The sequence below is a fragment of the Trichomycterus rosablanca genome, chromosome 1 (genome assembly GCF_030014385.1).
Source record: "Trichomycterus rosablanca isolate fTriRos1 chromosome 1, fTriRos1.hap1, whole genome shotgun sequence".
Lineage (NCBI taxonomy): Eukaryota > Metazoa > Chordata > Actinopteri > Siluriformes > Trichomycteridae > Trichomycterus > Trichomycterus rosablanca.
The window spans coordinates 74694474-74838652 of record NC_085988.1 but is presented as its reverse complement, the minus strand read 5'-3'; the positions used below and the strand labels follow the sequence as shown (position 1 = coordinate 74838652).

Below are 144179 nucleotides of genomic sequence, written 5' to 3'. Positions count from 1 at the left end.
ATAATAGAAAAAAACATGTTGATACAACATTTAAAACATTTACGGACATGTAATGTGTCATTTTAGTACAGACCATCCTATAAAACTTTTTCAAACTGTATAACCACTGAAGTTGGCATTAATTGTGGATTCTATAGACCAGCCTTCTTTTCATCACTAACAAATACCAAACAACAGTCACACTGCAAATCTCATAACTCAAAACAAGTCAAGGTTACAAGTGTTGTGACTTTCACTAAATGACCCAAAGAAAACCTTCAAGATGTAAGACAAAACTTTGCCATTCTTTGACATCAGACTATATTATCAAATAACGAAACATCAAACTCCAAACATGTTAAACTTTTAAAATCACCCTTCCCTCCCTCCTCTATACCTAGATTACAGCTCCTTTATTTTAGCACCAGTTTATTTTCCATCACAGAATTCACTGCAGCAGTTTCCCAGACGCGATTTTTTTTAGTGTTTTTTTTAAAAAGTACACAAAAAAGTACACCACAAAACTACTCAATTACAGTAACGCGAGTAAATGTAATTCGTTACTTTCCACCTCTGCAAGTTCCTTACTTAAGTAAAAGAACTAGTGATCTGGTAGAACAATTACTCAAGTAAAAAAATTTTTACTCAAGTAGAAGTATAAAAGTACATCACTGTAAATGTACTTCAAGTAAAAAAGTAAAAGTAATTTTAGAAAAAAAAAACATTTAAAATTTTAAATTTTAAAGTTTTGTGAACAGGATTTTTTTTTTAAAGTTGGAGGTACACAAGCACCATCACACAAAAGCAGCTTAGGTTTTACACTTTTTACACTTAAGTCCACTCAGTCAAACAACATCTACGAAGAGACCCAGAATGTCTTATTTAGTTTCAGAAGTAGCTGGTCCTCAAAGTTCTGTGAATCCAAGCATGCTCTTAAAATTAATAAATAAATACAATTAAAAATAAATTTGTTGTTCACTTTCGTAAATCGGTTCTTGCTTTTGATGAAGATGAGAGCAGAAAACGTTACTTCACAGAGCCAAGCAGAGACAAAAGTACGTCACTTGCTAAGTTCAGGATACTCTGCTTTGACTGACAGAAAACTTTTAGCTCCACAGGCAGAACGAGTCTGACTTGGCTACAGCTCTGTGGTAATAGCCAGTTTAATTAAGCCTGAGCTTTTTAAGGTAAGCGAGTCACACAAAATGTTCCAGTAGCTGGTGTTTATTTTAAACCGCAACATTCATTAATAACAGCAAACACGGAGAGATGACTGAGAAAAAAAACGTATGCTTTGCTTCATATGAATCGACTCCTGATTGTGAACAGTACATCTCCCACTATACACCTTTCTTAAAGACACACACACATGTCCTATAACAGCAGTCTCCAATTTATCTTCACTGTTAGCCCTATTTTTAAGGTTTTTTTCAGACTGATTTGGATAACATTAAACGTGCGTGTGTGCATGGTCAGCGAGACTAATCAAATATGTCTCCTGTGGGTGAATTGCTTTAGTTTTCAGAAGTAAAAAAATCTCGTAATGCCACGCCCCCCCGGACAGGTACTTGTACTTCGTTACTTGGTGATAGAACATAAATAAGACCCATGTAGCACTAAACATCAGACAGGGTGATTTACAGAGGACAGAAGAGGATAGCATGGTATGTCTTGAGACATAGAATATCTCTTTGACATAAAGCACAAATGCATGTATGCGTGTCACTGAAGAATAAAAAGGTAAATGATAGGTATAAGGTTCAAGGTAAAATAGGGTAATAATATGTATGTATGTTTACATACAGAGCAAATGTACGATTAAGACCCAAACTGTAGAGCCTAAGGTTCCAAAAGTAGAATGTAAAATTTACTCTAACACTCCCTTCTATCCTACCAGGAAAAACATGAAACTTCTAACAGAATAACAGAATAATAGAATTCTAGCAAAGCCAGGTGAAAAACTTTCAATTTAGGGCGTCAAACATCTGAAGAAAATTCCTGGCTTGCCCACATATATTGTGCTACAGAGATTCAGCTCCTGGTAGATATCTGACTGTGTAATTCTTTGAATGTAATAAAGCTTACTTCAGGGTCTGTGGCATAAGAGTACATAAATGGGGTGAACAGGAGGATAAATGTAGGGCGTAAACACAAAACACGAATTTAAGTGAAAAGTCTTAAGTTTAAGTGCAATGTTAAGTGTCTAACTGGCAAAAAGAAATAATTAATGAATATAGAATAAAGAGTGAATGTATATCTATAACAACATTGGGCTCTTTCTTATACTTCTGGGATAAACATAAAAAAATGTTTTACCAGCCTAGAGATCAGTCATATCAGTCAGGACTTATGACTGTAATGAGCTAATGAAACCAGTGTCCAACTAAGTTGCTAAACCAAGAGAACCATGATGTTTCAGCCATTAGTGGGTTAATAATGTCCTTTTTTATATCTAATATAATATCAGAAATATAATGATAATGATCAGGAATATAGAAACAGCATGATGAATTAAGAACTTTTCACACACCACCCTTTTCAGCCATCAGGATCCTAAAGCAAGCTCATTAATGACTAACAAAACATCTGGGGATCTGTCTCTGGTCAGTGAGGAAGTGCGATCCATATATGAGGTAGACAACTTAAAACCAGACCAGGCCAGAATTTAGATCTTGTTTAATAATGTGTTTGTTCCTCCTCCCAGGAACAGGGACCACCCTATGTTACCAACAGGTGTTGTAATTGTTAGCAGGTGAGCTCCATGGATCAGCTAGGACATGTCCATTGAACTCGTCAGGTATGCTCCTTTTACTACGTCGGGGTCTATAGCCAACAAAGGTATTTATACTGTACACAAAGTGTCCTGGTAGAACAATGGCCTGATAACATATAGTGGATATGGTGAATATAGTGGATATTATTGTGGATTATCGACTGACAAGAGGAAACTTGAAGGTCGGATTATCCCATGATAGCCTAATATACATCTTGCAGATGGAGTTACCTTTAGAGCAAACACAGGTACAGTGGTACCTTGTAACACAACGTCCCCTAAACTCAAAATCTTTGAAACTCAACGGCCTTCGTTGAGAAATTTGCAAAATATAAGCAATGGTCATTAGAACAGAACAGCAGTGAGAATTATGGTTTGCTTCCCACACAGTTTTATTATCCAATGGTTTAACGGCCCAATTAAAATGCAGAGAATGACAAATGTATTAAACCTAATTTATCTCATAATTTTACATATGGTTTCAATCTATATCTCATGTTTCAGTGCTGAGCATGTTTTATTATTTGCATTTTTTTATGCTGCCTCAACTTTTTGTGATTTGGAGCTGTAGTAAAACAAAAACAAAAGAGCTTTCTTGATTTAATAAATCATAACTTTAACTTTTAAATGTAGGATTTGCCAGATATTGTATATTTATAGACCACACCCTTATCTCATTTTCTTTTTGGTTAGTAAGATGAAGATTTATATTTTTTTACATTATATCTTATAATAAAGATATATACTGTAGATAATATATAAGATAATTTTCACGAATCCAGCCTCATTGTGCTCCCGGAGTTTGTTTACGTGCCACGCCCCTCTCACCAGGAGCACATGGAGGTGGTTTGTTTTTTGGGTAAAGCCAACGCCCCCTCTATCCTGATTCGTCAAAAAAACTAATGATCCACAGCTGCTCCTTGTTTCAGAGGTACACTCAGAGCATTAAAAGGAGCAGCTGTGGATCCTTTAGTGGAGACTATTTTGATTTGGTTTGCCCTGGTCATGGCAGTTTGTGCTGAGCTCATGTTCTTTTGATTAGTTTGAGATTCTTGCTCCTGTCTGTTTGCTTCTGTTCGTTTGCTAATGTTTGTGTTTAGAAGTCTTGTTTAAAGTTTGTCTTGTTCATTTTTTTGTTTTTAGTCAATGTTCTGTGTTCGCTTAGCTTAGGGTTTAGGTTCCTGTTTCATGTGTTTAGCTTTAGCTTTGTTCTTGTGTGTTTAGTTAGCTTTAGCATCTAGCTTAGCATAGGTCACGTGTGTTTGTGTCTTGTCTCGTTAAAACCTTGTGTAGTCATCTTGTTGTTATTATTAAACAATTTGTTAGTTAACATCTCTGTGCGTTCGATCCTTTTGTCACGTCTAGCCCTAATTTGTTACAATAAATAAAAATATAAAAATGTGATTTATTCTTTTTTGCTGTATTCTGATTTTTTCCCCCTTATTTATTTAGATTTTTTTGTCTGTTATTCTTTGTGGTACTTACGGTAAAAAATTATGCACTTAGTCTACCTTAATGACACCCATCTCCTGTTTCCACATAGACTTTGCTAAATAAACATGTTTTTATAACATCCACTGAGAGTATCTGATCTTTATTTGCTTATGAATAAAAACAGGAACTGGTAGTGGAATTATTTTCTCCATATGTGATGAGTACAAATCTAATACATCACTTAAATCTCATAGCTCATGTGAAATCCACGAAACAAAAACTGATTTACTCTAAAAGGATTAAAGGCTTATTTAGGTTTCTATGTTATTTAAAGTCTAAGTCAATCAGGTCATTGCACGTGAATAAAGAAATGAACAGTAGAAACAGTAAAACAGGTAAGTTTACTAGACTGGCTTGCTGGGCCTACATGCCAGAAAAAAATGCAGTAAGGGGAAACCATTTATGTTTTTGCCATAACATTATAACCACCTCCTTGTTTCTACACTCACTATTCATTTTATCAGCTCTTACCATATAGAAGCACTTTGTTGTTCTACAATTACTGACTGTAGTCCATCTGTTTCTCTGCATGCTTTGTTAGCCTCCCTTCATGCAGTTCTTCAATGGTCAGGACTCTCCCAGGACCACCACAGAGTAGGTATTATTTAGGTGGTGGATCATTCTCAGCACTGCAGTTACACTGACATGGTGGTGGTGTGTTAGTGTGTGTTGTGCTGGTATGAGTGGATAAGACACAGCAATGTTGATGTAGTTTTTAAACACTTCACTGTCACTGCTGGACTGAGAATAGTACACCAACCAAAAATATCCAACCAACAGCGCCCAGTGGGCAGCGTCCTGTGACCACTGATGAAGGTCTAGAAGATGACCAACTCAAACAGCAGCAATAGATGAGTAAACGTCTCTGTTTTTACATCTACAAGGTGGACCAACTAGGTATGAGTGTCTAATAGTGGACAGTGAGTGGACACAGTATTTAAAAACTCCAGCAGCGCTGCTGTGTCTGATCCACTCATACCAGCACAACACACACTAACACACCACCACCATGTTATTGTTACTGCAGTTCTGAGAATGATCCACCACCTAAATAATACCTGCTCTGTGGTGGTCCTGTGGGGGTTCTGACCATTGAAGAACAGGGTGTAAGCAGGTTAAAAAGGTATGTAGTGAAACAGATTACTACAGTCAGTAATTGTACAACTACAAAGGGCTTCTATATGGTAAGTGGAGCTGATAAAATGGACAGTGAGTGTAGAAACAAGGAGGTGGTTTTAATGTTATGGCTGATCAGTGTATATCCACTAAAGATTGATGAGGACAATGTTTTAACCACTCGTCTTTGCATCTTGACCAAACAATGCAAGTGGAAATTATTCACACAACAGTTAGAATTCCTGTTCTCTGTTCATGTGGAGTTCAGCCATCTATCTGCCCTGTTAGCATCGTCCAAATCTAATATCCAGTCATGTCGCACTGTCATCTGTCTGCTGTCTATATCTCACAGAAACATGCTGAGGTGTGATATCACAAGTTTATTTTTAAGTCACTGGCGTAATGCTCACATCTGTTTACACTCCAGTAGTAATGGTGTAATGCAGTGGCGATTTCTCTAAGACTGCAAGGGAAGCTCAGCTTCCCCTAAAATGTCAAAAATTAAATGGTCAAATATGTACAGTTGTGTTAACATTTCATTGACTACAAATGCGTTAGAACACGTTCATCTAGAAGACGAGTTCGTTCAGAATCAGCTACTTATCACAAATCGACTGACTCAATCTTCTCGTACATTCCCGTAGCGTTAATGCATTTGCCCACAGAAGCTAAGCATCTATTCACTTCAACGGGACTGCATGGAAATGTTTTTTTCATTGCTTCGAAACTCGCCGGTCATTGGATAAATGCCACGATTTTGTCCCGCCCCCGGACGCTGAGCGTCTCTGGGGGTGAATGGAGCTGTGGGCGGGTCTGGACTCTGAGCTTCTGCAAGATGATTGGAGGATCAGTCGAAAGGCTGAATCCCATTTTGATTGACAGCTATTTTGAGATCTACACCTTCACTTAATCACTGGGAGCTTCAGTCCCATCGCGGATTTTGCGAGTGAAGTCGAAAGACAAACTGCAACCCATTTCAGGCCATTTTCTTGAAAAGGAACGGAGGGCAGAATTTATGTATAAATAAATTGACAAATTTTATGATGTAAGCCGACAATGAGCTTCCTCTCTTTGAAAGACCAGCAGCCGCCACTGGTGTAATGCATTTCTGTGAAACGTATGACTATGAGGCAAAAAGGCTAATGCAGTGTTTAAACCTGTTAATCGCTCTATGTAAATCAATAAGCTTAGTAACAGAGGAAGTGTTTAGGAACAGAACTATATTTTTAAGAATAAAAATAATACAATATTTAGATTAATTTAATTTAGATTTACAGTTTATGTACCAGCATCTTTAGTTAAGGTTCTTTTTTAAAATAATATTTTGAGTAGGGTGCCCCAGTGCTGTATGACCATCCACTTCTTGTATCTATTTCTTGTATCATTCTATTTGTTTAGAGTGTTGTTTATGCACAGAGGCCTGAGAATCAACTACAATCAATTAAGAATGTTGTGACACTGAATTTGATTAGAAGACTAGTGGCAGTTCTAGCAGGCCTGTGCAGAAATAGCTGCAATGTCTGTTCGGTTCGGTCAGTCTATATCACTTAGTAAAACAGGTTGACCACCTCATAACATCAACAGAGTGGCCTAAGGAGAACATAGAGGACGAGAAATACTGGATATATCTTTTGCAGGTGGGTTAGTTGGATTATTTGCATATACACAAGTGTATAATATCTCTGATTTGTAGAACTATTACAAAGTAAGGATTCTGTTTGTATAAAATAGTGTAAAATGAATGATAATTTACTTGCATTTTTTAATTATACAGAATTCATTAAACTCATTTTTATCTATTGGAATAAATTTAACTGTTAGTACTAATATTGTTAATACATTTGCCTAAAATCTGTCCTGTTACATTACTTGTATCTCAAACACCACATCCATACCACAAAAAAATATTAAAATCATAATGCTGATTATACCCTACACATTTATTACAGTGGTACCTTGAAACCCAACGTCAATTGGTTCTGGAAGTGGCGTTGAGTTTTAAAGGCGTTAAATTTCGAGCTATTTTTCCCATAAGGGTGTATGGAAAACCTGTTAATGCGTTCCATGGACTTGCATGTAGTTTAGGCTTGTGTAAAATAATGGGGTTGTTTTTGACACTTATACACTGAAAATAACACAAATCTAATATGAAAACACTAAAATAAAAAGCTGATTCTTACAATTTCTCAGAACCCCAAGCTGTAACACAAGTTTAAAAGTGAGGGGGGGGGGGAACGACCTACAGAAGTGCTTCCATAGTAGACATTACCTTACTCTAGTTTAAGTAAATAACAGTCCAAGAACACAAATCTACTAAACTGTTTGTTTGTTTGTTTTACTACACACAAATGCAGATTCGTCTCATATTCGCACTTGGATTACGTATTACCGCACCGCTCAAGTCGAGCGCTGAACAAAGTGACTGTTCATTGTTAATTTGAAATTAAATAAATACATTTTCAAAAAACAAACTAAACACGTTGAGTTTAAGGGAAACTTTGAGTTTAAGGGTACATGTTTTTCAATGAAGGGAGTTGAGTTTCAAAGATTTTGAGTTTAGGGGACGTTGAGTTACAAGGTACCACTGTACTATGTTTGTAAAAAAAACTTCCAAATATAAAGTAAACTCACCTGCAGATTGTTCACTAAACAAACCTCGGTGAATTTAGTGAAACTATTCAAGTAAGACAATTAATTATATTATAATAAGCAAATTATTATATACACTTAAAGTCAAAGGTTTAGAAAAACATTCAATTACTCCATCAGCTGATGATGTATAAAGTTAGCCTTCAGCTCTTTGGCATAGCATTTAATTTCCTTGTTAGTGATTATGATTGACTGCAGCTGGGGACTTCCTTCTGCGGTGGTCTTTTGCCAGACAATCCAAACTGTTACCTTATGTTGAAAGGACATTTGTCTGGATGTCAAATTTAATCGAAGTACTGCAGAAAACAGGTCTGCCATGAATTAAAAAGCTACAGAAACACAGGAGACACTGTCCACAGTCAACTAGATTTACATCACAATGAACTTGATGGCTGCCTTACAAAAAAGCCTCTGCTCTTGTGTTACTATCTTCAAGTGAATTAGTTACGTTTAAGGTGCTAATTTTTATAAAATATGATTTACTGCAGACCTGTTTTAGTGGTTTCTGGATTACATTTAACAATCTGGACAAATTTCCTTGGATCATAATGTAACAGTTTTGTTTTAGACCACTGTGTCACTGTTCATACATGCAATAACCTTTAACAAATAACTCATCAGCTGATTTGAATAATTAAATCCTAATAAAGTAACAACAATGTAATAATGGGGCAACACAGTGGTGCAGTGGGTAGCCCTCTCATTTCATAGCAACAAGAGCCTGGGTTCAATTCCCCGCTGGACAGCCAGGATCCTTTCTGTGTGCATGTTCTCCTTGTGTCAAGTCAAGTTTATTTATATAGCGCTTTTTACAATAGACATTGCCTCAAAGCAATCCAGGGCCAACAGATACAAAAACAAAAACCCCTGTTGAGCAAGCCGAGGGCGACAGTGACAAGGAAAAACTCCCTTAAAATTACAGGAAGAAACCTTGAGAGGAACCAGACTCAGCAGGGACCCATCCTCTTTGGGTGGCCTGGATAATAATTTGAATAAATAGGATTTACACAAATCATACACACACAAATGAACTAAAAGTTATAACTAGCAAAAATAATTGGAGATATTATTCAGTCTGTAGTGAGTTCTTGACATTCTTGGTGCAAACATGCCAGGGTTTCGTCACATCTGGCAGGAGCAGCATTGTTGGCACGGCAGTCTCGACTTTATTCCTTAACCTCTGGTGGGTAAACAGATTTTCCTCAGAACCACCTCGGGGTAAAACAACAGAAAACGTAGTTACAATGTGAAATGTGAATTAAGTAAAATATCAGTTTTACAGAGAGTAGCTTTAGACTCCAACACCCCTAATTATTACAGCATAACTAAAAGGGAGAGTGAGCAGGTAACAAGGTCATGAAGGCTTTCGCAGGACATCAGTGCCCACCTCCCTACCGTGCGTGATCAGACAAGAGAGGCAGAACGACAGCAACCAAACATCCCTGATCCCTGTTTCTATGACCAAGAACCCCCAATCTCTGCGCCTTTGTCTATATTCGGGGTGAATAGCTCATGTCTGTGTGGGTTTCCTCCTGGTGCCTCAGTTTCCTCCCACAAGTCCAAATACAAGCAGTCAGATTGTCCTAGGTGTAAGTTTGAGTCTGCCATGTGATGGACTGGCAACTTGCCCAGTGTGTTTAAGACCACTGTGTCCTTTTTAAGGTGTTTAGTCAAACTAGGTTGGTTTTTATGTGCACAGAGAAGTCAACAGGTGTACTGAATCCTAATTCCTAACAAAGATTTACAAATTAATATTATATTAATAAGCCATTTAATCAATAGTCTAAGTGGTTTGTATTTATATTGTTTTTGAAGAAAAAGAAAAAAAAACAAAATAGAATAAGCATAAAATAGCATAAAAAGTACCTTTCCTGTTACATACCCCATGTGCACAAAGCAATGTCTATGAAAACAAGTTTAGTCCAAAGAAACTGCAGCATCCTGCACTAAGTCCTGACCTCAGGTCCACAAAACACATTTGGGAGGAATTAGAATGTTGATTGTGAGCCAGGCCCTCTTGCTCAAAATGCCCTTTTCACTAAATGAATACAAATTTTCAAAGACATACAGTAGACCCTTGACTTACGAATTTAATTGGTTCCAAAGGGTTGTTCTTAAGTCAAAATGTTCATTAGTTAAACCTGTTTTTCCCATAAGAAATCATGTAAATACAATTAATCCGTGCCAGGCCTCCCAAACCACCCCCTTACATAACCTTTCTAATGTCTTAAATGGTCTTTTTTGTTAAAAATACACGTATATTTTCCCTTAAATCTTAAATTTAATGTACCATACACCATAATACATTTCCTTCTTTTTATATAAAATGTATCTACCAGAAACAACAATAACTCTCATATTTCTCTATTATTTCCTTCTTTATTTCAATAGTGTTGTACTTTGTAATTGCACAAAAGAAAGAATACTTTACTGAGCCAAATTCCTTCTTCTCTCTCACTCACTGTCCCCTCTGTCTGATACACAGTGACACCTACTAGCAGGAGTAATTATACAACACAACAAATAGTGATTTTTTCATTTTCTCACCACTGCGCTTCCTCTGCACCTTCTTTGGGGACATTTTAATATAGAATTTTACAAAATATAAAGAAAACACCGGCCGCTGTCTGAATGTTTGCTCACTGTATATATATATATAGAGAGAGAGACCGTTGGGGTGAACTTGTTCATGACGTCAGTGTTTCGCGAATTTCTGTTCGTAATCCAAAATTTGTTTGTACGTTAAGTTGATAAAGATCGTTCGTAACCCAAAATGTTCGTATGGTAAACCGTTCGTAACTCAAGGGTCTACTGTACTTTAAAAACTTGTCATGGCCAAGCAAGGTGGGGGCAACTCTACATTAATACACATTGCTTTAAAAAGTGATGTCCTACAAGCTTATGGTCAGGTCACTGTTGCCTCACAGCAAGAAGGTCCTGGGTTCGATCTCCAGGTGGGGCGGTCCAGGTCCTTTCTGTGTGGAGTTTGCATGTTCTCCCTGTGTGTTAGAACATCAAGTTCTTTTTAAAGAAAAATCTTGCTGCTCAGATCTTCTATTCCAGTGTCATTTGCTGGATATGAGAAGGGGGAACCTCAGAACCTTGAGTGCGCATGGGAAGGTACTCATCACACACAGACAGTCAGAGTTAAACTTCAGTTTATCCTATGAAACGGGCTAGTATTTATAGTTGGTGTAGTACGTGAGAAATGTGAGCCTATTTCTAAACTTAAAGGGCTAGGGCTTAAAGAAAACTATTTATGAGGATAGCCTAAAGCCAAATGGTTAGGGTACTGGGGTTGGTGGGGACATAAAATCTGTTTACACAGGTGCTGTGGTTAATTATTACTGGGATGTGTAACTCTGTTGAACACAGCGATCAAAGTAAGAACAAGTGACCAAAAGTTTATGAACACCTTGATATTCTATCTATCACCGTGTCTGCGTGGGTTTCCTCCGGGAGCTCCGGTTTCCTCTCAGAGTCCAAAGACATGCAAGTGAGGTGAATGAGAGATACTAAATTGTCCAGGACTGTGTTTGAAACTTGTGAACTGATGAATCTTGTGTATCGAGTAACTACCGTTTCTGTCATATATGTAAGAGATCCTTTATTTCTCATATATACATATACAGTTGTACAGAATACAATGAAATTCTTTCTTCGCATATCCCAGATTGTTTGGAAGCTGGGGTCTGAGCGCAGGGTCAGCCATCGTACGGCGCCACTGGAGCAGAGAGGGTTAAGGGCCTTGCTCAAGGACCCAACAGTGGCTGCATAGCAGAGCCTGGATTTGAACCACCAATCTTACAGTTGATAGCCCAAAGCTCTACCTACTAGGCTACCACTGTCCCCTAACTGTAACCAAAGTGTGTACACATGATGTTAAAATTCTAATAAATAAATAATATTATGGTCAGGTGTCCACATACCTTTGGTAATATAATAATATAAGTAATTTATGCCAATCTTCTGCACTCTATTTAAAGGTCAGTATGAAATAGAATGTCACACTCAACACTAGTTAATACAGGATTGTACAAAGCTGTGTTCACCTTTCTCTTGTTTTTAAGAATGGCTCATGAGAAGATGTTTGCAGCGATTCCCATGTCTAAGGTGTGTCAATTATTTTCTCTTTACTATCTTTTGTGTTTTTAATGATAGCCTAGAATAAGAATCCAACTGTCCAACCCCTTAAAATATAGCTTTAGATTAAAGGAAATGACTAAGTGTTGAATGTGCTTGATACTCTTTCTACACTTGCACAGCAGAGCTACATGTGTTCTAAACATTGTGCTCTTCCCTCCACAGAGCATGAGAGACATGTGCAGAGAGGAAGACTATGCTTTTTTAAAAGGTCAGAAAAGTGGGCCAGCAGCCAAGACTCCAGAGAGCACAGTTTATGAGGAGTGGCAGGAGTGTAAAGAGGAAAGGGTAAATAATTATCTAAAAATTATCTCAAAATATTTAACTATTTCTTGCCCGTGATGTACGGGAATACAGTGGTACCATGTAACTCGACGTCCCCTAAACTCAAAATCTTTGAAACTCGATGCCTTTGTAGAGAAATTGTACCCTTAAACTCAATGTATGTTACTTCAAATAAATGAACATAAAAAATCCCTAAAAAGTTCAATATTTGATAATGCTTTGCTATCATTGCGATAAGTAGCAGCACCACGACCCAGATCAACCACACAGCAGCATAAAATCATAACCGCTGGTTACCTGAGCTTCTCTTCTTCAAATTAAGACCAAATCTATATCCGTGTGTTGTCCATTAGGGATATAATCCACTTGTTTTTCTTTTTGGCGGCCATCTTGTATGTTTCCAGAATATTTCCAGATTATATAAATCCATTTTCAACTGTGTTTGTCCACCTAACGGTGTTCAGTTTTTTTGGTTAAAAGCTGAAGCTGGTAATTCGTTAGCTAAGCTGTCATTTATACCTCTACAACCAATAAATAGAGAGTTTTTCATTGCCAGCTCACCTAAATGATGCACATTAAATAAATAAAAAAAATTGCATTTATTGTTTTGGATTAGACTGATTGAGGAGAACGAAGCTAACCCACGCCCCCTCCGACACGTGGGCAGCATGCCATATGCATTTTATCACCTGCACGAGTGCTGCTCAGCACTATGTACGGAGAGACATACCCTGACAGCACTCTTTTCTCATCTCTGTGCAGGCGCCATCAATCAGCCAGCAGAGGTCGTAATTGCACCAGTCATGGGAGAGAGACCCCATCCGGCTTAGTCCCACCCATATCTGAACAACAGGCCAATCGTTGTTCATGTGGCCGCTCAGCCTTAGCCGGGAGGCAGAGCTGAGATTCGATACGATGTATTCGAGATCCCAGCTCTGGTTCCAGCATGTGTTTTTACCCCTGCGCCACCTGAGCCGCCCACGACTGAATCACTTTAACAAATGAATCGATTCATGGAGTTGTTTACACACGACACCATAATGAATAGAGTGAGCAAAACAAATGAATTTTTACCATAGATAAGAGCACAGCTTCCTGATTCGTTTCCAGTGAATAATTCGTTTGAGAAGAGTTGTTTCTGACTTAGTGATTCAGTGATGCTTTTTTTACAGACTGATGTGAAGAAACGGGGGAGGGGTAAACTTTGTGTGAATGGACAGAGTCTGACACAGCTTTAGAGCATACTTACATACACCGATCAGGCATAACATTATGACCACCTTGTTTCTACACTCACTGTCCATTTTATCAGCTCCACTTACCATATAGAAGCACTTTGTAAGGCAAGGCAAGGCAAGGCCAATTGTAGTTCTACAATTACTGACTGTAGTCCATCTGTTTCTCTACATGTGGATGCTGCACAGTAACATGGGTTTTAGGAGCTGTGTACAGTGGTACCTTGTAACTAATTGTCCCCTAAACTCAAAATCTTTAAAACTCAGTGCCCTTCATTGAAAAATGTGTACCCTTAAACTCAACATTTTCCTTAAACTCAATGTGTTAAAAAAGGTTGTTTTTTTTAAATTTATTTAATTTCAAATTAACAATAAACAGTTGCTTTGCTCAGCGCTCGGCTTGAGTGTGAAAGTGTGAATATGAGACGAAACTGCATTTGTGTGGAATAACCATCAGATTCACTCTGAAAGCTCCACATGTATTAGAGTTTTTCCTCACTGTTTCACTTTTAAACTTGTGTTACAGCTCGGAGTTCTGAGAAATTGTAATTTCAGTGTTTTTTATATTATATTTGTGTCATTTTCAGTGTATAAGTGTCATAAACAACCCAATTATTTTACATTAGCCTAAAATACATGCAAGTTCACAGAACCATGGAATGCATTAACAGGTTTCTTACACATCCTTATGGGAAAAAAATACCTTGAAACTCCACGCCTTTTAACTTTAATGCCAGTCCCAGAACCAATTGATGTTGAGTTTCAAGGTACCACTATATGGTTATCTCACTGTCTATGAGGAGTTTTGCATGATGTCAGTAGGAGTTTTCTCCCACCTTCCAAAAATATGCATGTGGTTGGACTGGCTACTCTAAATTGACCCTAACTGTGAGTGAGTGAGTGAGTGAGCGAGCGAGTGAGTGAGTGTGTTGCCCTGCAATGGATTGCCCTATAAAGCAGTTAGTGAAAATGATAATGACATTTCTTGTCATTAGATGAAAAAAATGTTCCATGCTAATCTTAAACATGTTACAATTACAGTGAACAAATCTAATCTTGAACTGGTTTACTGTGTTCTTGGTCCTGCAGCTCCGTCGAAGGCTGGAGAGAGAGCAGCAGGAACAGGAGAGGCAATGTGAGCTGGAGAAGCAAAGGAGGGTATGACAGGCAGCTGCTTGTTCATCATAATGATGTTCATCAGCAAAGATAACGCTGTGTATATTCAAGTGTAATAGCTACGCTGCTGTTTTTTTTCTCGACATAAGCTTTTCTTTGTAAGCATAATTGCTTTTGGATGGCATTAATAGCGCTTTGCATGTAGCTGCAGGTGCATGTTTTACATCCAAACCTTGATCAGTGAAATCTGTCAGAAAGTGCTGTAGCTGTAATAATACACACCTCTTTGCACAAACAGCAGATGGTCTATGTTTAAGATACACTGGCACAGACCAGGGACTGCAATGCATAGAGCGCCCCAGACTCTAGCTAGTATGGGTGTGTGTTTGTGTGTGTTTGTGTAATGAGAGAAGCTTTCCAGCTGTATTCTGTTTGCTGCCAGAACAGTGATGATCTAACGAGAGTGTGTGAGGTCACAAAAGGACAGCCTTGTTGTTGTTGTTTCCGTTGCGGTTGACAGGTCTGGGAAACTTTTACTAAGACATTCTTCATTAATAAAAGCTTTGTATAGTTAATATTAATGAAGCCAAACATTTTAATAAAACTTTGATTGGTGTTTAAGTTATTCATTCATTATATCTCACTGAGCGAGCACTTGGTGGAAGGCAGGAATACCCTGTATTTGCATCAGTCCATTGCACAGCAAGACACACTCACATATTCATTGCTTACTCATATCTAGGGGCAGTTTTAGTGCAATGTACTCGGTCCATGTTCCAAGACAGTGACTGGAGATAAGTATCAAATTATGCTCTGCAGCACCCACTCTATTAAAAAAGCAGGAACACACCCTGGACAGCCAGTCTCAGACCAATGTACACATATACACAGATCAACCATAACATTAAAACCACCTCCTTGTTTCTACACTCACTGTCCATTTTATCAGCTCCACTTACCACATAGGAGCACTTTGTAGTTTTACAATTACTGACTGTAGTCCATCTGTTTCTCTGCATGCTTTGTTAGCCCCCCTTTCATGCTGTTCTTTAATGGTCAGGACTCTCCCAGGACCACCACAGAGCAGGTATTATTTAGGTGGTGGATGATTCTCAGCACTGCAGTGACACTGACATGGTGGTGGTGTGTTAGTGTGTGTTGTGCTGGTATGAGTGGATCAGACACAGCAGCGCTGCTGGAGTTTTTAAATACCGTGTCCACTCACTGTCCACTCTATTAGACACTCCTACCTAGTTGGTTCGCCTTGTAAATGTAAAGTCAGAGACGATCCCTCATCTATTGCTGCTGTTTGAGTTGGTCATCTTCTAGACCTTCATCAGTGCTCACAAGACGCTGCCCATGGGGCGCTGTTGGCTGGATATTTTTGGTTGGTGGTCTATTCTCAGTCCAGCAGTGACAGTGAGGTGTTTATAAACTCCATCAGCACTGCAGTGTCTTATCCACTCATACCAGCACAACACACACTAACACACCACCACCATGTTAGTGTCACTGCAATGCTGAGAATGACCCACCACCCAAATACCTGCTCTGTAGTGGTCCTGTGGGGGTCCTGACCATTGAAAAACATAGTAAAAGAACTACAAAATGCTTCTATATGGTAAGTGGAGCTGATAATATGGACAGTGAGTGTAGAAACAAGGAGGTGATTTTAATGTTATGGCTGATCAGTGTATATTCCTAGTATTAAATTAACTAGACTGTATGGAGTTACAGCCTCCCACTAGGCTGCATTAATGATTTAATGAATAAATGAATAAAGCATTTAGCTTACCAGTTGTCCCATTTTACCTGAACATGACATGAGATGTGTTTGAAGAACCAAAGTCTCTAAAGAGTTTTACTTGGCAACTAATTTTTTTTTACAGAAATATAACAGATATTCATAACAAATTTTAAAATAATACCTAATGTAGTCTTTAGAAATGATCTTTGTCTTGTTTTCTTATCTTCCCTCTGTTAATATTAGATAAGATGAATTTGGCCTAACCTATTAGAATCTGATGACTTGATTACAATTCATATGGAACCCTAAAACAGGATGTTCTTCTCCTGATCATGTCCAAGTCCTGTGGCCTTTAACAAACTAGTGGTGGACATTTTCTCATGTATACTCTGTTACATCCTCTTTTAATCCATCACTATCAATTAAATTCAAATAAATGAAGAGCAGAGTACATGCAGTGCTGGCAGCAGCTGGAATATTTTAAATGCCGTAACAAATGGGCCGCTATGATTCGATGTATTCCATATGCGGAGGTGCACACACAATATACAGACAAAGCTGTGGGAATTCAGGGGATATACTGTTATCTCACAAGACGCAAGACTCCACATGAGACAGCAGAGGTCAAGTCTGAACCAATTCTATCACTACATATCAACTTAATCACCCTAACAAGGACAAATATACAGTCTCCAAGCAACAGAGGAGGAGATTTTTCAGATTGAGTTAGTTTTTAGTATGTGGGGTTGGGCCAAAGGTCTCGGAGCATCCATCACTTCTTAGAGAAGGCGATTTAAAATGCCAAACCGCTGATAAAGCATTGCTCACACCAGTTATATATTTACAGCTACAGAACATACTGTATTTTATTGCTATTTTAAGGCTAAAATATGCTTTTGCAAGCAACTCTAAACTCTCTCTGGTGGTTTAAGGTTAGTACACATTCATGTAATAGACAAGTAGCCTAGGGTATCAATCCATCATCACTCCTGTGAGGTCTGAGAAAGAAAAAAACATGTTGGGCCTTAATAGCCAACATGTGAAGCCCAAATTCTTTAAACATTAAAGTACATACCACAGGTCTGGGAATGCATGTGTTCTCCATTTTAGACTTTAGTCCAGGTTTGACTTTTTTTACAAGTGGCATTGTGGCAAAGCTCCATCAACACTTGATATTAATAATAATCCATGCCAGGTTCTGTCTGTTCAGTTTGTCATGGTCTTTCTCCACACACTCTGGTTTTCTTTTACATGAAAGGTGATGTGTTGGTTGGGCTTAGGTGGGTGTGTTTATGAGCTTGCTGGATACTTATTTCAAAACCATGGACATAGAGATGTATCTCCATTCCTTCCATGTGCAGCTATTACAGCCTCCACTTCTAATCTTGAGATACTGTATATTGGCTTGCAAAGAACATTTCAATGTATCTCAAGTGCTCTGTGCAAGCTACTAGGGTTTCTCCACAGAACTCATCAAATCATGCTTGTTTGGACCTTGCTTTGTGCAGATGAGCATGACTAAAAAAATACTAAGTAGCCAAAAGTATGTGGACACCTAATCATGAGCTTCTTGGATACTTATGGATACCTATTTCAAAACTGTGGAGATAGTGATTTCCCTTCATTCCTGATCTAAAGTGTAGCTATAACAGCCTTTACTCTTAATATTGACATATATTGGCTTGTAAATGACATTTCAATGTATCTCAAGTGCTCTGTGCAGGCCACTACAGTTTCTGCACACAGAACTTATCAATCCATGTTTGTTTGGAGCTTGCTTTGTGCAGATGAGAACAACTAAAAATACTTAGAAGCCAAAAGTATGTGGACACCTGACCATATGCTTGTTGGAAACCTATTTCAAAACCATGGACATAGAGATTTCCCTCCATTCCCTTCCTAAATTGCAGCTATAACAGCCACAACTTCTAATCTTGAGATATATTGGCTTGCAAATAACATTTCAGTATGTCTCAAGTGCTCTGTGCTGGACACTAGGGTTTCTCCACACATGTTCTTTTAGAGCTTGCTTTGTGCAGATGAGCACAATACTGTAGAAATAGATCAGAGCTGTTCCCAAGCTCAAAGTCACATTTATTTATTTAAGCCTTTTAATAGTGTTGTTTTCTCAAAGCAATGCTGCGGTGCTTAATTGAAGTTTGTGTTGGTTGTTTATAAGTGTATATTTTATTTTCTCTAAAGGAGAAGGAAGAGAAGTGGATGAGTCATGTGGCAGAACTAGCATCTGTGCGTGAGTCTCTGAACCACAGATTACAGAGGCTACGTGAATTTAGGGTGAATAACTTCTATTGATCCCATACATCCCCTACACACATGGATGAACTGATTTACCACACATTAACAGGAGTGATAAATTGACTCACAACAGATGTTACACCCAATGCTGAAAATACCACACACACACACACACACACACAAATAATGGTATTTATTGAATTAATTTTTTTCTTACAGAATTTTCAAAAGGGAGTGTTGATGCAAGATTTGAACCTGGATCCAGAAACATCAAATGAGAAACTCACACATCTCCTAATGAGACTGTAACAACTGTAAAGGTTAAAAAACATACAATGAGTTAGCATAATAATAAAAATAATAATAATATTCTATTAACATTTATTTGGTTGGCGCCCAGGTGGCGCAGTGGGATATTCCGCTAACACACCAGCGCCGAGATTCTGAACTCCTCGGTTCGAAACTTGGTCGACTGAGCGCCATCTAGCGGGCATAATTGTCAGGGCCTGCAGCAGACACAGTTCTGCTAGGGCGGGATGACCGGACTATGTGGGTGGGGTCTTCAAATGCTGTGCAAGGACCCTGACTGGCAAATAGAGGGGTGCCTGTGCAGAGTGCATTGGTTGAAAAAGGGTTCCCCCATGGACTGCGCGCAGGTCAGAGGAGACGTGAGCAGCAATATACCAATCTTGACTGCAATCAGGGATCCCCCAGCAGTGGAAAACAACTGGACTCTGCTAAAAATTGGGAAAAAATGCATAAATAAAAAAACCCAAAAAAACAATTAATTAATAATTGTTTCTCTGGCTTTTTTTTTCATTAGTCATACTGAGAACTAATAATCCATATTTTTATAATAATAAAAAAAAAGCAAATCATGACTGACTTTAATTAAAACCCTGCACCAGTGGTTAATTGTAAATAGAAAATAGAAAGGGATCTTGGATGGTTGGATAACTATGAAAATGATACAAATTCTCTATTCCACAAAACCTTATTTCTATTTAACATTCAGGAAAGATTTTGGATCAATCACCATCATGCTTTGCAGAAGAGCTAGAGGATGCCCAAGCTGTACATATTTAAATAGATGAATGTAAAAGCTTTAATTAAACGAGTTGATTGCAGGTACATACAGCATTGTGCAAACCCATTTTTACTGTGTGTTTTTATTATTTCTAAAATGTTTTAGGCATGTAGTTCAGGTCAGTGTTTACTTACATTTTGCAGTGGAGCTAAAATGAAATAAATATGTAAAACATTATAATGGTATAGTCTTGAATGTGTTATGTTTTTATGTGTGGTATAGTCCACGAGATTTTGAGTATGACTGTAAGAATTTGTGCTCATTCAAATTAAAAAAGCAAGGCTAAGATTTACATAGTCAGGTACGGGTCAAAGAAGGACACAACCAAACAAACATACACCAAAAGAGTAATCCAAAATACAAGGTTAAAATAGAAAAAAAAATCAAAAAACAGAAAGTACAATAATCAGTAAAACGGCTTGGTAATACTTCACAATGAACTGAACAAAGCAAACTGCTTAAATAGACTAGGAACAGGTGCAAACAATCAGTAATCAGGTAAGGTCGATCTGGGATAGGTTGCCGGCTGCATGCTATAGGTCATGTGATCACCCAAGGTACCCTGGAAAATGGAGTTCCGAAGGGCTAGGCTGAATACTGAGCCAGAGGGATGCGTGACATACATATACATGTATGACATTTAGCAGATGTTTTATCCAAAACTACTTACAATTGTGACAAGATACAATCCAAGCAATTAATGGTTAAAAGCCTTGCTTAAAGTCCCAACAGTGGGACTTGAACCAGCAACCTTCTAACTGCTTAGTACAGTACCTTATGTGAGATACCACTACCCTATTAATGTCAAATAAGAAGCCTGGCTCACAATCTGTGTGCAAATTTAACCAAATGGGTTTATTTAGGTTAGGTTCAGGGTTCTGTGCTGGCCAACATCACACTTTAGTCCAGGTTTCTTCACACAAACTCAATCTGTGGAACTTGGCCACAGTCATGCTAAAACAGGAAAAGGTCTTAGCCAAAATGATGCCACGAAGCTGGAAACATGTAATACAGTTTATATAACAATAGGTGTGGTGGAAACCCTACCAACTCAATAATTAGTAATTGTAAATATTGACCATAAAGTGTCTACAGAAAACAAACTAATACAAGTTTTCTTTTAGATTAATATGTCTGTGTTTTAATAATTCTGGTACATAAAAAGAACAGCTGGAGAAATCATTGAAATCCCAAGACTGCAATGACATGCATGTCCAGTACGACTGTAAGTAAACTTTTGACTTTAATTGTATTTAGATATGTGGACTTTCAATTTATATTCTGGGCTAAACTGGATGAGGAAAACAGAAAGAAGAAAAGGAGAGCTTCAGCATGGCAGGTTTAGTAATACAGAAGGTTCTGGACTCATGTTGCAGCTCGTCTGGTCCTGGAGGGCAGGAAAATGCCAGACTCAAGTGTCTCTCTTTTTTTTCCTGTAAGAGATGAAACAGAGCACCTTCATGCACTTTAGCTTCAGCTGTCCTGTTTTGACTGACTAAATCACTTCAAATGCATTGCTTCATCTTCGTTCACTGAAACACTACACAAACTAAATAAATCAATAACTGTAAACAGAATAAAAGGTGCAGTGAAAAGATGCCAAACCCCACTGTCGAAGATCAGAAGTATAGTGTTGAAGATCTGCATAGAATTGTAATAGTCAACACTTGTTTGCCATCTATAATTAGTATAGTTTTATTTTTGCTATTTTAGCTATAATTTACGGTGGCCGAGAAGTGCAAAACAAATTTACATTTCAGAAAACAAAATTACAAAAAAACAAAAACAAATTTACAATGAAAGCAAAAACAAATTTACAAGTGCTTGGGTACCCAGTGTTTGTAAATTTGTTTTGGCATATGTAAAAGTGTTTCAGCACTTGTAAATTTGTTTTCGGCATATGTAATTTTGTTTTCTAAAATGTAAATTTGTTTTGCACTTCTCGGCCGCACATTTCTGACGGAAAGGGTAGGTACAATAAACCGGAAGTGCGTGTTGCTTACCTGCTGTCAATCAAACTGTTTCTCAGCGGTAAAGTGAACGGAGTTTGTGATGGTAACGATAAACAAGGTTTTGTCTAGTTTGTGAAAATCATTTTATCCAGTTGACCCGCTATTGTTTTTCTTGTGGAAAGTTATTAGATAGTTTGTGCAGATGTTTAGACGTGGTGTGTGCATCTCTATCTACCGTCCGCTCTTCTAAACATCTAAGGAATTCCCACAAGAACAACAAAAGCGAAATAATGAAAATAATTAACACAAAATGGACAAAACATTGTTTATTAGAGACGGAACATTTGATACCGAGGATTTGAAGCTTGTTTCACTTTTGTAACACTGGACTCAGTGTATCGGAGCTTATATTAAAGCAGCATGTGCGGGACTGATGAAGCTTTGGTGCTGTGTTTTATCTCACTCACTATATAAGAGACAATCAAACCAGGGTTACCCACCGTCCTGTAACATACAGAATCCTTCTTTATTTGGAGACTAAACGCCGCGTTCAGTATTGAACTGATACAGGACGCTTTGTTCCGTATTTTTATCAATGGGAGACAGTGGGAATGATATTAAGTAGTGTTCACTTTTATTCTTAGTAACGGTGTGTGTGCGCTGGTTATAGCAGCAGAACCTGTGTAATACACCGCTGTATGAGTAGCACAGTGGGCAGAGTGCGTTGTTTTGCCTAAAATATGGTTCTGACTTATTATTATAAAAAATGAAAATAATAAATTTTAAACACCATAAATAAAACCTTTGTTCTCGTGACTGTGTAAGGTGCCCCCCCCCCAGGTATTTTCAACACAATCAGGAAAAAAGCTTCAAAAGCTTAAATGAGGCTTCATCTGCACTCTGCCCATTGCGATGCTCATACAGCGGTGTATTACACAGGTTATGTTGCGCACACACCGCGTTACTAAGAATAAAAGTGAACACTACTTAATATAATTAATTAAACAGCAGTTTCCTTCTGTTTTATACACATCACACTGTCTCCCATTAATAAAAAGAAAACAGCTGTCTATAACAGTCACTGGTATTGTTGAGCTGTTTTTGTTTAATTTTATTAGTGTTTTAGAGCTAAGCAACACATTTTATCAATTCAAACAGCTAACCAAAACCGTGCTGCCTAATCAAATGAATTGCTCCCCTTTTACAACATGAGATGGTACATTCCTCCTCAGTTCCCGCCGGAACGTTCTTCTAACCGAAATTTCAGTCTTTTAGTGCAACAATCCATTGAGATTTTGAACGGCCTTCCAGCACTCTTCCCATCAGGAGTTGCACCACCAAAGAAACTGGGACAGCCAAGTGAGGCTCTTTCATATTCTCATGGTAAGTATTGTCAACTGTTATTTATTTGTTGTTTAGATAGTTCACCAAACTGCTTGCAAAGAAACCTTAAGTTGTCATTTAAATCCTGAATATCGTTTGTTCTGTTCATGTCTGTGGCTCATAGTGCCTTTGGTTTTTGTTTTTTCAGCCCTCTGAAAACGCTGCTGCTTTTCTTAGCAGATGCCGTCTATCAACCCCCTGCTTCTAATTGACCAGGATAACTGCATGACCAGTGTTGGGAAGAACCCAGTGACAACATTCCCCAAAGGCCTGCAGCACGAAGGTGTTCTGTACGTCATGGCGTACTATTACGCACTGCAAGTCAGGTCCAGATTGAAGAACTCTTTTTATTCTTTTTTTATGTTTAAAGATGGTAAATGAAGACCAAGCAATGTTGTTAATGTTGTAGACGTAGGGACATTGTTATTGGAAAACCTTGACATATGAGATTTACGTGTTTTAACAGAATTCTCAGAAGCGGCCTGAACCTGCTTGTTGTGTATTTGGATAAAGCTGCCTTTCGCACACTTGTAGTATTCATATCAAGCTGCCATGATGGCACACTTATTAAAGTTAATAAAATTTATCGCAAAATTCAGATTTTCTGTTGTATTTTCGATAAACGGACCTGGCGTATGATGTTTTAATTTGAGTATAAAGTACATTCTTCTCAGATTGCTAGCAATGCAGTCTTACCAATAGACTTATATGAGAGAAATAGACTAGTATTGAGTCTCTATATCTTTTGTGCATGGAAACTGAATTTTTAATGCTTTAATTTTCATATTTTCTGACTGGTTTTAAGGCATTTATTGTGGTGCCAAAACCTATGTATTATTGCTTATTTTTAAGAAGTCTTACTAAGTAACATTTGTATACCCCATTGGCAGATAGTTTTTGCTTAATATAAGCATTTACATCTCATTTCAATATTTCTTTTGCTGTTTTAATAGATAGTTTTTTAGTGTGTTAATTATAACAATGTGAGGGTTTTTAAATTGTTCATTTCTTATTTTGAGAACTATTTTCTGGAGTTGATCTTAATTTAAGCTTTACAGTGTTAATTTAAGAACATTTTAAAGCCATTTTAGCTAAAAATATGTCCAAGCATTCTAATTTCAAGAATTTTTTTTTACCAAATAAGGTTTTATGAAAATGCTTAAAACAAGATTGATATGCTAGTTTAGCTGATTATGCTAGTTTTTTAATTATTAATATGAAATTAGAGCAAATGAGTTTTACTCAAATCTAGCCATAATACCTTAAATCAAGTAATTTCTTACTAATTTTAAGATTATGAGATAATTTATAGCACAAGATCTTTTTTCTTATTTTAAGAAATCTTGCCAAGATAAATTTTCTCACTATACTGGCAGATAATTTTGCTTGATTTAAGTACCTTTTGTCTTGATTTGTTTTTATTTTTCTTGTTTTCTGAAGGTGATTTTTTGCAGTGCACACATACAAAATGGAGTCTGAGGATGTAGATGCACAAAATGGAAGAATTTAAAGGTGTAACTGACATTTAAAACCACGTGAAGCGCAAGTATTTACCATCTCTAGACACAGATACTTTGCCCCAGAGGGAATTCTGTGAAGAAGATCTAAAGGTTGCTTAAAACTACACATGTACAATACCATAAAAATCAGATGCCTAAACTATTAAATAAATCTTTATGTTATGTTATGTTTTAAATTTGACATAAAACCCTAGGCATTGTCATATCCAAGGACTAAGGATTTCAACTTATTTTCTTAAGAAATAATTTGTAGATCAGCTGATTTCACATATCCCTCACAGATCAATTCCCCATCATTTTGTGAGGTTGATTAGTATGTTAATGAATGTCCAGAAAAGAAACCAAAATAAAGTCAAAAGAGCATTTAAAACAAGTAAACAGTCTAAACGTATAATAAGACACACCTAGGGAAAACTAAAAGATTCCCAATTGCACTAAATGAATGGGTGCTCGGATGCCACAGTGGTCTATTGTACTAGCGCACCACAAATAATACCCAGGTTTTTCAGTGGAAATCGAATGGCTGGGCTTCCACACAGACATGGTTAGCTATGTGTGACCAGGGGTGGAACATTCTACAAGGCTGCCAAAATGCTTAAACTGGAAGGAATGGGGGCATTTAAAATGAAGAAAAATGAGTACCGAACATACCGATCAGCCATAACATTAAAACCACCTCCTTGTTTCTACACTCACTGTTTATTTTATCAGCTCCACTTACCATATAGAAGCACTTTGTAGTTCTACAATTACTGACTGTAGTCCATCTGTTTCCCTCCATGCTTTGTTAGCTGCCTTTCATGCTGTTCTTCAATGGTCAGGACTCTCCCAGGACCACCACAGAGCAGGTATTATTTAGGTGGTGGATCATTCTCAGCACTGCAGTGACACTGACATGGTGGTGGTGTGTTAGTGTGTGTTGTGCTGATATGAATGGATAAACACCTCACTGTCACTGCTGGACTGAGAATAGTCCACAATAGTCTAAAAACTATCCAGCCAACAGAGCCCTGTAGGCAGTGTCCTGTGACCACTGATCAAGGTCTAGAAGATGACCAACTCAAACAGCAGCAATAGATGAGCGATCGTCTCTGACTTTACATCAACAAGGTGATCCAATTAGGTAGGAGTGTCTGATATGTCTGATCCACTCATACCAGCACAAGACACACTAACACACCACCACCATGTCAGTGTCACTGCAGTGCTGAGAATGATCCACCACCCAAATAATACCTGCTCTGTGGGGGTCCTGACCATTGTAGAACAGGGTGAAAGCAGGTTAAAAAGTATGTAGAGAAACAGATGGACTACAGTCAGTAATTGTAGAACTACAAAGAGCTTCTATATGGTAAGTGGAGCTGATAAAATAGACAGTGAGTGTAGAAACCAGGAGGTGGTTTTAATGTCATGGCTGATCAGTGTATATATACAAGCTATAAGATAAATGCATCCATACATTGCTTACAGTAGGAAAAAGGAAACAGTAAGATAACCAAATTAACTAAAACCCATTAATGTATTTATTATTGCACATAATATCACCCATGTTGATTTTTAAAGTTAAAAGTACAGTTAAAATTGTGTCGATTTAACAGTCTAACTCTCCAAACATTCCTTGCATACGTTTTATTTATTTATTATCCTGTAACCTGCTGAACCCTAAGAAGAAATGCCAAAGGCGTGATCCTGTCACTGATCTCCTGCTGACAATTTAACTATTCATCAAAGAAACATTCTTTAGAAGTACAGAAGGCATTTTTGTCAAACAGTACCTTGGAATGGGCAGGGTCCATTACCTACATAAATATCAATCAATACATCTGAAAAATGCTTCCAGATCACGGCACTGATACATCCATACACAGCATCAGGCATGAGGTATAAGCAATCATTCAATCGCACGTCATCAGTAGCTTTTCAGCATTTTTCTTTTATCAGCCCCTTGCAGTTAAAACGATTAATTAAAGGGTAAACATGGCACTGTCTGGAATCACATTCATATAATGACAAAATGATTTGAAAAAATAAAATCTGTCATCAAGATGGATCTGAACATCATCACAGACTTGTAGGGATGGATAGTGTACTTTAAGATCACCACATTAAAATGAAGTAACAACACTGTTACCTAACACAATTAGCACAAACCTAAAACGACAATTAACATTCATAACAAATAACAGTAAACAATGCTCAAAAATAAATGCCATCTATGCTAACACTTACTTATTAGGTCGACTTAACATTTACATTTGTATTTTGAAAAGCTGCTTCAAAATCTGGCTGGAAATAATTCACTTCATTGGATTAACAATTGATTTTGGTAATCTGCTTGATATAGCAACCATAGATGCAGTTACTTTTTAATATGGGCATGTTAAAATACCCATGGATATCACATTCCATATGCTCTACCAGAAAAAAAAGAACACTTGACCCACAAGCTGCATCCAGCAAACGTTAAAAACTTAGGTGGGTGGCGAGGTGGTGCTGCGGGATATTCCACTAGCACACCAGCACCGAGATTCTGAACACCCCGGTTTGAATCTCGGCTCTGCTACCGGTCGGCTCGGCATCACCTAGCGGGCACAATTGGCAGTGCCTGCAGCAGACAAAAATTGCCCACCGTGTCTGCTGGGTGGGAAAATGACCGGACCAAGTGAGAGAGTGAGTGATTTTCAATGCGGGCGACATGGTGGGTAGCACTGTCACCTCACAGCAAGAAGGTCCTGGGTTCAATACCCAGGCAGGGCGGTCCGGGTCCTTTCTGTGTGGAGCGGGATATGGGTGGGGTCTTCAAATGTTGTGCAATGACCCGGGTTAGCAAACCGAGGTGCCTGTGCAAAAAGTGGATGAGCCTCATGTGCGAAGAGGACAGAAGGGGTCCACGGGCAATTCTGAACTCCTCGGTTTGAAACTCGGCATTGCCAACGATCGGCCAGGTGCCATCTGGCGGGCATAATTGGCAGTACCTGCAGCAGACACTAATTGGTCACTGAATCTGCTAGGGTGGGACGACCAGACTATGTGTGGGTGGGATCTTCATACGCTGTGTAAAAACCCTGATTGGCGGAAGAGACACCTGTGCAGAATGCAGGGGCGAGAAGAGGAGGGCTGTGCACGTGTCAGAAGAGGCGTGTACAGCGATGTGCTCTCCTTGGATGAAACCAGGTATCCCCAGCAGCGGAAGACAAACTGACGGCGCTAAATTGGGAGGAAAATGGGGGAAGTGCATAAAAAAAAAGAAGGGATCCACGTATAAGAGGGGGCATGAGCAGGCAAATATACCCTCCTCGAATGGAATCGGGATCTCCAGCAGTGGAAGACAAATTGACTGGTCTTTTTCTTGCCTTACTGTGTCATTAGTGACACACCCCCATTTCAGTGTACCTCGGTCAGTTAAATAAATGTTCAATAGAAACGACAAATCTCAGACTATCATTTTATTGCATGTTACAATGTGTCCCACGTTCTGGAAATGGGGGTTTGTATGGGTTTTCCGCTTCAGTGTCTCTGCTGCTCTGCACAAAGCAAGATCTGTAAAGATATGGCTTGGCAAATTAGTTGTGGAACCCTGACCATCAACCCCATTGATTACATTTGGAATACACTGAAACATCTATTATGACCCAGGACTTCTCGTTCAACACCTTACAAATGCTCTGTTAACTAAATGGGCACAAATTCACACACACATCATATATTTGCATTGAAAATCACTCACTCACTTTCTTAACTGCTTATCTAATCAGGGTCTCTCTCAGATTTTCAATGGGCGCAAGGCACACAGTAACACCCTGGACGGGGCACCAGTCCAAAGCAGGGAAGTCACACACACACACACACCCACCCATTCACCTATAAGTCAATTCAGTGTCTCCAATTAATCTGACTGCATGTTTTTGGACTGTGGGAGGAAACCGGAGCACCCGGAGGAAACCCACGCAGACACGGGGAGAACATGCAAACTCCACACAGAAAGGACTCGGACCACCCCGCCTGGGGATCGAACTCAGGACCTTCTTGCTGTGAGGCAACAGTGCTCCCCACCATGTCGCCCGCATTGAAAATCACTCACTCACTCACTCACTCACTCACTCACTGTCTTAACCGCTTATCCAATTAGGGTCGCAGTACCAGTACTTCCGCTGTACTTCAAAATTGCACTAGAACTGATCATAGTAAATGTGTCTATTAATTTTCCCAAGAACTGAACTATGCTTTACACTTTCCTCATTCTCAACAAACAGTACCTGTGTGAAAGAGGCTTAGGCTGACCATGGAACATGACTTTTTTTACATGAGCTTCAGAAGCTGATCTGTAAAAACATTTCATAAAGGAAACTTCAACACAAACTTTACATTACAATAATAATGTTTTTGTGGCAATGGCCTGATGCTACAATCCTGGTGGAGCCAGGCGGTGGCGATTCCTGTAAAGAACAAGAACGTGTTGCTCTGGCAGCACAGAAATCCTATAAATCCTTTGAGGAAAAGAGTGTGACAGTCAGACATTGGTCTTCCTAATCCAGCTGTCTGTTATGAGGCAATCACATCCGACTGCTGATGGACAAACTCGTGAAGGCTTAGTGGTAGATCAAAAAAAAGAAAACTGTTACATACTTATACATAGGGAGGAAGTGTGAGAAGATTAAAACTAGTGAGAAAAGGACAAACTTGAGAAGCAGTTAGTAAATATTGTCTTAACTTTAATATAGAATTTAAATGACAGCTTTCCAGTTATATTAAAATATATGCTCTACAATGGTTGACAGTATCTTGGCCCATGTTAATGCTTTCCTTATAATGAATAATGAATAAAATCAACTTGTCTTGTTTAAGTGACACATGCAGAAATAAAATTACTAGACCCCCAAAAGCAAAGAATATACCCTGGTGAAAGAAACCCGAGAACATACCCCAAAACATGCCTTATGGTATACAGTATATTACCTACATTTGAGTGCAAAGGTTTGCATACCTGTTTTTTTTTCTTTAGAATAATGAAAAATGAGCTTGTAAAAAGACTTTGTTAAGAGTGGACCTATCACTTACCAATTAAACTTAATAAATAAATAAATAAATAAATAATACAAATAAATAATAAATAAATACAATTTTATTTACTATGGTCATTCTAGATTCAAGACCTGCCTTATATCTGGCAGAAACGGTAACATTGGCCGACGCACTGATCACCCATAACATTAAAACCAGCTCCTTGTTTCTACACTCACTGTCCATTTTATCAGCTCCACTTATCATATAGAAGCACTTTGTAGTTCTACAATTACTGACTGTAGTCCATCTGTTTCTCTACATATCTTTTTAACCTGCTTTCACCCTGTTCGACGATCGCTCATCTATTGCTGCTGTTTGAGTTGGTCATCTTCTAGACCTTCATCAGTGTTCACAGGATGCCTTTGGGGCGCCGCTGGCTGGATATATTTTTGATTGGTGGACTATTCTCAGTCCAGCAGTGACAGTGAGGTGTTTAAAAACTCCAGCAGCGCTGCTGTGTCTGATCCACTCATACCAGCACAACACACACTAACACACCACCACCATGTCAGTGTCACTGCAGTGCTGAGAATGACCCACCACCCAAATAATACTTACTCTGTAGTGGTCCTGTGGGGGGTCCTGATCATTGAAGAACAGGGTGAAAGGGGGCTAACAAAGCATGCCGAGAAACAGATGGACTACAGTCAGTGCTTCTATATGGTAAGTGGAGCTGATAAAATGGACAGTGAGTGCAAAAACAAGGAGGTGGTTTTAATGTTATGGCTGATCTGTGTATTATTATTGGCAGCCTGTCCAGGGTATATTTGCTTTATGCTCCAACGTGACCCTCACCAGTATAAAAAAAAGATGTATAGAAAAAAACATACATAGGTTTTGGTATTTTGGTATTATTCAGGGCTTCAGGGATTTACACAAATATGAGAGAACTACTGTACTTGGAATCGTGACAAAATTTCAAGACATGCCAATGATGCCTTAAGCCTTGTTATAAATGATATATCGGGGTCTTTTCCTCTAAGCGTATGCAAACATCTGTACTCAACTGTTTGGACAAATGGAACAATGAAGAATAACTGAAGATTTCATTTGTCAAATAATATAATAGGAAAGTGACATTTGACATCTTTTATGTATTCATTTTTTTTAACAAAGTGTAGTAATTCCCTTAACTCTTATAGAATGACGTTTCATATTCTCTATTAAAGCAAGAATTGTCAAATAATTAAATGAACAAATGAAGCCTACAATAATGTGGTTACCTGAGAAAATAAAAAGAAAACAATTATTTGCTGTGATTATTTGCTACATTTCATATTTGCAAAGCAGTTTATATTTGGGCAGATTTACAAATCGCTCACTGAGCATGGACCAGATGTGCACTTTAGTTTTTGAGTCCGGCCAAAAAAAGAAAAAAAAATCTTCCTCTTAGCCCAAGAACAGATGGGGGAAAACATTTCGAAATGTGTGTGAGGCCCTTTAGATAGAAATGCTGCTCTGACTCAGTTTCAGCACTAGTCAACTGGTGCATGGGATGACTTCAAGCAGTCCTATAAAGCCTCGACTCTGAGACCATGATAGCATCTCCTCCCCGGATGGTGTGGATACATCTCAGCTTAAAAAGAAATAAAACCCCTCCATCTGTGGACATGTGCTGCTGACATACAGTACAAGGAAAGATATATAATGACCTTTCTTGCTAGCTTCAGTGAGAATCACTGTACGGACCCCCCCTTTAATAATTCGGTGGAAAAGCTCAGCCCTATCATCTTGTCCACTGCTAATTCTCCACGCTGAAGTGGGCACTCTGAAGACATTGTGGCCGGCTGTTCCCTCTCGCCGACCCCTTCTCGGCCTGTTCACACGGCCGTTTGTGCACCCAGATCTCGATGGGGTGACAGGGAATCCTGGCGGGTGAATTGGCTAAAGCTGGCTGCGCGGGCACGGGTGCGGGGCCGAGAGGCAGCTGGGGCGTCATCGGTCTGGGTGACGTTGGGCAAGGGAGCCTGGGGCTGAGAAATTGTCTGTGCAACCTTCCTGGGCTCGGGTGAACGTAGCTTAAGATTGCCTGATTCTTTATTAAAAAGGCTGTGGATGAGCTGAAGCTTCTCTTTTTCCTCCTTCATGAAGACATCCACGAGCAGTGTCTTCTCCCTCTGAATCTGCTCACTGATGTTCTTGGGCACGTCTGGAATCACCCAGGCCACGAGCACACCCAGGAACATCACTAGGTTCTGGTGTGAAAGTAAGTACATATTAGAACAATATTCTAACAGTTTTTAACAGAGAGATAACATGAACAGAATTATATATAGCACCAATATACACCAACCAGGCATAACATTATGACCACTGACAGGTGAAGTGAATAACACTGATTATCTCTTTATCACAGCACCTGTTAGTGGGTGGGATATATTAGGCAGCAAGTGAACACTTTATCCTCAAAGTTGATGTGTTAGAAGCAGGAAAAATGGGCAAGTGTAAGGATTTGAGAGAGTTTGACAAGGGCCAAATTGTTAATTCATTTATTAATAAACATCCATTCCTGCATTTCACTCACATTCACTGTATCAAGAACCGCCACTCAACAATAGCTGATATAACCACATGGGTGAGGGATTACTTTGTAAAACTTTTGTCAAGCACTACAATACAGTTACATGCACAAATGTCACTTAAAACTTTACTGTGCAAAAAAGAACCTTATGTTAACCATGTCCAGAAGTGGTGTCAACTTCTCTGGGCTCGAAGGCATCTAGGATGGACCATCACACAGTGGACCATCACAAATGTGTATTGTGGTCAGATGAATCAGTATTCCAGATCTTTTTTGGAAAAAATGGATGCCGGATGCTGGACCAAATATGAAAAGGACCATCCAGACTGTTATCAGCAACAAGTCCAAAAGCCAGGGTCTGTCATGGTATGGGGCTGTGTCAGTGCCCGTGGCAAAGGTCATTTAAACTTCTGTGATGCCAGCATTAATGCAGAAAAGTACATTGAGATCTTAGAGCAACATGTGCTGCCTTCAAGACGTCATCTTTTCCAGGGACGTCCATGCATGTTTCAACAAGACAATGCAAAACCACATGCTGCACACATTACAAAGGCATGGCTGCGGAAGAAGAGGGTACGGGTACTGGACTGGCCTGTCTGCAGTCATGACCTGTCCCCAATAGAGAATGCGTAGAGCATTTTATAATGAAAAATGCAACAACGACGACCCCGTACTGCTGCACATCTTAAGACGTGTTTGCAGGAAGAATGAGACAAAATAAAACCTGAAACACTAAATCACTTGGTATCATCGGTGCCAAAATGTATTTTAAGTGTGGTGAAAAGGAATTACAACATTACAAAGTGTTAAATGCTTTACTGTCCCAACTTTTTTTGGAATGTGTTGCAGGACTGAAATGCAGGAATGGATGTTTATTAATAAATGAAATGAAGTTGAGCAGATAAAACATGAAATTAATTCTGTCTGCAATCAAACACAAGTCAAAGTAAATGTAAGAAACTCTGTTTTTTATTATTATTTGCATTTTCCATGCTGTCCCAACTTTTTCTGATTTGGGGTTGTATAAAAAAGACCTTTACTAACGTGGCAAACAGTACAATTATCAGTGCTGGTAAAACACCTGGACAAAACCTTTTCTTCCCCCATTAAAAGAGCTAAAACACATGTGTTATGTTCATCAGCAGCAGCTGTATTTCACCACTGTGTTACAGCGTTTACAGGCAGCGAGACTTGGTAATACTTACCACATGAACAGGGATTATAAACAGAGGGAAATACAATTTACATGTTGAAAGCTTGATCTCATGCTGTTGCAATGGCTAACCTACAGCTTTCTGAGACGAGTGTTAGTGTAAGCCATGCAGAAAGTAATGCTGTTCAACATTTGATTGGGTAAAGACCAAATAAAAGGATTGTTTTTAGTTTGCTTAAACAATTGGTTGGACTGGGGCCAGGTTACACAAAATCAGGACAAGTTAGGACATATTTAATGTTACGATTAGGGATGTCCCAATCACGTTCTTTTGTTCCCGATCCCGATCTTTAATTTTGATCCTGATCCGATACCGAGTCTCAAACCGATACTTGTATTTTCTAGATATTGTCTAGATAAGAACTAGATAATAATGTTCACACAGTGCACACTTCAAGTACATTACAGTTATTCACATTAATCCAATGTATATGTTGACATGAACAATAGCTCAGTACAACTGAATAGCTCTGCAGTGCTGTAGGAAAAAAATTGCCTGCCATGTTGTAACTGTAATAAACTTTTCTGTGGTTGTATTGTGACAGTGGTTTGATAGACGTTTCTACGCAAAGTGAGTGTGTTTTGACCCTTTGGGGCTTCCATAGTGCATGGAATAGCGTGCTTGGCTAACACGATGACTCTAGCTGTCCGCTATTCGGTACCATAACAGAAGAAGTTAATAAAGTGTTAAATGCTCCCGACAATTTGTGAATATACCGTGTATTTATTTCTTTATTAATCAAGTGCATCACTACGACGATCGGTTACATAACTAAGCCAATCAGAGTGCTTGATACTGAGATGTCGTTCAGTCTTGTAACATGGTAATGCTGTATGTTATGGTCCGGAAGTTTTCATACTCGGATTAAAAGTTATTGTTTTGTAAACCGGTGTGATCCTCGACTCACACACCATATAAATAGTAAAATTCTACAGTAATGAACGCAGCTCTGCTACTACCGGCTCGTGAAACGCTCGCATTACAGACATTACACTTCACTGTTGGACTTGTTTCACAATTTAAATTATTTCCACACAGAGGACATGCTGACGTAAAACAAAGGATCGGGATTAGGATCGGCCTTAGTAAAGCCGATACCGATCAGTTAAAAAATGCCTTGATCGGCCCCGATTCCGATCTTTGAGATCGGATCGGGACATCCCTAGTTACGATTACTTCATTATCAAAATGCCAAATGTACAACAAAAAAAATTACGTATTACCTTAAGATCCATTCTATTTTAAAATTTGATTCTCATATTCTTGTCTATTCTTGCGTTTGGAATAGCAAGGTAAAAATTTAAGGAAATTACTAAAATACAGACCTGTTTACAGGTCTTACAAAACAAAAGAAAAAGCTTTCATGAGTTCACAACTTTATGTGTGCTTTATGTATCAGAGATTAAAATCAGGCACCATCGACTAGCCAGCAGAGAAATCCCTTTGGCCTACCCACCCTCAGACATAGCCAATCATGTCTGTGTAGGCGCTAACAGAGCTAAGATCTCAGCAGTGGTGGGTTATGCCAAGTTCACACTACACGACTTTCTAAGTCTTCAGGTCGCTGTACAGTTCACACTACACAACTGGATCTCTTGTAATCAGGAGTCGTTCAAGTCGGTGTGGCTTTCACACTACACGACTGATCGGCGATAAGGGGTCAAACACTACACGATCTATCACCAGGAGAAATTGCAGGCGAGATTGTCAAGTGACGAGGGGTGTAGGGATACCACGTCCAAACAATCACTGGCTGGTCCAGATATTTAACATGCTTTAAATATTTAACATATTTTTCTTGAGTCTGTGAGCAACCGGCAAGCTGCTCAGATTGAGTGGTTGAACACTTCACACATAGTGATCGAGATCCGAGTTTCGAGCCCTGAGTGAACGCCGAGTTGTTTCCACATCGTCGTCGAGCGAAAATCAGGGCAAAAAGCGTGTAGTGTGAAATAGGCATTATAGTGTTGGATCGCTGCGTCACCTGAGAACCCGTCATTTTCATCCAGGGTTTTCATGTGTCACACTACACGACTTTCCAAGTCGTCAGGACGCTGTACAGTTCACACTACACAACTGGATCTCTTGTAATCGGGAGTCTTTCCAGTCGGTGAGCGAAAATCAGGGCAAAAATCGCGTAGTGTGAACTAGGCATAAGACTCAATGATGATGGTACTTTGAACATTGGCTAAATTTGTATCAATTCTTGTAATCACAACATTACATGTGTATGCACTGTCAGTTTCTTGGTAACTATGGTACAAAATGTGTTTAAAACATATCTTGATCCTTTCAGATCTCACTTTAGGACTTCTGTAATATTATGCAATCTGTAATATTTTGCAGTATTCTTTACAATTTTTAAAATGTTTACCTGAAACAGTATGACGAATCCCAGTCGAGCTGCAAGGATTGACCAGTAATGTTTGGAGAACTGGTAGGGCTCAGAAGACCAGGGTGGTTCTCTGTAATCTTTATACCTGTATACAGAATGGCAGTTAAATATAGAAAATTGCATATGCTATTTTAAGCAAACTGACAGTAAGTTAATAGCATGTACGCCCTACATTGTTTGAGGTGTTACTCGGAGTAAAACAGTTGGATGTCTGAATGCATCATTCAGCATTCAAAGCAGACTGCTTAGAAAACCAATAATATAATTGGATAACCTTTCATACAACACCTACTCTGTCTCTAGAGCCAAGCCACAGTATATTTTCTCCTCTGAATATTCTGATCCAGCCTGATTAAAAAGTTGAGAAAAAACACAGCATGTGTTTTGGGTTCTCGTTACCAATCAAGAAATACTTCGGGAATAAGAAATGTTGACTTTTCAGGATCCAAAGTCATCATATATGGTCACAGTGAGAATGTTATTATAAGATCCCGAAGGTACAGATATAGTAGCAGAGTAAATAAATACCTTAAAAAGAATTTGAACATTTAGTTTATACAGAATCAGATTGAATTAGCTGTAACATACTGAGCAGATTCTCTAACGTTTTATGGCTATGTAAGGAGTCAGGCTTTAGCAAGGTTCCTGCTCCTATTTCAGGGCTATACACCGATCAGCCATAACATGCTCACTCACTGTTCATCTATTTCTCTACCTACTTTTTTGGCCTGCTTTCATCCTGTTCTTCAATGGTCAGGACCCCCACAGGACCACCACAAAGCAGGTATTATTTAGGTGGTGGATCATTCTCAGCACTGCAGTGACAATGACATGGTAGTGGTGTGTTAGTGTGTCTTGTGCTGGTATGAGTGGATCAGACACAGCAGCGCTGCTGGAGTTTTTAAATACCGTGTCCACTCACTGTCCACTCTATTAGACACTCCTACCTAGTTGATCCACCTTGTAGATGTAAAGTCAGAGATGATCGCTCATCTATTGCTGCTGTTTGAGTTCATCTTCTAGACCTTCATCATTGGTCACAGGACGCTGCCCATGGGGTGCTGTTGGCTGGATATTTTTGGTTGGTGGACTATTCTCAGCCCAGCAGTGACAGTGAGGTGTTTAAAAACTCCATCAGCACTGCTGTGTCTCATCCACTCATACCAGCACAACACACACTAACACACCATCACCATGTCAGTGTCACTGCAGTGCTGAGAATGATCAACTACTCAAATAATACCTCTGTAGGTGTCCTGTGGGGGTCCTGATCATTGAAGAACAGCGTAAAAGTAGGCTAACAAAGCATGCAGAGAAACAGATGGACTACAGTCAGTTATTGTAGAACTACAAAGTGCTTATATAAGGTAAGTGGAGCTGATAAAATTGACAGTGAGTGTAGAAACAATTCAGAAGTGCAATTGAGTCTGATATGTTATATATTATTTTCTTTAGACAGCTTAACCATATAGTAGACTTTTTTCATTTACAGTGGTACCTTGAAACTCAACGTCAATTGGTTCTGGGAGTGGCGTTGAGTTTAAAAGGCGTTGAGTTTCTTTTTTTTTTCCATAAGGATGAATGGGAAACCTGTTAATGCGTTCCATGGTTCCGTGGACTTGCATATCGTTTAGGCTTATGTAAAACAATGGGGTTGTTTTTGACACTTATACACTGAAAATAACACAAATATAAAAACACTTAAGTAAAAAGCTGATTCTTACAATTTCTCAGAACCCCGAGCTGTAACACAAGTTTAAAAGTGAAACAGGAGGAAAATCCAGATAAACACAGATACATGTGGATGCTTTCAGAGTGAATCTGACGGTTATTTTAAACAAATGCAGTTTCGTCTCATATTCGCACTTTGATGACGTATTACCGCACCACTCAAGCTGAGCGCTGAACAAACCGACTGTTCATTATTAATTTGAAATTAAATAAATACATTTTTAAAAAACAAACTGAACACTGAGTTTAAAGGAAACGTTGAGTTTAAGGGTACAAATTTCTCAATGAAGGGCATCGAGTTGCAAAGATTTTGAGTTTAGGGGATGTTGAGTTACAAGGTACCACTGTATATTTATATATAATGCATGCATTTAGTTTTTAAGCTGTCAAGTTATTCACTTGCAGTTAGTGAAACAATACAGCCTCGAAGTGGACCATTTTTATTTCATTCATAATTTAGACACACAGGTCAAAAACCATCCACTCAGCTATCAAATGCAGTCATGTGGCGAAAAGTAGAACAACCAGAAAGTACAAGGACAGTTGCATTTGACATGGCTTTATCTGAAGTAAAATAATATATGCACCAAACAAAAAGAATAATGGTATGTTCTTTTTTTTAACGGAAAAGAACTTGCAAATTTAATATTTCTGCAAGGTAATATTTAACCAAAGTCCCAATAACGTATTGATCAATTATTATCATTATTATTCTTATCATTGTTGCTGTTAGAATTACTATTACCATTATTACCATTAGTACATAGCCCATTTTTATTCAAGTGGGTACTAATAGGATTAGATGTGAGGGTTGTAAGATATCCACTGCTACATTTCTGTATGTACACTTTCAAGTAGGTACATTAAGACAATTTAATGCTTTAGTGGACTAAATATTAATTCTGATTGGATGAGTGTTTTTCTAATTTAGTTTGTGTTTATTATGCAAGTGACTAAGACATTAAAGCCAAGACATTAGATGTACATTTTCTTTCTCATTTCTACAGTCCCAGACTGGTATGAAAGCCATATGAAAATGTTTAATTTCATGGTATCACCTTGTAATTTTACTCCCGTGTGAACAGAGCTTGCGGTAATCTTTTCCTGTCAGACCAGTTCCAGAGACACAGAAGGTGTAGCAGTTTCACAAAATATACAATTATAACATTGCTCAAAGTGTTACTGGAAACAAAATATAACTGGCATGGTTGTTATTGTGTTTAGTTACAGTTTCAGGTAGTAGTGACCTATATAATACAGATGCTGTAGGAAGTAGAAGTACTGGTTAATAACACAGTTCTGGTCATTAATGCCTGAGATGCTCAACGCTAAAATTAGAATGTGAAGTCATCTCTTATTGTACCAAATTTTGGCATTGGCATGAAGCAAGAGGTGAAGTGGCTAAAAGTGTGCTTTACTACTCTTTAGTTTTTATTCTAACCATAGCCACTAAATGTCAGTCAGGAACCTGCAATTTGTTTATTTTCTTAAACCGTTATTAAGCTGCAAAGAAAGATTTCCAATGTTTTAACTGATCAACTTCATTGTAATATAAAAATAAAAGCAATTTTAGAATGTTATGCCTGCAACTCACTCAGAGGCATGTTAACCACTGTGTTACGTTTTTACCACATTTTCTGTTCATTACACTTTTTTAATGTATTTGGAACTGAGGATACTAAGTGTTGCAGATTTGCAAGTAAAATTTTTCCCCACTATTGATTAACATGAGCTGCTCAACAGTCTGTGGTTGCCGTTGTCTGATTCTCTTTATGATGCGCCATATATTTTCAACAGAAGACAGATCTGGACTGCAGCCAGGCCAGTCAAGCACACACACTCCATGTCTACAAATCTGTCTACTGTTGTAGCACATGCAGAATGAGGCCTGAAACTGTCTTGCTGAAAGAATCCCAATATATGCCTGAAAGTCATGCACATTCAACAGTGGTTTCCAGCCTTACCCTACACTTACTAAGATTTCTCTATATTCATTAAAACTTTGTACAATATTATGAACAATAGAAAGTAAAATGCCTAAATTTTTAAATCTTGCTTTAAGAAAGGGCGGCACCCTGGCTTGGTGGGTAGCACTGTCGCCTCACAGCAAGAAGGTCCTGGGTTCGATCCCCAGGAGGGGCAGTCCGAGTCCTTTCGGTACAGAGTTTGCATGTTCTCCCTGTGTCTGTGTGGGTTTCCTCCGTGAGCTCCGGTTTCCTCCCACAGTCCAAAAACATGCAGTCAGGTTAATTGGAGACACTGAATTGCCCTATAGGTGAATGGGTGTGTGTATGTGTGTGTGTATGTGTGTCTGTATGTGTGTCTGCATGGGTGTTTGCATGGGTGTCTGCCCCGCGATGGACTTGGACCCTGTCCAGGGTGTTACTGTGTGCCTTGCGCCCATTAAAAAGCTGGAATAGGCCCGCCCCCTTTATAGAATTAACGAATCACAGATTTACAAACCTGAATTGAGTTTGTACATATTATGAAATTAAAGGTGTGGTGCAGGGGTGCAACTGAGGCTTACCGGCAGACTGTGATTGTTGAGTCAGCAGGTGCTGTGCCTGGTTTAAAATCACTGACATTAAAATAGGACAGAGTGTGGTCAATGAAGCCGTCCATGGTGCCAGTTTCACTGTACATGTACTGATAAACCAGCCGGGGGATGAAGTCTGACGTGAAGGAGATGACAAAAGCCTGAAAAATAAAGACAAATTATCATTTAAAGTTCTTGCGTCAGATTAAGATTTGATAAATGTTACAAATAAATGATACACTATATGGACAAAATGTGTGTGTGTGTGTGTGTGTGTGACACACACTAACACAATAAAGACTCGGGAACAAGAGAAACCTGCAAACCCAATTAGAATAAACCAAGTTACACAAAGACTCAGAATTAAATACCTGAATTATTGCGAAACTGAAACTAAAGTCCAGAGTAAAATACAGTGTTATTTGGCCCTAAACAGACACTACAGTGCAGCAGATTACCTGAGCACGTATCCGACCCTAAATTAAAAGACACCTTTATGAGGTACAGACTGAGCGCACACAGCCTTATCTTTCTCCCAGACAGGCCACTGTATCTGTGCACAAGCTGTGGTGTGAGCACAAGTTCACTCTGGGTGTGTTTGAAAAGCCAAACCTGTAAATAAATGCACTTGTGCACGTTTTTATTGCTTACAAATCACTGCTCATTCATTTACATGTGATTATCACTGCAGCGGGCATGTTATTGCGCAGTCTATGATCGGCAGTGTCTCATTTACAGCTTTCAGGCACAGTGCACTTACACAGTGCTCAGACTTCGGTCCCTACTTTAGCATTTAGCCATTCCCATTGATTTCAATGCATTCGTTAGCATTGGAGCTAACGGATATAAATATCTTTTGTTCTGGTGCAACGCGAATGATTTCACGCTCACTGCCAAATGTAACTTGCCTATAATTTCATTCTGTGTAGCGTTTTCACCTTAAAAATCACTAATACTTTAGTTACAGACCAAAATAAGTTCGTTTTCGGGTCGGCGGCCATGTTTTTTCTTCTGAACAGTTCGAGATGGCCGCATACGTCATCACTACGTGTGTATTATGGAAAAGTGTCAAGATTTTTATCCAAAAATTTGGCATATGGGCATACACAAATGGGCATATGCAAATGATTCTTTGGATTTGGGCGCTAATTAATGACCCGGTCGATCAAGAGTTGGAACGGCGTTGATAGCTCGAAATTTCAAAATTCAAAATGAATGGGAGTCAATGGGGCAAAACGGGCACCTTAAAACGGGCACTGTGGGCACAGTGTTGGTTCGATCCAAAAGCTGTATACAAGCAGTCCATTCCCGTATGGGCCGGACGATTTGGCGCTGGAACGGGGTCGATATCTCAAAAATTGCGGACGAAGAAAGCCGGACAAAAAACGGGTGGAATAATAATAATAATATATTGAAAACGAAAAAACGAATAACAATAGTGTGCTTGCCTTTTGGCAATCACACTAATTATTACAAACATCACACAACGACATTACAATGAGGTACAGGAAAGAATAAAAATTTAAGACAGTAATGTAATACAAGTACAATATAAAAAAATATATAAATATATATATAAAATAAAATAAAATATAATAATATAAAAAATAAGAATATAAACATCTAACAGAACAAAAACAAAAACTAAAAACTAAAAGGGGGGAGCTTAAAGGTGCAGTTACAGACATTGTGCAATTTAAAGCTGTGCAAATAAAACAGTACCATGTGCAAATTGTGAATCAGGTAGTACCAAGTAATCAAGTAGTAGATTTATTGTCTTTCGTGGGTATTATAGGTTCTGCGTCCTTCTCTTGCACCAGTGAGAGTCATTGTAGGTTGCCAAAGCTGTGGGCAGAAATTACTCCCTATAGTGCTCTTTGTTGCAGTGGAGTTGGCGGAAGCTTCCACTAAAAGCACTTTGCTGTTTAATCAGCAGGTCATGTAATGGGTGTGTGGTATTGTCCATTATACTGAGCAGCTTATGCAAGATTCTCTGCTCAACAACTAGCTCTAGGGGCTCCAGAGCAAAACCCAGCACAGAACCAGCCTTCCTGATAAGCTTGTTAAGCTTCTTGGAATCTTTGGCTCTAATGCTGCTTCCCCAGCAGATGGCTGCATAGAAAATTGCACTTTCCACTACAGACTGGTAAAAAATGTGTAGCATCTTGCTGCATACATTGAAGGACCTGAGCCTCCTTAAAAAATAAAGTCTGCTTATTTTTTATTGTTACTATTTGCAATGTTTTTATTATTATTTTATTCTATTTAATTTTTTGCATCTGTAACTGTTTTGTATATATTTGTTCTTTCTTACTGTTATTTTTTTTTCTTTTCTTTCTCTGTAGCTGAGCTTTGGCAATACGAATGTCCTTATTTGTCATGCCAATAAAGCTTCCTTTGAGTTGAGTGTTGAGTGTGTGTGTGTGTGTGTGGTTTTTCCACCCCACTCTCACATTTGCCAGGCTCATCTGGGCAACTGCTAAAGCGGCTAATGAAATTTCTCAGAACTTTTGAAGGATATACAGTCTTAAACATGCTTTTCACTCTGTCTGAGGCCCAGCTTGTTTCTCCCGCATGTTTCTAATAAACTATATAACAATAAGCGTACCAGAGATTTGTGAATCAACTAATGGGCATAAAAACAAGTTAAATTGTGACCAATTTATCCTCTATTAAAGTTCATGGGGTTCATGTATATTTGGACATAAACTACAGTACATAAAACTGTAGGAATGTTCCTGATTAGATCATGATTTTATCAAGGTCCATTGTAAAAGCTACTATGAGGCTACTAAAACAGCAGTTTACATTTACCTTTACAGCATTTAGCAGATTTAAAACCTTAATATTTTTATTTTAAAAAATAAATCATGGACAGGTCAAAGCATTCCATCATACGTTCGCATCTGATACCTCTGGTCCACATTAAGCAGAGTGTATGTAATCCCAGATTTATCTTACACTAGAGACAGAATAATCCCCACTACAGCCTTTTAGCCTGGGATCACTGGGATATATGCTGTACTTGTCCAGATTGTAATAGCAGAGAGGAAAACGCTTTCTTTAGATCCATTACTGGTACATCTGTCAGCAAACGTGTTTTTGTTTCAGTTGCTAGCTTTGTGATCACAGACCAAATTTTAAAGAATCTCATGTACAGTGTGTAGAAAGTGTGAAGAAGACCTGAAAGATTCCACTTACATTGATAAGAACTGAAAATTTGCCCAAGCCATTGAGGATGTTGTACCAGATTCCTGAAAAAGAAATGGGTTCACATGTTATAAATCACAGTACATGTCTACCTCTTCTCTAGATGGTCTACAGTAGAAGATTTTGACATTTTATGCAACACCCACCCTTAAAAAGCAAAATAGGTTTGAACGTGCATGTCCACTGTTTTAGCACCACATTAACATTTAGCAGACACTTTTATCCAAAGCAACTTACAAATGTCACTAAATACAATCAGAGCAATTAAGGGTTAAGGGCCTTGCTCAGGGGCCCAACAGTGGTAACAATGCCGTGGTGGGCTTGAACCAGCAACCTTATAATCACTGGTCCAGTACTTTAATCACTAGAATATCACTAGCATTTTATTATTCATCCACTGTTTCTGGGCAGCTTCAGCTTTAGACTATACATCAATCAGGCATAACATTATGACCACCTTCCTAATATTGCGTTGATCCCCCTTTTGCTGCCAAAACAGCCCTGATCCATCAAGGCATGGAGTCTTAACTTCTTCAGCAATTTGCGCTACAGAAGCTCGTATGTTAGATCAGACCACACGGGCCAGCCTTCGCTCCCCACATGCATCAGTGAGCCTTGGCTGCCCATGACCGCGCTGCCGGTTTACCACTGTTCCTTCCTTGGACCACTTTTGATAGATACTGACCACTGCAAACCAGGAATACCCCACAAGAGCTGCAGTTTTGGAAATGCTCTGACCCAGTCGTCTAGCCATCACAATTTGGCCCTTGTCAAACTCACTCAAATTCTTATGCTCGTCCATTTTTCCTGCTTCTAACACATCAACTTTGAGGATAAAGTGTTCACTTGCTGCCTAGTATATCCCACCCACTAACAGGTGCCGTGATGAAGAGATAATCAGTGTTGTTCACTTCACATAACATTATGTTGGTCATAATGTTATGCCTCGTCGGTGTAGATTGAAAAGCAAACAGCTGAAAGGCACAGACTTTATTTTAATTATCATCACCAACAATAGTTTTCATGTGTAATTGTGTACAGTCATTGTAATTTGAATGGTTTACTGTTGTATTCAATTTTTCTTTTTTGATAATAGACAGTGCTTTAGGTCCTATTGTCTTTTGATTGGTAAAGAGGTCCTGGGTGATTGGCTTTTTGTCCTACCTTATACCAGTATATGACAATATAAACCTATATTAAAATTACAGAAAATTTTAAGCACCATCCAATATTTTGTTTTGTTTATCTGAGGTAAACTTAGGAAAGCTTGTCCATACTTAGTAAAGGTGATGAAGATCTTCAGAGTAAGTAAAAGCTATACTAAAAAAATATGAAACCTGATTGAAAAGGTTAACACAGCATGTGTTATGTAAGACTAAAAGGAGCTTGACCTTTGGTTGCTTAGCTTACTCCAGTCTAAACTAGGACCAGATTGTCAAAAGGTCTTTGGCCATGGGGGCTGGATCTAGTAATTTGAGTTTAGTGATTAACTGATCAACGCAACAGCAGATAATCCTGTTTTTAATACTCCAAACATAACCCAAAAAACTGTCTGACAAGAAAGGAGTTTGAAGCAAAATATCCTCTAATATGCTTTATAAGTGTATTTATTGTTAGGCTCTAAAGGGTTCCTAGCATGAACAGAATCATGGATCATTTAATACAATTGTCTGGAGCTACAAAAACTAAACATGCCAACTCCCAGGGCCTGTACTTCCTATGGGGACAATGTAGCTCTAAAGTTAATAGAGAACAATGATAGCCGTTTTATATTTAATCTTTAAATAAAAAATACAAACAGAGGAACATTAATATAAAAGGAACATATTCATATGATCCAAATAGGCTTTGATAATCATTTTCTACTTTTCATGTGTTTTTGCTCTGTAATTGCCACACTGTATCATTTCCTCATCTGTTTTATTCTCATTGGTTGGATGACTTCTGAAGATATATATCGTGCAAAACAGCTGCTGAAAAAGTCAATGGTTTGCATTAGCTTTATTGAGAGCACGTTTTTAGCAGTCAAAGTAAGGTTCATGCAGAACTGATTTAGCAGATGACGGAAAAGCAAAACAATGAAAACAACAGTAAGCAGAAACAGAAAGACGGATGAAAAAAGACTATCAATTCAACCAGTAGACCACTAGTGAGCCAATATTCAGCATTTACCAGAGTAAGATTTACTCAATACACATAATAAATCTAAGTATCAGTCCATAATATCAGTATTCTGCCTCCTTGGTGACTGATAATTGGTACAGATATTAGTTCTGAAAAATGCAGTATTGGTCAGCCTCTAATGATGACCAAGCAAATTTCAGTCCCACTCAGATGTCTCAGCCCTTTTTGTGATTGTTGCTAACAATAACACTTTATTTTAACATCTGCAGCATGATTTATCTATTTATCTATTTATACATTTTTATCAACTGCTTTGTTCTGGTTATAGTTGCAGTGGGTCCAGTTCCACTGGGCACAAGGCAGGAATACCATTGCACGATCAGAGTGCCCTACTATTTATTTATGTTTTAGGGTAATGCATTAAAACTGTAAAACATAGCCGCTCAGGTGGCGCAGCGGTAAAAAGAAACGCGCTGCAACCAGGGCTGGATTCTGAGAGCGTGGTATCGAATCCAGCCTTGCTTTACCGGTTCGAAGCTGAGTGGCTATATGAGCAACGATTGGCCGGTTGCTCATGTGGGGCGTGGGACAAAGAACCGGATGTGGGTCTCTCTCTGTCAGAATGCGATTGCGTTCTCTGCCGGCTGATTGGAGGCGCTTACACAGAGATGGGAGAGGGTGCCCTTAGGGTGTGTCTCTCCGCATGCAACGCTAGGTGGCGCCAAACTCGTCAATGTGTGGGTGGCAAAGATGCATCTGGCTGCTGCTCGTGTTTCGGAGGGGATACGGGTTAGCTTCAATCACCTCCGTCAGGGCAGGGTTCGGCATAGACAGAGAGGAAGCACGATGCTAATTGAACAATTGGATGCGCTAAAAGGGGAGAAAAAGGGGTAAAAAAACCCCATTAAAAACCCATTATTTTGAGGTTGTAGGTTTGAGAACTGAATACGCCATACGCTGAGATCTGATGGGCCCTGCTGTTGTGGTGTGAAAGACACATTTCTGTATTCACTATCAATCATGCAGTGTCAGACAATCTTTTGAATTTGTTCTTGGACAGGAGCAGTGAGTGACTCCATCAAGCACAGTGATATTTTCCAATTATGTCTAACCAAAAAGACAAAGGGTCTGTTCGAAAACCTAGTGAGCTCTCTGCATAGACAGCATATTATATCATCCTACGTGTGCTCCCGAGAAGAAAGCTGATCGAATTCTTAGATGCCTTAAAATGGCACCTTAAATTTGAATGGTATTTTGACTGAATAACGAGGGAGCATCCAATGCATTCCTTAGCCATGAAGGCAATCCCAGCATTCAGTGCGGCACAACTTTTCTCACATAATTATTACAATTATTGCGGATGAATGCGGAATTCTGGCTTGTCAGTGACAATTTAACCGTTTTCGGTACACGGAGGGAGATGTTAGTTGACATGCTAGCTCGTTGTGCCACTTCATCCCATTGGTTTGAATGGCCTGAGGCTAACTGTGTAAAACAGGTAAGTGAATAAGTAACAGTAATTGCTTTGTTTTGGTATTGATAATACTCACTAGCAAATGCAATTTTAACATCATTTTTGGTGCAAAGAGACCCATAAATTTGTTACTTACCATAAATCTTATAAAGCCATTGAATCAAATGAGGTGCTCACAGGTTCAACCGTCACACAGAAACCTCTTAAGAGTTATTTGATTAATTAAATTAGCATGCATGTGTGTGTAATTCAGTGCTTGAAGTGGGAATAAACTGCTGGTACTTCCCTTATTAACATGTGAGTGTGTTATGTAATATTAGCAAAATCATTAAGTATTACATTCTTACATCACGTTCCATACGTTTAACGGAAACAGGTACAACGTATCTTGTGAGACGTGTCTGTACACAAAAAAGGCACAGTATGCCAAAAAGTAAAATGTAGAATTGCCACTTCAAGCACTGGTATGACCTGATCTGCAGTATGTTAGGATACATCATAGTACCTATATCTTGTGCTCTCACAGCATCTGGTCGGCGTAGCTCAGTGACAAACTTCTTAGCATCCAGCCGAATCTCAATAACGTTGTTCAGGAGGGCGAAGAGTGGAGCCAGGGGGAAAGAAGCCACAAAGAGCGATACAAAGCCAAACTGGATGACTGCAGACAGGAAAGAAGAAACACACGAATAAACAGATGGCATTGAGATTACTTTCATCAAGCAGCTTTTCATCATCTTTAAGCACTTAGTGCCACGTCAAGAGGTAATAAACACTGTCTGCAGAGCTAACCTTTTATTCTCCACAGTGTTAGTGTGTATGAAAATAAGAAAGTTTAAAAAATGAAATAAAAACTACATTTGATTTACATGAGAATTAGAATAGGTTTTATATATTAAAAACTTTGCATACATCATGGGTTATGTAAAAGAAAAAGAAATCATATGTTTCTAATTAACGAAAAAGAAGATTTAAAAGTGAAATATGAATGTTTACATAAAGCATAACGAGGTCAAAGTTTTGCCATGACCCTTAGACTTCAGATGTGAAAGAGGCAGTGTTTAAAATTTGGAAAAGAAATAACAAATTTGTCAAAAGGACAAACACTGACCAATCAACACAACAGAGTAAAAGCATATGGTCAGGATTTGACAATTACAATTAATAATGCGTAATAACATGCATGACTGGGGTGCTTGGGTGGCACAGTCATCTTATGCCTAGTTCACACTACACGGTTTTTGCCCTGATTTTCCCTCGCCGACAGGTCGCCACTGGATGTGGCAGCTCAGAAGCAACTCAGCGTTTGCTTGGGGCTCGGAAATCGGCTCTCGATTGCTATGTGTGAACTGTTCAATGACTCGATCGCTCGCGGCTCGCCGATCATTCGCAGACTCAAGAAAAACATCTAGCATGTTAAATATCTGGACCTGTCGGCGACTCAAAATCCTGTAGTGTGAAAGGTGTTCATTCATTTATTTTTCCTACTTGCTTTTACGCTGCACATCAGCGCACAAATAAGTTTAATCACTCGCTTCTTGTTGACGCGCATTTTTGGACATGGTATCACTAAACCCCTCGTCACTTCTCACGTGTTTTTGTGACAAAACGTAGTTTGGGAGACCAGATAGACTTGTCTGTGATTCCTCCTGGTAATAGATCGTGTAGTGTGTGACCCCCTATCACTGAGCAGTCATGTACTGTGAAAACCACAACGATTTAAAAGACTCCTGATTAAGTTGTGTAGTGTGAACTGTACAGCAATCTGAACAAATTGAAAGTCGTGTAGTTTGAACTTGACATAAGGCGCTATCCCACCATCGCTGGGATCTCGAGCTCTTAAGTTCGACTCCCAGCTGTGCTATTGACTGGCCTGGCTGTGTGTCCGTAGGGTGAAGGGACAATGGTCGAAAATGGGTTCCTTGCTGCTGCTGCTACAGTTATGACCTCTGTCAGCCAGTGAAGACACGTGCATAGTGGGCGACAGTGCACGGCTCTCCACATGCAATACTGCGCTCTGTAGGACTCCCTGCTTCTTGCAGGGAAAAAGAAGTGGCTGCACAAGTGCACTGCCAACCTCACTCGAGAGAGAGGACACCAGAGATAGGCCCAAATTCTTTTTTTTTTAGCTATTTTATTTGTGCATTTTTCTCCCATTCTTCTCCCAATTTAGCATAGTCAATTTGTCTTCTGCTGCTGAGGGATCCCTGATTGCAGTCAAGGTGGGTATATTGCTGCTCAGTCTCCTCCGACCCGCGTGCAGCCCTTAGCGAAACCCTTTTCCACCTATGCACTCTGCACAGGCGTCTCTCTATCTGCTAATCAGGGTCCTTACACAGCGTTATAAGACCCCATGCACACTGGGTGTGTTCGAAAACCTAGGGAGCTCTCTACATAAACAGCATTTTACATCATCCTACGCGCACTCCCGAGAATTAGGCTGTTCGAAATCCTAGATGCCTTAATATCCTCACTACTAAGGCATCTTAAAATTTCAACGCTATTTTGAGTGAGCATCCGATGCTGCCTTAGCGGTGGAGGCAATCCCAGCATTCAATGCGGTACGGCTTGTCAGGGACAGTTTAACCATTTTCGGTCCACAGTGGGAGATGTTATTTGACATGCTAGCGTGTTGTGCCACCTCATCCCATTAGTTTAAATGGCATGATGCTAACCATGTTAGCTTAGTAAGCGAAACCCGATGTTATCGCTGTCTAAGTAGTGTGTTCGAATGACCTGCCTTATAAGTCAATGACTTATTAGAATCCTCTATACTTAGGCAGCTGCCTATGTAGGCGGTAAAACAGCAAGGCAGCTCCCTAGGTTTTCGAACACAACCATTGTCCGGTCATCCCGCCCTAGCAGAACACAGTGGTAACGCCAAGTTTAGAACCAGAGAGTTCAGAATCTCGGCGCTGGTGTGGTAGCGGAAAATCCCGCTGCGCCCCCTGGGTGCCGATAGGCCCAAATTCTTAATCCCAAAAGGCTCAATATAGGCAATTAATTACAGTGTTCTACATTTAGTCCAAAATAGTATGCAAATCTTTGAATTCAGTATGAAATAGCTATTACAATATAAAATTACAATAAAACTAACACAGATGAAAGAAATCACTCTTGACCACATAACTGCAGAAAAAAATTGATGTCAAAAACTAAGTATTGAAGACATGCTTACAAATTCTTCTTGTGATTGAATAGAGCTAAATCATGATCAGACACGAGCGCATTACCAGAGCCAGTGAAAAGTGCAGAATGTGTTATGATCAGAATGTTTACAGATCAGGGGTTATCAACTCTACTGACAAGAATTGCCGCAGGTGCCTTGCTGAAAGATTCAGTCCAGATCAAGCCGACATTCAAAACAATGTAAAAAGCCTGAGATTAATTTTATTTCCTTTGGCATTAATAAAGTATTTAGCAACCTAGCAAGCTTCAAATCGAGAAATGAACATTACAATTTCCAGACCCCATCAAGTTAAGAAAGGGGTTGTTTTAAAAACTAATATTAAGTAATCTGATGATGATAAAATGTTACCAGTATTTTTTGTGAAGGATATTACAGCCTGCAGTCCTTGTGTGTGGTGAATGTTGGAGCAACATTGCTTTCAAGCTTTTACACTCTCACACATGGAACATAACCTTTGTGGGAAATGGTGTTTCCAGCTTTCCCTTGATTGACGTTCACTATTATCTCTGCACAGCAAAACAAAGGCTGACAGATCACACTGCAGGGCATGCTTCAGAAACCTGCAAAACTGAGATGCTACACTTTCAGGCCTCCGAGCATTATATGTCTAAAATGTAGCCTGAACACAATCATTTATTACGCACAGTGCCCTGTGCCCCCTGTCTCAGAGAGAAACAGCTTTTTAACAAATCAGAAATCCAAAAAAAATGATTATGATGCCTGCTAGTTTACTTTCATTTTATTTCCACAAACCGCTATACCCTGCTTAGGGTTGTGGCTGGTCCGGTTCCGCCCAAAAAACACTGGGCTTTGGCCATCCCCTCCTTACACATAGTCAATTTTGTCCATGTGGATGCCCAGCCAATGATAGCACAGATAATAATCAAACCTGTATCTCAGCAGTAATAGATTAGCATAACAGATTGCTATGCCACCCAAGCATGCGCACGCCAGTTTAGACTAAGGATTTCTTGTTCTCATTACTCAGTAATGGTTATCATACACTGATCAGCCATAACATTAACAGAAACTTGTTTCTACACTCACTGTCAATTTTATCAGCTCCACTTACCATATAGAAGCACTTTGTAGTTCTACAATCACTGACTGTAGTCCATCTGTTTCTCTGCATGCTTTTTTTAGCCCCCTTTCATGCTGTTCTTCAATGGTCAGGACCTCCACAGGACCACCACAGAGCAGGTATTATTTGGGTGGTGGGTCATTCTCAGCACTGCAGTGACACTGACATGGTGGTAGTGTGTTAGTGTGTGTTGTGCTGGTATGAGTGGATAAGACACAACAGCACTGCTGGAGTTTTTAAACACCTCACTGTCACTGCTGGACTGAGAATAGTCCACCAATCAAAAATATATCCAGCCAACAGCACCCCATGGGCAGCATTTTGTGACCACTGATGAAGGTCTAAAAGATGACCAACTCAAACAGCAGCAATGGATGAGTGATCGTCTCTGACTTTACATCTACAAGGTGGACCAACTAGGTAGGAGTGTCTAAAAGAGTGGACAGTGAGTTGATCATGATATTTAAAAAGTCCAGCAGCGCTGCTGTGTCTGATCCACTCATACCAGCACAACACACACTAACACACCACCACCATTTTAGTGTCACTGCAGCGCTGAGAATGATCCACCACCCAAAAAATACCTACTCTGTAGTGGTCCTGGGAGAGTCCTGACCACTGAAGAACAGCATGAAAGGGGGCTAACAAAGCATGCAGAGAAACAGATGGACTACAGTCAGTATTTGTGCTCCTATATGGTAAGTGGAGCTGATAAAATGGACAGTGAGTGTAGAAACAAGGTGGTTTTAATGTTATGGCTGATCGGTGTATAAGTTACATTAATGCTTACAATAATACAAATGTAACTCCCTACAGTATTCAAATTTTATGGATGGCTAGAAAATATGTTTAGTTTATAATCAAATGGCTGAAATCCCAGCCTCCCCCTCATACTCCCAGATTTAAAGATGGCATCATCGATCTTTCAGACAGAAAACTTTCCAAGGTTCTCTGAGCTGACAATTTTCGGTCTTTTTGCTCCTCAAGCTCTGAATAATAGTTCAGATTGAAAGTGGCAAGCATATTACAACAATCAGTTGATCTGTGCTTATTACTTCATTCCCTTTTTTAAATCTTGTAGCACTGCGGCTTTGCAGATTTGACATGTTGAGGTTAAGCACTTCCATGTCCATGTCCAAGTCTAATATGAATGAGTTGGATTGCAAAAAAAATCTAAATAAATTAGATTATAATGAACTCTTTAGTTATTTACCATGGATGATCATGTAAACTGTTAGGACTGTTAAATGCTTGCATGCTAATCATTAATAATAAGTCAGTCACAAGTTTCTACACAACACACTGACTAATGGAAACCAACCTCGTTCTGTTTGTTAACATAACTGAAAGACAGATGTGGGACTTGCACGCAGCATCATACAAAATAAACTCCACTGTCACAGACTGACTCCTCATTTAAAGACATTCATCCCTAAATAACTTGAAATATTAAATCACTAGCACCTTTACATTTTGTACAGCTTGTACGTACATGAGGGCTTGTGTAAGCAAAAGCAAGTATTAGTCATAAGAAGTTTAATCCACCTGTAATTGCATTGTGCAACTTTGCTTTTAATTAAGATTCCATCTAAGTTTAAGTTTGTACTTGCCTTCATGTCCTTATGTATTCTTATGCATGCAGGGTAGCGCTACCTCAACGACTGAGGTATTTAAGTCTTGGATAAAACTTGGATAGTCTGTCACAGTTGTAGGACACTTTACATCTTCAATAGAATAATTATCGTAGAGCACTTTGCTGTTTTAGTATAATGCTGTAACAAAACAGCTCTTTATCCTACTTTATGTTATACCTAGCATGCTGTAGCTCCCAATGGTGGAAACTCTAGATTCAAACCCGTATCTCAGGAGTGCTATCGACCAGCGGGCATCTACACAGACATGATTTGCTATAACTATTGTTTTTTACTAAAATATGTTTTATTGTGGGTGGCATGGTGGCTCGGTGGGTAGCACTGTCGCCTCACAGCAAGAAGGTCCTGGGTTCGATCTTCAGGAGGGGCGGTCCGGGTCCTTTCTGTGTGGCGTTTGCATGTTCTCCCCGTGTCCGCGTGGGTTTCCTCCGGGAGCTCCCACAGTCCAAAAACATGCAGTCAGGTTAATTGGAGACACTGAATTGCCTTATAGGTGAATGGGTGTGTGTATGTGTGTGTGACCCCCACGACCCTAATTGGATAAGCGGTTAAGATAGTGAGTGAGTGAGTGTTTTATTGTCGGCTAACTCTAAAAATGTTTAGTCAGAAAGTTTTCTGTCTAAAAGACTTTTAACTCCATCTTAAAATTTACAAAATTCCAATTTCCAGCTGTATTGGTATTGATTGGCATGGTATGGAACTGGTACAGTACTGCAGATCACAAGTATGTGGTGTTAGGTAAAGAGAGCAGGCTGACAAACAAACTGCATAATGTGACTGCAAATACAGTAAACAACACTAAATTCATGATATGCTGAGATTTGTTCTATAATGATAAATGTATTTTTAAGAAGGCAGCTCAGTAAATGTAAAGTGTAAACACTGCAAATGTGATGACTGCAAAGCCAGACTATAAAAACCAGAACCAGAACCATTTACTGGTTAAGTGTACTATCCCTTCGCTGCTGCAACACTGTGAATTTCCCCACTGTGGGACTAATAAAGGATTATCTTATCTTATCTTAGGGGCCTATAGAGTGATAAGCATAAGCACATAGGCCCTGGCCATGTGGACAAGATACGATGGACACTTACTCATCTCCATGTATTCGGGTGTAAGGCCATCAAAAGGATCCATTTCGTAATCCAGGTGCCACTGACGAAGAGTTCGGCCTGTCTGCTCCACATGTACCTCAGGAGTCCTCTTCTTTTCTTTCAGGGAGCGAAACAGCTTCTTCAACTTCCTGCAGAAAACAGGAGAGAATGGAAAAAGAAGAGGGTTTGTGACCTGCTTGTTTAGCTATGTCCATGCATGTTCTTAACATTATTTATTTTTCTCTCATGTGTATGTTCTACCTATAGTAAAGTGTTCATAAGTTTGGGAAAGTCGCTTTATAAATTAAACTTCCTATTATTATAATTAACCTTACTTGCACACACAATGAATACAAAAAATGAAAGCACCTTACTACAACTTACTGCCATAGAAATCATAGAAGGTACAAGCTGAAGTAATTAGCACCAGATACCTAGATAACCAGATTTCCATTCAAAATCTACTGATATTCATAGAGGCTGTGGTAAGTTAATCTAAATAAGACCTTTCTAGGCTTTCAAAAAACTGTCCCAACACATGATGTACATTTAAAATGGTTCCAGTTGAACGTCCAGAAGTGTCTAGTCCAGATTCTGAATAATCTTTTAATGCTGCTGAATGAAGGAAAGTAATTTATGAATGCTTTATTGTCCCTGACTCTAAGGCAACTCATAGCATTTGTTTGTTGTTAATACATGTTCCTAAATTATATGTTAAATTTCTTTAATGTTTTCGGTGTGAGAATAAGCTTGTTAACCATAAAGCCGGGTGCTCTGGTGGCAATATGGTCTATTATGCTAGCCCACACTAACTGAGATCCAGGTTTAAATCCCGGCAGTGTTATCGGCCGGTGTTCCTGCATTGCACCCAGTGTTTTATGTACCTGCCACAACACTAACCAGGGTTTGTTTGTTTATTAGGATTTTAACGTCATGTTTTACACTTTTGGTTACATTCATGACAGAAACGGTAGTTACTCGTTACACAAGATTAATCAGTTCACAAGGTTATATCGAACACAGTCATGTACAATTTAGTATCTCCAATTCACCTCACTTGCATGTCTTTGGACTGTGGGAAGAAACCGGAGCACCCGGAGGAAACCCACGTGGACATGGAGAGAACATGCAAACTCCGCACAGAAAGAACTCGGACCACCCCACCTGGGGATCGAACCCAGGTCCTTCTTGCTGTGAGGCGACAGTGCTACCCACTTAGCCACCGTGCCGCCCCCACTAACTAGAGTAAAGCAGTTGATGATAAAAAATGGCAAAACAACTTCCAAAGTAGCAAATAAATCAAACAGAAATACAATTTAGAAATAAATCTTAAATAAATTAACAATGATGGGAAAAACTAACTGAAAACTATTAGTCACACATGCATGAGTTACAGCAGTCAGCATAACATAAATAACGCCAACAGAAGCATCAGCATGTTACAGCCAACTGACCTTTACTTGCAGACGCTTTCAACCCATCTTTTCGAAGCCACCTTATTTACACCAGACAGCAGTTAGCCTGTTCTTCTGCCCAATTCATCATTCTGACCATAAAGTGGTCGTTAAAAACTAGCAGGAGGAAAACAGTTGTCATTGGCCACTGTGGCACTGCTGCTACACAAAAAGCAGGGACTTCAAAAGCACAGAATGTTAAAGCTGAGCAGATTCCAGTCTATAAAATGCTGCCAGTTACCTGTACTGTCACGCTGAAGTTGTAAATGAAAGGCATGAACATGTGGCCCTACAGGTTAAATACTTCTGCACGTTGATGGAGTGTTCAGAGACAGGACTAAAGCTCATCTTTCAGTCATAAACCTCATTCTGTTGTAAACCTAACCTTAGTGAATGAGAACTATGTTAGACCAATAATGTTCTGGAAGGCATGTCTTTTATCTCACTATGAGTTCTTATAAAAAGTCTTCTCACAGGTATGTTTAACACATACAATTTTACCCCACAGTGCAAAAAGGTATGGAAAAGAAAGTGAACCCACCCCAAATTAACCTTCAATGCAAGATTTACAAGGGGCCAGTTTTCCAGGTGGTGTTGGAATTAAACAACATGTCAGCATGCTAATTTCAATTCCAGCTGTAACTTGTTACTTCTGGTTCTGTTTGCAGTTTCCTGTGTCACAAATTAAGTCCTAAATGCTGAAAAACAAAGGATAAGCCCCAGACAGAGCAACATTTAACAAAACCTTGGGTGTGTGTTGTCTTAACCACACAGCTTCAAGCTTTTTGGTACAAAATTACAGATGCAAGGAAAATTAGCGTAATACACTTCACAGGGATACATCTATCAATAGAAATGAGCCATTATTATTATTATTATTACAGTGGTACCTTGTAACTCAACGTCCCCTATCTCAAAATCTTTAAAACTTAATGCCCTTCTTTGAGAAATTTGTACCCTTAAACTCAACATTTCCCTTAAACTCCACGTGTGCAACTGCTGCTTTGTTCAGCGCTTGGCTTGAGCGGTGCGGTAAAACGTCATCAAAGTGCGAACATGAGACGAATCTGCATTTGTGTGGAATAACCATCAAATTCACTTTGAAAGCTCCACATGTATCTGTGTTTAACTGGATTTTCCTCCTGTTTCACTTTTAAACTTGTATTACAGCTCAGGGTTCTGAGAAATTGTAAGAATCAGCTTTTCCGAGAGAGGCTAAAACACTTATCGTTAAAAAAGGCTTGTAAATGTAACTTAATGTATTAAAAGAACGACATAAAAACACTAAACTTCTCTTAATTATTACTGCTCATAAGTTCTCTCCACTAATTAAGAATAATAAGTAAACAATAAAGAAGTAAAGGTAAAATGCAGGTTTTATTGTATTTTTTATTGATTTCTAACTGTTTTTTATTGAATTTCAGTGTTTTATATTATACTTGTGTTATTTTCAGTGTATACGTGTCAGAAAAAAACCCATTATTTTACATTAGCCTAAAATATATGCAAGTCCACGGAACCATGGAACGCATTAACAGGTTTCCCATACATTCTTATGGGAAAAATACCTTGAAACTCAATGCCTCTTAAACTTAACGCCACTCCCAAAACCAAGGTACCACTTGGTTTCAACCGAGTTTCAAGGTACCACTGTATTATAATAATTATTACTATTATTGCTTGGAGTATCCCTGTTTCCTCCACAGGGTGATATAGGAGGTGACTTGGCTAGGGTGCTCGGGTGGCACAGTGGTGTATTATGCTAGCTCACCACTGCTGAAATCCTGGTTTAAATCTTAGCCGAGCTATCGGCCAGCCAGGCATCTACACAGACATGTTTGACTATGTCTGGAATTGGGGTGGCCAAAGACCTGGGATAGACTGCTGCCTGTCCTTTTTTCCCAGGCCCCCCGTAAGTCAAGAATCAACCAGTTGATTAAAATGTGATTAAATGAAATTTTACAGACACAAGTGAAAGTATGATGACCTGTATGCCTTGTGCCCAGTGATATCAGAATAAAACTGATTAAAATGCTTCTGAAGATGAATGAATAAACAGCATCAATAAACCTGATGGCAACAGATGGGTGACCCACAAAATGTACCCATATCAGGGCGCTCAGGTGGTGCAGCGGTAAAACACGCTAGCACACCAGAGCTGATATTTCGTACTTGTCAGTTCAAAACTCAGCTCTGCCATCCGGCAGGCTGTGTGCCTACACAAACAATGAATGGCTGTTGTTCAAAGGGGGGTGCCAGACAGGGAGCTCTGCTGGCTGATTGATTGCGTCTGCACAGAGGCGAGGGATAATGCGTTGATCAGAGTGTGGCTCTCCGTACTCAAAGCTGATCCGCATATGAACTCGCCTCGTGCAGGTGAAAAGATGCAGTCATCTACTGCACGTGTCGGAGGGGGCGCGTCTTGGCTCTCCTCAACCAGGGTGGAGATCAACATCAGTAGAGAGGAAGCATAATGCAATCAGGTAATTGGATACAACCAGATTTGGAGGAAAATTGGGAAAAATGCAAAAAATACAATAATTCTTCCAAATGAAAATGGTCAGTGTCTTTCATGGCTGTACTACAAAACATTTTGAAATGTTTAATAAGTTAAATGAGCAATTCTAGACAATAACAAGACAAACCAAAACCTAGATAAACCATCGTTTATGTTAGGAAAGTTAAAATGAGGGTAGAAGGAAAGAGTTCTCATGCTGCTGACTGCCTCTAACACCAAATATAGAAAATGAAATGGGCCATGTGGTCCATATCTCAGCCTATTAATGCCTTCAATAAAATCCACTAAATGCAGCTGGTGCATTATTTATACCCCCAAAATACAGTACTTTTCCAGAGCATTACTTTTTAATGCCTCTCTATGAAAAGTGCCTTCACCCGGCCGTGTTTAAGCTTCCATTTACCAGCTGTTGAGCTGTGTTTCAGACAGCTCCCCACCAACGCACACACACACACACACACAGTAATAAAATTAATAGCAAGAGCATATACACAATCACAAACTGTTTGATATGATTGGGTAGGACAGGCAGTGGAGTCTGTAGGGAGATCAAAACTATGATGTAGGTCAAGTCTGTGTGGAGGGAACGGTGGGATATTGAGTCCTTCTGTCCCCTCTGGCCTTCATCTTCAAGCTTTTGCACCAGGCCGTTCAGCGCTGGGCCTCCTCCCATAACAAAGGTGGGTATTTATAGAGCAGAACTAAAGAAGAAAGGAAGAGGGTGACTTTAAACTGACTCTATCAAGCTTTTCCAAGGACATAATTCCCCCTTCCATTTCAATCCTTCGGCATTCTTTTCTCAACTAATGAGAGGATTTTAATGACAAACTTTCATTTACTGAACAGGTATCATACGAGGGTTTACCAACTATTTTAATGCTTTCAGATACTGAGAAAACAACAAAAAGCCTGTTTATCTAAACCTGTGGGGCGTGGCATTACGAGATTTTTACTTCTAAAACTAAAGCAATTCATGTTTCACCCACAGGAGACATATTTGATTAGTCTTGCTGACCATGCTCACACGCACGTGTAATGTTATCTAGTTCAGTCTGGAAAAAAAACCTTAAAAATAGGGCTGCCGCTCAGGTGGCGCAGCAGTAAAGCGTACGCTGTTCACCAGAGCTGAGATCTCGAATACATTGTATCGAATTTCAGCTCTGCCTTGCCAGCTGAGGCTGAGTGGCTACATGAACAACGATTGATCTGTTGTTCAGATAAGGGGCGGGACTAAAAGCCGGATGGGGACTCTCTCTCAGACTAGCGCGATTACGACCTCTGCTGGCTGGTTGGTGGCGCCTGCACGGAGATGGGGAAGGAGTGCGGTAGGGGGTGTGGCCCTCCGTGCATAGTGCTGTACCGCACTGTGCTCGTCAAGTGTGGGTGATAAGATGTTTACATTTACATTTTCAGCATTTAGCAGACGCTTTTATCCAAAGCGACTTACACAATGAGCGGAACACGATGAGCAATTGAGGGTTAAGGGCCTTGCTCAGGGACCCAACAGTGGCAACTTGGTGGTGGCGGGGCTTGAACCGGCAACCTTCTGTTTACTAGTCCAGTACCTTAACCACTGAGCTATCACTGGCCTCATGTTTGATTGCTGTGCACGTTTCGGAGGGGGCGTGGAGCAGCCTCGTCCTCCCCAATCAGGAGCAGGGACCAGCATTAGTGAGAGGATGATTGATGGGTAGAAATTGGATGTGCTAAAGTGGGAGAAAAAGGGGTAGTGAAGATACATCATGTGTGTGTCTTTAAGAGAGGTGTATAGTGGGAGATGCTCTGTTCACAGTATCGCTATTAGTGAGTCAGGAGCCGATTAATTTAAAACAGAGGCTTCTTGCTTCAACAGCAGCCTCTAATGCTACAGCGTTATAAAGCTCACTGTGGACAGTGACACTTGTTACTGCAATTTCTCAATCATAGACTTGCTTTTGGTGGTTCTGGTCAAGACATTACTGTTCTATTATAGTTTAAGGGCTTTAAGTGACATTTGAACATTTCTTTTTAAGGTCTGTACACGGCTTCCTAGATTTCCTTTCTGCAAAGGGGCGTGGCATTACAAGATTTTTTAACTTCTACAACTAAAGCAATTCATGTTTCACCCACAGGAGACATATTTAATTAGTCTTGCTGACCACGCTCACACGCACATGTAATGTTATCCAGTTCAGTCTGAAAAAACCCTTTAAAAATAGAGCTAACAGTGAAAATAAATCATGTGTCTTTGAGAGGTGTACAGATGCTCTGTTCACAGTATCGCTATAAGTGAGTCAGGAGTCGATTCATATGAAGCGAAGCGTAAGTTTTTACAGCAAAATACATTTAGCTCGGCCGCTCAGGTGGCGCAGCGGTAAAAACACACGCTGGAACAAGAGCTGGTATCTCTAATACATCGTATCAAGTGGAGAGGAAGCATGATGCAATCGGGCAATCGGGCAATTGGACACGCTAAAAGGGAGAAAAAGGGGAGAAAATGCATAAAAAAATACATTTAGGTCATTTCATGGTTTTGTGGCATTCATGCTCAATCAGGGGAACACATTGATAATGCTCACAGAAGCAGAGTTAGGCTGGTCGAGTGTTCCTAGCTAACTCTAGCTAGCTTTTTTTCTTGACCTTTTTTCTATACTACCCCTGATTAGCTTTACAGTGTTTCTGGAAATGAATTTAAACATAAGCTGCGTCCGGAATCGCATACTTCCATACTCAATAGTACGCGAGATGAGTACGCAAGAGCGGTTAGTATGTCCGAATACATAGTATACACAAAAAGGTACGCGAGAAGTACCTGGATGACCTACTTTTTGGGCAGCCATGTTTGAGTATGCAAGCGATGCACACTTGTGGTCCGCTAATGTATCCCATAATGCAACTGGAGATGCGTAGGCGTTCGAAGCGGAATAAGAAACAAGAAAGATGGCGGAAAACTGAGAGTCCTCTGTTTACAAGTGTAAGTAAGATAAATAAAATACAAATTTTTAAGACGAATAAATAACAAAAAGACGATAAATATCCAACATTTTGACGTCCCCACGTCATCACTTGACGTTGGTAAGATGGCGGATGTAGTACGTGTAGTCCATGACTGTGTTTCACATAACCTTGTGAACTGATGATTCTTGTGTAATGAGTAACTACTGTTCCTGTCATGAATGTAACCAAAGTGTAAAACTTGGTGTTAAAAACCTAATAAACAAACAAACAAACTTCAACAGCAGCATCTAATGGTACAGCAGTATAGAGCTGACTTGACTGTGGACAGTGACACTTGTTCCTGCAATTTCTGACTCATAGCAGACTTGTGTTTGGTGGTTCTGGTCAAGATATCACTGTTCGATAATAGTTTTACCTAGGACCTGCAGTTTAGTGACATTTCTAAAATTTTCTTTTTAAGGTCTGTACAGGGCTTCCCAGATTTCCTTTTTGCATTGCTTGTGGCTTTGTCTAATTAAGCATACTGATGTGGCAAAAAAGTCACATGTAGTCATTCATAATTACTAACAAGGAATTAGGAGGCCATGCCACAAAAATACAAACACACACTTTCCTACAGATACATAAAGCAACAAAAAGGGCTGCAGCAGTGCCAGTGCCAATAAATAATTGATGGGTTTACTGCTGTGCACAAAGTCAGCCTATTACCGTAAAAAGCATTTTTGCTACTGCACACAGGGATAAATGTAAGCTAAGCAACAGCGAAACAAAACCCAAGAGGCACCAGCATTTTTGAACACCCAGAGGGAAACAAGAAGAGCATACACAACTCTAAACAGCAGTCAGACACTGGTCTACTCTGGGTAGCATGGTACTGTGTACGTTCCCCAACATAATGGTATTTGTTAATGCAGTAGTGTAATAAAACATGGTGTAACTCATAAAAACGGTTAATTAATTTATTGTTAGTAACCACTTCATTTAGTCATGCTGCGAACACTGCCTGTTTGTGAAACATACAGCACATCCTGAACAGGGCGCCAGTCCATTGCATGGTACCACACTCAGTCACACCCAGTAGCAATTAAGGGTGTTTTCCACACTTGCACTTTTGTACTGAACCCAAGTCTGTTTGAAGTTTATAATGTTTGGGTAAGTGTAAAAGCAGTAAATGTTTTGGGTTCCTGTTCAGTACATTTGACTACAGGGTACAGAATGGCTCATAAAAACAACATGTGGGATTTAAAAAGGTAATTGTACAACCCCAAATCAGAAAGAGTTAGGACAGTATGGAAAATGCAAATAAAATAGAAATGCAGTGCTTCTTACATTTACTTTGACTTTTATTTTATTGCAGACAGGATGAACACAAGATATTATATGTTTTGGCTGCTCAACTTCATTTCATTATTTACTTGGCAAAGGTCATTTACACTTCTGTGATGGCAGCATTAATGCAGAAAAGTACATTGACATCTTACAGCAACATGTGCTGCCTTCAAGACGTCATCTTTTCCAGGGACGTCCATGCATTTTTTTAACAAGACAATGCAAAACCACATGCTGCACACGTTACAAAGGCATGGCTGCGGACAAAGAGGGTACGGCTACTGGATTGACCTGCCTGCAGTCCTGACCTGTCCCCAATAGAGAATTTTGAAAGGAAAAATGCGACAATGACGACCCCGTACTGTTGCACATCTTAAGACGTGTTTGCAGGAAGAATGGGACAAAATAAAAGCTGAAACACTAAATCACTTGGTATCCTCGGTGCCAAAATGTCTTTTAATTGTGGTGAAAAGGAATAGCAACATTACAAGGTGGTAAATGCTTTACTGTCCCAACGTTTTTTGGAATGCGTTGCAGGCCTGAAATGCAGGAATGGATGTTTATTAATAAATGAAATGAAGTTGAGCAGATAAAACATGAAATATCTCAGGTTCATCCTGTCTGCAATCAAATAATAGTCAAAGTAAATGTAAGAAATGTAAGCAAGTGTGTTTTTTTATAATTAGCTTTTTCCATGCCGTCCCAACTTTTTCTGATTTGGCGTTGTATTATTTTGCCCAGTATAACAGCAGCACAACTGTACGTGAGTGTAAAAAACTATTTTAAAGAAGCAGACTAAAACCAGAGCCAAGAATGGAAAGGCTATTTCTCTTCTGAAAGATGATGAGCAAGAAATAGGTTATACAGGATTTTTTTAGTAAATGGAAATGGGTGACTCCAGGTCTATTTGCTGCTCGAGGGAAACACTGTTCCAGTTTAAAATGTTTCCTGTCCAATAATATTTAATTCCTCACAGTTAAAATTAGTCATACTTTTAGGATCTATGCAAAATAATGGATAAAAAGTAAGTAACTGTCTGTGGCCACCACCAGCAAAACCATTCTCTTCTTTGGGGCTATCCTGATGTTCATTTACACCAAAGCAGGTGAAATAGATTCACAATTGCTTATGCTTCCTAACTGGACAGATTAATATCCCTTAAGTTTAAATGTTCCCATAAGTTTATTTAGCAGTGTATAAGGTGATAAAGTGCATAACTGGTCAGTTATGCACTATACTCAAAATATACTATACTATATATACTATAAGTATATACAATACTTTTTCCCACAAGCTATTTAGGTCCTCAACCAAAATAGCAATCAGGACTAAATTTACACCAAATTTAAATCTGATGCATTCTCTCTGATGCACCCTCTGAGGCATTTTTCAGTGTCAACTTTTTTAATGCCATCAGCAAAAGAATTTTTTTGTTGAGCGCGTAGCCACTGATGCACTGCTGCATCACATGATCATCATCATCATCACATGAAAATCTTCTTCCCTTTAAAGCTTCAAGCGGTCCAAAAAAGTTTGAAATCAGATGGCGCTAAATACGAACTATAAGCTCTCTCAGTTTCTCAGACACGATCAATTACTACTCCTCCCACCCTCACAGTTTCCAACCGAAATATAAAAGTGCAGAAACTTTTAAAGAGCCCTCGTAATAATAGGAGATGCTTGTGTAAACATGTAAAGCATTGGAATGCATGCAGATGAATCAGTCCATAAAATAGAGAAAAACAAAGAAATAAAAACTCAGATTGTAAAGTATAAGTTATCAAATCTAGAAAAAGAAAGAAGGGTAAAGTCTGTAGCATAGAGACTGTAAGACATTTTCTGTAATGAAAAAGAAAGAATATCCAAAACCCAAAAAGCTGCAATAAAATGTCCAATGAGTTCTGACAAAGCAATTAGTGGAACAGTTGGTTCTGGCTAAGTGTTTACGAGTTTAGTTTTATTTCAGATTGAAGAAAGACAACCAAGCATATTAGAGGTGTTAAAGAGGTGATGTAGGACAGATCACTTACGGGACACCGATCTCAAACACGTTGTTTTGAATGAGCTGCTTCCCCAACATGATGATGCTCAGCTGAATACATAACTCGATTAAACAACCTCCAGGAGCACACTGAGAGCGTGACAGAGAGACAGAAAGAACAGAAAACACCCAACATTTCACAAAGGCTCCTCAAGTACAATATGTGATTAAAGCATTATTAAGATGCAAGAAAAGAGATTCATCTCCATTTACCTCTTCCATCCGATACTGATTGAACACATGAACGTAGTCTCCAGGCCGGCCAGCAAACCTAATGACAAAAAAGGAAAGATTAAATGAGGACAACTGCTTATATTTACATTTATGAAATTTAAAAGACACAATTTTCCAAATTGACTAACAACTGTGACTAAATAAAATGCAAGCAATTGAGATTTAAGGGCCTTGCTCAGGGGTCTAACAGTGACAACTTGGTGCTGGTGGGGCTTGAATTGCTATTTTCTGATTACTAGTCCAGTTTCTTAACCAATAAGCTACCACTTCACTCATAAACTGCTCAATCTTCTTTCTTTTCAAAGTTTGAATAAAAGATGGATAGTTAACTAGGTCAATTTTTTTGCAAACAAGGCTTCAGTACAGGACTAACTGTAAAAATATATTACACTTCAAATGGGTTATGTCCATGTATGTTGTGTATAAAATGTTAATTTTGTTTACAAAAACATTTTCATTTTTAGTCAAAACTGCATTGATAATATTGGATTAAATAACAGCGATGCATTCTTAGTCTTTGTCACCCAATAACTGATAAATTTTTACCAGGTGTGAACTTTTAATGAAATGTACATCAGCATAATAATACATCATTCAGTCATTATGAAACAAATGAAAAAAATAACAAGGTTAGATTATAAACCAGTATTTTTTTTAAGCTGTATTAATGCATGTTTAACTATCTCTGCAGGAATGCTGGAAGAGAATCTGCCAGTTTTAATTTTCATTTAATTTGTTTTAATGTACAAATGCTATTGCAGCAAAAACATGTCAACTATTACATGTTGTAAGAGGTTGTATGAGGAAACATTAGTCTAGCAGTTATGTAGCACTAGCAGAACATGCCAATGAGTTTTAGATGGCTGTTTGTTTGTTTATTAGGATTTTTAAAGTCATGTTTTACACTTTGGCTACATTCATGACAGAAACGGTAGTTACTAGTTACACAAGATTCACCGGTTCACAAGTTTTAATGTCAAACACAGTCAAGGACAATTCTGTATCTCCACACAGCCTGAGTAGTTGTGCATATGCTTTTGCATCTTATTATGGTCTCCTGGGTGTCATAAGATAAAGGATGGATGGAATCATTACTAAAATAATGCATACATGTGTTTTTAACTCTGTCTGTATGAATCTTTTAAACAATGCCGACTCTTTTCTTACTATAAAACTAAGCATCGCAATAAGAACAAAAATTTGGAACTTTGAAGATCCACCAATATCCTTGTCTTTTTGTTTCAATAAAGAAGACTAAAGACTCCCATAATTATCACCATTATTAGCCCTATACACGTGTTGTACCAGCTTCGCTATGGTAACGTCACAAAGGCCAGAATAAGCATAATACTTATGCTTTTTAGGGTAGTGGAAAAAATGGCTCCACTGAGAAACATTGGGCTTAAGGCAGGAATACCCCAGACAGGGTGCCAATCCATCACAGGACTTCAGCCATCCACCCCCCAGCCATAGCCAATCATGTCTGTGTAAATGCCCAGCTGGCCGACAGCACCCCTGAGATTCAAACCCAGATCTCAGCAGTGGTAGGCTGGCGTAATAGACTGCTGTGCCACCAGCACATTATCACATAAACAAAACATGGTGTCCAAACTTTTGCATAAAAACTACATGTACATAATAATACATGTGGTTTTTAATACAAATAATAATACATGTTTTTAATGTGTATACTTCCAGGTATTTAAACCAATAATTAAATAGTAAAAATGTCAGTTTTACCACAATCATTTTGTTTAAATGCTGTTTTTTGACTCACTTAATTTAAAAGGAACACAAAAATGTGGTAAAATCCCAGCAGTGGCTTATTCAAAAGTTTAATAAATTTATTGTTCATTTGGTAGATCACTATGGCACTGGAATTGCAATTAAGATGCACAAACTAAATGCTGTGTAAATTTGACATTCTTAAGTCAGTTTAAATTTGTCAACATAGTAAATTGATAACCTATTGATGACACAGTCTTTGTGCAATAGCCTTTATCAATAAAACTAGCTAAAGGTTGGACATGTCCACCTACCTTCCTTTGAAGAAGGCTACATAGAATATGGGTGCATAGGCATTCATGAACTTTAGCAGAAAGGCTTTTAGAATCAGGCGCTCCTCAAAGCCGGACTCTGTCTTAGGGATTTCTGTAAACATATGGGATTACATGTGGTAAAGTTTGCTCGCTAAATCATGTAACATTAAAAATGATTTCCCAGGCCAAAGTAGTGTTGACAGAAAACAATAAAGTCATCATGTCATCACAAAAACAACACAAGTAATAGTGTAGTATAATTATGAGATTTACCAGATGGACGTTTTAAAAAAAAGGCAGACAGGCACAGACTGAGAAGTGCCAATCACTGTGTCCTTCAAACGTGACTCAGGTCTAGTACAGCGATCTAGCACTAAGTGTCCTAAAACATGATTGGACATTACATTCTTACTGAATGTGGCCAATATGTGTGATTAAGTGCAGATTGATGGTTAAATATGGGCAATTATATGCATTTAAAAAGAAACCCACAACACAATAAAATGTAGAAATAAATTGGTCTGAACACTTTCTGAATCCACAGTACATCTAGCAATGTTACAGTACATCTTACAGTACATGTTACAGTACATCTAGCAACAGTACATCTAGCATCTAGCAAAATTAATTTGGGAGTTCTATAAGGTATATGTATATATTCACCGACCAGGCATAACATTATGACCATTATGTGAAGTAAATAACACTGATTATCTCTTTATCACAGCACCTGTTATTAGGTGGGATATATTAGGCAGCAAGTGAACATTTTATCCTCAAAGTTGATGTGTTAGAAGCGGGAAAAATGGGCAAGTGTAAGGATTTGAACGAGTTTGACAAGGGCCAAGGGCTGCTAGACGCCTGCAGCCCTTGTGGGGTGTTCACAGTCTGCAGTGGTCAGTATCTATCAAAAGTGGTCCAAGGAAGGAACAGTGGTAAACCGGCGACGGGGTCATGGGCGGCCAGGGCTCAGTGATGCACGTGGGGAGCGAAGGTTGGCCCTTGTGGTTTGATCCAACGGACGAGCTACTGTAGCTCAAATTGCTGAAGAACTTAATGCTGGTTCTGATAGAAAGGTGTCAGAATACACAGTGCATCGCAGTTGCAGGGCTTTTTTGGCAGCAAAAGGAGGACCAACACAATATTAGGAAGGTGGTCATAATGTTATGCCTAATCAGTGTAAATATATATATCTGCAAAAAATATTTTTGGTTGAGAGTGTAGCCACTGATGCTGCCTTCACATCATTATCACATGAAAATCTTCCTCCCCTTAAAGGTCGAAATCAGACGGTGCTAAATACGGACTATAAGCTCTCTCTCAGACTCTCAGACACAACCACCTATTTGTATTATGCAGTGTTCTATGAAACTTACCCAGCTCGGTAAGCCAGACAGCGACAGAGCCATAGATCTCATCCAGAATCAGGATGACCACGAGGTTGATAATGACGGCTGTGGCCGTGACCGTCACTCGCACGCTGGATTTGATCTGTGGGTCGGGGCTCGCAGCCAGCATGGCTGAAATAGTAATGCGGTACATGATCACCGCAAACACTGCAGCAAAGGTCACACAGAACTGCAGAGAGTGGAAGACCAGGGGAAAAAGGTGCCAAGTAAAAACAGGTAAAATGGAGAAAAACTAATAAAAACATACATGAAATAAATATTTTGATTGTATTTATTCTGTTTGGTGTCATGAACGGTTTTGATTAAAGGACAAACTTACCATTAAAAGAATGGAGGAAACATTAACGAAATATCCAGGTAACCTGTCCTTCCAAGTAAGCTGCTCATCTTCCGACTGTGAGAGACAGGGAGGAAAGAGAACGACATGTAGGAAGAGAAAGAGAAGCAAAGATTTATTATGTGTTTGTGTATACCAGTGTTGTGAGTGTTCTGGTCTTGCAAATTGGTCTTGCACTAAGATCAAAGTTAGTTGAGCTGTAGTCTCTATTGGTAATGTTCTGCAATTTTATAGGATCCGTGAGTCCTGCTGGAGCAAATACCAGTATATTCCAAATGGCTTCCAAACCACCAGTCAGCACTAAAACACTTTCCACCCAAACAAAATGCTTTAACTATACTTGTTCAAGTTTTACAGCTAAACCAAAGCAATCAGGCCAAAAAAAAGCATCCTGCAGCATTGGTGCATCAAAGTATGTAGACATGTAGACAAAAGAAACAAGTCTCAGGCACCAGCAAATTTATCAGATTACTGGTTGGAACTTGAGTTCAAGCTGAATCAGCAGAACATTAATGAGAATAAAATAGACTTGTGGTTACATCTAGGCTAAACTTTTTGACAATGAGTAAAAATAGGTGGCACATTAGCAGCTTTAAGAAGTACACACCACTGAATCAGCATTGACTAGAAATGACAGAAATAAGAGAAACAATGTAAATACATAAATGATAAATAGCTCACATAAAACTAGTCTGGCTAAGGATTTCTCCACACATTTCTTTCTGCTCTAATTGGGCTTATTAAGAAAGTACCAGCACCACCCACCACACAGAGGCACCAGCCCCGATTAAAACAGTATGTGTTTCGGCTCTGGAACTGCTGGACAGTAACACATTAGAAAAGCTCTGGGAACATCCCTGCTTTTGGGCTTTGTAAAACAACAAATGTAGGTCATGCAATACAGTCGTTTATCACACACCACAATGTGCTTTAGCTGGCACTACTTCATCATGCATGTAAGAGCCACACTTACATGCACTGTGAAGTGTGAATGATCTCAACAGTACTGAGGTATATGATGGTATATGATTTGTTTATGCATTTTCTCCCCTTTTTCTCCCTTTTTATCGCATCCAATTGCCCACGCCCGCTCCGACACGTGGCCAGTAGCCGTATGCATCTTATCACCTACACTTTGACAGTGCAGTGCAGCTCAGCATTGTGTACGGAGAGACACACCCTGAGAGCACTCTTTTCTCATCTCTGTACAGGCGCCATCAATCAGCCAGCAGAGGTCGTAATTGCACCAGTCATGAGAGAGGGACCCCATCCGGCTCAGTCCTGTCCATATCTGAACAACAGGCCAATCGTTGTTCATGTGGCCGCTCAGCCTAGCCGGCAGACAGAGCTCTGATTCCAGCGTGTGTTTTTACCTCTGTGCCACCTGAGCGGCCCTCTAATATAATTTTTACATATGAACATAATGAACATGTTTTGTAGTATGTGGTTTGGGACACATTATATTAAGGGGTGCACATCAACACAGTTTAACTGACTACACTGTAGCCTTAATAGAAATCTCTAAACATGTAAACATTGGTAAACTGAACATCGGAAGAAAAGATTTGAAAGGTAGCTTAAATTTCAAGGCAATATTTTGCTAGGTTATGGATTCTACTCCTTCAGACATTAACAGTGAACACATTATAGAAATCTGTAGTCAGGTTTTAAAGAGAAAGTATGTGGGTGTAGTATTGCCTGCACTTCGCCACAATGCATAACCAAATGTTCAAATGGCATTGTTGTTACCAGATCACTACTAGCTGTAAAATTTGACAGAAGTGCAAAATCCTGTCATCATCTGGTTAAGTCTATGTCTCTGACACAGACCCACATGCATCAGTGACAAATGGCTTGGGCGTCATCAGTGGCTGCAATTCAACTGTCCACATGGCACACACTGTTCCACTAGGGGCAAGTTAGGCCATTTGGGTAATTACTGACACACTTGTGGAGATTTCCTCTGAGGCCATATGGCACCTTGTAAAGATTCAGGAGCAGATTGACGTCACAGTAAGTCCCTGTCCTTTCTCTCTTTCTCTCTCTCTGATCAGATAAAAGGGCAAGCCGGGATTTCTATAAGGTACACCACGCAGCAAAAAGAAGAACCTCAACAGAGAAGCTTTAAAGCATTGAGTCCTGAGACATTTTAGCACTAATTTCAGTTCTATGATGCTGTGGCACAAATACAACATGTAGCAGGAAGTTCCCTTCTGATTACTGTTTTAATTCAAACATACACTATATGGGCAAATATAAATGGGCAAAATTACAAAGTTCAAATGCTTCAGCTACACCCATTGCTAACAGATATATAAACTATATTTATACTGTATAAAGTTACAGAATTATTATCAGAATAATAAATATACTTCCAGCTTTGTGGAAAACATTTGAAGAAGGCTGTTTCCTGTTATTGGGCGGCACGGTGGCTAAGTGGGTAGCACTGTCGCCTCACAGCAAGAAGGTCCTGGGTTTGATCCCCAGGTGGGGCGGTCCGGGTCCTTTCTGTGTGGAGTTTGCATGTTCTCCCCGTGTCCATGTGGGTTTCCTCCGGGTGCGCCGGTTCCCTCCCACAGTCCAAAGACATGCAAGTGAGGTGAATTGGAGACACTAAATTTCCCTATAGGTGAATGGGTGTGTGTATGTGTATGTGTACGTGTGTCTGCCCTGCGATGGACTGGGGTCCCGTCCAGGATGTTGCTGTGTGCCTTGCGCCCATTGAAAGCTGGGGTAGGCTCCACCACCCCGCGATAAAAAAATGAATGAATTAATTAATTAATGTTTCCTGTTTTAGCATGATTGTGCCCCTGTGCACAAACAAGGTCTGTAATGGCATGATCTGACAAGTTTTTGTGGGGAAGAACTCCAGTGTCCCTCACAGAGGCTAGACCTCAACTCCACTGAACACCTTAGGATGAACTGGAACATGGAGTAAACAAGTGGACCTTGCATTACCAGTGCCTAAATTCATAAATGCTTATTTAACTAAAAAAAAGCACACATTTTGACAGACACACCTGTCTTGTGGAAACTGTTATTAACTGACTCAAGTGGTGTGGGCCAAGAAATGTTCTAGAATCCCCATAAGATAAATCACTAATTGACTGGTGTCTGTATAGCAGGTGTGGGCCATCCCAATAAGATTCTAAAAATGCCTATATATTTATACAAGCTCAGAGTCACTTATGGATTTATTGAATTTAACTAACCACTTGCTGTGGATCTGGAACCACTGGGAAACCCAGAAAATATACAACCTAGACATACAGCCAATCGAGTGCATGGTACCACATTCAAACACTTAGTTACTTTTACACAAGTGCTTAGTGTATTAGGTTACCTTCAGGATATTTCAGACGTAAAACAAAAAACAGTGCATTGACATGAGGATCATGAGGATTAGAAACATTCTTACAGTAGTGGGAATGGTGGGAAGAATCAAACCAAGCCATTAGGACCCTGTTGTTCTATAACATTTATGCATATAAATAAATATTTCATTAATAAAATGATGCTAAATCAAATGACCAACATGAGAATACAATAGAATTAAGAGGGTTTCAATGTAGCATTAAAACAGCGGGAATGAATTCTGTGCCAATCATGGTCAAACAAACCAGTGGGGGGTGCAATCCAGTAGACAGATGGGCTTGTGTGCATAGTTTAACCACAGAGACGATGGCACTAGGATGTACCCTAGGACAATCAAGCTCACACTGTACAGGAACTAAGAGGCTGTTACCAGAAATCACAGGACAGCTTTAGATGTCTTGTAAAGTACAGGTTTTGACAAATCAGAGCTGTTTCGACAGCATATTAGGTGATTGGTCCTAATGTTTTGACTGACATATAATTATATCATCATATCACTATAGAAGCTGGTGATGAAACACATACAAGCAAAAGGTTGCAAGGAACATACAGCCCCTGATAAATGGTTTGCACAGGACTGCAGTGACATCTGCAGATTAATAACTCATTTATTTTGTAATGCCAGGAAAGAAATGTTCTAGATTCCCTGCTATGATATCTAAAATATTTTATTTAACTTTCAACATGTCACCATTAATCAAGCTGTGGAAATACAAATTGCCTGTTCATTTTATAAATAAGCCTTGTGAGCTTTTACACCACCTGTGGTTTCACTGAAATGAGTCAAATCCCGGCGGATCCGGAGGATGATAAAAGCAGCAAGACTTTGTGATCAATAGGAAGTCTAAAATTCCCTAAAGAAAATTATACACACACACAAGCATAAATATTTTTAATAGCTGTTTGAGTGGCGCAGCTGTAAATTACGTAACCCACTACCTCTGGCATCCAGGTTTTGATTCTCCAGAAGTGCTATCGGCCCATTCGGCATCTTACATAAGGACATGGCTATGTCCAAGGAAGGGGTTGGGGAATTGGTATCCTGTCTGGGGTGTGTCACTGCATTATGCCATTACAATGCCAATAATTTAGGAGAAGCTAGACCCAACCTGGATAAAGCTGTGGTAAAACAGATGATGATTTTTATTTCATTTTCATCCCACTTTATCCTGGTCAAGGTCATGGCGGGTTCAGTTCCACTGGGAAACATTTGGTACAAGGAAGGAATACAGGGCCTGGATAGGGCACCAATCCATCGCAGGGCTTTGACAACCCCCCTCCCACTTCCTCCCTGGTGCAGAAAATTTGAGGCCTTGTATGCATTAGTCTATTCCTTCGGGACTGCTTTCAGTTTATTCCCAGTTATCACAAATACCTGTGTTTCATTACAGAAGTTACGAATTGGCATAACCAAATATAGCTTGTAGAACACACTGATAAGCTTGTCATTAAGTGTTTGGGGTTTGATGTAAGCATAATGATGAGATGAGGGTCTCTCACTCAGACACACTGACTTGTTTATTTAAACGTAAAGTTAATGTGCATCAGTGTAGCGCTCTCTGCTGGCCAGTATGTGTACATACTACTGACAGCACCGGCTCTTTTAAGAAAATGCACCAGTTTGTCTCAACCTCACATCAATTACCACAAACGATTTTTTAAAGTTTCTTACCTCCCCAAAAAAAAATCAGAAAGCTTATTAACACAAAGAACATTCATAATGGAGGTCTGAATTTAGAAAATGTGATTATATGATTCAAATCCAAATCTACAACTGTTAAGCGCTTAGGGTGAGAAATGTCCCTTCAAATAGCTGTCCAGTCCAGCCAGTAATCACTGGCACAAAGCAGAACTGCACTCTAAAGAGGGAATACATTTACAAGATTTACATCTTGCTAAGTTACATGTGACTAATCCATGGCATAAAACATTATAACAGGATAATTAGGATACAGTAGACCCTTGACTTTGAATTTAATTAGTTCCAAGGGGCTGTTCTTAAGTCAAAATGTTCGTTAGTTAAACCTATTTTTCCCATAAGAAATCATGTAAATAGAATTAATCTGTGCCAGACCTTTCAAACCACCCCTTACCTAACCTCTCTAATGTCTTAAATTGTCTTTTTTGTTATAAATACAAGTATATTTTCCCTTAAATCTTAAATTATAGAATAGACATTACTGTAATAAACAATAATAAACAACAATACACAGTAGTACTGTACTGTACATAAAAACACACACCACATTTCAGTACAGTACTATGCTGTATGATACACCATCATAAATTTCCTTCTTTTTTATAAAATGTATCTACCAGAAACAACAATAACTCTCATATTTCTCTATTATTTCCTTCTTTATTTTAATAGTGTTGTATTTTGTAGGTGTAATTGCACGAAAGAATGAATAGTTTACTGAGCCGAATTCCTTCTTCTCTCTCACTCACTGTCTCCTCTGTCTGATACACAGTGACACCTACTGGCAGGAGTAATTATACAACACAACAAATAGTAATATATTTTTTCATTTTCTCACCACTACGCTTTCTCTGCACATTGTTTATGGCCATTTTAATATCGAATTTTACTAAATATAAAGAAAACACCGAAAAGACACCATGTGCTGTCCGAATGTTCGCTCACTGTGTATGTATGTATATACTGTATATACAGTGGGGAAAATAAGTATTTGATCCCCTGCTGATTTTGTAAGTTTACCCCCTTACAAAGACTTGAACAGTCTATAATTTTTATGGAAGGTTTATTTTAACAGAGAGAGACAGAATATCAACAAAAAATCCAGAAAAAAAACATTAAATAAAAGTTAAATTAATTTTAATAAAATAAATTAATTTGTATTTAATTAAGGGAAATAAGTATTTGATCCCCTACCAACCAGCAAGAATTCTGACCCCCACAGACCGGTTATGTTCACATGAGGCACACAAATTAGTCCTGTCCCTGTATAAAAGAGTCCTGTCACAGAATCAGTTTCTTACGTTCAAATCTCTCGACCACCATGGGCAAGACCAAAGAGCTATCAAAGGACGTCAGGGACAAGATTGTAGACCTGCACAAGGCTGGAATGGGCTACAAGACCATCAGCAAGGAGCTTGGTGAGAAAGAGACCACTGTTGGCGCGATCATTCGAAAATGGAAGAAATACAAGATCACAGTCAATCACTCTCACTCTGGAGCTCCATGCAAGTTCTCACCTGGTGGGGTAAGAATGATTCTGAGAAAGGTGAGGTCAGCCCAGAATTACACGGGAGGAGCTTGTCAATGATCTCAAGGGAGCTGGGAGCACAGTCACCAAGAAAACCATTAGTAACACACTTCGCCGTAATGGATTGAGATCCTGCAGTGCCCGCAAAGTCCCTTTGCTCAAGAAGGCTCATGTACAGGCCCGTCTGAAGTTTGCCAATGAACACCTGAATGATTCAGAGAAAGCTTGGGAGAATGTGATATGGTCAGATGAGACCAAAATTGAGCTCTTTGGCATCAACTCCACTCGCCGTGTTTGGAGGCAAAGAAATGCCCGGTGGGGATGGTGTTCTTGGGATCATATCCAGCATTTCTCTGCTCCCAGCTCCCTTGAGATCATTGACAAGCTCCTCCCGTGTAATTCTGGACTGACCTCACCTTTCTCAGAATCATTCTTACCCCACCAGGTGAGATCTTGCATGGAGCTCCAGAGCGAGGGTGATTGACTGTGATCTTGTATTTCTTCCATTTTCGAATTATCGCGTCAACAGTGGTCTCTTTCTCACCAAGCTTCTTGCTGATGGTCTTGTAGCCCATTCCAGCCTTGTGCAGGTCTACAATCTTGTCCCTGACGTCCTTTGATAGCTCTTTGGTCTTGCCCATGGTGGTTGAGAGATTTGAACGGAAGAAACTGATTCTGTGACAGGACTCTTTTATACAGGGACAGGACTAATTTGTGTGCCTCATGGGCACGTAACCGGTCTGTGGGGGTCAGAATTCTTGCTGGTTGGTAGGGGATCAAATACTTATTTCCCTTAATTAAATACAAATTAATTTTTTGTTGATATTCTGTCTCTCTCTGTTAAAATAAACCTTCCATAAAAATTATAGACTGTTCAAGTCTTTGTAAGGGGGTAAACTTACAAAATCAGCAGGGGATCAAATACTTATTATATTACATACTGTATACTTATATATATACTATATATATGTACAGTGTATCACAAAAGTGAGTACACCCCTCACATTTCTGCAAATATTTCATTATATCTTTTCATGGGACAACACTATAGACATGAAACTTGGATATAACTTAGAGTAGTCAGTGTACAGCTTGTATAGCAGTGTAGATTTACTGTCTTCTGAAAATAACTCAACACACAGCCATTAATGTCTAAATAGCTGGCAACATAAGTGAGTACACCCCACAGTGAACATGTCCAAATTGTGCCCAAATGTGTCGTTGTCCCTCCCTGATGTCATGTGTCAAGGTCCCAGGTGTAAATGGGGGGCAGGGCTGTTAAATTTGGTGTTTTGGGTACAATTCTCTCATACTGGCCACTGGATATTCAACATGGCACCTCATGGCAAAGAACTCTCTGAGGATGTGAGAAATAGAATTGTTGCTCTCCACAAAGATGGCCTGGGCTATAAGAAGATTGCTAACACCCTGAAACTGAGCTACAGCATGATGGCCAAGGTCATACAGCGGTTTTCCAGGACAGGTTCCACTCGGAACAGGCTTCGCCAGGGTCGACCAAAGAAGTTGAGTCCACGTGTTCGGCGTCATATCCAGAGGTTGGCTTTAAAAAATAGACACATGAGTGCTGCCAGCATTGCTGCAGAGGTTGAAGACGTGGGAGGTCAGCCTGTCAGTGCTCAGACCATACGCCGCACACTACATCAACTCGGTCTGCATGGTCGTCATCCCAGAAGGAAGCTGACGCACAAGAAAGCCCGCAAACAGTTTGCTGAAGACAAGCAGTCCAAGAACATGGATTACTGGAATGCCCTGTGGTCTGACGAGACCAAGATAAACTTGTTTGGCTCAGATGGTGTCCAGCATGTGTGGCGGCGCCCTGGTGAGAAGTACCAAGACAACTGTATCTTGCCTACAGTCAAGCATGGTGGTGGTAGCATCATGGTCCTGGGCTGCATGAGTGTTGCTGGCACTGGGGAGCTGCAGTTCATTGAGGGAAACATGAATTCCAACATGTACTGTGACATTCTGAAACAGAGCATGATCCCCTCCCTTCGAAAACTGGGCCTCATGGCAGTTTTCCAACAGGATAACGACCCCAAACACAACCTCCAAGATGACAACTGCCTTGCTGAGGAAGCCGGAGGTAAAGGTGATGGACTAAACCCAATTGAGCACCTGTGGCGCATCCTCAAGTGGAAGGTGGAGGAGTTCAAGGTGTCTAACATCCACCAGCTCCGTGATGTCATCATGGAGGAGTGGAAGAGGATTCCAGTAGCAACCTGTGCAGCTCTGGTGAATTCCATGCCCAGGAGGGTTAAGGCAGTGCTGGATAATAATGGTGGTCACACAAAATATTGACACTTTGGGCACAATTTGGACATGTTGACTGTGGGGTGTACTCACTTATGTTGCCAGCCATTTAGACATTAATGGCTGTGTGTTGAGTTATTTTCAGAAGACAGTAAATCTACACTGCTATACAAGCTGTACACTGACTACTCTAAGTTATATCCAAGTTTCATGTCTATAGTGTTGTCCCATGAAAAGATATAATGAAATATTTGCAGAAATGTGAGGGGTGTACTCACTTTTGTGATACACTGTATATATATATATATATATATATATATATATATATATATATATATATATATATAGAGAGAGAGAGAGAGAGAGAGAGAGAGAGAGAGAGAGAGAGAGACAGTTGGAGTCAACTTGTTTGTGACGTGTTTCGCGAATTTCGGTTCGTAATCCGAAATTTGTTCGTACGTTAAGTTGAAAAAAAACGCTCGTAACCCAAAATGTTCGAATGGTAAACGGTTTGTAAGTCAAGGGTCCACTGTATCATTGATATTGGTAATCTGTTCTTGTTTAGCTTTTAGGCCTGTATCAACTACACTACTTACAACCAGCAGGCTAAAGATTTATAAAGATTACTGCTTTTTTTTTTTTTATGAATACATGGCTTTTCAAAATTTTTGATAGATAATATTTTCAAGGACTTTTTCTGGTCTAAAAAACATGAAATCTCATTTTTAAACCTGACTTTTTGTATAGAACCATTCTTTTGGGATACCTGTGTTAGTCTATCTATCTCCTCAGCTGCTCCCGTTAGGGGTTGCCGGCGGATCGTGATCCGCATTATTGATTTGGCAGTTTTTACGCTGGATGCCCTTCCTGACACAACCCTCCCTATTTATCCGGGCTTGGGACCGGAACTACAATGCACTGGTTTATGCATCCTAGCGGCTAGGTGCCTATAGGACAATTCAGTGTCTTCAATTAGCCTGGCTTCATGTTTTTAGACTGTCGGTGGAAGACACGGGGAGAACATGCAAACTCCGCACAGAAGGGACCCGGACCGTCCCACCTGGGGATCGAACCCAGGACCTTCTTGCTGTGAGGTGACAGTGCTACCCACTTAGCCACTGTGCCGTCCGAATACCTGTGTAAGTAATCACCCAGAATACTGCCTGCTTTCAGCCTGTGATAATGATTTTAGAATCATCTAACAGCAGATTATTCTTACAGTGGAAAAGGTTTTTATGAATGGACAATTAAAATGTAGAATTCTGACATCTAGGTCAGGGCTAACCATGGACCATGCTTTATGGAACAGCAAATTTATACATCCATAGGCTTCATACTGGAAATGCTTCATACAGTTTAGATGTGAGACTACTTAACAGGCAAACTAATAAACATGAAAAATAGTGTTCAGCTCAAGGTTAGACCAGACTAAAATCCACCAAGACTTGTTTATTCTCTAAAGAAATTAGGTGCAGTTCCAATTGTAAGAATCCAGAATCATTTCAGAATCTAAACATTTCAGATCATTATCAGTCATCACATTTTGTTACAAAAATAATATTAGGGGATAAAAATATATATCAATATATGAAAATTATTATTTTACTGTACACGGGATGAAACTACTGAGGTGAGGAACAGGTGGAGGAAGTATATCAGTGTCCCAACCTAAAATCATCACTTGTTTTTGTATTAGTTTGGTATTAGTACAATAATGTAACACTAGGATTTAGTTTGGTGTTCAAATTATTATTTAAAACAATGTAGGTGATCGGTAGGTTTGGTTGATTGATCAATCATCTGATTTCAACATTTGTCCTAATGATCAGATGGGAAATAAAGTAGCAGCCATTTCGGAACGATAACATGTTGTGGTAATACATAATGCTAGTATGCAGCCCCGTATGAGGAAGGTTTTGATTCACCGTTTGTTGTAACACATTTACCTCATCGCCAGTATTAAAATGATCTGCTGTTTGAGTCACAGTATCACTTTTGTTGTTATGTTCTGGATGTGATAGCCTTTGTTGTTCTATGGAATCAATGTTTTTACCATCCAAAATTCTGTCAGTTGTTCAGGGCTTGTCCCTTCTTAGATCACTGTCAGCATGGCACAATCCATGATGTTTTAGATATACTTCAACCCAGTCATCTGGGCAAATGATTTGACCCTTATCAGGGTTCCCTTAGGTCTTGACACCTACCCATATCTGTTCAATGCATTTACTACCATTACTACAAGTAACTAAGATCAGTCGAACATTTCATATATACCTTACCGCAATGTGTCACATTTCTTTAGGAGCGATCATCATGTTTTGACCTATCAGTGTAAATTATAATCAGTTAGCAGCCAACATTTACATTTGCACTGAAATGTATACATTGGCCTTGCTTTATAGCCCAACAGTGCTCAGCAGTGGTATCAAGCTGTCAAATCAAGTCACTTCAAGTCCAATTTTATTGTTATACATCATAATACATGTGCAGTAAAACAAAAAAAGCCACAAATCACACCAACTCTACTTCCAGCTAACTAGTACTAGAATACTATCCAAGCCCCAAGTAAGCTTCTGCTGAATTAAAAAACGAAGCAACTGAAACTGATTTCGGCAAATGAAAAAAGAAGAGCTGGTCAAAATCTGGTAATAAAAAGAAAAACAGCTCCAAAACTGTAAAAATTAGGAACTTTAAGCATCAACAGCATCTGCTATGGAAGGAGATGGAATAACGGCTAAAAAAAAATTTGACTTTGCCACTTAGGCAAAGAACATCAAAGTGACCTACAGTTAAGGTCAAATGTTTACATGCACTATTGAGGGACATGTAATGTGAGACATTGTTTAACTTTGTCTTTTAATGATGACAGATGGTTGATTTACAGATAGTAGTCTGTGACACAGCAATACTGCTGTTTGTGAGAGCCTGTTTCAGGCAGTTAAAAAGCAGTCAGCGACTGCATGCTGTTGGAGGGGACGCATGATACAGTGTATCACAAAAGTGAGTACACCCCTCACATTTCTGCTAATATTTTATTATATCTTTTCATGTGACAACACTATAGAAATAAAACTTGAATATAACTTAGAGTAGTCAGTGTACAACTTGTATAGCAGTGTAGATTTACTGTCTTCTGAAAATAACTCAACACACAGCCATTAATGTCTAAATGGCTGGCAACATAAGTGAGTACACCCCACAGTGAACATGTCCAAATTGTGCCCAAAGTGTCAATATTTTGTGTGACCACCATTATTATCCAGCACTGCCTTAACCATCCTGGGCATGGAATTCACCAGAGCTGCACAGGTTGCTACTGGAATCCTCTTCCACTCCTCCATGATGACATCACGGAGCTGGTGGATGTTAGACACCTTGAACTCCTCCACCTTCCTCTTGAGGATGCGCCACAGGTGCTCAATTGGGTTTAGTCCATCACCTTCACCTTCAGCTTCCTCAGCAAGGCAGTTGTCATCTTGGAGGTTGTGTTTGGGGTCGTTATCCTGTTGGAAAACTGCCATGAAGCCCAGTTTTCGAAGGGAGGGGATCATGCTCTGTTTCAGAATGTCACAGTACATGTTGGAATTCATGTTTCCCTCAATGAACTGCAGCTCCCCAGTGCCAGCAACACTCATGCAGCCCAAGACCATGATGCTACCACCACCATGCTTGACTGTAGGCAAGATACAGTTGTCTTGGTACTTCTCACCAGGGCGCCGCCACACATGCTGGACACCATCTGAGCCAAACAAGTTTATCTTGGTCTCGTCAGACCACAGGGCATTCCAGTAATCCATGTTCTTGGACTGCTTGTCTTCAGCAAACTGTTTGCTGGCTTTCTTGTGCGTCAGCTTCCTTCTGGGATGACGACCATGCAGACCGAGTTGATGCAGTGTGCGGCGTATGGTCTGAGCACTGACAGGCTGACCTCCCACGTCTTCAACCTCTGCAGCAATGCTGGCAGCACTCATGTGTCTATTTTTTAAAGCCAACCTCTGGATATGACGCCGAACACGTGGACTCAACTTCTTTGGTCGACCCTGGCGAAGCCTGTTCCGAGTGGAACCTGTCCTGGAAAACCGCTGTATGACCTTGGCCACCATGCTGTAGCTCAGTTTCAGGGTGTTAGCAATCTTCTTATAGCCCAGGCCATCTTTGTGGAGAGCAACAATTCTATTTCTCACATCCTCAGAGAGTTCTTTGCCATGAGTTGCCATGTTGAATATCCAGTGGCCAGTATGAGAGAATTGTACCCAAAACACCAAATTTAACAGCCCTGCTCCCCATTTACACCTGGGACCTTGACACATGACACCAGGGAGGGACAACGACACATTTGGGCACAATTTGGACATGTTCACTGTGGGGTGTACTCACTTATGTTGCCAGCCATTTAGACATTAATGGCTGTGTGTTGAGTTATTTTCAGAAGACAGTAAATCTACACTGCTATACAAGCTGTACACTGACTACTCTAAGTTATATCCAAGTTTCATGTCTATAGTGTTGTCCCATGAAAAGATATAATGAAATATTTGCAGAAATGTGAGGGGTGTACTCACTTTTGTGATACACTGTAGTCTGCGGATGTCCTCAGTCAGGGGGGTACAAGGCGGCAAAGTTACAATTAGGAAATTAGATTGAGGAAAAACTGTTTACTGATAAAGACATTTTGCTTTTAGGGCAGAGTTAAGGGCTGCCATAATATGCCAACACTATAGGTGCATCTGGCAAATTTCAGGAAAAAAATAATTTATTTTTCATTTTTTTCTCAAGTTATCATAGCACCAAACACTCCTCATAGCATTACATAAAGGTTCTCTGCATTTATTTATCTGCAGCAACTTGCTTATTTAGGTCAGGGTTGCTAGGGCTGTGTGTCCAGATCATATAGTTTGTTTGTTTATTAGGATTTTAACATCAAGTTTTACACTTTGGTTCCATTCATGACAGGAACAGGTAGGTACTCATTACACAAGAATCATCAGTTCACAAGGTTATATCAAACACAGTCATGGACAATTTAGTATCTCCAATTTACCTCACTTGCATGTCTTTGGACTGTGTGAGTAAACCAGAGCTCCCGGAGGAAACCCACGCAGACACGTGGAGAACATGCAAACTCCACACAGAAAGGACCTGGACTCCGCCTGGGGATCGAACCCAGGATCTTCTTGCTGTGAGGCGACAGTGCTACCATTCCACCCGATCATATAGTGAAAAGCCTGGGTGCATTACAGAGCATCATACACTCACTTGTTCATTTCCACATGATGGCAATTTAGAATGGCCTGTTGCTGCATTTTTAGGATTACAGTAAGTTACTTAATATTGCACAGTTCCAAGGCTGCAGGTTCACTGAATGCCTCTGGTAACTTAGTCAAGTTGTAATCTCTAGTTTACCATGCCTCACAAACATGAGACAAGTCTTTCACTACTAAAGATTTTTATGTATGAGTGAGTGTATATGTGATTTGTTTATTTTCAGTCACTGTTGATGCTTAAAGTTCATATTTAGAGCCTGGTGACCATCTAGCTAACAAAAAAAAGGTCTTCACAGGGAAAATAATCCAGCAGCAAAGTAGACAAAAAAATACAGCAAACAAAATTACAGAGAAGTTCTGGCATACGCAAAAGATCTGGAGCAGTGATGACCAAACCTGTTTCTAAAGAGCTACCTTTTTAAGTTTTAACCCTAGTCCAACAAATCTGCTCAGGCCAATCTATGAACCTAATGAGGCATATCAGATTTATGATTAGGGTTGAAACGATTCTGTACATGGTAGATCTCAAGCAACGGGATTGATGATTACTGCTCAGTGGGGAACTACAACAGGCAGGGAACAGCGACAGACAGCAGAATTTACCGGGTTCCCTGTGGCCATGGCAGACAGCAACCACTGTCTCCATTTGTCCTTGCCTGGATCGCCGTTCTCCTCCACACTTTTTTCAGGCTGGAACAGACAGAGCCCACTTATCACATACCAACAGGTAACAGCACTCGTATCGCTAGGTTTCAGGGCTTCCAGCCAGGCGACATTACGGCGTCACAGCTCAAGGAAAGACAACGTTACAGCCATCATTCTAGTTCTAACTCTGTCTCTTTCTCTCTCTTTTTCTTTCCCTATTTATCAATCCATCTCCTTCTGCCCAGGCAAAACCCAAGCAGAGAGCAGCCCACCAACCTGCCATGTTCTGGTGCCAAATGCCTGTAGCCAGATCAGTGCATCATGGGGATTTGCTGGCAACCTTTGCTGGCACTGACTTTTTACCCATAATCCTCTGCTGTTTCCTTCCAAGACAACATAACATACACACTGCAAGTGCTGCACTTCTTGCTGACAGTTCTGTGCAGAACACGCTTTTCAAAGTCAGTCATTATTCAGAACAACATCTAGCAGTGTATTTTGTTTTTAACATGAAACTGTAATTGATTTAATATGAGCAAACTCACCTCACTTTTCTTCTTTCTTGTTCTCCTCTTCATCTGTCTCTTCTGAAGGAGCAGGGTCTCATATTTAGGTCTGGGATGCTCCTATAGATAAAAAACCAAACAAATTTACCATCAGAGTGTGACCTCCTGAAATATGCACAAATCCTGAGAGAAACTTCAAAGCATTTAAAAAGGTCAAATCCAGTCAACACAGCAAACTTGAGGGCACACGAAGCAAGTGCAAGCTCAGAGATGATCAAACAAACAAGTTTATTATAACCAAAAGAAATCAAACCTTTGCCCGTTCCTGACAGGGATGATTGCATTTTCAAAGGAAGAAATGTTATATAAAATCTATTACTACAGTGTAATACACACAATACAGCACAATATATTTTCAAAGAACAATGAGCTTTAAAATTCATACCAGGGACGAAAAAATCAATAGGAATTATTTTTACTTTCACCCTGAAAATCACTGATGCCCATTTATTATTCAATACAGATTTTAATATAATTGAACCCAAGAAAATAAGCATACACTTAGGTTCTCAGGGCAGTGCTGGTGGTTAAATCTGATGGCAAATTTGGAACTGTTTTAAATGCTTTTACACCCACATGCCCATTACCTCCTATGAACTGTGGAAAAGCACAATAGCAACTTAAACTGCGCACTTTGGAAATGGTAAATAAGGTTTTATTACATTATTGTTATGTAATTATGCTGTCAATCTGAATGCACTAGCAAAACAAATACACCATGTCATTACAATGCACTTGTTCATAACACTCTTTAAGTTACAGTGGATATACAAAGTGGTGATGTAAACAATTTAGAACAAGATGAATAATTTATTTTTATCTTTAACGTGACCTATAATTTGTGCAGTTCAACTTTAGAGGACCAAAATAAAAATAAAAGGTACAATAATGTGGTTGCATAAGTTTGCACACCCTCTTACAATTAAACAGATAGAATGCCTTTATTTGTTATACATAACAGATATATTGTACAGTACAATGCAATTCTGGGGGGAAGCTGAGGTCAGAGCACAGGGTCAGCCATCGTACGGCGGACCTGGAGCAGAGAGGGTTAAGGGCCTTGCTCAAGGGCCCAACAGTGGCTGCATGGCAGAGCTGGGATTCGACCTTTCAGTTGATAGCCCAAAGCTCTACCCACTAGGCTACCACTGTCCCTGAGAATTGAGGATTGAGAATGTGGCTGTGTTCAAAATCAACCAATCACATTCAACATTATGTTAAATGGTAGTCAGTACCTGCCATTACTTAATGTGTCTGATTAACAGTTCAGCTGATTAACAAACAGTTTAGCTCTTCTAGTACGATTTTTCTGACATTAACTTATTGCAAAATGCATACAAGGTATTAAAGAGATCTCATTGTTGAAAGGAATCAGGTGAAGGTACAAAGGTTTTTCAAGGCATTACAACTTATAAACTTTTATGTCACTTAGACTTACGGTAAAAAGGTCTGAAATTATTCGCCTAGGTCTCATTGTAACAGGGATGTGTAGACTTTTCCAGTGTATGTCTTCATTATTTTTAATAAATATTATTTGGTTACTAATTACAATATACAGTGTTTCCATATTTTAATTATTTATTTATTAGGATTTTAATGTCATGTTTCACACACTTTGGTTGCATTCATGACAACAGGGAGTTACTCGTTACACAAGATTCATCAGTTAAAGTTTAATGTCAAACACAGTCATGGACAATTTTGTATCTCCAGTTCAGCTTTGGACTGTGGGAGGAAACCGGAGCTCCCGGAGGAAACCCACACAGACACGAGGAGAACATGCAAACTCCACACAGAAAGGACCCGGGCCGCCCCACCTGGGGATTGAACCCAGGACCTTCTTGCTGTGAGGCAACAGTGCTACCCACTTATTATTTTTTTTGAATTTTCACTTATTAGTCAACAATTAATGTTTATTTGCTGAATGTTTTATGTGTTCCATATTGTAAATGCCACATTTTACAGTATTATTCACTCGCTCAGTGCGGTCACTTTAGAATGTCTTGTCCATCAGATCACTGCACCATCCAAGTGCCTTTAACTATTAGTATTGTTAATTTTGATATAGTACATTTTTACCCCTATCAATTTATTTTTTACCAAACTTAAGTACAAAAGTGAAGTAAAAATCTCAAGTGGATATACGCACTGGAATTATAAGACAAACAAAAGTAACTGGTTAAATCTTAATTTTAGTTTTATTATTTTACCCAAAAACAAATGCTTTATTTTTTGCCCAGTAGGTCCACTTTAGGGGGACAATTTAGTGACCCCACAAGAATCTCTTCATTCGCATGTGGTCTATTTTTGTACATATTTCTCAGATTTTAATAATCATTAATCATTATGAATCATTAAGAATCATTAGGAGTCATGACAAATGTTAATGTAGCTGATATTATGAAAAACATGAAAGGAAGAGCCCCAAATTAAATTAATAGCCAAAGCTAATAAAATCATGGCTTGCTCAAACACTTGTATTTTATAAATTAGTTACTGAGATTTATCTGATTAGAACTCCATATTATCAGTGTGTAAAAATCTCCTGTATTCATCTGTACCTCAGGCGACTGCATGTGGGTTAATCACCCCAAGGATGAGGACCACTGTTTTAGATATTCCATATAGCATAAAGCTGTATAACATGTCATGTTAACAAGTGTTTACTAAGTTCAGGTCACACACCTCTTCTTCCTCCATTCCTGTCATATTCCAGCTGTAATTTAAACTGTTTTGTCTGCGCTTCCAGTGCTCCAGAAACATGACCGCTGCATAAAAGAAGAGCAGAGAAGAGAAAGATGAGACGAGATGAGATGGTTTTATTAACATATTACGTATTGGATAAAATAAGGGAGTCACTCATTATTAACGTCAATGAGTGATGCTACAAACGTTGTCTATTATAAATGTCCAGACTCTTTTATCCACAATATGACTACTATTCCAAATCATTCCATTCAATATAGCAATGTTTACTCTCAATCTAAAACGCATACGTAAGTACATTATAGCAGCTGCTGCAGGTGTTTGATTGTAACACACTACCACATGCATACTCTGTCTCCTTCCGCACCCCCAACCCCCCCTCCACTGGTTGCCTAAATATAAGAAATAATGCATATGCCCTGTTACCACATGCAGCAAAGTGCTTTTTACAAAGGCTGCATGAGAAAAGGCCGATGACGGAATCTCAAGCCCACACAGCCACTGATAGATCCAGGTAACATTACACCCTGACTGTTAATCTCCCACACATACTGTACACACAAGTCTTTATCTCCATCTCCATAGAGACACACGCACAGATCTGCTTACCAACACAGACCCATCATCTGGGTCTCTGATACATCACAGCAAGGGAATGCTTAGCTAATACCTAGGGTTAAAAAATGCATAAATGGATCCAAATTATATTCCCATGAGGCATTCGGATGCTTATCGAAGGCTTGTCCATAAATAATAATTACCAAGTTAATGTATTTGGATGCTGTTTGGGGGGAAATGGCAACAAAGAGAAGAACATAAAAGTCTGCACGATAATTTTCCTGCCCTTTTGTTATGTGAAAAAGCAAATATTAAATTTGCCCCCTCCCCCCCCCCCCCCCCCCCCCCCCCCCCCCCCCCACACACACACATTTCATATATGTAGGAACAATAGATGCATCATGTTTGGCCTAGTCATTCACACACTAGCTGTACTGTATTCATTCAAGAGCTGTATTTAATTCCACTTATTACACGACAGCCTCACAGTTTTTCTTGGTACAAGAAAATTTAAGTTTGAATTTAGGAAAAGTCATTTGTTATTCATAATCCCAAGTTCTCCATGTATAACCATGATGGTCCAACTACAATCTCTTATTTACAAGTTAACAACAATAGCTAAAAGCAGTTTTAGACAGAAAAGTGGTTATTAGTAATTCTATGAAGAGATAAAAATTAAAAAAGTCCTACCCCAGAGGGACATGAAGATGGCAAAGAAAACAGTGGCCGGATTGTCAAAAAGGTGGCTGGCCCGTGCAGTCCCACAGGCTGTGCTAAGGTGCCAATAATCACATACACGGTCACAGAGTGGGCACATGGTGAAGTTTTGTTTCTCATCGCACATCTCAAGGCTGGAAGAACAGAGAAAAACACAGGAACACATGAAAATTCGGTTTAAAAATAGTTCAACGACACATAGATAAATGGAAAATTGAAAATACAATGGATCAGTGATACTGCATAGGGGCCATTGTTTTATTTTTAATCTGGTAAAATCCATAATGTGTTTAAAAAAAAGTCAAATATATCAATACCAGCTGTCACTTGTATTTGCCATTAAAATGTTCGGGTCAGTGCAACATTCCTTACGGCCAAAATACGTTGTAGTAAGCCTTTGCATATATAGATTTTATATTTAGAATATATATATTTATACATATACATATATACAGTGATACCTTGTAACTCAACGTCCTCTAAACTCAAATTTTTACCGTTAAGTGCTTTCAGCGGTGAAGTACAACATCATTGAAGTGCGAATACGTGACGAATATGCCTTGTGTGGAATAACTTTCAAATTCACTGAGAAATCTCCACATGTATCAGAGTTTATCTGGATTTTCCACACTGTTTCACTTTTAAACTTGTGTTACAGCTCAAGGTTCTGAGAAATAGTGAGAATCAGGTTTTCCGGGAAAGTCTAAAACGCTTATTGTTAAAAAAAAAAAAAAGCTTAATGTGACAATGTATTAAAAGAATGACATAGAAACACTAAACATCTCTTAATTATTACTGCTTATGAGTTCTCTACACTAATTAAGAAGCATAAGAAAACAATAAAGAAGCAAAGATAACATGCAGGTTTAATTGTATTTTTATATTGATTTTTAACTATTTTTTAACCCATACATCCTTATGGGGAAAAATACCTTAAAACTCAACACTTTTAAACTCCCAGAACCAATTGGCATTGGGTTTCAAGGTACCACTGTGTATATGTAGTGTATACAGAATATACAGTATATACTGTATATACACATTGTGAGTCAAAAGGGGACATTTTTACCTTTGCCCTTAAGTTCCTCAAATAGTGATTAATTTTCAAAATTCTTTAGTTTATTCACATATCCTCACTGTGTTTATGCATGAAGTTTATAGATTCACATTGTATTCTCATTGTACTGACAGTTTTAAATCACATGTACTGTTTACAGCAAGTCCATTCTTATAGATGTACTGTAATAGTCAAGATCCAGGATTGTACAAATCTACAATAAATTATGTTTCATTTTTACACGGATAATTAAACCTGATTGACTATAATATGACCAAACATACCTAAAGCTTATTTCTCGAATATTTACAGATATCTGTTACTGTTTACATTAGGACACTCTCATTCACATTCATGTTTAACTGTCTGACCAGTTGCAGCAAGCTCGGACAATTAATTGCTTTCAGCTGTTAGAACTCCTCAAGAGAGCACACAATGGAACTTTAATTCAGATATACAGTAATATAGATCAAAAGATAAAGTAGGCTAAACCCCTCTATAACAATGGTTGCATAAGGTAGTGCTTTATTTATTTATTTATTTCCTAATTTATTCATTGAAGTCTGAGTGTAGTTATTTAGTACTGAAATAAAAAACTTAGATAAGCTTTAAGGAATATAGTGTTGTGAACACTCACCAAGCACAGATATACCTGTCTGGTCCATACATTGTTTTTTTTTATAAGCTACACCTACCACACAGATACATTTGGGATATAAACAATTACTGACTATAGCCTATCTTTTGCTCTGTACACTAACCCATTTATCAATGAGACAAAATGATGGTGGACCATTCCCAACAATGCAAGGACAAAAACACCGCCACCTCCACAGCTTCTTTCCCCAGGCCATCACCATACTAAACTAGGACTATTCCCTATATCCCTCTGCTTTAACAGAATGCACATGGATCTTATCATACATGCTGCACATCACACGTACCTCCCACATTTTCTCTTATGCAGTCAATGCACATATTTTTTACTTGAGGTTTGTGAGTGTACTGTACTGTGCATCTTTATTTCATACTTTGTCTGATGCTGTACTGTCTATGTCGCTGTTGTATTGTTTATTCTATGTTTATATATAGTGTTCCTTTTTGTATTATTTAATTAGATGTCAACAGCAAACAGCATCGTGTGAGCAAAAAATATGTGCTACAAAGTATACAGGGCAACAGATGGGCTACTGTAGGTGTAGGTGTTGTTTTTAAAATGATCAATAAATGGACTTAACAAAGACGTGTACCTAAAAAATTGCACAGTGGGTGTTCATTGAAAAAACCTTTTATTTTTAAAAATAAACTGAATAAAACTATTTGATGCTAAACTGTCTTACTAAGAATTATAAATACAGTATATGGCAAATACTGAGTGGACATCTGTTTATGAGTTTGTTGGGCATCCCATTTAAAAGCATTGGACATTAATATGGAGATTGATCAGTGAGTCAGCCTGGGGAAGCTGATTTCTAAATGCCAGTACAGGAAGGAGCCTCGCTAGGTGACATTTTATTTAAGTACATATAAACACATCATACTACTAGAGCTGTGCTACTTAGATTAGTGGAGCATGGCTCCTGCCAGGCCTCCTCAGTCTTACGCCCACACACCTCATGCCTAAAACCCAGTGGGCATATGCTGTCCCATACCTAGGCACATTGGAGTTGATGGTGAAGCAGCCGTACAGGAACACGATGATGCCTACCACAGATGCTAAGGCCAGCAGCTGAGTGTACACACCAAGCCAGGCAAAGTAGAGGCCAATCTTCTCCCCAAAGTATTTCCTGAGAAAAAAAAATTTTGTAAAAAAATTAAACCTTTGTAGACAAATGGGGAACTAATCAAATACAACAGCAAAAAAAAATCGAGATCAAATAAGGGCTGCTGGAGCTGTCTGGCATGAATAAAAACATCAATAGTCAAATAGAGCTTTCTAGAAGAGTAAATAAGAGGTATAAGGTTGGGAGCAGACAGGGAGTTTTTATTAACCAATTACTAGGGGTGTGTGGCTCCGGTTCTGGAGGTTGGGGTCTGGGTAGTCTGGTGCTCTCATGTTTGTCAGACTTGCTGGCACTGCGTGTTGGCTTCTGGCTGCGCCTGATTTCTGACCCCTAGGGTCGGAGCTGCCCACCCCGATAATAGACAAAGGCGCAGAGCTTGGGAGTTGTAGGTCATAGAAACTTGTGGTGATCAGGGATGTTGGGTTGCTGTCGTTCTTCCTCTTTTGTCCAATCACTCAGGTTTGATGACGCTGGGTGCAGATGTCCTGTAAAAGCCTTCATGACTTTGTTATCTGCAGTTTTGTATACAATATGGGGGTCCAATGGCTCTGTAATTGTGCAAATGCCATTTTGCTAGCAGGGTTTGAGTCTACTTGTCCTTTTTAGAGACAAGAGTCACTATAAATGAATGCAAAGTCATTTTGACTACATAATCAAAATATAGCAATGGAATATGAGAGGGAAAGTGTTATAGGTGTGATGTTATTCACGATAACACACACTGAGTGTTTTGTTGCTTTTATACAAGTTTTTACAAAATAAACACAATAAATCAGGAAGCCATGAATTCCATATTGAATATGGTTCAATACTGACAATACCTTCCACCGAAAAGTTGTTGCTAGGCAACGGTAACAATTCCCTAGCCTGCCTTAAAACGGTAGGCTACAAAAGGCATATAGTTTATATAACACTAGCAAGTAACAATAGTTTAAAATACAGTAAGTGGAGATAAATGAAAAAAAAAAATTAAAATAAAAATAAATTCAGAAATAAGAGGTGGAATTTAGTTATCTATTAGGGTTACTGTGTTATATGTATCTTAGCAGCCAGTCAGCGGAGAGATAGTTTTGGTGTATAAATGTTGTTATCACAAATAAATCACAGTTAGAATCACATTGTCAAGTCAAGTCAAGTCAACTTTATTTATATAGCGCTTTTTACAACAGACATTGTCTCAAAGCAACTTTACAAAATCCAGGACCAACAGATACAAAAACCCCTGATGAGCAAGCCGAGGGCGACTGTGGCAAGGAAAAACTCCCTGAAAATTACAGGAAGAAACCTTGAGAGGAACCAGACTCAGCAGGGCCCATCCTTCTTGTTCTAGTTCTGACATTGTAAGGTCAGAACTAACTGTTAGATGAATGATAACCTCAAAATGTGTTATCGAAGCACCAATTATTTAAATCTATTGTTAAAGGAATTAAATTTTACTTTGGATTTACAGTTTTATAGACTTATGCCTAGTTCACACTACACGTTTTTTGCCCTGATTTTCGCTCGGCGACTGGTCGGTGCTAGATTTGCCGGCTCGGGAGCAACTCGGTGTTCGCTCGGCGATCGAAACTCCGCTCTCAATCTCTATGTGTGAACTACTCAACAACTCGATCCGAGCGGCTTGCCGAGCACTCTGCGAACTCTCGGCGACCGAAGAGAGATTTCTAGCTTGTCAAATATCTGGATCTGAGTTGCCCGACTGGCAATGAGTGCTATGTCGAACAGCCAATGAGAAAGCAAGATACAGGGTGAGCGGAAACACAGGGGAGGCGTTGTAAACAGGTGGAACAGGGGCGTAATATAGTTTATATCAGAATACATCAGCACACACACAAGTTCTACAGTATTTCTGACCTTATCGTTCTCTACAAAACCTAACAGCAACGTTGCATTGCAAAAAGTATTTATTAACCTCCAACTCACTATAGAACAATCCCTGCTGCTCATGTAGCCAAATCCACTCAGATTCATTTATTTATTCACAAATTTTTATCGCTCGCTACTTGTTGACGTGCATTTTTGGACGTGGTATCATTAAACCTTTCGTCACTTCTCAGTCATGCCGATCAGTCGTGTAATATGAAAGCCACACCGACTTGAAAAACTCCCAATTATAAGAGATCCAGTTGTGTAGTGTGAACTGTACAGCGACCTGACGACTTGGAAAGTCGTGTAGTGTGAACTTGGCATTAGAAGAAGAATCAATGCTAATGTGCGCTAAAGCCATTCAGGTGGCTTGTGGTGGCCCAAACAATTGATCACCTGTCTGTACATTTTGTGAGTGGCAGTGTGTTAAGTATAAAAATGTGTGTACCTGATAAGATTAATTGGCTGGTATTTGAAGAATGCTCCGTATCTTGCCCACTCATCATGCAATATCTGAAACAATTAAAAGAGTTCAGAATCTGCAGCTCCTGTAAAGATTTACGTCAATGATTCAATAAAATGTCCGCTTACCTGTCTCTCGTTCTTTTCTGCTGCTTTTTCTGTGTCCTTGAAATCTCCCTGCAAGCATTTCAGAAATTAACAACACCCAGCGTACTGAGAATACTGTGACATTGATCAGTATTTGGGTCAGAAAGGGAGAAAGTGTAAAGCAAAGGCACAAAGCCAACTTACATCATGCAAAGGGAAGGCAGAGTCATATACCCCTTTCGCTATTAGCGTCGTGATCCCTGTAGGCGAAGAGAAAAATCACCATACATTACCACGTGCCACCTCAGGGACATTCAACTGACCGGCATGTCAGACCTGCTTCCTTTGTGTAAAGGCAACACATGGGCTTTTTAAAATGGAAGGAGCCTGACACATAGAACACAAGCTTTAATCAAAGTAATTAATCAGTCCTCAAAGGAACAACACGTACACACAGGCGATTAGCCCTCAATTAATAAGGTGGCTCCCTAGCAACAAGCAGAAGGGACCACCAGTCCCCCCTATGGACGTTGCTTCACATCTAAACCCAATCTTTGGATTGCATTGCCCTAGTTTAGCCAGGACAAAAGAGTGAGTGCATGTGTGGACTAGATAATGCAAGTTTAAACCGTCCCCCATTCTGTTATCTAGCCTTAATCCCTCCATGGCTGGCGGCAATGTCCGTCTGCTGAGCATATCGGTCGAGGAGAGCATATGGAGGCCTCTCCGGCACCTGCTCCTACAGCTCTGAGCCCAGTGGAGCTTGTCTCATTTTAGGCCTGGCTTTCCCCAGGATCCCGCTAACATTTTTCCATGCATGGATATGTTTTACTGTTTTACTAACCCATAGTTTGGCAGGTCCGTGTGCAGGCAGTGCGTCTGAGGATTTCATACACCTGGGGGCAAGAGAGAGCGAGCAATAGTAAGAGGGTAAGAAAGAGAAAGGGAGAGACAAACAACACAAACTGTTCCTGGTAACCCCACAGGAGGATCGTCTCCTAGTAATACGTCCACAGAGAGCAGAGCCACCTCAGACTGCTGGTAAATAACCGCATTATTCCACCAGCTCCACATAACAAATCAGGTCAGTCAACTCTGACCATAAAAATGAAGATAAAAACACAGAAGACAATCACTACAATTCACAAAATAAAAAGACCAAGACTCACGATTCGGCTCCGTGTGGCATTGTCAAAGAACGTGTCCTTGCACACGATGTTGTACCTGAAAAAAAACAAATCACAATGAGACTGAGCGATGGCTGGTGTAGCCAAGGACATGACTAAGCGCTTATGTTTTTGAGTTGCTTGGGTGCCTTTGGCACTAAAAGAAATCTTGTTATATCATGCACCCTCCAACAATCTTATAGTTCCCTAGAGATTCCTCACAGATGGAGCTTGTCCCGAGAGAAGCTGTGTGAGAGGAACTTGGTTCGACTCTGCTGCTGCATGTCAGGGATGTTGGGCTGGAATGGCTGGTTCAGCTTCCTCCATATTGTGCTCATGGTAGCAGACAGGCCCTTCTCCTCTTTCAGTTCATAGCTCTGTGAGAGAGTTAAACAACATGGCATGAGATAAAATAAGGCTACAGATTTCACATTAAGGACTGACAACACAACTGCTGGATGTTTAGCGGTGAATAAAGAGTTTGATCAGAATTGAGTCAAAACACTGCTATATATGCAATGTGGTTCTCAACCTGGTGTCTTGAGCCCCCGAAAGATCTGTGAAGTATATGTAGAGTATATTTATACATGTATTTTTGTCATGATGACGATGAAAATGGCCAACAAATAACAGCTACACGCCATTCACTTGTGTCTCATTCTTTCTTGCTGCTTTTTCCTTGACAATGTCCTTGACATTCCCCTGCAAACTTCTTTTGCCAGCAACATTTCAACATTCAAAAACAAGCTAAAACATGGACTCATCTGATCACACCAAACTTTTCCACTATCTTTTGGTTAGGCCCAAAGAATTCAGCACTGGTTCTGCATAAAATTGGTGTATGGCTTTCTTTTAGTATAATAATAATAGTTTAAGGTTGCATTTCTTGATGCAGTGACGTACTGTGTTAAGTAGTAACGGCTTTCTGAAGTACTCCCGAGTACTTCTGTGTTCATATTTATTATAGTAGAATGATGGTTTTTCATGCAACGCCGTCCGAGGGCTTGAGGGTCACACACATTCAACAATGGTTTTCAGGCCCTGCCTTAAGCGGACTTATTTATGGTAGACTGTCACTCTAAATTACACTAGCCCACTACTGCTGGGATCCAGGGTTTAAATCCCCAGCATCTACATACAGACATGATTGGCTATGTCGAAGAGGATATGGCTACGCAAATGATTGGCATTCTGTCTGAGGTGCATTACTGCATTGGCCACAATAAATCTGGGGGAGCCGGACCCACCACAACCCTGACAATGATAAAGTGATGGTAAAACATGAAAATGTGAAAATGAATAAATGTATAGTGGATGATATGACACTTTCAATTGCTTTGAATGTTCTTTTCAAACTGACAGTTTTCTGAAAAATTGTGCAACTTTTATTCTATATTCTATAAAGTTTTTACAAACAGTTTTATTTTGCCCTCCGTTCTTACTTTTTTTGAATGCGTTGCAGGCATCATTTACATTTTCAGCATTTAGCAGACGCTTTTTATCCAAAGCGACTTACACAATGAGCGGAACACGATGAGCAATTGAGGGTTAAGGGCCTTGCTCAGGGACCCAACAGTGGCAACTTGGTGGTGGCGGGGCTTGAACCGGCAACCTTCTGTTTACTAGTCCAGGACCTTAACCACTGAGCTATCACTGGCCCTGGCATCAAATTCTAAATACAAAAATACAATCACATTCGTCAGCCAAAACAAATATTTTATTTAAACAGTATTTGTACAGTTCTTTTTTATTGTATTTATTCAAAATATTCCAACTTTTCTGGGGTGTGTAGATCAGACCACTGGGATGACCATGGCAAAAGCTCAATTCAATACCATTCAATTGTTTTTGATGTATTTGTACTGTCACAGCCACAGTCTTGCTGAAAGATCAAAACACACTATTATTTTTATTTGTTTATTTTTACATATTTTTATTCCCATAATAAACTGTGCATAGTAGTTTTCGTCGGCACTGATGCCATAATTTCTAACAATGTTCTCAGAGCCTTTGAATGACAAACAGTCTTTCAAACATGACAGTTTCTTTATCATGCATATCAGTTGTAAGAAGGTTACTTTCTGTAAAACATTCTTATTGTGCCAAACCAGACTTTGAGTATTTGTTTTCAAACAGCTATATTTTGTCTCGTCTGAACATGGAACTTTTAAAGTCCCAGTAATGTTTATTGAATTCCAGATGCTTTAGTTTGTATCTAAGTAACAGAAAAGACGTTTTTCCTGCACATACTTCAAACATTTTTTTGGCATAAAGGTGGCATCTTAAGAGTATATTCAGAAACTTGATGACCCTAAAATGTTGCCATCTGCTGAAATTCTTTAGGTGTGATTTCTGAATAAATGTTTTCCCCTCTAACCATCCTCCTTATTGTGTGTGGGGGCAAAACATACCTGGGTTCTCTTTTAGTCAGGTTTCCATCAGCTCTAGCTATTATAAACTTCTTAATTATTGCCGAACAATATGTACATATTCAGATATGTAGACATTTTCTTGCCAGCATTACAACAAAGCATAGGGAACACTGGGCACACAGGAGAAACTCATCCTAAACAGGATGGTAGTTTATCACCAGGCATTATACACTTACACAGCAAGGGAGTAGCCAATTCACCAAAATTATGTAACTTATGTTAACTTAAACCTATTCTCTCTCTGCTTACTGTGGGTTTTTGATGTTCTAGATTTAATTATGCACACACAACCATAATACCTTTTATAGTGAGGGGAAAGTCATATTTCTGATTACATTTAATACATAATAATATTTTCTGTGACCAAAATAAAAGCGTGTCAATTTGGTTATTTGGGCTTTGAGTATGAGGTTAGTTTTGGTTTGGTTGAGGATTTTGTCAGCATCAAAATTCAAAGGCATCAATATTCTTCATGTCCCATTTTTTATTGTCCAGCTTTTCTATCCATAAAGAATTACAGAAAGAACACACAGTCTGGACAAATCCCTAATAAATATTTCTAGTTTATTTATTTTTATATATATTAACTCTTTCTAAAGTTTTGTCCACCCCTTGTATTTACCTAATGTACATAATATTTAATAATCAATAATCAAAAGGGCATTTTGTGTTTTGTATACACTGAATAAACCCCTGGTGGCAGAACGTTTGAAATACCATGACAGGATCCCGAGAGTCAGGGTAGTTTGAACATCTACACTCAGTAAAATGAAAGCTTTGTGGAGGTGGAGAGAACCGAAATAAAATGAATTTGAGAGACTCACCTTTTTAGTGGGAACCTTGATTTTGAGAAACTCTGCCTCTCTGCTCAGCACCTGCCAGGGCGCATGCACCCGCACAAAGCCCAATCCATAGACCTTGTGCTGTGAGAGAGAAACAGAGACAAAAATTCAGTTTTAAAAATTACACACAAAAGAAAGACAAAAACATTACTATACTACTATAGTAATTTACTATATGACTATAAGTATGTGGATGTCTGTCCATAAGGTTGACCTTACGCTCTCTACTATTTTAAAAGACTTTTCATATAATTTTGAAGTGTGTCAGCTGATATTGGATGTTAGCTTGCAATCAATGTTCCAATACAATCCAAAGTTGGTTTAGTGGGCTTGATGTCAGAGCTCTGTGTGCATTACTGGGGTGTATTCACACCAAACTCTTTACCTCACTTTGTAGCTCACTTCATGCTGGAACAGGGACAGGTAAGAATACCACAAAGTTGAAGGCATATAATTATCTTTATGTACCTAAACTCCTAACCTTAATAACTAGAGGAGTATCCAGATACTTTAAGCCATATAGTGTATCATTACTGTAATAAAAAAAAATAATATAATTGGCTAGAAGGAGGACTATCCACGATTTTCCTGAACTTTGACCTTTCCCGTGATTCGTAGCTGAAGCCGGTTTTTGACTTCCGGTTACAGTGTTTACGTTCTGAACGACAGAAGTAGTGGTCATTCGTAACTGGTTTTTTTTAACAAACATGGCCAAAAACGCTAGCTGGTTGAATAGTAAGTGTAGAGCGACTGTCTATTTATGCATTTTGTTAGATGAGTGCACTGTGAACCCTTATTCCCTCCTCTCGGTGTGTTGTTGGAACGCACCCTGCTCACTCGCATGTTCTGCGTCTCTGCAAGCTGATACTCCGAACAATAAAGAAGTTTTGTTTTAGTTAAAACTGAGTCCTTTCTTAATTCCTAGCACTCGACAGTAAGGACATTTTAAGAAGCTGTGGTGACCGTGTTCTGACAGTGCTCCACCCTTCCACGCTTACAGAGTGGGTAGATGACATGAGGTTAGCTATATTGATATAAGTGAACCATTTCGTCTTTTCCGAAGCTGTAGACGGTGAGGAGCTACAGAACTATAAAAGCACAGAGGCTTACATGCGTAGGAATTGCTGAAGGTAAACATCAGGCGTGGGTAACGCTGAGGGAGAGTGGAGTAGTCAAGACGGTGGGTTACTCGTGCATTGCAGGGTAAGGGAAGCTGTGGAAGGTAGGGATGAGCCGAGGAACATTCTAACTGCTGTGAAACACTGGAAATAATAAACAATGTATCACGACTGATTTTACTTCTACAACAGTGTATACTTATATTGGTTCATGAGTGGATGTAAAGCAGGAAAGGGGAGCTGAAGAGACAGAATAAAACGCGTTGCGTTGTTTAATTTACTAAAACAATGAACTGGGAACAACAAACAGGGTATTTACACCCGTTCAGTATTCACTTGCACAAGCCGTGTCTGTCTGGGTGTCCGGATTTAAATGTTATTTGTCCAATTTCTGCAACGCTCTCTAAAATTTTGGACTATACAAAGTGAAACTGCATTATACGATATTATAAATTTTGTATTATTATTTAATTAATGAATATTATTAATATAATTCATATGATTATTATTATATTATTATGGAATGTAACGCGTAAGGCGCAGGTCACGGACAATGTTTACAAATCCGCTGGTGTTCAAAGCACGAACTTTCCAATAACAGCTTCAATTTCTTTGAGTTGTTGTGGCACCCGAGAGCGGCACACGTCGAGCCCGAGCTCATATTTGAACCATGCAGTCCTTACCAAAAGTAGTTTAATAATGTTGTAGTTAGTACTACAGCAAATCTAACGCGACCGGAAACGAAAAACCGGCAAACGGAAATAGGGAGGTGTCATGGCAGCCCCCATTGTGTTGCCAGGAAAATCGTGGATAAGGAAGGATGGGCTATAACCAATCATATTTATTTAACACTTGTGCACTTTCGTCAAAGGTTCAGCAATATCCTTTCCTTACAAACATGCTGATACTGCCCAAGGTCACTTTTATTACAAGCTCTGGAACTTTCTTCATTTATGTTTGTTTGTTTGTTTGTTTATTTGGACATTTAACATCATGTTTTGCACTCTTCGGTTACATCCACGACAGAAACAGTAGTTATTCGTTATATGAGATTCATCATTTCACAAGATTATATTGAACACAGTCATGGACAATTGTGTATCTCCAATTCCCCTCACCTGCATGTCTTTGGACTGTGAGAGGAAAACGGAGCTCCCCGAGTAAACCCACGCAGACACGGGGAGAACATGCAAACTCCACACAGAAAGGACCCGGACCGCCCCACCTGGGGATTGAACCCAGGACCTTCTTGCTGTGAGGCGACAGCGCTATCCACTTAGCCACCGTGCCGCCCCCACTGCCATTTAACTTCTTTTAGGACCAAAAGAAAAATATATGTATATGACTTTGAAAAGGGGGTGTTATTGAGGCACAAGTAGCAGAAACTTCAGTCAAAAACCCATTTATGTAGAGTTTGTCCAATTACGCATTCTTCTCACCAGGCCACCAGCATTTGCCATTCAGTGTGTTTGGACCCTATAGAGAAAAGTGTGTGCTTCCTCTGTGTGCTGGATCAACCCAGTCTTCTCACAGATTCTATTTGTTTTTTTATTTCTTTCTGCTGCTCCCATGCTTATGGGTCACCACAATCATTGCAAACCTAATTTGGCACAGTTTTTATGCCAGATGCCCTCCCTGACTTTTATCCAGGCTTGGGACCAACACTGAGAGCACACTAACAAGTATGCCTCCCAATGGCTAGTCTGTTTGCCCATCCCCTCAACAGATATAGCCAATCATGTCTGTGTAGACACATGCAGCCGATAGCACTGCTGAGACTCAAACCTCTTATCTCACTTGTGGGTTAGTGTACTTTACCACTGTACTGCCAGAGCACACCAAGTGCTTAAATTTAATTTTCTTTAAGCAAATAGATTCATAATATTTCTAGTACATTCTATATGGCTTACAGACATCTAAACTATCAAAAACTGAACAGAACCTAATAAGCAATTTAAAAATCAACCTTGCACAATAGACCAGATTTATTCATTACGAACTAACATTGTATTTCGGCCAAGCACACAGGTTTCTATTTACATGTCACAGTAGATGGCAAACAATTCTTTTTTTCATTAGGAGTTTAGTTTTTATTCAGGGTAAATACATGAGACAGGACAAAAGCAAGCTTGTTTGCTCATGATGTCTTATTGCAATATTGGGTTTTTTTTTTTTTTTTTACAATTTTACAATTCCGAGCAACTATGTCTGTATAAAACTGTAAAAGGGTGCATATTACATAACCGGGACTGGCTCCTGGGTCCCAGCTGCCGGCTCTGCCGCCTCAGCAATGCTGGGCAGTGCCTTGGTTGGGTGCGCTCTCTGTACTCCCCTGGGGATTAATTACGTTTAAAAAATATTTTGAACGTAGATCACAGTTACTAATGGAGGTAGCAGGTCAGTCGTATCCATTTATCCTCACAGAGTTGAAAACAAGTTTACAAAAACTTCACCAGCATGGCATGTTGAATCATATACTGTATGTTGGTTTTGTAACAAGTTCTTAACAGAGATGCTAATACCTTTATCTGCTTCCCCCATCGAACCATCATGAGCACTGAATAAGTGTGACATGTAGAAATAAAGAGAGGTTATAAAAACCTCTGCTCTGTGTTTTTGAACTACATTTTCTTCTTACCCCTGCACACACCCTCCACACAAAAGTCAGATAAAAATAACATGTGGATCTGAGAAGGTTAATTAGGATAAGATAATCCAATTAGCACTTCATCTCAGCAGGATAAGACAATTAGGTCGATTTTAGCCCAGGTTGAGTGGGACCCTTCGTTACAGATACCGGCTGTGGCTGACATTTATGGGGCTTCCAAAGATGCAAAATCGGAAGCAGCTCCACATGCTAGAGGGATTCCTCTCTTTGACATTTGAAAGAATAAAGCCAAAATTAAGGTCAGTCCATAAAAATATAAATAAGACAAGACCAACACACAAATATCCAATACAGAATTTAGACCTAATCAAAATATGAACAACAATAACTAGCAAACGTGATCATTTACATAGTGATACTGTTATGCTCTTCACACTCATCACATCCAGGGTGAATAATTGATACCCTACAACCCTGAGCATTTAGAAAGTGTCACAGAGCTTACACATCATTTTCAGATGACAGGTGAATAATGTTGAAGGTATGAAAGATGCTCCAGTAACAGCTGAGACACAAACATTCTTTATCCCACCCACTGTCTCGCTCTAGCACATTTACGTTTTTGGGTAGGTGATGATTAACCGATAACAGATAAATGGCTGATTTGAAATTAGAATGACTGGCCCAGGCGCCAGTTTAACTACACATCTGAAGACTGCCCTACAGTGCTAATCCAAACAGAAGAACATTTTTATGCATTTAAAGCCACAATAGGACTATAACACATTAAAATCAGAAATGGGATCTGTACCGATATCTGTATTGATCTGTTTCGCATCAACATCTGAGATACAGCTAGAAATCAGCATTTTGGTTCATCTATCGAGAGGTGGGTGGGGGCTCTGCTGGCTGGACAAAGAAGCCTGCACAGAGATGAGGAATATGACACGATACTGCACTTTGTGTGAACCCGTCTCTGACAGGGAAAAGGAAGCGGTTGGCAACTGCACATGTGCTGGAGGGGAAGTGTGTTAGGTACGGCCCTTCTTCGTCAGGGTGGGAGCAGCAGTGAAGGAACAACAACTGGGTAATTGCATACGACTAGAAAAATGAAAATGCAGAATGATGATAAAAGTTATTCTTTTATTATATTCTTTTATTATATTATTTTATTATATTTTGATGGGGTATTGTAACTGTCAGCTAATGATGATTTGTTATTAGTTAATACACATGAGCAAAATTTGCATTCCTAGTCCATTTGAGATTTTGACTGAGGAGAAAAAAGGCTACATTTACAATATTTCACAGACACTGTTATACAGTGGTCTTACTTGTACTAACTGGCACAACAAAAAATGGTTGCACAACAAAAAAATACCAATATAATGTGACTAAAGAAACTATTTGTTTTAAAGATAGCCTGCTCTTTACAAAATTGAACATGGGAGAAATACACCACGTACAAAAAGTCCGTCTATAAGCAGCAACAGCAACATGCATCACACATGAACTAATGTTTTTGGGAAGTGAAAGAAAAAGGATTACCCAGAGAAAACCTGCATGGGTTTAAATTGATTCAGTCAAGGATCTTGTCTTAATCTTTAAACAATGTACAGCACCAGGGTTCTGGGAACCCAGGTTTAAACCTCAGTTCCAGTGATTGAATTTGGCATGTTGAATTTGGCATGTTCAGCCCATCTCTACATGTGTTTTCCAGTACTCCAGTTTCTTTCAACCACTCAAAACGATACAGAAGCTAGGCTGTTTTAAAATGCCTCTAGGTGTGATGGAGTAGGTGAGTGGGTGAGTGTGTAGTGCCCTGCGATGTACTTTTTCCATTTTTATATTTCTGTTTTGTGTTTCCAGATAGCATTGGACCCACTATAAACCTTATCAGGATGAAGCAGTTACTAAAGATGAATAAATGAATGAATTAATTAATTAAAATATACAAATGAGGGAATTTACACATAATAAATAAGTGATTTTACTTTTTTAAATGATTCAAGCCCCACCATCGCCGATTGCCATTGTTGGGCCCCTGTGCAAGGCCCTTAACCCTTAATTGCTTGAACTGTATTCAGTGATAACTTTAAGTCGCTTTGGATCAAAGCGTCTGCTAAATACTGTAAATGTAAATTATAACATTTATTAAAATAGCCTAGTAGATTAGCATAATTTCAATACAGAGATAATAATTAAGTAAACACATTTAACAAATGCACATTTATGTTGACAGCATTTGTCGTACAATGACCAAAATGACGTACAATGTGACTGTACAATCCAAACAATTGAAGGTTAAGGCCTTGCTCAAGAGCCCAAATAGTGGCAAACTGACAGTGGGGCTTAAACCAGACACCTTTAGATTACTAGTTCAGTCTCATGTATGTCAAAATAAGCGACAAATTTAACCCTTTTCTCCCCCCTTAAGCAATGCAAGCAACTTTTATCCATCAAATGCTATGCAACTAGCCATCCAAAATCTTTAAAGTGCCTTATGACAAATATAAATCAGAAATGCCTGTAGTGCACCTGAATTGCTCTCTATTTCACCGCCCTTGTTATTGCATATTTGTCACACATGCACAATTTAGATCAATACAAGCATAAAAAATTAAGGCAATTCAGATATATATGGAACATGTAGCCTCCATATTTAAGCAAAACAGATTCTGTTTGTTGGTTTAATGTGTAAGAGTTCCAGCAGATACTATTCAATTAATAAAAATGCGTAAAAAGTTTTTCTATTCAGATTAGAATTTCCAAATGTGGCTATAAGCAGAGCTAGTGCAGTGGTATCTAGGGCAGTGGTAGTTTAGTGGTTAAGATGCTGGACTAGTAATCGTAAGGTTTCCGGTTCTAGGTTCACCACTACCACTGTTAGGCCCCTGAGCAAGGTCCTTAACCCTCAATTGCTCAAACTGTATTCAGTCATAATTGAAAGTTATTTGAAATTAATTTAAATTAAATTTCTGACATACAGCATTAACTGAACAACGAATTCTTTGTCCGGTTAATCACATTCCTAAAGTGGACACAGAAAAAACATGCCACCTCCTCACAGACAATGACCAGAGACAAGGTTCAAACCCTGGTCTCCAGGACCCTGGAGCTGTGCAACCCCAACGATGTTTACTGTGCCACAAAATGTAATGTAAATTCGAAGGGTTGGATTTTCTTGCCCTGAAAATTTTTGTTGTTCTTTTAACAAAACTGTTGTGATTATTCCGATTACTGTCAAACAGCCAAATAGTCTAATCTACACATAGTTCTTTGTTAACTATGGGATTAACGGTGTACATGTCAATGCTACATACTAAAATGGCTTTAAATAATACAAAATATGAACATGCAAGGCACTCGGCAAGGTGTCGCGGCAATGTACTCCAATTCAAATCTAACAGTAATTCGCTAGACGCCCACAGACAGGCACAATTGGCTGTACCTATAAGGGAGGGAACAGGTAGAAAAATTATTGCCGCAGCATAGGGCTGGGCGGTATGACCAAAAATGTAATGGCACCTGGCTAACTACTTAATCTGCACAATGCTCCATAGCGCTTTTAGCGGCGAACAATATTATATGATCTGCTGCCTTTTGAAGCCTACAACTGTTAAAATGAACAATGTTACGGTATGGCGGTATATGAAAAATCCATACTGTGTGAGGAATCAAAGATGGTATAACGAATGTACCGTCATACCGCCCAGCCCTACCGCAGCCCAACGGCAGCCTTTGCGGTCTGGCCAAGGCACCTGTTCTAGCACTGGATGATCTGGAGAGCTTAGCGTGTGATGCAGCTCTCTTCAAGACTTCATTGTGGGCAGGTGAAAAGATGCGACTGGCAACTACAAGTGTGATGGAGTAGGCGAGTAATTGGCCGGCACAGGGTGATGTTAGCGATACAAAAGACAGGGTGGAACAGCAATCTAATGTGCTAGTAGACCTTTTTAGAGTGTTCGAGATCTCGAGTTCAAATCTCAGCAGTGCCATCGCAGCAGTGCCAGTCATCCTAGAGACACTATTGGCCATGTGTGAGGGAGGGAGGGTTGGATGGGGTTTCTCCATGCTGACACTGCAATATTCAATCTGCAGGACTGAAAATGGTGCCAGTACGAGGGTGGGGGATTCACACAAAGCAAAATGTGAGTCTCCATACACAATACGGGGTAGTGTGGGAGCACAATGATGACTGGTAAAAAGACGCCTGCTGCTTTCCCTGGCCAAAATGGCTGTATGTGCAGGTGGCAGTGGAATTACAATAAGGAATTGAAAATAATTACATTAGAGACATATTTATTCATTTCATTTTTACTACATAATGATGGTCAAGGTCACAGTTGTTCTGAGCCACCTTGTCTGTTGCTATTGTCTATTGAAGGGCAGTACAGACATATTTGCTCACTCAATTATCTAAACACAATTTTTAAGTTGCCAGGTCACAGAGAAAACCCACACAGATTCATGTAAAAGTCTCACAATTAGTGCCTATGTCCAGGTCTCCAGTATCCAGTATCTGTATCTACTGCACCAACTGCAACACTGTGTGCCATAAAATAAAAATCATAGCACTTTTTTTTTTTCATTTATTTTTCTCAACCAATTTTATATTAGTCAAAAACCTTGTCAGGGTCACAGCAGGTCCGGTTTATTAGGAAACACTGGGTGCAAAGCAGGAATACCTTGGACAGAGCACTAATCAATCCCAGGGCTTCGGCAATCTTCCTCTAAGACAAAGCCAATCAGCGAATAGCATGGCTGAGATTCAAAACCGGACTAATGTAAAAGACTGCTGCACCACCTGAGCGCCTAAATCATTAAATTAAAAAAATCTAAGTTACACATTTTTATATAAGGCATGTTTTTTTTTTTAATTGACAACTTGATCAATCAGCTAACTGCCTTATTTACAGTAACTAAGCATGATTATCTCCAATCAAGTTACACATTTGCCATATATACACCGATCAGCCATGACAATAAAACCACCTCATTATTTCTACACTCACTGTCCATTTTATCAGCTCCACTTACCATATAGAAGCACTTTGTAGTTCTACAATTACTGACTGTAGTCCATCTGTTTCTCTACATACTTTTTAGCCTGCTTTCACCCTGTTCTTTAGTGGTCAGGACCCCCACAGGACCACCACAGAGCAGGTATTATTTGGGTGGTGGATCATTCTCAGCACTGCAGTGACACTGACATGGTGGTGGTGTGTTAGTGTGTGTTGTGCTGGTATGAGTGGATAAGACACAGCAGCGCTGCTGGAGTTTTTAAATACAGTGTCCAATCACTGTCCACTCTATTAGACATTCCTACCTAGTTGGTCCACCTTGTAGATGTAAAGTCAGAGACGATCGCTCATCTATTGCTGCTGTTTGACTTGGTCATCTTCTAGACCTTCATCAGTGGTCACAGGACGCTACCCATGGGGTGCTGTTGGCTGATAATTTTTGGTTGGTGGACTATTCTCAGTCCAGCAGTGACAGTGAGGTGTTTAAAAACTCCAGCAGCATTGCTGTGTTTTATCCAATCATACCAGCACAACACACACTAACACACCACCACCATGTCAGTGTCACTGCAGTGCTGAGAATGATCCACCACCTAAATAATACCTGTTCTGTAGTGGTCCTGGGAGAGTCCTGACCATTGAAGAACAGCATGAAAGGGGGCTAACAATGCATGCAGAGAAACAGATGGACTACAGTCAGTAATTGTAGAACTACAAAGTGCTTCTATATGGTAAGTGGAGCTGATAACATGAACAGTGAGTGTAGAAACAAGGAGCTGGTTTTAATGTTATGGCTGATCAGTGTATGATGCCATATCAATGCAGCACTTTAGGCAATATCAGCCCTGCTTTTTACACATAGTATCTAATCAGGACAGTCCTACATTGTTTTTGATGAGCCCACATTTCCCCAAATCCGTTAGGCTAAAAAGCTATTCAACTGTTCTCCTTTGTGCTTAATACAATAGCAGCAAACACGTTCACATGGTGTGGGATGAGCCACAAGAATATGGTGTGAATATGGAAAGTGCCATACGAAAGGGTCTGTCAATTTAAATGTACTGTACATACATACATACATACATACATGTACTCTCTACGGCTGTTTAAAAAAGGTGGAGGATTTAATATATAATATAATATTACTATGATATTATTTTTTTTTTAATCAAGATTCCAGGATCTGGAAATATTCTGAAAAACTGGGAGCAATAGAGCCAGAAACACCCTAGACAGACTACCAAGCCAGTGCAGACCAACTCTCACTTCCACATTCACTCACAACCAGGTGCAACTTAGAGCAACAATCCACCATCCGCATGTAGTGGAAGTAAACCAGAATACCCAAACGAAACACTGAAGAACACAAACAAAACAAGGCAAACCGTATTTTTACTCAAATTCACTCAAGAAAGAAGCCAAAAGAAATTGGATCAATTTCATTTGCAGTGGGAGCCAAGTTCCAGAAATCAGTGCAGCATTATAAATGAGCCTGATCAGCATGATTAGGAAAATATAATAAAGCTCTCATGCTTAATGGACACAAGAACATAATTGGTTCATGTTTCCTGATCTTTTTAATTACATTTTTTAATTATATATTGTTTATTTTAAATGAATAATTGAAACAGGGTAGCAAGATGGGTAGCACTGTCACCTCACAGTTCTTTCTGTGTGGAGTTTGCATATTTTCCCCTTGTTAGCGTAGTATTTTTCTGGGAGCTCCCACAGTCCATAGTGTAAGTTAGATTAATTGGAAATACAACATGTGTAACCTGTAACTATTTGTCCTGTCATGAATGTAACCAAGGTGTAAAACATTACGTTAAAATCCTAAAAAACAAACAATAGATTACATTGTATGTGTGCATATAAACCAATCAGCCATAACATTAAAACCACCTCATTGTTTCTACACTCACTGTCCATTTTATCAGCTCCACTTACCATATAGAAGCACTTCGTAGTTCTACAATTACTGACTGTAGTCCATCTGTTTCTTTACATATTTTTTAGCCTGCTTTCACCCTGTTCTTCAATGGTCAGGACCCCCACAGGACCACCACAGAGCAGGTATTATTTAGGTGGTGGATCATTCTCAGCACTGCAGTGACACTGACATGGTGGTGGTGTGTTAGTGTGTGTTGTGCTGGTATGAGTGGATAAGACACAGCAGCGCTGCTGGAGTTTTTAAACACCTCACTGTCACTGCTGGACTGAGAATAGTCCACCAACCAAAAACATCCAGCCAACAGCGCCCTGTGGGCAGCGTCCTGTGACCAGTGATGAAGGTCTAGAGGATGACCAACTCAAACACGACTTTACATTTACAAGGTGGACCAACTAGGTAAGAGTGTCTAATAGTGGACAGTGAGTGGACACAGTATTTAAAAAACTCCAGCAGCGCTGCTGTGGCTTATCTGCTCATACCAGCACAACACACACTGACAAACCATCACCATGTCAGTATCACTGCAGTGCTGAGAATGATCCACCATCTAAATAATACCTACTCTGTGGTGGTCTTGAGAGAGTCCTGACCATTAAAGAACAGCATGAAAGGGGGCTAACAAAGCATGCAGAGAAACAGATGGACTACAGTCAGTAATTGTAGAACTACAAAGTGCTTCTATATGGTAAGTGGAGCTGATAAAATGGACAGTGAGTGTAGAAACAAGGAGGTGGTTTTAATGTTATGGCTGATCAGTATATGTACTTTACATAGTTTGAGGTATTTCTGATACCATCATCAGTTTAAGCCATGTTGTGCCAAAAACACACACGAAGAGCCCTGTAAATGATCAATAACACGTAAACTAGAATCAATAATAATACTCCCAAACAGGTTAATTATTTAATAATGGATTTAATCTATGGGGACAGGTGACTGCCTTGTTAAAACTGCTTCTATGCTAAGCAGTTATTTGTGAAAACCTGGCACAATTCCTGGCACAATCTGAATCTTTTCCAAAAAGAGTTGCCCAAAAGCAGCACCCACGCACTGAGATTTCAGTGTGAAACACACACACATACCCCTTAACACATTGGATTTTGCAGAGCAGTATTTTAAAAGAGCCAACATTATTCAGTTTTTAGAACCGATAGATGTTGTTTGAACAATACAGCCTTGAGAAAACTGCAATAAATTCAGAATAAAATATCAATTCCATGACAGGTGTCTGAAAACAGAAGCAAAACTCCAACTCCAACTCAGGATTGAAAGCTACTGAAAGCATTTAATTAAACTACCTTACTATTTAAATTCCTTAACAAACCTTTAAAACAACCTACAACCAGAATCGTACATGTTAAAATCTCTGATTGAAAAGCACATAAAGCAAAGTAACATTTCACAGTACAGTTTGTCTCCATAACAGAAAAAGTCAACAGAAACAGTCGCATTACTCAGGAGAGTTGAGGTGTGATGCAGCATGTTAACCTTCACCCACCTCACTGTCACGTTCTATGTGCAGTCCTGCTTCCCTCAGGTGTGTCTCAAACTCGTCGCGGATTCTTATCTTATCACATTCTGCCGGATCGGTCGGCCCCATGTCCACAATCACCTCTGCATTGTCGTCCTTTACCCCTTCCACATCTTTACTCCCCGTTCGAGGGAAGCTGCCGTTGGAAATGACCGAAAGTCTGTGGTGTCCTGGAGAGTCCTGAACGGTTGAAGTTACCTGATACACCAATACATAGTCCACTTTTCTCTTGCCATCAGCAAAATAAAGCCCTTTGCCGGGTTCGTATCCCATGTTGTCCATGAAATTGTTGACCACCTGAAAAGACAGGACAGTGTAATGAGCAGGAGCACTTGTGCCCGTCCTGGCTTCTATGAGCGCATATCAAATTCACATCAGAGAAAAGGTTGGGGGGGTGGAGATGATAGGCATGCATGTAGGTCAGTCTATTGCAATTCCAAATTTGGCTGCTCTCAATATGCTCAAATGTGGCACGATAGACATGAGATAGACTTTCACTGAGTTCTTATTCATGGCACCTGTGTTACATTTTACTCACATCTCAATTTAATCTAACTATCCTATATACAAGAATCGTGGGCCTGTCATTTATTTTGCACCCTTTATTGTCTTGCACTGTTTTGCAGTGTAAGTTACCTATAAAGAAGTGCAGTTTACACTGTCGTATCTTTGTATACACCCATGTATACGGTAATGACAAATGTCATATATGTTGCATTGTTGACACCCTCCAGCTGTAAGTTTCTTTAATATTTAAAAGTAAACAACCAGTCCCAGTTTCTAAAATACCTGCTGTCCAAAAAATTGACCTAATCTTAATTCCTGATGATTTTCTAGAGGAAATCTCTGAACACAATGGCGAGTGCTAAGCATACGCTAGATTTTATATATGATACCTACACAACTGTAAACTGAAGATTTTTCCCCCCCAATTTGCAATTGAGCTATAAATCTTATAGTAGTACTATAATATGTCACTATAGTAGTGTATTCCTAGCCTTTTTTTAAAAATACACTATATAGCCAAACATATTTGGGCACCTGACCATAAGCTTGGTATGGGGACATCCCATTACAAAAACATTCAGTGTTAAAATAGAGTAATTGCAATGCGATCATCTATTACAACAGCCACTCTTCTGAAAAGGCTTCTCACAAGACTTTGAAGTATGTCTGTGGGTATTTGTACCCATTCAGTCAAAAGAGCATTTGTATGGCTGTGCACTGATTCTGGTCAAGAAAGCCCCAATGTTCCAGTTCATTCATTAATGTCTTTATAGACCTTGCTTTGTGCACAGGGGCACAGTCATGCTGGAACCTTCTCTGCTGTTGCTGCAAAGTTAAAAGAATTATTATTATTAATTTATTAATTTATTATTATAAAATTATTAAGAATTTTAGTTTGTTCGTAATCGCTGAATTGTTGCTAGATGTTATACTACAAAATGACATGGCAAATATATTGTTTATTCCTATACCTGTTCATAAGGGTTTTCCAAGAAAAATTGGGTTTATACTTGTGAAATTTATGCTAGATTTTATGCTACAAAACATGCATAACAACTTTTAATTAAAAGAAAAAACAAACATACAGTTTAGCAGTGTGTAGTGTAAAAGCTTTTACTGGAGAAGGTTTTCCCATTTAAATAAAAAAAAAACCATTTTCATGGTTTAGGGCTTAAATTTTAGCCTCAATACTGAATTTTTACCCTAAACATCAGCATTACTTACACATCTTAAAATCAAATTCAAAACAAGTTAAAGAATAGGGCGGTTGGGTGACCAGGATGAAGCGGTTGACGAAAATGAAATTAAGCAGGGTAAAAAAAAATAATAATAATAATAATTTTTTTTAAACAGTAGTGAATCAGCTTAAAATAACTGACAAAAAATAATAACCCACTTACATGTATGACTGACATTTTTGACATTATTCAAGTCAAACAAATTAACATTATTTGTGTAAATGTACAAAAGTATTTTACAAATGAATAACAAAACTTACACATTTGCACATTTAAAATCTCTGGCTACATTTAAATATATATATGTATAGTATAGTTTTTTTTAACAATTTATACTTCTTCATTCTAAAATACCAATTCATATTGTTATCATTTTTTTGTAATATTACAAAACAAATCTTGCAAAAAGAAGCGGAACACAATTTGTTCAGTTTAATGCTTCCTACATATTCAAAAATTCCTGATAAAACAAAAATAAAAACCTTCTGTCTGGAGAGGGTTTGTACCCAAAAACAAAGATTAAGCTATTTGTAGCTGACATGCTTGAAGGTAAATTTGTGTAAAGTTGAACATGTTTCCCCTTTAAAAAATAGCAAAATGTGTCCTACCCTTATTCAAGATCAATATTAAATAAATAAAACCCACATTTAGATAAATTCTAAAAGTATAACGTGTCATCATAGACTGGTCTAATTAAAATATCAATGGTTTCTTTCATGATTTTCTAGTTTTTTATAGTTTAGTGAACTATAAAAGGTTTAGCTCTGCTACAATTAACACAATCTTGTTGTACTTCTATTTTGTAGAAACAAGCTAACAATTATGGGCCTTCAAGTCCAAATTCTAATGAAGTAAATATTGGCACAAATGTGGCCAAACTTTCATTTAAAATAGATTTACTTAACATTTAAAAATAAAAAAAAAACCTGCTCCAATTTCTAATGTATGAAACATCATTTTCAACTTCTATTTTTATTTTTATTCAGAATTATATGAAAATATAAGGGAAAATAATAAGAAAGAAGCTATTTAAGAGAAAAAAATATGGGTAAGGTAAAATAAAGGTGACTTTACAAATGAAGCCTCCTTGATTTACGTTAAAGGGTGTTACACAATTCCTCAGGCAAAATAAGAGACAATTCAGCATATTTTTATTTAATGACAAAAGTTAGCTTAGTATCATTTTAGCTTATAAATGTAGAATAATTGGATATCGTGTCTATGCTAGTTAACCCATTAAGCAATAAAGGTACCTGTAGCACCTGTAGAACCTTGCGTTAATGCAGTAAACCGAAGTAAAAAAAAAAGGCTAATAAAACATTTTAAAAATAAATAAATGAATAAACAGCAGTACTCACAGGTAGCTTGTCAGTCTGAAGCATGTTGCTAAACGCACACATATAAACACAGGAAAGTGGATGAAACGCCGGACTCGTTTCTTCTTGTACAACTACCGACTTTCAGAACATGTCCACACCCAGAAGAGACACACCACTCGCCATCCTTTCCGTCGCCAAACAAAACCCTTTTATTCCAGCGAACAACACAAAAGAAAGCGTGCCATTCGCTTCAGCCAGGTTTAGCACTGACACTGACACTGACACTGACGAGGATGACTGACTGACTGACTGAGAAGCACCGAGCTCAGCGCGCGCACCATTCACACACGCGCGCGCACCACACGCAGCAGCAGCAGCAGCACTACAGCTCCAGCTTCATCTCCATAGAAACTTGATTCACTCAGATCATCATCCACTCACACACACCTGAACAATTCAACCACCAACTCATCACGGGTGCTAAACTGGCACTGGCCCAAAATTAATTACCCTAAAGTTATGCCCTCTTTTTCACCTGTAATCCATGCTTTGTACAGTAAATGATTTGGGTCATTTAGGTTATTAGGTGCACAAACCTGCGTAAAACATTGTGCTCAGTGGCGTAACTAGGAGCTCATGGGCCCCAGTGCAAAAAAAAATGTGGGGCCCCCTGAACAAATTTCATACATATATATATATATATATATATATATATATATATATATACAGGGGTTGGACAAAATAACTGAAACACCTGGTTTTAGACCACAATAATTTATTAGTATGGTGTAGGGCCTCCTTTTGCGGCCAATACAGCGTCAATTCGTCTTGGAAATGACATATACAAGTCCTGCACAGTGGTCAGAGGGATTTTAAGCCATTCTTCTTGCAGGATAGTGGCCAGGTCACTACATGATGCTGGTGGAGAAAAACGTTTCCTGACTCGCTTCTCCAAAACACCCCAAAGTGGCTCAATAATATTTAGATCTTGTGACTGTGCAGGCCATGGGAGATGTTCAACTTCACTTTCATGTTCATCAAACCAATCTTTCACCGGTCTTGCTGTGTGTATTGGTGCATTGTCATCCTGATACACGGCACCGCCTTCAGGATACAATGTTTGAACCATTGGATGCACATGGTCCTCCAGAATGGTTCGGTAGTCCTTGGCAGTGACGCGCCCATCTAGCACAAGTATTGGGCCAAGGGAATGCCATGATATGGCAGCCCAAACCATCACTGATCCACCCCCATGCTTCACTCTGGGCATGCAACAGTCTGGGTGGTACGCTTCTTTGGGGCTTCTCCACACCGTAACTCTCCCGGATGTGGGGAAAACAGTAAAGGTGGACTCATCAGAGAACAATACATGTTTCACATTGTCCACAGCCCAAGATTTGCGCTCCTTGCACCATTGAAACCGACGTTTGGCATTGGCACGAGTGACCAAAGGTTTGGCTATAGCAGCCCGGCCGTGTATATTGACCCTGTGAAGCTCCCGACGGACAGTTCTGGTGGAAACAGGAGAGTCGAGGTGCACATTTAATTCTGCCGTGATTTGGGCAGCCGTGGTTTTATGTTTTTTGGATACAATCCGGGTTAGCACCCGAACATCCCTTTCAGACAGCTTCCTCTTGCGTCCACAGTTAATCCTGTTGGATGTGGTTTGTCCTTCTTGGTGGTATGCTGACATTACCCTGGATACCGTGGCTCTTGATACATCACAAAGACTTGCTGTCTTGGTCACAGATGCGCCAGCAAGACGTGCACCAACAATTTGTCCTCTTTTGAACTCTGGTATGTCACCCATAATGTTGTGTGCATTGCAATATTTTGAGCAAAACTGTGCTCTTACCCTGCTAATTGAACCTTCACACTCTGCTCTTACTGGTGCAATGTGCAATTAATGAAGATTGGCCACCAGACTGGTCCAATTTAGCCATGAAACCTGCCACACTAAAATGACAGGTGTTTCAGTTATTTTGTCCAACCCCTGTATATATACAGTGTATCACAAAAGTGAGTACACCCCTCACATTTCTGCAAATATTTCATTATATCTTTTCATGGGACAACACTATAGACATGAAACTTGGATATAACTTAGAGTAGTCAGTGTACAGCTTGTATAGCAGTGTAGATTTACTGTCTTCTGAAAATAACTCAACACACAGCCATTAATGTCTAAATAGCTGGCAACATAAGTGAGTACACCCCACAGTGAACATGTCCAAATTGTGCCCAAATGTGTCGTTGTCCCTCCCTGGTGTCATGTGTCAAGGTCCCAGGTGTAAATGGGGAGCAGGGCTGTTAAATTTGGTGTTTTGGGTACAATTCTCTCATACTGGCCACTGGATATTCAACATGGCAACTCATGGCAAATAACTCTCTGAGGATGTGAGAAATAGAATTGTAGCTCTCCACAAAGATGGCCTGGGCTATAAGAAGATTGCTAACACCCTGAAACTGAGCTACAGCATGGTGGCCAAGGTCATACAGCGGTTTTCCAGGACAGGTTCCACTCGGAACAGGCTTCGCCAGGGTCGACCAAAGAAGTTGAGTCCACGTGTTCAGCGTCATATCCAGAGGTTGGCTTTAAAAAATAGACACATGAGTGCTGCCAGCATTGCTGCAGAGGTTGAAGACGTGGGAGGTCAGCCTGTCAGTGCTCAGACCATACGCCGCACACTGCATCAACTCGGTCTGCATGGTCGTCATCCCCGAAGGAAGCTGACGCACAAGAAAGCCCGCAAACAGTTTGCTGAAGACAAGCAGTCCAAGAACATGGATTACTGGAATGCCCTGTGGTCTGACGAGACCAAGATAAACTTGTTTGGCTCAGATGGTGTCCAGCATGTGTGGCGGCGCCCTGGTGAGAAGTACCAAGACAACTGTATCTTGCCTACAGTCAAGCATGGTGGTGGTAGCATCATGGTCTTGGACTGCATGAGTGTTGCTGGCACTGGGGAGCTGCAGTTCATTGAGGGAAACATGAATTCCAACATGTACTGTGACCTTCTGAAACAGAGCATGATCCCCTCCCTTCGAAAACTGGGCCTCATGGCAGTTTTCCAACAGGATAACGACCCCAAACACAACCTCCAAGATGACAACTGCCTTGCTGAGGAAGCTGAAGGTAAAGGTGATGGACTAAACCCAATTGAGCACCTGTGGCGCATCCTCAAGTGGAAGGTGGAGGAGTTCAAGGTGTCTAACATCCACCAGCTCCGTGATGTCATCATGGAGGAGTGGAAGAGGATTCCAGTAGCAACCTGTGCAGCTCTGGTGAATTCCATGCCCAGGAGGGTTAAAGCAGTGCTGGATAATAATGGTGGTCACACAAAATATTGACACTTTGGGCACAATTTGGACATGTTCACTGTGGGGTGTACTCACTTATGTTGCCAGCCATTTAGACATTAATGGCTGTGTGTTGAGTTATTTTCAGAAGACAGTAAATCTACACTGCTATACAAGTTGTACACTGACTACTCTAAGTTATATCCAAGTTTTATTTCTATAGTGTTGTCCCATGAAAAGATATAATAAAATATTTGCTGGATATTTTTGGTTGGTGGACTATTCTCAGTCCAGCAGTGACAGTGAGGTGTTTAAAAACTCCAGCAGTGCTGCTGTGTATTATCCACTCATACCAGCACAACACACACAAACACACCACCACCATGTCAGTGTCACTGCAGTGCTGAGAATGACCCACCACCCAAATAATACCTGCTCTGTAGTGGTCCTGGGAGAGTCCTGACCATTGAAGAACAGCATGAAAGGGGGCTAACAAAGCATGCAGAGAAACAGATGGACTACAGTCAGTAATTGTAGAACTACAAAGTGCTTCTATATGGTAAGTGGAGCTGATAAAATGGACAGTGAGTGTAGAAACAAGGAGGTGGTTTTAATGTTAAGCCTTATCAGTGTATATCCAAAGCTCTGGTAACTGGAGTTACCTTGCTTTGTTCAAAGAGACACAGTCATGCACACCTGTTAGCAACTGGCATTGCACGGTGGCTCGGTGGGTAGCGCTGTTTGGGTCCATGTGGGTTTCCTCCGGGTGCTCCGGTTTCCTTCCACAGTCCAAACGCATGCAGTCAGGTTAATTTGAGACACTGAGTTGACCCCTAACCCGAGTTTTTCAAGAATCATTAAAAGTAAAAACAAAATCTCTTATTAATAAAAGCATTCAGACCCTCTTTAGCTTCAATTCTCAGCTTTTTACACTCAGATTTAGGTAGTGATTTCTTTCTTCTTGGCAGATCCTTTAAACTTAGTCAGATTGCCACTCTAGTGTTGTTTTGGCTTTTAAAAAGTCTGGGGGAAGTTTTCTTTAAGGATGTTCCTGTATTTGACTGCATTAATCTGTCCCTCAATTCTTACCAGTCTCCCTGTCTCCAGCACTGATTGTTTTCACCACTATGTTTCACTCTAAAGATGGTATTACGAAATTAATGAGCAGTGCCTGTTTTAATCAGACATAGTGCTTGCTGTTCTGTCCAAAGAGCTCCTATCAGACCAGAGAATTATTTTCCTTGTACTGCCAGAGTGCTTTACGGGATGTCACATGCTTTTTACTTAAAAGTGCCCTACCACAACTTCACGATCTTGATCTATGCCTTGCCACCAAAACCTCCTTGGGCTTCGTGGCTTGGTTTTTGTTTAGACAATGCAGTGTAATCTGTGGTCCCTTATACACATGTGTCAGGATGCAGCTGACCAGAATTTGGAGTGCAAAAGCAAATTGTCTGGATACTTTCGTTAAAAAGAGAATAAAGTGCGTAATTTTTTATTAGCGCTAGGGTGGAGCAGCAGTCTATTACAGCCGGACAGGCATCTACACATACAGTACATGATTGGCTCCATCTGTGGATGGGGGTGGTTTGAAGCCCTGCAATGGTCCAGGGATTTCCTGCCTTGCATCCAGTGTTTACCAAAGCACTTGATGTCTGTTTTTCCCCCAAAACAAGATAAGACTTGGATGTGCTTGGGCCCAGGGAACTAGACAGCATTTCTGCAAAGAAGTTACGTACACCGATCAGCCATAACATTAAAACCACCTCCTTGTTTCTACACTCACTGTCCATTTTATCAGCTCCACTTACCATATAGAAGCACTTTGTAGTTCTACAATTACTGACTGTAGTCCATCTGTTTCTCTGCATGCTTTGTTAGCCCCCTTTCATGGTGTTCTTCAATGGTCAGGACTCTCCTAGGACCACTACAGAGAAGGTATTATTTAGGTGGTGGATGATTCTCAGCACTGGTGTGACACTGACATGATGATGGTGTGTTAGTGTGTGTTGTGCTGGCATGAGTGGATCAGACACAGCAGCGTTGATAGAGTTTTTAAACACCTCACTGTCACTGCTGGACTGAGAATAGTCCACCAACCAAAAATATATCCAGCCAACAGCACCCCGTGGGCAGCGTCCTGTGACAACTGATGAAGATCTCAAAGATGACAAACTCAAACAGCAGCAATAGATGAACGATCGTCTCTGACTTTACATCTACAAGGTGGACCAACTAGGTAGGAGTCTAATAGAGTGGACAGTGAGTGGACACTGTATTTAAAAACTCCAGCAGCGCTGCTGTGTCTGATCCACTCATACCAGCACAACACACACTAACACACCACCACCATGTCAGTGTCACTGCAGTGCTGAGAATGATCCACCACCTAAATAATACCTGCTCTGTAGTGGTCCTGTGGTGGTCCTGACCATTGAAAAACAGGGTGAAAGGGGGCTAAAAAAGCATGCAGAGTAACATATGGACTACAGTAATTGTAGAACTACAAAGTGCTTCTATATGGTAAGTGGAGCTGATAAAATGGACAGTGAGTGTAGAAACAATGAGGTGGTTTTAATGTTATGGCTGATCAGGGTATTTAAGAATATGAGTACTGTTTGGAGCTTTCTTTAGTGAAGTTACATTACCAACGTCCTGTCTAGATCAAGCTATCTTTTCAAACTATGACTAAGCCAGGACGATATCGATGGGAGCAGTGGCGGCTGCTGGTCTTTCAAAGAGGGGAAGCTCATTGTCGGCTTACATCATAAAATTTGTCAATACTTACTGGTAAGTATTGTGGTGGCAACATTATTATATGCGCTAATAAGTCTCTTCACTGGGAACTGGGCAGTTGGCTAGGATTGAAGGATAAATGAATGCTGCCAAGTACATTAAAATCCTTGAGGAACCATGCTAGCAGTCAACCATGAAAGTTCACTGAAATAATTCTGCAGGGAAGAATGGGCAATTATTCTCCTCTCTATATGTGCAAGGCTGGTACAGACATATTCTGGAACAGAATGATTGCTGTAATTAAAGCAAATGTTTTATTTACAACCCCCATCTTCAGAACAGTTGGTAACATTATTTAAAACACCAGTGATAGCTCAGTGGTTAAGGTACTGGACTAGTAAACAGAAGGTTGCCGGTTCAAGCCCCGCCACCACCAAGTTGCCACTGTTGGGTCCCTGAGCAAGGCCCTTAACCCTCAATTGCTCATCGTGTTCCGCTCATTGTGTAAGTCGCTTTGGATAAAAGTGTCTGCTAAATGCTGAAAATGTAAATGTAAAACACAATAAAAATAATTTTTAAAAGTCAGTGATAAGGCACCCAGGTGGCGAAGCGGGATATTCCGCTAGCACACTAGCGCCGAGATTCTGACCTCCTTAATTAGAAACTCGATGTTGCCACCGGTCGGTTGGGCGCCATCTGGCGGGCCCAATTAGCAGTGCCTGCAGCAGATACTAATTGGCCACCGTATCTGCAGGATGGGGCCGGACTACGCTGTGTAAGGACCCTGATTGGTGGAAGAGACGCCTGTGCAGAATGAATGGGCGAGAAGAGGAGGGCTGTGCACATGTCGGAAGAGGCGTGTACAGCGACGTGCTCTCCTCAGATGCAATTGGGTGTCCCTCAGCAGCGGAAGACAAATTAAGTGCGCTAAATTGGGAGGAACAATGGGGAGGAGATGCATAAAAAAAAAGTCAGTGATAAAAGTAATTTTAAAGGATTTGTTTTCTAGATACTTAATTGCTTTAGGGTAAAATGTGCAAATAAAGCAGGAAAAATGTTGTTTAGTTTTAATTTCAGGCTGTAAGACAAAATAAGTGTCAAAGGGATGGTACATGGTCACCTGATAATAAGGTGGTGGACGACCTCTTTCAAAACCATTAATATAAAGCTCTATTTCTGTCCTTTATTTATATAATAATTATGTATTTCTAGTTTTTATAACATTCATTTTATAAGGTTTAGCAACAGGTGTGGCTAAAACCCTTTAAAATCAACAATGTCCACATACTTTTGACCAAATTATTATTATTTTTTTCTATTTTATTTAAGCATTTTCTCCCATTTTCTTCCAATTTAGCATAGTCAGTTTGTCTTCCGCTGCTGGGGGATCCCTGATTGCAGTCGAGGTGGGTACATTGCTGCTCACTCCTCCTCCGACTCGCGTGCAGCCCTTAGCGGAACCCTTTTTCACCTTTGCACTCTGCACAGGTGCCTATCTATCTGCCAATCAGGGTCCTTACACAGCGTTTGAAAACCCCACCCACGTAGTCAGATCATCCCACCCTAGCAGAGACGTGTCTGCTGCAGGCACTGCCAATTATGCCCGCTAGATGGCGCCCAGCCGACCGGTGGCAACGCCATGTTACGAACCGAGGAGTTCAGAATCTCGGCGCTGATGTGCTAGTGGAATATCCCGCTGTGCCACCTGGGCGCCCATCTGGGTGCCTCTTTTTTTTAATGTATTTTCTCCCCTTTTTCTCCCTTTTAGCGCGTCCAATTGCCTGATTGCGGCATGCTTCCTCTCCATCAATGCCGATCCCTGCTCTGATTGAGGAGAACGAAGCTAACCCATGCCCCCTCCGACACGTGGGCAGCATGCTGTATGCATCTTATCACCTGCACTTTGACGAGTGCAGTGCAGTGCAGCTCAGTGTTGTGTACGGAGAGACACATCCTGAGAGCACTCTTTTCTCATCTCGGTGCAGGTGCCATCAATCAGCCAGCAGAGGTTGTAATTGCACCAGTCATGGGAGAGAGACCCCATCCGGCTTAGTCCCACCCCTATCTGAACAACAGGCCAATTCGTTGTTCATGTGGCCACTCAGCCTTAGCCGGCAGGCAGAGCTGAAACTCGATACGATGTATTCGAGATCCCAGCTCGGGTTCCAGCATGTGTTTTTACCGCTGCGCTGGGTGCCTCTTAAAATTAAATTTAATTCTGTTTTAAAAAGCACATCCAAGATATCATGCCACTACTTTAAAAGGCAGTAGTGCCCCTTTTTTTTTCCAAAATCCTTTCAAGAGATTTAATCCTACCACCTGGGTCTATTGTGTACTCTTGATTTAAACCCACTTTATCCAACAACTGCATCTCTGCAAACAAAAAGTAAATTCAACTCACAGAGTCTGATTGTTCCCTTGTGTAGTGAAATGGGTCTTCAAATGTGCCGCTTATTGGATCAAAGCCCATTCCAGAAAGTTCTCTGGCTATGCTGAACAATCTGTCACTGTGGATGGAGGTAGATTCGCTTACAGCCATGTTCAACTTCAACTCCTCCTCAATATCCCACATATCTGTACAGAAGAAACAATTTATTCGTGATTTTAATGTAAAATAGCGACTTTTTATAAAGAGTCCTATTGCCTGCATAACATTAACTTCAGTGTAAACGTTTGTACATCTTGTCTTGTCTAATCACTTCTCCAGGAAAATCTAAAGCAGCATTAAAAAGTAAAACAATGGTCAAGAGCTTCAAACATCAAAATAGGAAAAAGGTGACTTTGACTGTTTCATGGTATCTATGAAGCAAGATTTAACCAACAACACTCACTTGGAAAGTAGTTTTAAATATTATGTTGTTTTTAACTGTATGCTAGCACAGAATGTGATAGTGGTACCACACAACTTCTCTGATCCAGCTACTTTCTGAGTGGGGTTTTGCATGTCTCAATAATTTTCCTCGGGATTAATAAAATATCTATCTATCTATCCATCCATCCATCCATCCATGTCCACAATTTGGTAGACTGACTGGAATTTTTTTTAAATAAATAAACCTGTGTAAGAGAGTCTGTAATGGACTGGCATTTTGTCAAATGTGTGTTTCAGTACTGTGTCCAAAGTTCCAGACTCTTGATCCACCCTGATACAGGACAAGGTAAAGAAGTAACTAAATAAATTAAACATATCGGAACAGAGGAATACAAGATGTGAGCGCAAAGGGGAGAGCGTATGCATAATAGCCTTAAACCTTGCTTTAAACAAGTTTATATAATTATAAAATTATACACTGATCAGCCATAACATTAAAACCACCTCCTTGTTTCAACACTCACTGTCCATTTTATCAGCTCCACTTACCATATAGGAGCACTTTGTAGTTCTACAATTACTGACTGTTGTCCATCTATTTTTCTACACTTTTTTTAGCCTGCTTTCACCCTGTTCTTCAATGGTCAGGACCCCCACAGGACCACCACAGAGCAGATATTATTTAGGTGTTGGATCATTCTCAGCACTGCAGTGACACTGACATGGTGATGGTGTGTTAGTGTGTGTTGTGCTGGTATTAGTGGATCAGACACAGCAGTGCTGCTGGAGTTTTTAAATACTGTGTCCACTCACTGTCCACTCTATTAGACACTCCTACCTAGTTGGTCCACCTTGTAGATGTAAAGTCAAAGATGATCGCTCATCTATTGCTGCTGTTTGAGTTCATCATCTTCTAGACCTTCATCGGTGGTCACAGGACGCTGCCCACAGGGCGCTGTTGGCTGGATATTTTTGGTTGGTGGACTATTCTCAGTCCAGCAGTGACAGTGAGGTGTTTAAAAACTTCATCAGCATTGCTATGTCTTATCCACTCATACCAGCACAACACACACTAACACACCACCACCATGTCAGTGTCACTGCATTGCTGAGAATGATCCACCACCCAAATAATTCCTACTCTGTGGTGGTCCTGGGAGAGTCCTGACCATTGAAGAACAGCATGAAAGGGAGCTAACAAAGCATGCAGAGTAACAGATGGACTACAGTCAGTAATTGTAGAACTACAATGTGCTTCTATATGGTAAGTGGAGCTGATAAAATGGACAGTGAGTGTAGAAACAAGGAGGTGGTTTTAATGTTATGGCCGATCAGTGTACATTAAATAAATTAGTTGCTTCTGACTGTGTACTGTGGGCTCACTGTGAGTTTTATAAAGACAAGTCTCAACATGTTTGGTTTAGAGAAACTTTACTGGCCTGGACAGAGCCCTGACCTCAACCCTGTTAAACCTCTGTGGCAAACCAGGCCTTCTTATCTAACATCTGTACTTTACTTTGAAATGTTTTTTTCACTGATTGGAACGTGATGACTATCAAGCAAAGGTGTCCACATACTATATTTGGCCATACAATGTATATAATAATTGGATTTGAGATCAAAGTTAAACAAAAATAGAAACAACTGCACAACACATGACCATTATAAATTAATTCATTTATTTTTTGTGCTTTATTATTGTTGGGGTTCTGGTGGGTCTGATTCATGAAGCGAAAAACCTAGGACAGGTCACCAGTCCATCATAAGTTATCATAAAAGTAATATTATAAAATATCTTTAAAATTTGAGTAAGATGTCTTCCAAGAACAACCACAGAATCTTCTGATGAAAAACACACTTACTTGTTAACATATTGGTCTGTACTTATTGTCATGTCAGTGGAATCATTTTAAGATGACTTGTGTTTTGTGACATAGTAAATTTTCATGCTGACAGTAGCCACTGTAAGTTTCTAAACTGTCCAAAATGGGATTCACATGGTCAACAGCAATACTCAAATAGGTTGTGGCATTCAAACAATGCTATATTGGTATAAGGAGGCCCAACGTATGCTATAAACATTTGCAAGTTAAAATGCAGGTTCTGATGCGATGCCACTCAATTGGCACCATAGCCAAACTTTGCTCAAATTGATGTAAAGATTATCCAAAGCTGCGTCTTTATGATTTTGTGTTTAATGCTGCTGCCACATGACTACTGATTGGATAATAGCTTAAATTAGCCAGTTTGCAGGTGTTTATAATAACCTGAACAGTTAGTGTTTATTTCGCAGCTGCAAACAAACAACATAAAATGAGACATAAAAATGACAGACAAATGGCACAGTGATGCAGCTGGCAGAGTAGATTTCTTACAGCTGTATGGTTTTCAGGACCTGGGTTTGAGTCTCATTTCCATATACCATCTGTGAGAAAGCTGGGTACATTTAGCCTGATTCTGCATAGCTTTTCCCTAGGTATGAGTAAGTGAGTAAAGAAAATGTGTGTTTGTGAGTATGTGTTGCCTTGTTGGTCAGGGTATATTTTTCCCCTTCGTACAGTGGTCCTGGGTGGTACCAGACCCACCATCACCCTTAGCAGGGTAAAGCAAACATAATAAAATAATAATTAAACAATAATTTTAAAAAAACTAAATTGCATCTATTTGGTAACTGTAAGTCATGCTTTATTATTTATAAAATCCATACAGTCCCATCTATGGTACATTTTCTGTACTCTTAGTATACATTTTGTTTTCTAGCATTCTTGTATTTTTATACCTTTAAATTTATTGTTTCTTTAATTACAGCAAACTAACCAGAACCTGAGGCCAAAACGTTGAACACATCGTTAACATATATACACCGATCAGCCATAACTTTAAAACCACCTCCTTGTTTCCAAACTCACTGTACATTTTATCAGCTCCATCTATTTCTCCATCTATTCCATCTGTTCCTCTGCATGCTTTGTTAGCCCCCTTTCATGCTTTAATGGTCAGGACTCTCCCAGGACCATCACAGAGCAGGTATTATTTAGGTGGTGGATCATTCTCAGCACTGCAGTGACACTGACATGGTGGTGGTGTGTTAGGGTGTGTTGTGCTGGTATGCACAACTCAAACAGCAACAATAGATGAGCGATCGTCTCTGACTTTACATCTACAAGGTGGACCAACTAGGTAGGAGTGTCTAATAGAGTGGACAGTGAGTGGACACAGCATTTAAAAACTTCAGCAGCGCTGCTGTGTCTTATCCACTCATACCAGCACAACACACACTAACACACCACCACCATGTCAGTGTCACTGCAGTGCTGAGAATGATCCACCACCTAAATAATACCTGCTCTGTAGTGGTCCTGACCATTGAAGAACAGCATGAAAGGGGGCTAACAAAGCATGCAGAGAAACAGATGGACTACAGTCAGTAATTGTAGAAGTACAAAGTGCTTCTATATAGTAAGTGAGCTGATAAAATGGACAATGTAGAAACAAGGAGGTGGTTTTAATGTTATGGCTGATCGGTTTATAAAACCATATAAAAACAGTTTTCATTTGGGCATCCACTACAAATCAGTCCCAGAATGCATACTCTGACAGCTGTTCCACATAGTACATCTGATCTTGGGATCTTAATTTGCTTCGAAATGGTTTCAAGTAACAAACCTATTGTAGCTATCCTGAGTTACAATATTAGGCCACAAAGTAACCTTCTAAATGTTTAATGTTTATATACACTTTGGAATGTTATATTTTAGTAAAGCCATGATAAACTTACTTAAAGACACTAGTTACTACTAACTCACAAGTGTTTTAGACAAAACAGTACTGTGTATGTTCAAATAATTCACTTGCAAAATAATTCAAATCTTAAGACTGCCATGACATGCATGTCTCTTACAAGTTTCTGTGAACCTTTGACCTCAAATACTCAAAAGTGAGTTCACATATTAAAAAGTTCTATTTACTTTTCCTATTCTAAGAAACACTGCAGTACACAAACTTTAAAACTTTAAATCAAGTGGATATTGAGACGGTGAACATATATCTACCCAGATAGAGTAAGGAGGAATTTTTTTGCTACTTTTAGCATCAACTAAAATAAACAAGCCCATCGCCATAATATGTTCAGTCCATGTGAGCCCAATTATGGTCTAATAGGAATGATATGCACTCACCGTCCCATGGGGGTGATCCAGACATTTTCACAGCCATGTCATCTGCCATTGGACATTTCCCTACTGGCAGGGTGCAAAATCCGCTCCCGGCTTTGTCCTGGTTAAATTCACAGATGGCTGCCGCAGGTAATTCCATGCCTGCTTAAAAGACTTACAGCTGGATTCTACTTAAACCAACTGCTGGGAGCATATGTCTTGGTTTAGTAACAGATGATGATTCATTTCAGCTATGACTTCAGCAGAGAAGTTATTTTTAAATAAAAATTGAGGCTGTCATTCTGAAAATGTAAGTGCTCAAAGTTACACGAAAAAAGTATAAAATTAAAAAATCATTTAAAATGTAGACTGTAACTGTTATTCCATGAGCTGCATGATACACCATAGAGTCTTATTACACTATTCCCTTGTTAAATATCCCTGCAATTAAATATTAAGGCAGTCTGTACCAGCTTTTCTGGGAAACTTGAGCATGTCTTCAAGGAAATTATCAATGTCGCAGACTTTATTAGGCCCAATTACACTATTTGACTGACACTTGCAATGGGGTTTTAGAGGTACGCATTGCTTATTGGTTGTTGTTGCTGCATGATACTACTACACTTAGGGAACATTGAAGATCCTGTGAAATATAAGTACTCCACCATTTGTTCATCACATGCCAAATCTGTCAAGCATGCATTGTAAGCACCCAAGTTACGCTTACGTAATGTCTGAAAAAATAAAACACACATTAGACAGCCCTTTTAATAAGTGGATTTGTCAGCCGCACTTTTAACAGGTGCAAGTAATCGAGCATACAGCCATGCAAACTTCAAATACAAGAACATACAACCATATAGAACTGTTCAACAAATTAGTTCATCAGATCTCTGCCCTACCAGAGCTGCTCTGCTCCAGTATTGTTATTGCAATGTATAAACATCTAGAATAAGCAACAGCTCAGCACAAAATGGATCTTCCAAGTACTTGGTTGCCTCTGAAAGCAATGTTATTATAAGTATTGTGTAACTTTGTGGATTGCGTATCCACATGCAATACAGTAGACCCTTGACTTACGAATTTAATTGGTTCCAAAGGGCTGTTCTTAAGTCAAAATGTTTGTTAGTTAAACCTATTTTTTCCATAAGAAATAATGTAAATAGAATTAATCCGTGCCAGACCTCCCAAACCACCCCCTTACCTAACCTTTCTAATATCTTACATTGTCTTTTTTGTTATAAATACAAGTATATTTTCCCTTAAATCTTAAATTATAGAATAGACATTGCTGTAATAAGCAATAATAAACAAAAATACACAGTAGTACTGTACATAAAAAACACACACCACATTTCAGTACAGTACGTGTGCTGTATCATACACCATAATACATTTCCTTCTTTTTATATAAAATGTATCTACCAGAAACAACAATAACTCTCATATTTCACTATTATTTCCTTCTTTATTTCAATAGTGTTGTATTTTGTAGATGTAATTGCACGAAAGAAAGAATACTTTACTCAGCGACTTCCTTCTTCTCTCTCACTCACTGTCCCCTCTGTCTGATACACAGTGAGAGCTACTGGCAGGAGTAATTATACAACAACAAATGTAATAGATTTTTTTTATTTTCTCAGCTCTGCGCTCTCTCTGAACCTTATTTGGGGACATTTTAATATTGAAAACACTGGAAAAACACTGTCCGCTGTGCGAATGTTCACTCACTGTATATATACAGAGAGAGAGACGCTCGGAGTCAACTTGTTCGTGATGTCACGTGTTTCGCGAATTTCGGTTTAAATTCAGAAATTTGTTCATACGTTAAGTTGAAAAAGATCGCTCGTAACCCGAAATGTTTGTATGGTAAATTGTTCGTAACTCAAGGGTCGACTGTATTGTAGACCTAGAGAATTGTGAGGTCTATAAAAATAGTTTGCTGTGTTTGATGAGTGCCCTGTGATGGACTGGTGACCTGTCTGGAGTGTTTCCTGCCTTCCACCCAATGAATCAAACCCACGCGACAGACAATGAATATAAAACAGAGAATGAATGAGTGAATAAATATTTGACAAGGACAAATTCGACTGGCCCAGAGTACGTATATATTTGACTGAGTCCTGACCTTAACCACAATGAAGACCTTTGATAAAAATTGGAATGCAGATTGGAAATGGAAAATTGGAATTCATTGTTGAAGTCTTGTAGAAATTTTTTATATGTTATTTGCAGTGGCATACCCGTTGTTTCTGTGGGGGTGTTTATTTTGTGCTACAGCACAGCTTAGATAGATAGATGGATAGATAGATGGATGGATGGATTTATCTTTGTTTTTTTTATTAGGATTTTAACGTCATGTTTTTACACTTTTTGGTTACATTCATGACAGAAACGGTAGTTACTCATTACACAAGATTCATCAGGTCCACACAGAAAGGACCTGGACCACTTCACCTGGGGATCGAACCCAGGACCTTCTTGTTGTATGGCGACGGTGCTACCCACTTAGCCACCGTGCCGTCCTGGATGGATGGATGGATGGATGGATTGAGGGTAAAGGGGGGTTAAGGGCCTTGCTCAAGGGCCCAACAGTGGCAACCTGGCAGTTGTGAGGCTTGAACCAACAACCTTTTAATTACTGGACCAGTACCTTAACCACTAGGCTACAGCTCCCCTATTAACAGTACAGTACAAAACAAAAGCAAACAGAAAAACAAGAACAGAGTAGTTCTAGTACTTTAAATTTAATAGTAAAGTGAAGCTTAGCAAGCAAACGATTTTTCCCTCAAGGCACAGATACATTGTGGACACTGATTTAATCATCCATCAACATACTGCGGTCTCTGATCTGCTACATCATCACCCAACATCAGTGATTAAGCATTAGTAGCCTGGTTTTGATCTTACCAGACAGACTATTATTGATTTGTAAGCATTAATAAAGATTCTATAGAGATCAACATGGTGTCCCAATTGGTTTTGTTGTTTTATGTATTATATACAGTTACAGTTTCTGAGAAATAAAATTAAGGAAAAGTATTGTGTGATGTATTGGTATACTGTTGGCTTGGTTAGTTAATATAATTTCAGTTTATACACTGATCAGCCATAACATCAAAACCACCTCCTTGTTTCTACACTCACTGTCCATTTTATCAGCTCCACTTACCATATAGAAGCACTTTGTAGTTCTACAATTACTGACTGTAGTCCATCTATTTTTCTACATACTTGTTTAACCTCCTTTTAGTCTGTTCTTCAATGGTCAGGACCCCAACAGGACCAGAGGCGATTTAACCTGTCTGTGGGCCCAGGGGCTACGACTGGTTGTGGGCCCCCACGTATAGTTTTCATAAAATCAGTACACAACGCAAGACAACAGAGTTCAGTGGCGTAACTAGGAGCTCATGGGCCCCAGTGCAAAAAATAATTTTGGGCCCCCCTCTATGTACAGTGTATCACAAAAGTGAGTACACCCCTCACATTTCTGCAGATATTTAAGTATATCTTTTCATGGGACAACACTGACAAAATGACACTTTGACACAATGAAAAGTAGTCTGTGTGCAGCTTATATAACAGTGTAAATTTATTCTTCCCTCAAAATAACTCAATATACAGCCATTAATGTCTAAACCACCGGCAACAAAAGTGAGTACACCCCCAAGAGACTACACCCCTAAATGTCCAAATTGAGCACTGCTTGTCATTTTCCCTCCAAAATGTCATGTGATTTGTTAGTGTTACTAGGTCTCAGGTGTGCATAGGGAGCAGGTGTGTTCAATTTAGTAGTACAGCTCTCACACTCTCTCATACTGGTCACTGAAAGTTCCAACATGGCACCTCATGGCAAAGAACTCTCTGAGGATCTTAAAAGACGAATTGTTGCGCTATATGAAGATGGCCAAGGCTACAAGAAGATTGCCAACACCCTGAAACTGAGCTGCAGCACAGTGGCCAAGATCATCCAGCATTTTAAAGAAGCAGGGTCCACTCAGAAAAGACCTCGCGTTGGTCGTCCAAAGAAGCTGAGTGCACGTGCTCAGCGTCACATCCAACTGCTGTCTTTGAAAGATAGGCGCAGGAGTGCTGTCAGCATTGCTGCAGAGATTGAAAAGGTGGGGGGTCAGCCTGTCAGTGCTCAGACCATACGCCGCACACTACATCAAATTGGTCTGCATGGCTGTCACCCCAGAAGGAAGCCTCTTCTGAAGTCTCTACACAAGAAAGCCCGCAAACAGTTTGCTGAAGACATGTCAACAAAGGACATGGATTACTGGAACCATGTCCTATGGTCTGATGAGACCAAGATTAATTTGTTTGGTTCAGATGGTCTCAAGCATGTGTGGCGGCAATCAGGTGAGGAGTACAAAGATAAGTGTGTCATGCCTACAGTCAAGCATGGTGGTGGGAATGCCATGGTCTGGGGCTGCATGAGTGCAGCAGGTGTTGGGGAGTTACATTTCATTGAGGGACACATGAACTCCAATATGTACTGTGAAATACTGAAGCAGAGCATGATCCCTCCCTCCGGAAACTGGGTCGCAGGGCAGTGTTCCAGCATGATAATGACCCCAAACACACCTCTAAGACGACCACTGCTTTATTGAAGAGGCTGAGGGTAAAGGTGATGGACTGGCCAAGCATGTCTCCAGACCTAAACCCAATAGAACATCTTTGGGGCATCCTCAAGCGGAAGGTGGAGGAGCGCAAAGTCTCGAATATCCGCCAGCTCCGTGATGTCGTCATGGAGGAGTGGAAAAGCATTCCAGTGGCAACCTGTGAAGCTCTGGTAAACTCCATGCCCAGGAGAGTTAAGGCAGTTCTGGGAAATAATGGTGGCCACACAAAATATTGACACTTCAGGAACTTTCACTAAGGGGTGTACTCACTTTTGTTGCCGGTGGTTTAGACATTAATGGCTGTATATTGAGTTATTTTGAGGGAAGAATAAATTTACACTGTTATATAAGCTGCACACAGACTACTTTTCATTGTGTCAAAGTGTCATTTTGTCAGTGTTGTCCCATGAAAAGATATACTTAAATATCTGCAGAAATGTGAGGGGTGTACTCACTTTTGTGATACACTGTATATATAGGTCTACTAACGTTAAGTAGGTTACACAGATTCTCAAAATCCCTTGCTATGCACTCACTGTGTATTGTGATTACATGTATTCTGATATTTCATTGTGTTTTAGTTATTTTTATATTTTACTTATCGAAAATATTGTCGTGTTTTTACTTTCGCTATCGCGGCACTTTACCGCTAGCATTAGCCACTTGCTACTGTAGAGGGTCGGCTCACCTAGCCGCTGTCCGGTGGGGATGTTACGGGTCTTTTGCTGTGCGGTGGTGAAGGTGTGGGAATAAAGGCACACGACAGAGTAGAGTCACTTTGACTGTTTAGTCAGGACTTCAATGAGCGTTACAGCACTTTAGACCGACTAGTTCCAGAACCCAAACTTGAATGCTGGGACCATAAGGCGAGTCTCATAAACGAACTAACTACAGAACGTCCAAACACACGTGTATAAACTTGGTGCTGCTTTCTGATTGGCTGAGCTGAATGTCACTTACACACTAGCTCTAACGTTCACTTTGCTTAATTGAAACCACCAATCAGAATTACAGCAGCTCGTTAGAGTTTATCTAGCCAATCAACAGTCAGAAATATGAATAACGTGTAAATGATTTACAAAATCATTGGTTTGTAAGCTTCCCCATTCTTATTAACCAAAATAACTAGCAAAATAAATAAAACATAAAACAGCCAATCCAGGGCCCTCAATTATTCGGGGCCCCTGGGCTGAAGCCCAGGTAAGCCCGTGCATTAAATCGCCCCTGCACAGGACCACCACAGAGCAGGTATTATTTGGGTGGTGGATCATTCTCAGCACTGCAGAGCCAGTGACAATGACATGGTGGTGGTGTGTTAGTGTGTGTTGTGCTGGTAAGAGTAGATCAGACACAGCAATGCTGCTGGAGTTTTAAAACACCTCACTGTCCATGCCAGACTGAGAATAGTCCACCAACCAAAAATATCCAGCCAACAGCGTCCCATGGGCAGCGTCCTGTGACCACTGATGAAGGTCTAGAAGATGACCAACTCAAACAGCAGCAACAGATGAGTGATCATCTCTGACTTTAGAACTACAGGGTGGACCAGCTAGGTACAACTGTCTAATAGAGTGGACAGTGAATGGACACAGTATTTAAAAACTCCAGCAGCGCTGCTGTGTCTGATCCACTCATACCAGCACAACATACACTAACACACCACCACCATGTCAGTGTCACTGCATTGCTAAGAATGATCCACCACCTCAATAATACCTGACCATTGAATAACATGGTGAAAGTAGGCTAAGAAGGTATGTATAGAAATAGATGGACTACTGTTAGTAATTGTAGAACTATAAAGTGCTCTTATATGGTAAGTGGAGCTGATTAAATGGACAGTGAGTGTAGAAACAAGGAGGAGGTTTTAATGTTATGGCTGATCAGTGTATATGAGCAGTTTTGTTGAAGCTACATAAATTATTCTATATATTATTGCTGTATGTTGAAAATTAATTAACTGCACACTTAACACTCTTTTCAGTATCTTATTAAGTGGTTGCTTACAGGAGCTGATTTTTCAAAAAAAATATTTTATATCTAGTCTGAGTAGGCCTACACATTCAAAGCAGTAGTGATAAAATGGCAATGTGAAACATTCTAAAGCTCTACAAATAAATGTAGTCACATAATATTCACCCACACAGCTTGGCAGCTGCGATTTGGTTGAATTTTCCTTGGAAACTAGAATGCACAAATTTTAACTCTTCAGAAGCATAGCTGTCAAATCAGTCTTAAGCATCTTATTCATTTTACTTGTAGGGTTAAGCTACACATCTCTTCATTTAATGATCAGAGCAGTTAAAATAAATTAATTTTCACTTTTGAATACTAATAAAAGAGTTTTTTTTAATCGGAGGGTTACATCCCACAACTTAATTTTCTGCAAGTGGTGTGAGCCAATTATTTTCATTACTCATAAAAAATTGTAAATAATAAATTACACTTGTATTAAAATACATTGTTTACTTTTACATTTTCAGCAATTAATTTATCCAAAGCAACTTACAAAAGTGCTTCCATAGTAAACATTACCTTACTCTAGTTTACGTAGACAACAGTCCCAGAACACAAATCTGCTGAAACCCTGTTAGGGCCAAAGTAATTTTTTTTATGCAAAAAATAAATAAGAGCATTAGTAAGCACATGTCAGCTTAAGTGCTTAGTAAAGAAGTGGGCTTTTAATCATCTTTTGAAGACAGCAAGAGACTCAGATGTTCGGACAGAAGAACTTTGATGCTCGTCTTCCCTGAGTTCTAGGTGGAGGGTCAAGTCGAGCAAGATTAGTGGCTCGGAGGTTGCGTGGTACAGAGCGGGGTTTGATTAGACCTCGAAGGTAGCTTGGGGCTGGTCCATGTTTGGCTTTGTAGGCGAGCATCAGTGTTTTAAACTAAACGTGGGCAGCTACAGGAAGCCAGTGAAGAGAACGCAGCAGTGGGGTGATGTGGCAGTGTTTAGGTTGGTTAAAAACCAGGTGAGCAGCTGCATTTTGGATGAGTTGCAAGGGTTTAATAGTGGACATGGGAGCACCTGCTAGGAGGGAGTTGCAATAGTCTAACCGTGAGATTACAAGTGACTGGACAAGAATCTGAATGGCTTCCATGGAGAGAAATGGACAAATCTTCCTGATGTTGTAGAGGAGGAACCGGCACGATCTTGTCATGTTGGGTACATGAAGAGAGAAAGTCAGCTTGTTATCTAGGACAACACCAAGGTTTCGTACATTATCAGATGATTATGTCTTGGGTTGGAGATTGATCTCCAGGAATAAGTAACAGCTCTTTTTTGCCGGGATCAAGTTTTAGATGATGAGCTGACATCCAAAATGAGATATCTTGCAGACATGCTGAGATGCGAGCTGAGACTCGTGTGTCTGAGTACAAAAAGAGCACCACACAACCAACTGTACTCTTTATGTACTTTTAATACAATAATTCACATATTGACTTTTCATTCACGGTCCAGACTGAAATTTACAGTTGTGTAAAAATAAATTGCTGTTTTCCTACTGATTATATTATATTGTTTGTTTTGTATATTTGTCACAATTATTATTTTTTAGATCATTAAACAATTACACAATGAAACATTTTTGTAAAACATTATTTGTTTAAGGAAAACTACAGGTACTTATCTTAACGTTAGCTCATAGACAGGTGGGCTTACCTGTTTACAATGTTTACAAAGTTTCTGGGGGTGGCACTGTGGTGGGTAGCACTGTCACCCTACAGCAAGAAGGTCCTGGGTTCAATCCACAAGTGGGGCGGTCTGGGTCCTTTCTGTTTGGAGTTTGCATGTTCTTCCCGTGTCTGCGTGGGTTTTCTCCAGGAGCTCCGGCTTCCTCCTACAGTCCAAAGACGTGCAAGTGAGGTGAATTGGAGATACTAAATTGTCCATGACTGTGTTCAATATAACCTTGTAATTTGATAAACCTTGTGTAATGAGTAACTACCATTTCCTGTCATGAATGTAACCAAAGTGTAAAACATGATGTTAAAATCCTAATAAACAAACAAACAAACAAAGTTTCTGGGGGTAGCACGGTGGTGGGTAGCACTGTCGCCTCACAGCAAGAATGTCCTGGGTTTAATCCACAGGTGGGCGGTCCGGGTACTTTCTGTGTGGAGTTGGCATGTTCTTCCCATGTTTGTGTGGGTTTCCTCCGGGTGCTCCGGCTTCCTCCCGCAGTCCAAAGACATGCAAGTGAGGTGAATGGAGGATGCTAAATTGTCCATGACTGTGAATCCTGTGTAACCAGTTAATACCTCTCATGTCATGAATGTAACCAAAGTGTAAAACATGATGTTAAAATCCTAATAAATAAATAAACAGCATTTCTGAAAAGAACGTAACTTCAGCTCTCTCCCAGGCCATCTCTCCCTGACCACATTTCATGTGCTAAGTTCACCATGACAGTTCTTAACCTAGTTCCAGTAATTTCAACATACACCGATTAGGCATAACATTATGACCACCTTCCTACTATTGTGTTGGTCCCCCTTATACTCGTTTTTAACCTAGGTCCCAAAGACACTGGTGCTGTTTGCAGCATAATCCAATTAAGTCTTAGAGTCAGGTTCACAGATAGATAACCCAGCATTCTTCTTATTCCTTTTTATTCCTTCTTATTCCAGTTTTCTTATAAACACCAGGTTATTCAGGTCCTGATGCAGTAAAGCACCTATTTACCATCCCACTACTACCCATGTGTAGCCTAATGTTGGTACAACATTCGTACTATTTAATAAAGCTTTCATTTTTTGTCAAAGAAAATAAGACACTTGTTTTTCAGTTTATTTTTTTATTCATTTGTCCAAAAACATTTTCAGTCAAAGATTCCTTCTAGCTGACCTTCCATGAATGCCAAGTTGCTTACTTTCTTTCGTATTGTGAAGAAGCAAGGAAACTTCCAAAATGAACGTTTTTAGGAAAGCCACTGGCTCCCTCGTGTGCTGAAACATGGAAGTGTTATGTTAAACATGAAGTTCAAACCAGTTAAGTTCAAATTAACACCCATTTACTACATATACTTTACCATATACTAATAAATTACCAACGAAGAGCCAAATGGATGTTGCCATTAGCTTTAACTTACCATAAAATATACAGCCATAACATCAAAACCACCTCCTTGTTTCTACACTCACTGTCCATTTTATCAGCTCCACTTACCATATAAAAGCACTTTGTAGTTCCACAATTACTGACTGTAGTCCATTTGTTTCTCTGTATGTTTTGTTAGCCCCCTTTCATGCTGTTCTTCAATGGTCAGGACTCTCCCACGACCACCACAGAGCGGGTATTATTTGGGTGGTGGATCATTCTCAGCCCTGCAGTGACACTGACATGGTGGTGGTGTGCTAGTGTGTGTTATGCTGGTATGAGTGGATCCGACACAGCAGTGCTGATGGAGTTTTTAAACACCTCTGTCACTGCTGGACTGAGAATAGTCCACCAACCAGAATATCCAGCCAACAGCGCCCCATGGGCAGCGTCCTGTGACCACTGATGAAGGTCTAGAAGATGACCAACTCAAACAGCAGCAATAGATGAGCGATCGTCTCTGACTTTACATCTACAAGGTGGACCAACTAGGTAGGAGTGTCTAATAGAGTGGACAGTGAGTGGACACAGTGTTTAAAAACTCCAGCAGCTCTGCTGTGTCTGATCCACTCATACCAGCACAACACACACTAACACACCACCACCATGTCATAGCTGATTCTTTTGATTATAACTCTTTATACCCAATCAAATTAGCATTATATGCTACCCTTTCACCTGTTTACATGCTGAAAGTATGATCATTTCACGAACTTTGTTTAAAGTCTTACATTTCCCCTCACATAACTTTTTGAAGTGTGTTGCAGGCATCAACGTAGGAATGAGCATACATTTACATACATTATATTAATAAAGTTGATTATTCAAAACATGAAATATCCCTTTCTGATGTGTCTTAATTAAACATGTTAAGGGCAGTTTACAAATCACTGTGTTCTGTTGTATTTTCATTTTATTTATACATTATACTTTTACCCAAAGTAAATTAAATATGTGAATACAGATGACGGTTAAGTCCTTTGTTCAGTGATCAACTAGTGAAAACTAGGCAGTGCTAGTACTTTAACTGCTAAGCAACCATTGTCCTTTACAGAATTGGTGTAGCAGGTTTGCTAGAGCAGTGGTCCCCAACCACCGGGCCGCAGACCGATACCGGTCCGTGGGTCATTTATTACCGGGCCGCACAGAAATAATAAATAATTAGATATTGCTACATCAGCAATAAAAACACTGCTTCCATTTCCAACACACGGGTGTTTATCGTTTCATATCACCCCGAGGTGAAAGCAGCGTCTCGTTGCATCGAAAAAAGCTTTTTTATTTAAGATTTTATTTTAAATACTCCCACCCCCGCCGGTCCGTGAAGTTATATCTTATATGAAACTGGTCCGTGGTGCAAAAAAGGTTGGGGACCACTGTGGTAGATAACTTAATATTATGGTCGAGTAGGACAGAATATAGCAGTTTGTGTCCAAACAAAAAACTTAATCATGTCTGTTAAGAATGGTGAAGTACCTGTGACGTTGCTATTTTTCTCCTTCGCCCTTGTTATGACATACAGTAAAATAATAAATTTTAATGTGCTCACTGCATATTACCACATTGGTTTGTATAGATTCTGGACAGTTTCTAATTGTCTGATTGGCATTGCTATTATAATGTGGTTGTGGGTGACTTGTAACACTGACAGACTTGATTGGTGAGTGGGTGACTGAAAGCGGCGCCTTGTCCGGGACAATGGGCTCCATTATTTTGAACAAAACACTTTATTCTCCCTGTACCAGCCTGATCCTAGCAGACAATGCCAGGAACATTATTGATGAGAAAGAGGATGATCTGTCACACTTTTCTTGTACAGTGTTAATCTCTGATAGCAATGATGAGTCAGGCAACCATGCCTTTTAATAATTAGCATTAGTAGCATCTGTAAAGTCACATAACATGTTATGTTTCATAACACAAATCTTCAGTTAGGTCTTAACTGCTTTTTTTAGGATTTTAAACGGGTTGTTGTTATTAAGCTGGTGAGTGTGTCACAGTGTTAAACCTCTGTCTGCTCTGTGTTGAATTGAAACATAGTGACCTTTTTAACAAATGCAGTTATGTTCAAACCTCCCCAAAAACAGTGTGAAGGCCTCAAAGAAGCAGATGATTAGGGGTAGGAGGTGGGTCACAAAGCACTTCTTTGGACTGCAAGTTTTTCAGCCAACAAGTTTGAAGTTTATTTTTAAAAAAAGAGACCATAATGATAAGAATCAAAAGTGATCACTGAGGAATAATCACTGATTTCTTTTATCTTTGCATGACACAAATATTTACATCAGATCTTTAACACATAATTCAATATAAAAGAAAAACAATCTGAGTAAATAGAAAATAAATTCTTACTTTATGTTAAGAAAAAGTGAAAAACTGTGAAAAATATTAATTGCTCCTTAATTACTAATTTAATTTAATCACTAATTCAAAATATTACAAAAGAATGTAAATGAACATCTAAGAAACTGCAGTTCTCACTTTTAATAACTGAAGATCAGTCTTTAACATTGAGGTGAAGGAATCAGAAAATATATTGGTATATCTTGTGTTATTCACACTGTTTCACACACCCACATGCGCATACACACACACTCAGAAACACAAAGGAGGTGTGCCACTTATTATCTCAGAGAGCTCAGTGCACAGCATAACTTTCTCCTTGCACATTTAGACATCAGTTTATATCAGAAAAACAAACCCATCACCTGCAAGTCTCTTTAAATAATCGGTTCATCATGGCAATGCTGTCAAGTGGAGAGCAAGTCATCAAATACCTCCTCTTTAGCTTTAATTTTGTTATTTGGGTGAGTTTTAACACATTTTTTTTCATTTAACATTTTATTTCAGTTTAATTTGTTTAGGCAGTAAACAGATTATGGTAAATCATGCTACAATGCTATTTTGTTGCATCCTTTACATAAAACATGTCTGATGATGGTTTATTGATGGCATGAACTATTTAACCATTTCTTTATTCAATTATACAACTGAAGTAATTCGTTTTATTCTGATGCAGCTGGTCTGAATGTTACTGATTGGTATGAAGGATAAATACAATTAAGGTTTACAATTACGGTTTACATATACTTAAATGTTACTTATACACTGTAAAGGCCAAAGGTATGTAGACAACTGACCATGAGCTTGTTGGACATCCTATTTAAAAAACACAACCATTAATATTGGAATTAGTTCCTCTTTGAAAGGCTTTCCACAAGATTTTGGAATATGTATACAGGCATTTGTGCCAGTTCAGTCAAAAAAGCATGTGTGAAATGATGCTTTTTTTGGGATCTGTTTGATCCCAATAGAGTTGAATGAAGTATAATGTATGTTTATGAACCTTGCATTGTGCACAAAGCCCAGTTATGCTGGAACAGGAAAATGTATTTTCCCAAACTGTTGCCACAAAGTTGGAAGCATTTTTGGAAACAATGTGGAAGCATATTTTTATATAATTGATTTTATACACCTGTTAGCAATGGGTGTGGCTGGAACAATGGGTGTGGTGGATTTTACTAAGTGAATGTGCATGGTGCAGTATTTTACAATAACTTTAGCAGGCAAATGCAATTCACATTAAGGTTTACATACACTTAGATGTTACTTATACACTGTAAGGCCAAATGTATGTGGACAACTGACCATGAGCTTGTTGGACATCCTATTTCAAAACCATAACCATTAATATTGGAATTAGTTTCCTCTTTGCAGCTATGGCAGCGTCCACTCTTATGGAAAGGCTTCCCACAATATTTTTGAATATGTATATAGGGATTTGTGCCAGTTCAGTCAAAAAAGCATGTGTGAGATGAGGCGCATTGTTGGGTGAGACTGTGCTGTTTGATCTCAATGGTGTTAAATGAAGTTAAATGCTCTGCAAAGCACTGGAGTTTGTTAACACCAAACCTGTATAATCTATGTCTTTATGAACCTTGCATTGTGCACAAAGCCCAGTTATGCTGAAACAGGAAAGCGCATTTCACAAACTGTTGCTACAATATTGGAAGAATGTGGAACCATATTTTTATATAATTAATTTTATACACCTATTAGCAATGGGTGTGGCTGAAACAATGGGTGTGGTGGATTTTACTAAATGAATGTGCATGGTGTAGTATTTTACAATAACTTTAGCAGTCAATTAGCAATCCAATTCAAAAATTAGACACGACAAAATGATGACATTGAAATATCACAGCGAGGCTTAAATGTTCTATGACCAATATATTGTGACTTGTGGATTATATCAAAAGTAATTGTGTGTCATTTTACCTATGAGTCGTGTGATGAGATGACGTGAAGGGGTGGGGTTGCAAACTGTTGACTTAAGGTGTTTACAGAGGATGCTGAGACAATGAATGTTAAGGGTTCCTCCATATCTGTGTTTCTTGTGATTGTGTGTGTTTAACACTTTACAAACAAAACTGATTTTAAGATAAAAATGTGTGTTGGACATATACACCGACCAAGCATAACATTATGACCACTGACAGGTGAAGTGAATAACACTGATTATCTCTTCATCACGGCACCTTTCAGTGGGTGGGATATATTAGGCAGCAAGTGAACATTTTATTTTCAAAGTTGATGTGTTAGAAGCAGGAAAAATGGGTGAGCGTAAGGATTTTGACAAGGGTCAAATTGTGATGGCTAGACGACAGTCAGTGGTAAACCGGCGACAGGGTCATGGGCGGCCAAGACTCATTGATGCATATGGGGAGCGAAGGCTGGCCCATGTGGTCAGATCCAACAGGCGAGCTACTGTAGCTCAAATTGCTGAAGAAGTTAATGCTGGTTCTGATAGAAAGGTGTCAGAATACACAGTGCATTGCAGTTTGTTGCGTATGGGGTTGCATAGCTGCAGACCAGTCAGGGTGCCCATACTGACCCCTGTCCACCGTCGAAAGCACCAACAATGGGCATGTGAGCATCGGAACTGGACCACGGAGCAATGGAAGAAGGTGGCCTGTTTGGGCAATGTTTAACTGGGAAACCTTGGGTCCTGCTATCCATGTGGATGTTACTTTGACACGTACCACCTACCTAAACATTGTAGCAGACTATGTACTGAGGGACAAATGGGGAGAATGTGTGTTCTGAGTAAACAATAAAAGCGATGTCCAGTACCTTGTTTGAGTGCCATGACCAATTTATTTCCACAGTATATTTATGCTCACCTTAGTACAGCTCAGTCCATAGATCTTCATGGGTAAGTTTTTCTTTGGATAGTTTCTTCTCGTACAAATGCTGCCTGCAACGCTGCCATTCTGACACAGTCAAAAACTGTTTGCTTTCCCACTCACACATCTGCCACTCATCACCTGTGTCTTACCTTAATGCCTTTCCTTTGATAATGCCTCACCTACAGTAGTGTTACCATACTTCTATCTCCTATTAAGTAAGATCACATTGTATGGTCACTTATTTCTAATATGAACTGTTTCACATGAAACCTCAAATGCAAGACATTGATTGCATGAGATTAAGTTTGTCTGTATGAGTAAATGGCAGCCCGTGCCCTTTTGTAGTGTGTACATACTATTTCTCGTGAAACTGTGATAACTGTGATTAAATTCAGTATAAATATGTCTGCCATATGTTGCCACCCCTCAAAAATTCCTGCCCCCCTCTTGCCACCCCATAAATATTTTTCTAGATCCGCCCGTGTACACCCTTTCATGAAATTGGTATTCCCTGATGGCTGTGGTCTCTTTCAGCAGGATAATGCGCCCTGCCACAAAGTAAAAATGCTTCAGGAATGGTTTGAGGAGCACAGTGAGATTGAGGTGTTGACTTGGCCTCCAAATTCCCCAGATCTCAATCCAATCGAGCATCTGTGGGATGTGCTGGACAAACAAGTCCGATCCATGGAGGCCCCACCTCGCAACTTACAGGAGTTAAAGGATCTGCTGCTAACATCTTGGTGTCAGATACCACAGCACACCTTCAGGGGTCTAGTGGAGTCCATGTCTTGACGGGTCAGGGCTGTTTTGGCAAAATTGGGAAGGTGGTCATAATGTTATGTATGATTGGTGTATATTTACAAAGTGTAGACCTGTGATGCCTAATGCTACCCATTTTACTAGCTTGCTAACCAAACTTGAGCTGAGGTGCACTTCAACATGTAGGAAAGTAAGCCTAAGTAGGAAAGTAAGCCTTTTAAGTAATCATAAAATTTGTCAGTTTATTAATACATAAATTCTGCCCTCCGTTCCTTTTCAAGAAAATGGCCTGAAATGAGTTACAGTTTGTCTTTCGACTTCACTCGCAAAATCCGCGATGGGACTGAAGCTCCCAGTGATTAAGTGATGGTGTAGAGATCAAAATAGCTGTCAATCAAAACAGGATTCAGCCTTTCAACTGATCCTCCAATCATCTTGCAGAAGCTCAACGTCCAGACCCGCCCACAGCTCCATTCACCCCTAGAGACGCTCAGCATCCGGGGGCGGGACAAAATTGTGGCATTTATCCAATGACCGGCGAGTTTCGAAGCAATGAAAAAAACCTTTCCATGCAGTTCTGTTGAAGTGAATAGACGCTCAACTTCTGTGGGCAAATGCATTGCTAAGGGAATGTATGAGAAGTTCGAGTCAGTCGATTTGTGATAAGTAGCTGATTCTGAATGAACTCGTCTTCGAGATGAACGTGTTCTAACGCATTTGTAGTCAATGAAATGTTAACACAACTGTACATATTTGACCATTTAATTTTTGACATTTTAGGGGAAGCTGAGCTTCCCTTGCAGTCTTAGAGAAATCACCACTGGTGCCTAGTAACTCTGGGTCAACATATACGAGAGATTAGTCCCAAACCAAAGTGTCATAGGAAGCAAAACAGGGTTGTTGACATGCAGCTGTGAAACATGTAATGACCTGGTATGCCAAACACTCTGGAGCATGACCAGGACTAGATTTCACAATGTCCTCCTCTGCTCTTTTAACCCCACATAGCACTTGTGGGATGATGTGGTTTACAACAGACAGACATTGTGACCCACTGTATACTAGCTGCACACCGAAAAACATTGCACAATACCACATTCAAAGAGTTGCACTGACCATATAAACAAAGGGGAGTGTCCAGCATGGTATCTTGTATGCAGTGGAGACGTTGCAAAGGGGAATTGAAAATGACTAAACAGGGAGGAAAGGGTTTGGCTTTAGAGAAGTCTTTAAACTGTAGTGGGATTCATTTTGAATTGGTATAATTGCCAGTTTCTGTGTTTGGTTGCATTCATCTGTCCCTCAGTTTTCCCTCTGCCATGACGACCTCTGCTGGCTGATTGACAGATTCAGAACTCATCTCGTGTAGGTGCAAAAATGCAGTCGGCTACTGCACACGTGTCGGAGGGGGCGTGTGTCAGTCTCACTTTCCTCAAATCAGGAGTGAGTGCAAAAAAAAACAAAAAACATAAAAGAATGCACCTTGTTGTGAAAATGAGGTTTCAGTTTTGGATTTTAATACATAAAAAGCATGTTTTCACTGTGCCATATAGATTACATAGGTGTTGATTAATAAGTAAAAATAACAATTATATCCGTTTACGCACACACACACTCACACACACACACACACACACACACACACACACACACACAGACACGGCTTGGTTTTCGGCCTGGCAATGCAGTGTAAATTGTAAACAGGTGTGTCCCTTTCCAAACTGTGTCCAGTGTAATAATTTGCAACAGGTGAACCTCTGAACACGTCAAGAATATTTAAAACAAAAAAGAATAAACCCTTTTGTAAATAAGAGGTTTCAGTTTTGGATTTTAATACATTTTTGAAGAACTTTGAAAGCATGTCATAAGCATATATACAGTATATATATATATATATATATATATATATATATATATATATATATACACTACCGGTCAAAAGTTTTAGAACACCCCAATTTTTCCAGTTTTTATTGAAATTTATGCAGTTTAATGTCTTATTCTACTCTGAAATGAATACATAGAACAAAAAAACAACTGAAATAAAAAAAATAAATCATGGAATTAATTTATAAACCAAAATGTATTATAAAAGTTTGATTTATTAAAGTAGATACCTTTGGCATATAAAACAGCTGAACACACTCATGGCATTCTTTCTACAATGGAAATTAAATATTCTTTAGAAAGTTTTTCCCAACTCTGTTGCAGATATTCCCATAAATGTGTGGCACATGTAGGCTGCTTTGCTTTCACTCTTCTGTCCAGTTAATCCCAAACCAGCTCAATGGGGTTTAAATCTGGAGACTGTGCTGGCCACTCCATGTTTTCAAGCTTACCATCTTGTTCTTTTTTCCAAAGGTTCTGACAAAGATTGGACTTGTTTTTTGGGTCATTATCTTGCTGTAGGATGAACCCCTGACCAACAACGCGCATCCCAGAGGGTACTGCATGACCAATGACACTGACAAAATGACACTTTGACACAATGAAAAGTACTCTGTGTGCAGCTTATATAACAGTGTAAATTTATTCTTCCCTCAAAATAACTCAATATACAGCCATTAATGTCTAAACCACCGACAACAAAAGTGAGTACACCCCTAAGAGACTACACCCCTAAATGTCCAAATTGAGCACTGCTTGTCATTTTCCCTCCAAAATGTCATGTGACTCGCTAGTGTTACTAGGTCTCAGGTGTGCATAGGGAGCAGGTGTGTTCAATTTAGTAGTACAGCTCTCACACTCTCTCATACTGGTCACTGAAAGTTCCAACATGGCACCTCATGGCAAAGAACTCTCTGAGGATCTTAAAAGACGAATTGTTGCGCTACATGAAGATGGCCAACACCCTGAAACTGAGCTG

General features: G+C 39.5%; 3 protein-coding genes across 10 annotated transcripts in view; 2 read left to right on the top strand and 1 right to left on the bottom strand.

Moving 5' to 3' along the window:
- The first annotated feature begins 12082 nt into the window (after positions 1 to 12082).
- Positions 12083 to 19102, top strand: LOC134328149 (uncharacterized). The gene is made up of 5 exons (XM_063009280.1): positions 12083 to 12124; positions 12320 to 12442; positions 14764 to 14832; positions 18740 to 18832; positions 19013 to 19102. Exons 1-5 carry the CDS (start codon positions 12083 to 12085, stop codon positions 19100 to 19102), a joined length of 417 nt encoding a protein of 138 aa, XP_062865350.1.
- A 12392-nt stretch (positions 19103 to 31494) lies between these two features.
- Positions 31495 to 125702, bottom strand: ano2b (anoctamin 2b). Its single transcript, XM_063006510.1, has 28 exons — positions 125665 to 125702; positions 121076 to 121248; positions 118339 to 118343; positions 112678 to 112705; positions 109542 to 109871; positions 97325 to 97423; positions 94291 to 94445; positions 94072 to 94126; positions 93747 to 93798; positions 93107 to 93162; positions 92945 to 92992; positions 92802 to 92866; positions 90356 to 90490; positions 87620 to 87780; positions 86351 to 86433; positions 83645 to 83725; positions 83058 to 83144; positions 68300 to 68374; positions 67948 to 68149; positions 66572 to 66683; positions 64512 to 64569; positions 64288 to 64388; positions 54020 to 54168; positions 47510 to 47662; positions 43398 to 43450; positions 40188 to 40357; positions 35909 to 36014; positions 31495 to 31994 (listed from the first exon to the last, which is right to left on the bottom strand). The coding sequence occupies exons 1-28, from the start codon at positions 125699 to 125701 to the stop codon at positions 31620 to 31622; spliced, it is 3204 nt and encodes a 1067-aa protein (XP_062862580.1). The 5' UTR covers position 125702; the 3' UTR covers positions 31495 to 31619.
- A 12399-nt stretch (positions 125703 to 138101) lies between these two features.
- cd9b (CD9 molecule b) overlaps positions 138102 to 144179 on the top strand; it is a 60602-nt gene continuing 54524 nt past the window's right edge. For 7 of the 8 annotated variants that reach the window (XM_062996353.1, XM_062996369.1, XM_062996411.1 and 4 more), the window contains exon 1: positions 138102 to 138172. In XM_062996353.1, coding sequence (XP_062852423.1) covers positions 138104 to 138172 — 69 coding nt within the window. In that variant the 5' untranslated portion in view covers positions 138102 to 138103. Of the gene's footprint in view, positions 138173 to 143726; positions 143758 to 144179 lie in introns of those variants that run through there. The other variant, XM_062996363.1, reaches the window with a different exon arrangement.

What these genes read in the sequence shown, in the direction of transcription:
- LOC134328149 (XM_063009280.1), top strand. Translation starts at nt 12,083, where the DNA reads ATGGCTCATGAGAAGATGTTTGCAGCGATTCCCATGTCTAAG. An exon ending in CAGCGATTCCCATGTCTAAG is followed by an intron (nt 12,125 to 12,319) that starts GTGTGTCAATTA and finishes TTCCCTCCACAG; the next exon opens with AGCATGAGAGACATGTGCAG. An exon ending in AGCTGGAGAAGCAAAGGAGG is followed by an intron (nt 14,833 to 18,739) that starts GTATGACAGGCA and finishes TTTTCTCTAAAG; the next exon opens with GAGAAGGAAGAGAAGTGGAT.
- ano2b (XM_063006510.1), bottom strand. Translation starts at nt 125,701, where the DNA reads ATGGCTGTGAAAATGTCTGGATCACCCCCATGGGACG. An exon ending in CATCTTCATGTCCCTCTGGG is followed by an intron (nt 86,434 to 87,619) that starts GTAGGACTTTTT and finishes TCTTTTATGCAG; the next exon opens with CGGTCATGTTTCTGGAGCAC. An exon ending in GATTCGTCATACTGTTTCAG is followed by an intron (nt 31,995 to 35,908) that starts GTAAACATTTTA and finishes CTTTCACACCAG; the next exon opens with AACCTAGTGATGTTCCTGGG.